Here is a 144,179-nt window from a genome sequence, read left to right as displayed (position 1 = left end):
AATTTGGGGCACGGCACGTGCGCCGTGCAATGTACTGTGCCACCCTGTATGAGTGGTGTGTTAAGTAGTACTATTCTTATCAGTTTAATCCCTGTTACGTCCCCTATCAGGGGACGTGTATCAAATAGATTTTAGACAACCGCAAAGAGTTGTCAATAGTTGACACACTCATGACATAAATTGTATTCCTCTATGCGTCAATCTTGGTGTAGTGATGACTGTGATCGTGCGCACGTTTGGGAGATTGCAGGCGATGGCGGTTTTTCAAAGCCTATGGTCGTAGTTCAGTGATAGTTAAGTGACCCAGAAAACAATGATTCTGCAGTGTGGGCCTATTGTTGGCCTAGTAGGCTTTAATGATCACCTTAGATGATCACAAAGAAAATTAATGTTTTTTCTATGCAAAATTATCCAGCCGATCACTTTTGGTCTGTTCACAATGAAGCAACGACCTTACAATCTGGGGTGTACCAACATTTCCATTGCCAACACACTCATAGAGGTGATCACTTCATTGTGATACGCAAGCCCCTTCACCACAACAAGGTAACGATCACGAAGGGGAATTGACACATGTATATGCCTTTTTTTTTTTGTTGCAGCCACAGTGCAGCACCAGAGGCCAGAAAAATTAGGCATGTACACATGCCTGAAAAAAATTGTATTGTTGCAGCCGAAAAAATTGATGTTTTCCAGGCAGAAAGTGCACTAAAACATTGCGGCTTGAACCCTAGTGTGTGGCGGAGAAGTCACGCAAGTCATCCGGCATGTAGAGATTAAATACAGCAGCGTGTGGATCATTTTTAGCCCAAGGCATCTCATCAGGCCATTTTTAGTCAAATGCATCCCCCACTGTCAGTCCCTTCGGGATCCATGCCTCATTCATCTTAATAAAGGTGAGGTAATCTAGACTTTTTTGACCTAGGCAACTTCTCTTCTCAGTGACAATACTTCCTGCTGCGCTGAAGGTCCTTTCTGACAGGACACTTGAAGCAGGGCAGGCCAGAAGTTTTATCGCAAATTGGGATAGCTCAGGCCACAGGTCGAGCCTGCACACCCAGTAGTCAAGGGGTTCATCGCTCCTCACAGTGTCGATATCTGCAGTTAAGGCGAGGTAGTCTGCTACCTGTTGGTCGAGTCGTTCTCTGATGGTGGACCCCGAAGGGCTGTGGCGATGCGTAGAACTTAAAAAGCTCTGCATGTCCTCCATCAACAACACGTCTGTAAAGCGTCCTGTCCTTGCCGGCGTAGTCGTGGTAGGAGGAGGATTACTTTCACCTCTTCCCCTGTTAGATTCCCGTTGTGCTGTGACATCACCCTTATACGCTATGTAAAGCATACTTTTTAACTTGTTTTGGAACTGCTGCATCCTTTCCGACTTCCGGTAATTCTGTAACATTTCAGCCACTTTCTGCTTATACTGGGGGTCTAGTAGAGTGGCCACCCAGTACAGGTCGTTCTCCTTCAGCCTTTTTATACGAGGGTCCCTCAACAGGCATGACAGACCCCATTTGCACAATGTTGGATGCCGAGCTGCTCATGTCCCGTTCCTCGTCCTCACTGATCTCATTGAAGGTTTGTTCTTCCCCCCAGCCACGTACAACACCAAGGGTACCAGATAGGTGACAACGAGCACCCTGGGATGCTTGCTGTGGTTGGTCTTCCTCCTCCTCAAAGCCACATTCCTCTTCCTCAGACTTCTCTTCCAGCGTTGCCACAGGTCCAGCAAGCAATGCTGATAAGACTGTTTCTGGTGGTGATGGTGACACAACTCTTCCTCTTCACGCTCATCTACGGCCTGATCCAGCACTCTTTGCAGGGCACGCTCCAGGAAGAAAACAAATGGGATGATGTTGCTGATGGTGCCTTCGGTGCAACTGACTAGGTTTGTCATCTCTTCAAAAGGACGCATGAGCCTACAGGCATTGCGCATGAGCGTCCAGTAACGTGGCAAAAAAATACCCAGCTCTGCAGAGGCTGTCCTAGCACCCCGGTCATACAAATACTCGTTGATGGCTTTTTCTTGTTGGAGCAGGCGGTCGAACATTAGGAGTGTTGAATTCCAACGTGTCAGGCTGTCGCAAATCAAGTGCCTCACTTGCATGTTGTTTCGACACTGAATATCGGAAAAGTGCGCCATGGCTGTGTAGGAACTCCTGAAATGGCCACACACCTTCCTGGCCTGCTTGAGGACGTCCTGTAAGCCTGGGTACTTATGCACAAAGCGTTGTACGATCAGATTTAACACATGTGCCATGCACGGCACATGTGTCAGCTTGCCCAAATTCAATTCCGCCAACAAATTGCTTCCGTTGTCACACACCACTTTGCCGATCTCCAGTTGGTGCGGACTCAGCCACTGATCCACCTGTGCATTCAGGGCGGACAGGGGTGCTGGTCCGGTGTGACTCTCTGCTTTCAGGCAAGTCAACCCCAAGATGGCGTGACACTATCGTATCCGGGATGTGGAATAGCCCCTGGGGAGCTGCAGTTGACGTGGAGCAAGGCGCAGCAGCAGAAGAGGACTCAGTCGAGGAGGTTAGCGAAGAGGATGGAGTAGGAGGAATAGAGGAGGTGGCAGCAGGCCTGCCTGCAAGTCGTGGCAGTGTCACCAACTCCTCTGCAGAGCCACGCATTCCATGCTTGGCAGCCGTCAGCAGGTTTACCCAATGCGCAGTGTACATGATATACCTGCCCTGACCGTGCTTTGCAGACCAGGTATCAGTGGTTAGATGGGCCCTTGCCCCAACACTGTGTGCCAGACATGCCATGACTTCCTTTTCCACAGGTTGGGGATTGTCCTTTGTTAAAAAAAAAATCGTCCGGGTACCTTCCACTGCGGTGTCCCAATAGCTAAAAATTTTTTTAATGCCTCAGACTCCACCAGCTTGTATGGTAAAAGCTGGTGGGCTAAGAGTTCCGACAAGCCAGCTGTCAGACGCCGGGCAAGGAGGTGACTCTGTGACATTGGCTTCTTACGCTCTGCCTGCCTCTCGGGGTGGCCTGCCTCTGCCTGTCATTTTTTTTAAGATTAGTGGTACTATGCGTGCAAGGTACTGTGCCACCCGATATGAGTGGTGGTGGGCAGTGGGCACAGTACACTCTGTGGGCCTGACACACACTGGCAGGCAACTGCAATTATATTACAGAGATAAAATTGTATTGCTTTTATCTGCAAGGTACTGTGCCACCAGATATGAGTGGTGGGCAGTGGGCACAGTACACTCTGTGGGCCTGACACACACTGGCAGGCAACTGCAATTATATTGCAGAGAAAAAATTGTATTGCTTTTTTATCTGCAAGGTACTGTGCCACCAGATATAAGTGGTGGGCAGTGGGCACAGTACACTCAATGGGCCTGACACACACTGGCAGGCAACTGCAATTATATTACAGAGAAAAAATTGTATTGATTTTTTATCTGCAAGGTACTGTGCCACCAGATATGAGTGGTGGGCACTGGCAGTGGGCACAGTGCACTCTGTGGGTCTGACACACACTGGCAGGCAACTGCAATTATATTACAGAGAAAAAATTGTATTGCTGTTTTATCTGTAAGGTACTGTGCCACCAGATATGAGTGGTGGGCAGTGGGCACAGTACAATCTGTGGGCCTGACACACACTGGCAGGCAACTGCAATTATATTACAGAGAAAAAATTGTATTGCTTTTGTATCTGCAAGGTACTGTGGCACCAGATATGAGTGGTGGGCACTGGCAGTGGGCACAGTACAACCTGTGGGCCTGACAGACACTGGCAGGCAACTGCAATTATATTACAGAGAAAAAATGGTATTGCTTTTTTATCTGCAAGGTACTGTGCCACCAGATATGAGTGGTGGGCACTGGCAGTGGGCACAGTACAATATGTGGGCCTGACACACACTGGCAGGCAACTGCAATTATATTACAGAGAAAAAATTGTATTGCTTTTTTATCTGCATGGTACTGTGCCACCAGATATGAGTGGTGGGCACTAGCAGTGGGTACAGTACACTCTGAGCTAGCATCACCATAGAGACCTAGTCAAAACAGACATAGAAGGAACAAGGGAAAAGGACTTATCTAGATATGTGTTGGAACAGACGATCCACCAAACTTCCAGAGCTCACACAAGGCAGAACTATAACCCGCAAAGGCTATAGGGAGAGGGATGAATAAATAGCCTCACCAATTACCTAAAGAGAAACACCTGGGAGGAGGTGGAATTCTGCTCAAACCCACAACAAAACAAACGATCGAGTCACGTGCAGCAACTCTGACAGATCTCCTCAGAACACCCACAGGGCAGGGCGTGACACACCGACACAATTAACAGATGGATTAACTATTGTATTTCTGCGTAACAGAGGCAATTTAAGTATTTTGCACCCAATAAAATAGCTATATGTCACCAACAAACTTAACAGACGGATTAACTATTGTATTTATGTGCCACAGGGGCAATTGGAGTGTTTTTCACCCAAAAAAGTAGCTATGTGTCACTGACACAACTAACAGATGGATTAACTATTGTATTTCCGTGTCACAGGGGCAATTGAAGTGTTTTGCACCCAAAAAAGTAGCTATGTGTCACCGACACAATTAACAAACGGATTAACTATTGTATATCCGTGTCACAGGGGCAATTGAAGTGTTGTGCACTCAAAAAAATAGCTGTATGTCACCAACACAATTAACAGACAGATTAAAGGGAACCTGACACCAGTTTTATGGTGTCCTAACTAAGGGCAACATAAATAAGTGACTGATTCTCTTCAAAATGCTGGGTCACTTTCTTTAATTGACCCAGTCTATCTGCCAACATCTTATTGAAAAGCTCCAGCTGATAATGATGAGTCATGAATATTTATGAGCTCCTGACTCTCCCCGCCCACCTGCTGCTGATTGACAGTTATTTTCCATATGAATCAGCAGCAGTTGGGCAGGGGAGTGGCTATAGCTCTGAATTAAATATATGCTGGACTCAATGACATCACGCTGGACTCAAATCAGCTCATTAGCATGCGACATGTGGCATCTTTGTGTGTATATTATGAGGTAACCATCTGTCACACCAGTAAGTGAATACATCTAAGGCACTTTAAAGTAGTTAATGATTGTATATAATTAGTTAGATTATAATCAAATATCCACATGACAGGTTCCCATTAACTACTGTATTTCTGTGTCACAGGGGCATTTTAAGTGTTTTGAAAATTGTAGTTACTATTGTAGTTAATCAATGTCACAGGAAAAATTAAAGCTTTTTGCACCCAAAAAAATAGCTCCGTGTCACCAACACAATTAACAGACTGATTAAATATTGCATTTTCATGTCACAGGGGAGATTGAAGTGTTTTGCACCCAAAAAAATAGCTATATGTCACCGACACAATTAACAGACAGATTAACTATTGTATTTCTGCGTCACTGGGGAAAGTAACGTTTTTTGCACCAAAAAAAGGTATGTGTCATGACACAATTTACATACTGATTAACTATTGTATTTCTTTATCACAAGGATAATTGAAGTCTTTTGCAGCCAAAAAAATAGCTATGTTTCACTGACACAATTAACAGACGGATTAACTATTGTATTTCCATGTCACAGGGACAATTGAAGTGTTTTGCACCCCAAAAAATGGTTATGTGTCACCGACACAATTAACAGAGTAATTTACTCTCCTATTATGGTTATACGGATGAAAATGCGATGTTATTAATAAAAATTTTTGCTTTCAGCCCCTGACACAATTAACAGACTAATTTACTCTCCGATTACAGTTAGACGGATAAAAAAAGCGGTGTTATTAATTTAAAAATAAAATTGCTTTGTGTCATTGACACAATTAACAGACTGATTAATTATAGTATTTCCATTTCACAGTGGCAATTGAAGTGTTTTGCACCCCAAAATATAACTATGTGTCACCGACTCAATTAACAGACTAATTATTGTGTTTCCGTGTCACTGGGGCAATTGAAGTGTTTTGAACCCCAAAAAATAGCTATGTTTCATGACACAATTAACAGATGGATTAACTATTGTATTTCCGTGTCACTGGTGCCAAAGAGTAGTATTACACCAACTAAAAATGACTACAGGTCACCTGCAGACTTAAAAACACGATTAAGTATTGTATTTCTGTGTCACTAGTGCAAAGGTGTTGTATTGCACCCACATAAATGTCTACAGATCACCTAACACTGTTCCTCAATGCAGCAGCGTCCTGTCCCTACACTAGTCAGAGCAGAATGGTGGCCCACCATGTGATCCGTCTGAACACGAACACAGATTTTGCCGCCAATGTTCGCGTTTGGATACTCGGACACCATAATGTTCGGTACAAACCTGAACAGTGCAGTCCAGGTTCGCTCATCCCTACCCATCACCCATCAGAGCCCAGTCTATTGACTTTCATCTCATCGCTCCAAATCACCCGTTTCCAATCTTCTTCTGTAAACTGTTTGTACTTTTTTGCAAACTCAAGCTGACGCTTCTTCCTGATCACGTCTGTGATCTCACTATTACGAAGCATACAAGTCACCTCCACTGCCGTGTTTGTTGCGCCAGAACTGATAGCCCTTGCGATGAGCTAACTTGTTGACTCTGATATTTTGCCTGGACATCCACCTCTTGGCTTTGGAATGGATGGACGAAAATTGTTCCACCACCAGGAGCAAAAAAAAAAAACCTGTAACAATGCAGTTACATGACAAGAATCTGCATAACTAATCATATGATAAATAATTGCAAGTCCAATTTACAGTGTCTCACAAAAGTAAGTACACCCCTCACATTTTTGTAAATATTTTATTATATCTTTTCATGGGACAACACTGAAGATATGACACTTTGATACAATGTAAAGTAGTCAGTGTACAACTTGTATAACTGTAAATTTGATGTGCCCTCAAAATAACTCAACACATAGCCATTAATGTCTAAACGGCTGGCAACAAAAGTGAGTATACCTCTAAGCGAAAATAGCCAAATTGTGCCCAAAGTGCCAATATTCTGTGTGGCTACTATTATTTTCCAGCGCTGCCTTAACTCTTTTGGGCATGGAGTTCACTAGAGCTGCACAGGTTGCCACTGGAATCCTATTCCACTCCTCTATGATGACATGTAGTGCCCTGGAGCAGGGGTACTTTGATGTTTGGACATTTGTGGACACTTGCCTAGTTCCCCTTAGCAAATTTATAAACTTCTCACTTTATTTCACTTGAAATTGTTAACTTTCAATGTTTATTACTGTGTAACTGAATTTATATATATATATATATATATATATATGTATATATATATATATATATATATATATATATGTTGTGAGATATATCCTGTTCATCTGCACTATATTTGTGAGGCTCTGTGGAAAGGATTAATGAATTCAAAAACTTTTGAGACTTTGAATAAGAAGCTGGTCATTTTCTACAGCTGCCATAGGGTTTAAAGAAGAGCATGTTTTGGAGGGAAAAATCCAGACTTGTTTACCACCAACACCAGACATACTGACCTTTTGAATATCTGGTTTTAGCTCTGTCGTTATGTCTGGAAAAAATGCTTTGTCATTGCCATTGAATCACTTGAAGCTGTAATTTAAATCTATGTCAGACGGGAGTGGCAACTTTGTAATTGTTTGTGCTGAGTTTCTCCACTCCACCCCTCACACTAGAAGGTTCCAGTCTGGGTTTATGGGTTTGCTTTTCACAAGAAGCATTGCCTGTTGTGAATGATGCCTCGCACAAAAGAGCTCTCAGAAGACCTATGATTAAGAATTGTTGACTTGCATAAAGCTGGAAAGGGTTATAAAAGTATCTCCAAAAGCCTTGCTGTTCATCAGTCCACGGTAAGACAAATTGTCTATAAATGGAGAAAGTTCAGCACTGCTGCTACTCTCCCTAGGTGTGGCCGTCCTGTAAAGATGACTGCAAGAGCACAGCGCAGACTGCTCAATGAGGTGAAGAAGAATCCTAGAGTGTCAGCTAAAGACTTACAAAAGTCGCTGGCATATACTAACATCCCTGTTAGCAAATCTACGATACGTAAAACACTAAACAAGAATGGATTTCATGGGAGGATACTACAAAGGAAGCCACTGCTGTCCAAAAAAAAACATTGCTGCACGTTTACAGTTTGCACAAGAGCACCTGGATGTTCCACAGCAGTACTGGCAAAATATTCTGTGGACAGATGAAACCAAAGTTGAGTTGTTTGGAAGAAACACACAACGCTATGTGTGGAGAAAAAGAGGCACAGTACACCAACATCAAAACCTCATCCCAACTGTGAAGTATGGTGGTGGGGGCATCATGGTTTGGGGCTGCTTTGCTGCGTTAGGGCCTGAACGGATTGCTATCATCAAAGGAAAAATAAATTCCCAAGTTTATCAAGACAATTTTCAGGAGAACTTAAGCCCATCTGTCCACCAGCTGAAGCTCAACAGAAGATGAATGTTGCAACAGGACAACGACCCAAAGCATAGAAGTAAATCAACAACAGAATGGCTTAAACAGAGGAAAATATGCCTTCTGGAGTGGCCCAGTCAGGGTCTTGACCTCAACCCAATTGAGATGCTGTGGCATGACCTCAAGAAAGCGATTCACACCAGACCCAAGAATATTGCTGAACTGAAACAGTTCTGTAAAGAGGAATGGTCAAGAATTACTCCTGACCGTTGTGCACATCTGATCTGCAACTACAGGAAACGTTTGGTTGAAGTTATTGCTGCCAAAGAAAGTTCAACCAGATATTAAATCCAAGGGTTCACATACCTTTTCCACCTGCACTATGAATGTTTACATGGTGTGTTCAATAAAAACATGGTAACATTTAATTATTTGTGTGTTATTAGTTTAAGCAGACTGTGATGGTCTATTGCCGTGACTTAGATGAAGATCAATTACATTGTAGGACCAATTTGTGCAGAAATCCATATTATTCCAAAGGATTCACATACTTTTTCTTAAAAAATTTATATACATAACCATATATTGGACTTGAATGTGGAGAGAAGAAGGGACCAATTGCATCCAACATATATATACAACCATAAATGGAATGTTCTAATTGTGATGTACCATTTTATTCTATTTAAAATTATTAAATTATTAAATTTGTTTAAACTGTTTTTTGTTATACTGGTAATCTATTTTTAGGTATTGTGTAATAATAAAAAAATAAAAAAAAATTTTATTTGTTTCACCAGCATATCAAGAAAAACATAAGCTTTTGGTTACAGAATCAGTACATTAGTGATACAGAGTTTTCTTATTTTTTGATAAGAACATAAAAACATCAGCCACCACTGCAATAGACAGCGCAGTGACACCATCAGGGCCGCATCTACTATTATTGGGGGGGGGGGGGGGGGAGGGAGGGAGGGTGACTCTTCAAAAACAAGAGCAAAGTTTCTGGGACTAGTTCCATGCTATACCCCCAGATGTCTTTAATTTAACACTTGACCTGCTCCCAAAATTGTTGTACCTGTGGGCATTGCCATATACAGTGTGATAAGTCTGCTCTATCTAGTCCACATTTCAGACTGGCAGTAAGGAAATCTGGGTTGTCTGCCTTCCTGGGAAAAGTGAAGGCGTATATGGCAGAGTGAATTAGCCGGAGGTGTGACTCTCTCCATGTTTCGCAAGGCACTGCCCTACACACTCTAAGCCACCCCTGAAGAACTTTTTCAGCCATTATTGTTATATTAAGCTTCCTCTCCTATTTCTTAAAAAGAGTCTGTGCCGATGCTTTATTGCCCGATTCCCGCAACACCTGGTATATGTGAGATATAGAGAGTTTGGAGGTGGCAGCCCCCAGTGAGAATATCAGGGAGTTACCAATACACTCGCTCGTGACATCGCCCAGCCTCCCTCTTGCAAAAAAGATACACTTGGTGGAAGGGAAGAATGTGTGACCCATCCAGATCATATAATAAATATTCTTATAATAGATACACTTGATGTCCCTGGGTGGTTCCAAATGAAGAGTGCCTGTCTATAGCATTATATCATTATTATATAATTATCTTTGACGGGGTGAGTCATAGTGATGAGCGGCAGGGGCAATGTTCAAATTCGCAATATTTTGTGAATATTTGGGAGAATATTTGCCATAAATTCGCAAAAATTTTCTTGATTGCAAAAATCGCCAATGTAATATTCATGTAATGTGCGCACAATACAGGAGTGGGTCACTGTTGCTACATTTTTCAAGCTGCTAGAAGTTGTGAAGAATGGTTAGCACGGCAGAACATTACAATAGCTTTATATGCAGATAGCGTGCTCTAATATATTCGATTGCGCAAATTATTGATGCCCCTTTTTTTGCACAATATGTGCAACTTCACATTTTAGCAGGTCTGACTACATATTACTGATTGGTGCACTAAGTATTGTTGCGAACTTGTGACATCACAGCACTATGTATGTAGCATGTATGTATGGACAGCAGAACAGCTACACTATATCACTATCTAACCTACACTGACTATCTCCCACTAACTATCTGTATTATATATATAAGCTAACTAACTAATGTAATGACATAGCAAAGCACAGAGCACAGCAATGACACTGCTCTCTCTCTCAGAACTCCATAAAACAGCAGAAAATGGCTGCTGGGGAGGTTCTTATATAGTAAGGGGTAGGCAACTTTCCTATTGGTTGCTAGGGATGTTGCTAAGCTCAGACAAAGACATTGCAGCCTTCTCATTGGCCCACAAGCAAGAAGGGAGGTTACTGATGAAAAAAAATTCTAGAATATTCGAGGATACGAATATATAGCACTATATTCTAAATCTTCGCAAATTCTCGAAGTGGTGATATTCGCGATTAAAATTTGCGATTCGAAAAGTCGCACCCAACACTAGTAAGTCATACAGACAGACTTTATTCAGAACAGCCAAAGTGGTGAGTCGCTAAAATATATTTATACAATATATTAGAGATAACTTTGATCGTTTAAGCCCTCAGGCACCAGGGTCAATAGTGAAGAATAAAATAGTCGAGAAATCGCGGAGTGTATAATGGTTTCTGTGGTAGCCTTTTCCCGTGAAAAATAAATAAATAAAAAGGTGTATGTACCCTAAAATCGTACCAATAAAAACTACAGCTCGTCGCACAAAGTCATGAAAACAAAATTCACAAAAACAATTGGCGGAATTATGGTTTTTCTATTTCACCCCACAAAGAATAGTTTATTTGTATTAATAAAGGATATATTACATTTATTGGTGCTATTAAAATACACAACTTGTCCCACAAAACAAGCTCTCATACAGCCATGTGAGTGAAAAAGTAAAAAGGTTATGGTGCTTGCAAGGCAGGGAGGAAAAAAATAAAATTAAAAGACTAAAATTGTCCTGGTCTTTAACTAAATACACAGTTTGTATGCCACACTCATCTATGTAATGCCTCATTCACACAGTCAGTGTTTGGTCAGTGATTTCCATCATTGATTTTGAGCCAAAACCAGGTGAGGCTTTAAACGCAGAACAGGTACAGATCTTTCCCTTATACCTTAAAGGGATTCTGTCACCTCGTTTTAGCTTATAGAGCTGCAGACATGCACGGCTAGATCGCCGCAAGCATGTTCGCAATATACTTGCATCATATCTCTGTGTGCTTTTATTGTGTTTAAAAAAAGATTTTATAGATATGTAAATGAGCCTGGTAAGGAGCCCAAAGGGCTGTACTAACCTTCTTGGAGCCCAGCCACACCCCCTGTGAAGGAGCCCAGCACCACCTGCGACCTCCGAATCTCCTCCTTGCTCACAAAGTTAGACCGCCGTAATCTCGCAATGCGCGAGCTCGCGCATGTGCAGTTCCTTCCCTGAGGCTGATGCCAGCACAGAGAAGGAACACTATGCCGGCACATCGCGAGATTAGGCCGATCTAATGTGAGCAAGGAGGAGATTCAGATGACGCAGGCGGTGGTGGGCTCCTTCACAGGGACCACATGGGCTCCAAGAAGGTTAGTACAGCCCCTTGGGCTCTTTACCAGGCTCATTTACATATCTATATCATATCTAGTTTTCTTTATTTTCATGACTATGAAAATTGTAGATTCACACTGAAGGGATCAAAACTATGAATTAACACATGTGGAATTATATACATAACAAAAAAGTGTGAAACAACTGAAAATATGTCATATTCTAGGTTCTTCAAAGTAGCCACCTTTTGCTTTGATTACTGCTTTGCACACTCTTGGCATTCTCTTGGTGAGCTTCAAGAGGTAGTCACCTGAAATGGTTGTCACTTCACAGGTGTGCCCTGTCAGGTTTAATAAGTGGGATTTCTTGCCTTATAAACGGGGTTGGGACCATCAGTTGCGTTGTGGAGAAGTCAGGTGGATACACAGCTGATAGTCCTACTGAATAGACTGTTAGAATTTGTATTATAGCAAGAAAAAAGCAGCTAAGTAAAGAAAAACGAGTGGCCATCATTACTTTAAGAAATGAAGGTCAGTTAGTCCGAAAAATTGGGAAAACTTTGAAAGTGTCCCCAAGTGGAGTCACAAAAACCAACAAGCGCTACAAAGAAACTGGCTCACATGCGGACTGCCCCAGGAAAGGAAGACCAAGAGTCACCTCTGCTGCGGATGATAAGTTCATCCGAGTCACCAGCCTCAGAAATCGCAGGTTAACAGCAGCTCAGATTAGAGACCAGGTCAATGCCACACAGAGTTCTAGCAGCCAACACATCTCTAGAACAACTGTTAAGAGGAGACTGTGTGAATCAGGCCTTCATGGTAGAATATCTGCTAGGAAACCACTGCTAAGGACAGGCAACAAGCAAAAGAGACTTGTTTGGGCTAAAGAACACAAGGAATGGACATTAGACCAGTGGAAATCTGTGCTTTGGTCTGATGAGTCCAAATTTTAGATCTTTGGTTCCAACCACCGTGTCTGAAAAAGTGAACGGATGGACTCTACATGCCTGGTTCCCACCGTGAAGCATGGAGGAGGAGGTGTGATGGTGTGGGGGTGCTTTGCTGGTGTTGGGGATTTATTCAAAATTGAAGGCATACTGAACCAGCATGACTACCACAGCATCTTGCAGCGGCATGCTATTCCATCCAGTTTCCATTTAGTTGCACCATCATTTATTTTTCAACAGGACAATGACCCCAAACACACCTCCAGGCTGTGTAAGGGCTATTTGACCATGAAGGAGAGTGATGGGGTGCTGCGCTAGATGACCTGGCCTCCACAGTCACCGGACCTGAACCCAATCGAGATGGTTTGGGGTGAGCTGGACCGCAGAGTGAAGGCAAAAGGGCCAACAAGTGCTAAGCATCTCTGGAAACTCTTTCAAGACTGTTGAAAGACCATTTCAGGTGACTACCTCTTGAAGCTCATCAAGAGAATGCCAAGAGTGTGCAAAGCAGTAATCAAAGCAGTAATCACAGGAAGTGACGCGCGCCGGCCCTTTAGGAAGTGCTGCAGGAAACAAGCAACAAGCATGCTGTGGCCAGGACTCACAGGAAACAATTGCAGCAGATCACCGCTGAACACGGCGCCCGGGACCGCGGCGTTAAGGAGGGGAACAGTGGCGCACAGAAGCCGCTGTTACAGTAACCACCCTTACGCCCCCCTCGTCGAGTCCACGACGAGACAGAAACCTTTTTATCAAGTTCAGATAATGAATGTTCTCTTCTGGTTCCCAAGACTTCTCCTCAGGACCAACGCCCTTCCAGTCCACAAGATAGTAGGTCTTCTTGCCACGTTTCTTGATGTCCAGCAGTCGAGGCTGGTGAAGTAGATTTCCGGATAAACCCCCTTTCAAGATTCTCCTTGATGTAATCAGAGATCGCTTGAGTCTCGGGAAGTGAGAATGGGTAGACTCGACCACGAGGAGGAGTGGCACCAGGCAGAAGGTCAATTGGACAATCATAAAAATGAGGAGGAAGCAGGGTCTCAGCCTCTTTCTTACTGAAGACATCCGCAAAACTGGCATACTGCTGCAGAAGTCCAGGCAGGTCTACATGGAGTGCAGAATTATTAGGCAAGTTGTATTTTTGAGGATTAATTTTATTATTGAACAACAACCATGTTCTCAATGAACCCAAAAAACTCATTAATATCAAAGCTGAATATTTTTGGAAGTAGTTTTTAGTTTGTTTTTAGTTTTATCTATTTTAGGGGAAGATCTGTGTGTGCAGGTGACTATTACTGTGCATAATTATTAGGCAACTTAACAAAAAACAAATATATACCCATTTCAATTATTTATTTTTACCAGCGAAACCAATATAACATCTCAACATTCACAAATATACATTTCTGACATTCAAAAACAAAACAAAAACAAATCAGTGACCAATATAGCCACCTTTCTTTGCAAGGACACTCAAAAGCCTGCCATCCATGGATTCTGTCAGTGTTTTGATCTGTTCACCATCAACATTGCGTGCAGCAGCAACCACAGCCTCCCAGACACTGTTCAGAGAGGTGTACTGTTTTCCCTCCTTGTAAATCTCACATTTGATGATGGACCACAGGTTCTCAATGGGGTTCAGATCAGGTGAACAAGGAGGCCATGTCATTAGATTTTCTTCTTTTATACCCTTTCTTGCCAGCCACGCTGTGGAGTACTTGGACGCGTGTGATGGAGCATTGTCCTGCATGAAAATCATTTTTTTCTTGAAGGATGCAGACTTCTTCCTGTACCACTGCTTGAAGAAGGTGTCTTCCAGAAACTGGCAGTAGGACTGGGAGTTGAGCTTGACTCCATCCTCAACCCGAAAAGGCCCCACAAGCTCATCTTTGATGATACCAGCCCAAACCAGTACTCCACCTCCACCTTGCTGGCGTCTGAGTCGGACTGGAGCTCTCTGCCCTTTACTAATCCAGCCACGGCCCATCCATCTGGCCCATCAAGACTCACTCTCATTTCATCAGTCCATAAAACCTTTAAAAAATCAGTCTTGAGATATTTCTTGGCCCAGTCTTGACGTTTCAGCTTGTGTGTCTTGTTCAGTGGTGGTCATCTTTCAGCCTTTCTTACCTTGGCCATGTCTCTGAGTATTGCACACCTTGTGCTTTTGGGCACTCCAGTGATGTTGCAGCTCTGAAATATGGCCAAACTGGTGGCAAGTGGCATCTTGGCAGCTGCACGCTTGACTTTTCTCAGTTCATGGGCAGTTATTTTGCGCCTTGGTTTTTCCACACACTTCTTGCGACCCTGTTGACTATTTTGAATGAAACGCTTGATTGTTCGATGATCACCCTTCAGAAGCTTTGCAATTTTAAGAGTGCTGCATCCGTCTGCAAGATATCTCACTATTTTTGACTTTTCTGAGCCTGTCAAGTCCTTCTTTTGACCCATTTTGCCAAAGGACAGGAAGTTGCCTAATAATTATGCCCACCTGATATAGGGTTTTGATGTCATTAGACCACACCCTGTTATGGACTATTGATACAAAATGGATACTTGCTTGTTGAGCTAAGATGGCGGCCAGGCATTCTGCCAACACCTATAAACTAGAATCTTACTTTGTTTTTTTATCATCTGTTTCTTTGTGGTTTCCGTTCAGCTCAAGCAAGCAGTTACAAAGAAAGAAGTAGTAACGGTTTCACCCAGGGGGGAGGGAGAAGGAATTTCCTCTGGCCGTCAAGGTTACAGAAAAGTAGAGAGTTCATAGCCAATAGAAAATATATACTTTATCTTTCACCCCCCCTCACTCCCTCCTCTCGTGAAAACTATGTATTGTCTGTTTTCTTAGAAATAAACCAGAGATCCTTTTTAACTCCATGTAGTGAGTTGTCTGTCTGATCTCTCCGTGCACGTATCTTAATTTGGAGCAGTACATCAACTGAACTGGCAGCTTTGTCAGAACCAGAAAATTTTTGGCACCCAACGTGGGGCTCGAGGATTGGACCCTCTGTTCCCGTACCCCCAGAGACCAGACGAGGAGAGGCGCACTAACGGACACCGGGATCGCAACCCGTGATATGAGGTAGGAAAATTGAGTCATCTTGCCTATAAAGTGTCCCCTGGTGTAGCCTCTTGGTGTTCGTCTGAGGGAGGGGTGCGGAAGCAGTCTGGGACGTCCTCGAGGGCATGAAAGTAAGAACCCCATATGTTTTTTTAAAGTCTTGATGTACTGTGTTGTGCCTATAAGTTGTGAAGACCCTGTTGACAAGTATCACTGACTGGAGACACGGAGTTCTCCTGTGTGCCTGTATCGGAGTTCAGCCCGGTGTCTGACTCGAATCTCCATAAAGGGGACGATCACAGATGGGTGGAGAGCGGTTCGCGGTAGCCCAGAGTGTGCTGACCGGGACTCAAAGGTCTTCACGTCCAGTGATTACTCTATGCAGAGGTCTTTAGGCGGCTTCAGTAGGTACGAGAGATAATGGGAAATTAGGAAAGTGTCCCGAAGGGTTACTGTTCACCTGAACAGTACGTGGCGGACAGGAGAGGCAAACGTTTCATAAAAGGATTAAGTAAGTTGGAGAAGAGTTAAAGGTGTCTGTAAAGGAGGCATCCTATGTAGTGCTACCTGGCAAGTGTTGTTAAACAAGAAGAGAGGGAAGTTAGAAGATGATAAATTGACAGACATGGTCCGTGTGTGGTTGGACTGTAGTAAAGAATTTGAACAGACCGGGGGGAACTAAATTTTGATGAGAAAAGACAGAGATATTTCTGTAAGCCTGGTGTTGCATTGATACATGAATTGCCACCACCCTATAATGGCGCCGGGAAGAGAGCAGGTGGGTGGACCTGCAAAACATGTGGTCAACAGAATCCCTCCTCCCGTGATACGTGCCTTCCCTGTGGGGTTCCCCACCCACAAAACCACACCTTGGTAACTACTCCCCGGCACGTCCCATCACTTCCCGTGTTAGCTACAGCGCCATCTTGTCCCCAGGCAACGCCCATGAACGGACCTTTAATATCATTCGGTCCGGACCCCCCCGTCACTCCTATGTCACCCTTGCCCCTTTCTACTACCTTGTACCCCATGGTTAACCCGGACGGTACATTCATGCTACCCCACTCACCTGCCACCCTTACTCCTATAATGGTAGGGGGGCAACCTGATGAAGCAGAACAGGGGGATGCAGACGGTGCTGCAGAATCCACAATGGGCATACAAAATGCACCGGGTAATATGCAGACTCCTTCGCGGGGTACCCCGACAGACAACAGTGATCCGCCAACTTTACCCCTGGCACCACAGTGGACTGTACCCATGACCGTGCGCCCATCACGACGTTCACAAGATCAAATACTGCAGGGTCAGATTACAGAGTTACAAAAGAACTTACAGAAAATTGAGCAGGGAAACCTAGACACTGAAAGAAGCCCTAGCACTTAACCGGCCACAGGGACCACCAAAATATGTGTCTTTCACCCCACAACAGTTATTCACCATAGTGAATTTACTGCCTGACCCCGAGACCCATCCCATGCCCTTTTTCAGGACACTGTCCCAAGTGCATCAAACCTATGGGTGCACATGGTCGGACCTGCAAAGTATAGTGGAAAACAAGACAGGTGAATACTCCTCACTGATAATGGATCAAATCCACATCCCTGAACTTGAAGGTGCTAACTTTGACCCCCGGGATCATGAGTCTGGAGAATTCTTTATAGAACAACTACAGAAATGGACAAAAGCTAAAATAGCAGATCATTTCACCACACTGCAGGACAGCTGCGGGGGATCAGTTGACCCCCACCTTTTTTCTTTTCACAGAAATGTTAGTTTCTGCTGTGTTAGTTTAAGCTCCTCTTTCTGATAAGAAACTGTCTCGCTTCTTGGTCTTTGTGGTTTTCACTCAAATTATGTGACACCCACGGCTGCCGGATGTCTGACAATAAAATTCTGCACTGATTTATATGAGCAAGGGGATTCGCTGCAAACCATTTTGCACCTCATCCCCAATACTCTCTGGGCCAGAGGACCCCAGGATATTGGATACCTCAATGTCCCACCAGTCACTGTGACCCTGAAGGACCCCAAAGTCCTACCATACAAAGAGACTGGACCCAGTAGCCAGAGAAGCCCCTTCCTGTGTCAGAGCTATCCATGCTGCCAGCTCTCTGACGTTGTGCTGGGTCATCCCCTCACTATTCTGGCTCCCCATGACATTTCTGCCATCCTCCAGCAGACTCAACCTAAACACCTCACTGCACAGCGCCACCTCTGGCTTCAGTGTAGTTTGCTTCTGCCAGATAATGTCACGATTCAGAGGTGCCGCATCCTCAATCCTGCTGCACTCCTTCCTCTTCCAAGGGGGGAGTATAATGGAGATTCTGAAGATTTTATTGATCTACAGGCACACTCGAGCTGACACCTCTGAGGCCAGAGGAAAAGCCCTAGCTGACCAAGCAGCCAAGGAAGCAGCAGTGAAAGAGGAAAGAGTCCAGTCAGACCAGATTATGATAACACAGGAAGACCTGGAACAAGAAGAAATCACATAGGACCTCCTGAAACAAATACAGAAACAGGCCACGCCACAAGAAAAATTGGATTGGCTAAAAGAGTCAGCCCAAGAAGAGAAAGAATCTGGACTGTGGACCCAAGGAAGGAGAGCATCTCTGCCCAAAGCTCTCTATCCTCTGATAGCTTCAATAGCTCATGGGGCCACCCACCAATCTAAGACCATCATGAAAGAACTAATAGACAATGGCCCCAGGGATAACCCCTGTCCTGGTGAGGCATACTCAGTCTTGCCTCATCTGTGCGCAGTGCAACCCGGGAAGACCTGAGCCTACACCAACCAAATGTCTCCCCAAAGCCCAGTACCCGTTCCAACGGATTCAAATTGACCACATCCAGATGCCAATGTGCCAAGGGTTTCAATATGTGCTAGTAGTGATAGACTTGTTCTCTGGGTGGCCAGAAGCCTACCCCGTCCGAAACCAGACAGCAACCACTACTGCAAAAAAACTGATGCAGGAGCTTGTCTGTAGGTTCGGAGTACCTGAGGTCATTGAGAGTGATCAGGGCCCAGCCTTCACTGCTAGATTAACCCAAGAAGTCTGGAAGATGGTAGGGTCACACTTAGCTTATCACACACCCTACAGACCCCAAAGCGGCGACAAAGTCAAACGACTGAACAGGGTACTGAAGTCCAAGATGCTGAAAATGACTGGGGAGACAGGGCTCAGTTGGGTACAATGCCTGCCAATAGCACTATTTTCAGTTAGACACACCCCTAGGCCTCCACACCAAATTCTGTTTAGGACACGGCCTAGGATGGGACAGTACTTCCCACAGCAATTGCAAATGCATTATGAATCTGTTGCTAAATATGTGATTGCCCATAGTAAACAATTGTCTAACATATGTGCACAAGTTTTCTCTTCCATTCCAGATCCTGACTCCCTAGAGGGAATACACACTCTCAAACCTGGAGAGTGGGTGGTGGTCAAGAAACACGTCAGAAACACCCTCGAACCACGATACGAGGGGCCGTACCAGGTGTTGCTGACTACCCCGACCTCTGTGAAACTCGAAGGGAGGCCTACCTGGATCCACGCCTCACATTGTAAAAGAGTAAAGGCTGTCCCGACGACCCTGGAACAATAAGCCATAAGGATTCACATACTGATCATGACTTTGACTGTAGGCATATCAGCAGTGTTCACACCACTGGGTGATGAATGGGACAATTCACTGACACGGCACCATCAAATTCTAGTCCAGGGGTTGAGACACTCAGAGATTGTTGGATCTGTACCCACAGTCCCGTGAGTTCAACCAGTATGCCTTATTTTGCAATACCCGTGGACCTTTCTGGACTGATTGACCTGTCTAATTCTACCATCTTTCTCACTAGTATACACCAAGTTAAATCCAGTACACATAAGGACAGGGAAGTAGCCTTACCTGTTGCAGGGTGGGCAGATGCCCCATGGCTCATGATAAACAGATCAGGACCCTCGGTAGATTATAGCTCTACTCCTTGGCGAGAGGGACACTGGGCTAATGTCACATGTTTTCCTAGCTGGACACACTGTTATTGTCTCCAAGTACAAACCAAAGGTATGACATGTAGTCCACACATACACTCAGGTTGCAATGATTCAAAAACAGACAGCCATGTGCAGTGTATTGGTGTAGATGCTGAGAACGGAAAGGATCTGCCCTGTAACAACCGTACTGTACAGGATCTCCGGACAGGTATATTAGCTAACGACACCGAAAGTCAGTCAAAAGGATATGAGTTGGCGAAAGGGACACAATTAGCCAAACTAATTACCCGATTATTCAATGGCACAGCAGTGACAGTTCCAGACGACATATACTCAGTTTGTGGACACAAAGCATACAAATGGTTATCCCAGAATGTCACAGGACTGTGCACCATCGCCAGGCTTACTCCTGCCACCTTTATAGTACCACACTCTGAAATTGACATAAATGCAGGACCTAAACACACCTTGTATCGTAGGGCCAAAGATAACACACCCAGACCAAATGGCAAGCCACATGTAGTAGAGATGAGCATTACCAACAAAACTGTTAGTTCCATCTTCATATATCCCATGATAGCGCAGATGTGGGATCATCTGGTAGTAGCAACAGACTACCTGGATGACCAAATATGGGAAGTGATGAGACTTATGAATACCTCAAACATTGTGCAAAACCAGTTAATCATTGTCACCAACCGACACACATTAGTTCTAGATTATGTTACAGCTAAAGATGGAGGTATGTGCCAGGTTGTGGGACCCTCTTGTTGCCATTACATAGACCCGCAGGGTAATTTGCAAGTTAAGGTGGGTATAGAGAAAATGGCGGATTTAAGGGATAAATGGCTGGATGCACATAAAGCTGATAAAGATACATGGTGGTCTGATACCTTCTCTTCCCTTAACCCCAATAACTGGTTCAAAAGGTATTGGGGGTTGGCTCATGGGAATTGTCCAAGTAATATTGCAGGTAGCCCTAATACTATTGGTGATATATGTAGTGATTAAGCTCGTTCTTATTTGTGTGACCCGCTTTTCAAAGAATGAAGAAAACTGATGAACGACCTATTATGCTCCTCTACGATGAGGAAGGACAGAAGGAAACATCGTTCAACACAGCTCCCCCTCCTCACAATGATGCCTGGCTGAGATAGGGTGAGATGAATCCCAGGGTATTACCACAAGTCCGAGCAACCGGGAGCCTACCTATAAGGTGTAGGTTGTCGCCACTGCGGGTGAAGAGGATACGAATGGTATGCCCAGGGGATTCGCTAGGCGAAGGGAAAGTCTACAATCAAGTCTCCAAGGGGGGCTGTTATGGACTATTGATACAAAATGGATACTTGCTTGTTGAGCTAAGATGGCGGCCAGGCATTCTGCCAACACCTATAAACTAGAATCTTACTTTGTGTTTTTATCATCTGTTTCTTTGTGGTTTCCGTTCAGCTCAAGCAAGCAGTTACAAAGAAAGAAGTAGTAACGGTTTCACCCAGGGGGGAGGGAGAAGGAATTTCCTCTGGCCGTCAAGGTTACAGAAAAGTAGAGAGTTCATAGCCAATAGAAAATATATACTTTATCTTTCACCCCCCCTCACTCCCTCCTCTCGTGAAAACTATGTATTGTCTGTTTTCTTAGAAATAAACCAGAGATCCTTTTTAACTCCATGTAGTGAGTTGTCTGTCTGATCTCTCCGTGCACGTATCTTAATTTGGAGCAGTACATCAACTGAACTGGCAGCTTTGTCAGAACCAGAACAACCCCTTCTCATTACAGAGATGCACATCACCTAATATGCTTAATTGGTAGTAGGCTTTCGAGCCTATACAGCTTGGGGTAAGACAACATGCATAAAGAGGATGATGTGGTCAAAATACTCATTTGCCTAATAATTCTGCACTCCCTGTATATGTATATATGTGTACACACATAAATGTTATGTGTACGCACATAAAATAATAAATATATAGATATATAAATATACATGTACATATAATATGTTATAGGAAGACTTAATACTAATAATAGATAAATAGTGAAAGTACAAAAATTCATTATATGCATCTTTAACGTTAACATTAATTTATGCCTGTCACTAGCTTTATACTAGGATCGCTATAGTTAGATGTCACGGCAATGTAGCAATAAGTAAATAGTTTGACCATGTATTTAAGTAATTAAATAATTGAAATAGACAATGAAAATAGAAGTAAAAATAAAATAAAACATGAAATACTAATGATGATAAAAATTACTTGTGACAAATAAAATAAATACATGATATAATGAACACACTAAACTGTACACATAATAAAAATATGTATATGTGAGTGGAAAGCCCATCGGTATAAGGTATGGAGGGATGCGTTGCTTCCCACCTCTACAGACCAATTAAATATGCCTAGGTACCAGACTGATGAAAGGACCAGTCATATATGTGGCCATAATATTTAGTTTATTCAGACAAACATGTGAATAATGATGGGTAGTGTAATTGATATACTGGCACTGCATGGGAGATTGTGTCAAAGAACATAGGCTATGTGTTGGGCTGAAAAGCGGTGCCAGATGGAGAAGACATACCTGGTGGATCACAGAAGGAGACGCTCGTTCCCCAGCACGTGGGGCGTCTGGTACGCTGTGAGTTCACAGTGCATGCGCATTGCCAGAGTTTACATTAGCCGGCATCTGAGCGCTGGTAGGACATCGCAGCAGAGTGGGCGGAGCAGCGATCATGATGCTGGCCGGAGGGCGGGGAAGGGCTGGTGCAGGCTAGAGGATGGTCAGAAACGGGAGGACAAAAAAAAACGCTGGGTATTGGTGCAGATTACTGATGATAATTGGGTAGAATAGTGACAGTTAGGTCAAGAATAATGACATTTGCTGAAATTAATACTTGGGTGGAGCAAGTACTATGTAGATATATGAGGAGATAAAAGACAACCAATTCATATGAGTATGAATGTATAATATGCATAATCATTGGGGAAAAGATTAATTACTCGTATATGTATTAATTGGGGGTGGCATTGGATAATTATGAGATTAATTAAGGAATTAAATATTATGGAATGGATACCAGGGGAAGGGAAGGGGAAGGGGGGGGAGTAGGGGGGAGAAAAGGGAAGGGTGGATCGGGGGGGGGGGGGGGGACGGATGGTAGGAAGCCGGTGCTGATGGACCAGAGCTTGCTGAATGAAGTTACCGGCTGACCCAGAGTCCAAGAATGCAGGCACAGACAGTGTGACTCCCTTGTGAGAGAGAGTCACCGGAACTGAAAGTTTCGGAGAGGACTTCTCCTTGTCTAGGACCACCTCCCCAACTGACCCTAGACATTGGAGTTTCCCGGCTTCTGTGGACAAGTACGCACAAAGTGGGCCTTGCATCCACAATACAGACACAGGTTCTTTGCTTTGTGGCGTAAACGTTCCTGGTTAGACAATCGAAGACACTCTATTTGCATAGGCTCTTCAGATGGGGTGGAGGAAGAACCGGCCTCTGGAAGGATGGAGCCAAATGAGGTGGTCTTCTGTGCATTCAACCTCCTAAGAACGTTCCCTGAAACACATATCTATCCTTGTGGTCAAGGTGATCAGGTCATTCAGAGTAGACGGACGGTTGCGACCAGCTAATTCATCCTTAATCCGGTCAGAAAGGCCCTCCCAGAACACCGCTAGTTGAGCCTCCTTGTTCGATGCAAGTTCGGCAGACAGGATACGAAACTGGATGGCGTACTGACCCACAGACGAGGAACCCTGTCGTAGACGCAGCAGAACTGAAGCAGCAGAGGATGTGCGGCCGGGCTCTTCAAAGACCAGCCAGAAGGTAGCCAGGAAAGACTGAAGATTAGTGGTCACAAATCTGAATTCACCGGTGTGGGTATAGCATGGTTAGCAGCGGCTAGTGACCCTGAGGTAGCTGGAGAAGAGATGTTATCCAGATGAGCAGCAACATTTTGCATGAACTGCATCATGACATCCTGACGTTCGCTCTGACGCCTCATTTCATTAAACAATTCCTGAACGACTGGCTTGGGGTGACCAGCGGGGTCTAGGGCTTCGGTGTACTGTCACGAACCAGCGGGTGTGAACCCACTGTGCCACGTGTCCAACCTTCTCTAAGGGCGTTGTCTAAGTGAACCCCTCGATCTTCACAGTACCCTTGATGGTGGGGATAGACTTTCCCGAGGGGAACACTAGGTTGCTACCTCTTGAGGAGGATAGGCACACGAGGCAGCTGGTTCAGGCTGACTAGGAGGTACCTGAGAAAGGTACCAGAGGTACAGGAGTTGTCAGCAGTCGTAACCAGGAGCAACAGTGCGGGACCGAAGGATGAGGCAGAGGCGAAGTCAGACAGGCAATAGGTCAGAGCAGGCGGCACAGGTACAGGTCAGGCAATCCAGAGAGTCAAGGCAAGCAGGCAGGGATCAAACAGGTAGCAGAGTCCAGGAATACAAGTACGAGTCAGAAACACAAACACAAGCGGATATCAGGAACCTTAGCAGGACATAAGGACCTTGACACTGAGGCCTCTGGGAAGGGGGCTGAGGCACTTATATATGTGCAGGAGGGCTAGGATTGGTTGGTGAGGTCACATGATCCAACCCATAAAACACAGGAAGTGACACGCACTGGCCCTTAAGGAAATTCTGCAGGAAACAAGCAGCAAGCATGCTGTGGCCAGGACTCAAAGGAAACACTGGCAGCAGATCACCGCTGAATATGGTGCCCGGGACCGCGTCGGTTAGCAGGCGAACAGCGGCGCACAGCAGCCACTGTTACATTGAGCCTAAGAACACCATTCTAACTGTGAAACATGGGGGTGGCAGCATCATGTTGTGGGGTTGTTTTGCTGCAGGAGGGATTGGTGCACTTCACAAAATAGATGGCATCATGAGGAAAGAAGATTATGTGGAAATACTGAAGCAACATCTCAAGACATCAGCCAGGAAGTTAAAGCTTGGGCGGACATGGGTCTTCCAAATGGGCAATGACCAGAAGCATTCTGCCAAACTGGTTACAAAGGGGCTTCAGGATAACAAAGTCAATGTTTTAGAGTGCCATCACAAAGCCCTGATCTCAATCCTATTAAAAAAATGTATGGGTAAAGCTGAAAAGTTAGGCGCGAGCAAGGCATCCAACAAACATGGCTCAGTTAAACCAGTTTTGTCAGGAGTATAGTTGAGCAGACACCTGGATGTTCGGGTTCGACAGGTTCGGCCGAACTTTGCAAAAAAGTTCGAGTTCAGGACCGGAACTTGACCCCGAATCCAAACCCTATTGAAGTCAATGGGGACCCGAACTTTGGAGCACTAAAATGGCTCTAAAAAAGTAATGGAAAGGGCTAGAGGGCTGCTAAAGGCAGAAAAATGTGGTTAAGAGCATAGCAAGTGCTCTGCAAACAAATGTGGATAGGGAAATGACTTCAAATAACATAAAATACGCAAAAATAAAAAATAGTAATCTTGATCTAGGAGGAGGAGGTCCATATGGAGTAGTAGGAGGAGGCGGTGGAGGAGGAGGAGGTAGCCAACACTGGTTTTTAGTTTTGCTTTTTATTTTATTACTTTTTAATTTTTATTTTTATTTGGGTAGACCCCAAAACATTGGGAAATCTAAAAAATAAAACAAAGAGAAAGTGTGCTGGAGTAGAACAATGGCTGGGTGAGGCCGGTACACATGCCTATTCTGCACAAGGTATGGACAAGTCCTGTGGGATCCCTGCCTGGCTCATTTTAATTAACGTGAGTATGTCCACATTGGCTGTGGACAGACGGCTGCGCTTGTCTGTGATAACACCCTCCTGCCGTGCTAAACAAATGTTAAGAGAATACACTGGCTGCAGGGCAGGCCAGCACCTTCAAGGCGTAAAGGGCAAGCTCAGGCCATGTGCCCAATTTAGAGACCCAGAAGTTGAAGGGGGCAGACCCATCAGTCAGTACGTGTAGGCGTGTGCACACATACTGCTCCACCATGTCGCACATCCCTGTGTTGTCCATGATCCAATTGGATATCTTCCCTATCAACTTTCGATGTTCTTTTATGCGCCTACCATGGTGATCATGGGTAACGGGGAATCAGGGTTCCATGCCAGAGAGGGAGCCTGAGAAAGGGATACCATATCCAAGGGAGGTCAATGGCTAAAATGTGATCGAGCGGAAATGCAGGACAAGTTATTGAAGCAGAAGCATCCAAGTAAAGGAGGCGGCGCACGGCAATTACCCACTCCAGACTCGGGGAGGTAGTGACAATAAATAACAATAAAGGACTCTTAAGATGCCCTGTTATTGGAATGATTAATAAAAAATTACAGGGAATGTCACTGCAGTATTTTGGATTAGGAAACGTTAGACAGGAGAGGCCCTGCTGCCGCTTTGTTGACTCTAGATAACTTCTGCCTGATCGCACGTCGCCGTGACGTCCACAATCCAATTGGATATCTTCTATATCAACTTTCGATGTTCTTTTATGTGCCTACCATGGTGATCATGGGTAACGGGGAATCAGGGTTCAATGCTGGAGAGGGAGCGTGAGAAAGGGATACCACATCCAAGGGAGGTCAATGGCTGAAATGTGATTGGGCGGAAATGTGGAACTAGCAGAAGAATCGAATGAAAGGAGGGGGCACGCGTCAATTAAAGGCGAATTTTAGAAATGGTAAAATGTCAACTGAGAATGTAACAGGCAATTTTTCAAAATTTCAGTCCCTGTCACCTATGCAGAGCAGGGGTTTATTCACGGCAAAAATGGTAAAATACTTCCTTCAGAATCCGATCAATATGAATTCGGAGGAGATCTCAAAATATAGACATACAGAATTAACACCAAAATCACTAAAATACCCCAGACAAGAAATTAGTACTGAAATGAACACATTTCGAAAAAGCGTGGAACAAGAGTTAAGATCATTAAATATTAAATCTACGAAAAATAATTCAAGCAATAAAACATCTACAATCCATGGAAAATATCACAATACGCCCCGCCGATAAAGGCAGGGCGATTGTGATTATGGACACCCAAACATATAACAATGAATGCAAGAGACAATTAGCTGATATAAATACTTACACCAAATTGAATGTAGATCCAACAGGAGATTTTAAACTTATTTTAAAAGACTATTGCATTAAAGGTACAAAAAATAAGATTTTATCAGACCGTGAAGCAAAATTTATTTTAGACACACAATGTAAACTCCCTGTTTTTTATTGTTTACCCAAAGTCCACAAAGATTAGTTAAGATCCAGTTAACCCACCGGGCCGCCCCATTATTTTGGGAATCGGCTCACTAACGGCAAACGTCTGCCAGTACATAGATAATCTACTTCAACCTGTCGTCAAAAAAACTAGATCTTACATTAAAGATACAACTCAAGTTGTAGGAATCATTGAAAAATTAAAATATGACCCTCAATGGATTTTGGGCACTTTAGATGTCCAAACTCTATATACATCGATTTCCCATACACAGGTAGCTGCGATGAAAAACCAACTTAAAAGCAGCAAATTGTTCCACGACGAACAAATTGATTTTATAGCAGAGGGTGTAGAACTGATTTTAAAACATAACTATTTTTATTTTGATGCAGATTATTATCTCCAAACTACCGGGACAGCCATGGGCACCAGGTTCGCCCCCAGCTATGCCAACCTGTTTATGGCAGAGTGGGAAGAACTAACTATTAATCATATGCTGGGGTCGGACCTGGTGCTGTGGGAAATGAAACAACACTCATTTCCTTTTTGGATAAGATCAATCTAAATAAATGGAATCTTCGTTTCTCCTACAATATTAGTAAAACACATCTAGAATTTTTGGATCTTAACATTAGAGTTGAACGAGATAAATTAATATGCTCAACATACCAAAAACGCATCTACCGAGGTGGCTGCTCAATATTCCGAGCAGCCAATTCAGACGTTTGAAGAGGAATTGCACTAATAATGAAACCTTTGAGCAAGAAGCCGAAACATTAAAAATGCAATTTAAAGAGAGAAATTACCCCACAAAATGTGTTGAAGACTCGCTAAATAAGATTAAACAATTAGACAGACAGTCCTTATTCAAGAAAATCCCTAAGGAGATGGAAAATCCGATAGAACAAGAAAACATGCCAGAATTGGAACGTACAAATATTATTCTTCCTTTTAATACACATTACAAAAAAATTGAAAGAATTATTAATAAACACTGGCACTTTATCCAGAAAGATAAAATCATTGGGGCATTGTTACCAAGAAAACCAACTATAATCTATACTAAGGCCTCAAATCTAGGTTTGAAAATTGCCCCCACTGTTAAATCTGGAAATTCTATCTGGGATCCATCTATACATGGGTGGCTTCATTTGAAAGGTTTCTTTAGGTGCAATACCTGTTCTAATTGTAAAAAGACACGCTTCAATAAAAAAACAACGAAGGTCTCATCCACCTCTAATGGTTTTATACACGAAATACAAGACTTTTTAACGTGTAATAGTAAAAATGTTATTTATATCCTTCAATGCCCGTGCGACAAACAATATATAGGACGCACGAAAAGAACCTTAAAAGAAAGAATTTCTGAACATTTTACTAAAATCAGGAGTGGATCAGACAAACACACTATCTTTAAATTACTATTTTACTAATGCATAGATCTTATTTTATTCTATTTCGTTTTAATGCTTTTTAATGTTTTACATCATATTTTAAGGGTTAAAATAAATTAAAATCGATATAATTAATGTATATACAGGTAAAAGACAACAAAACGCATCCTTACTGAAAAAAAACGCACCTGCGATTTAAAAATCGCATCGATAACGCATACGAAAATTTATGTATAATGATGACAGAATTCAATGGGAAATGTTAAAAAACACTATCGCCAAAAATGACTATATAAGTATAAGCTTTTAAAGTGCTTTTTCTCAAGATGAATCACTATCTCGATTATTCCACACCAGAGTTTCTATTTGATCGGATCCACACCAGACTTTCATTTGATCTGATCCTAAAGGATGTTGGGTATAAAAGGGGATAGATTCCGATTACGGGTCACCACTGAGGAAGGGGCCAGGAAAGGACCCCGAAACGCGTCTGGTTACTGTAAGACCCGGACATCAGCTGATGAACATTTACGAGACCCCAACATCCTGACAATCGGACTTCAACTTTATCGCAATTTTGACTTTCTCAGCGTGGAGTGAACACCTCGATATTCACAAATCAGGTCCTGACTCTAAAATCGGTGAACATCATCGTGAGACTGTTCATATTGGGGAATATACGATTACCCGAACTACTCCAAAAAAGCAACTGGAATCAGGTACCGCCGGATCTGACATTGTGAGCCACGTGGGATGCCACCGCAAACTCATGTCAGACGGCAATTGAACTATACTAAGAGGTGCGATCCACTAACTGATTTTATGTCGATTTTGTTCATACGATCCAATTGACCACAAACGATCAAATTGACTTTATAGATCACAAATTTTGTCTACAGCTCCATCTGCATAAATATCTTACCTTTCACATTGTTATCGTAATAGATGTATTGTATTTTGTGCATCCTTATATGTGATTTTTAGCACTCATGATTGTTTTATTATTCATTCATTATTAATATCTTATTGTTTCAAATATATATTTTAATTGTGTCTCTGTCTGGCCCAGGTGGTGAGTGCTCAGCCTTTCTATATCCTTTAAAAATTGTAAAATGTCACCCAAGAATGTAACAGACGCTTTTGCACCCTGCTCCCGCTTTTGCTGTGCTGGTGCCTCTGTGCGACCACCGCCTCTTACTCCAAACTGCACACGTCACTCGCATGACCTTGATTCCATTTGGGGTCTAGTACCTCATCATCCTCCACATTATCTTCCACCCACCCTTTACCCCTGCCCTCCTTGTCGGTCTGCAGCCTGCAGAAAGCTGCAGCAGTTAGGCACCTGTGTTTCGTCATCATCAGAGACATGCTGCGGTGGTCTTCCCATGTCCTCATCCTTAAACATAAGTGGTTGGGCATCAGTGCACTTAATCTCTTACACTTCTGGGGCAGGGCTATGTGGATGGCCCTGGAAAACTCTGCTAGCAGAGTCATCAAAAAAACATAAGAGACCTTCCATATTTGGGAATTAAGCTCGCCTACCCGTGCTCCCTATTGTATAGACGCAACTATGAGCCCCTTCTATCGACTCTATCTTCGGATTTCTCTCAATTCTCCATGAAAGAGATTTCATGGGTGGGACGAGTGGCGGCATTCCAGATGATGACACTACCCAAGTTGATCTATGTTTTCAGAGCCCTACCGATACCAGTCCCAGATATGTTCTTTAAGAAGGCACAGGCAATAATATCTAAATATATATGGAATTCATCCAAACCTAGAATAGCCCAAAAGCAACTTTTCCTAAGGAAAAAAGCAGGAGGAATAGGCCTTCCTTCTATCAGAGACTACCATAGGGCTATTGGGTTGTCCTTAGCTAGGGAATGGTGGAAGAAAGATAGCGCCAAGGCTTGGCATCAAATTGAATCCCACTCGCTGTCTGGTGGATCCTTGAGAGATGTCTTAATAAGGATTATTTGGACTAGGAAGGTCCCTAATCTTTCTCTTATGACTGTAAGGCATGTGGGAAATCTCTGGTTGCAAATCCACTCCACTTTTCCGGATTCCAATGACCTATTATTTTTCCATTCTGATACATATACTTTGGAATCAGCGATCCAAGACATCTCTTTATCTAGATGGCGGGAGAAAGGGATTGACAAAATCTCTCAGCTTATTTCTGCTGATGAGATCCTTCCGTTTAATGTTATACAACAAAAATATCAAATCCCAATAGGAGAGATATTCAACTACCTAAGGATCAAGCATTTGTTGATGACAATCCTAAAGGCGCCCCATGCCACTCATAAGGGGATCCTACAATTGTATTTCTCCCCAGACTTATTGAAGAAAGGAGCGACGGGACGCATTTATGATTTCATGGGAGATAAAAATAAATTTGCTAAAACTAAACCTCTCACAAAATGGGAGCGGGAATTGGGTGGTTCCTTCCCTGATGATTCCTGGTCTAGGGCTATCAGATTCTTGTCCTCTACATTCAGGTGTGTTACCCATTATGAGGCGGGTGTAAAAACACTCTTGAATTGGTATTTCACCCCCCAACGTCTACACATATTGTACCCCTCTACTTCTCCATTGTGTTGGAGGGGGTGTGGGACGGTAGGTTCATTGCTACACGTCCTTTGGTCTTGCCCGATTATTGCTGATTTCTGGAGACAGGTGTTTGCGTTGTTAAGAGATTTATCTGGATCTGAGATACCCCTGTCCCCTGAACTCGCCCTATTATTTTTGGGCATTCACAATGTTCATTCAACTTATAGACCCATAGTGGGACATGTTTTGCTGAACGCTAAGCTGATTCTAACCAGACACTGGAAAAGTCCGATACCCCCTGATATCTCAGAAGTGGTTTCGAATTTGAACACCACTCATAGTTACGAAAAAATGATCACTCCCTATATAATTTCCCTCGCAAAATACAACGGCACATGGGGCCCCTGGCTGGCTTACTCTCAACCTCCCATTTGATGGGATGGCAGATCCTGGGGTCTCTGCTTGTGGAAAAACTACTGCACACAAGTGAAACTGATGGTACTGTAACATATATGAGGTCCGTAACCCGAGTATTTTCCTTGGCTGGATCCTGTTGACAGACAGGTTGTTTTCTTGTTATTTGTGTTATTGTATTGAACATGCTAAGATATTGGAGTACAAGTCCAATACTTGATATAAGTGGAAAAATGCGGAAAGTCATTAAGAAGCACAATGTAATTCTGCTAGCAGTAGAAATAGAACGGTGAACCAACGCACACTTAATACGGCGATGCCAATGTTCCAGAAATTTTTGATGACTGTCTTAGGTTTTACCTATGTGCTCTATCTTCCACCCTACAATTGTTTGCTCCAACAGTAATCATTATGTTTGATAATGTCTTATTATAATTGTCATTTGTCTTTGGTGGCTGCGTCCATCACAAGATTCTTGTTGTGCTGTACGTTGTCATGCTTTATTTTTATGAAAATAATAAAAATATTGAACTTTAAAAAACATAAGAGACTGCTGCATGACTTGGGTATCAGACTGCTTGGCTGATTTGCAAGGGGGTAAGGTGAAAGACAGATGCCCATGGGCTGCAGGTGCCAAAAATTCGTAGAGCCGCATTTAACCCTACCAAATAACGCTGAAGGTTCTGTCGCCTACTCGCACCTGAGGAAGGTGTTTCACTTGTGCGTGTAGCTGGCACAGATCGACCACATCCTCTCCCTGCAATAGGAGCTTCACCAACACCACCAGCACCACGACCAGGGCCACGTCCCTTATTTGACGCTCTCCTCATTCTTTGCGTTCACCCACCAAACTAACAGATGGTTTATGTCAGACGACAATGTAACCGCCAATAGTCAACAATTAAGTTCACTGACAGTAAGGCTGTGCCAGTGTCATAAAGAGAAAACATTTCTTGAGGTCACACAAATGTGTGACAAGCAAATTTTATATAATTACTTCACGGTCACAAAAAATGAATTTGTCAACCAACAATGTAACAGCAGTATTGAGTGGTTGTATTGGACTGTCAGAAATGCAGTGCAGGCCGCAAATGTACTATTTAGCACAAAATGGGTGTTTTAAAAAATAAAGAAAAATAACAGTAGTATTTAACGGTTGTATGGGACTGTCAGAAATGCAGAAAAGGCTGCAAATGTAGTATCTAGCACAATGTAGGTGTTTTTAAAAAACAAAAAATATATAACAGCAGTATTTAACGGTTGTATTGGACTGTCAGAAATGCAGCAAAGGCCGCAAATGTACTATTTAGCACAAAATGGGTGTTTAAAAAATATATATATAACAGCAGTATTTAACGGTTGTATTGGACTGTCAGAAATGCAGCAAAGGCCGCAAATGTAGTATCTAGCACAAAAAGGGTGTTTTTTTTAAAACCACAATATAACAGCAGTATTTACCGGTTTTATTGGACTGTCAGAAATGCAGCGCAGGCCGCAAATGTACTTTATGGAAAAAAAATATATGATTTTTTCACCCACAGTGAAACAGATGGATTTACAGATTTTATTTCACTATCACAAATGCAGCGCAGGGCGCAAATGTACTTTTTAGCAAAAAAATATAAATTTGTCCCCCCAGAATCTAACAGATGGATTTACTGAATTGATTACACTCACATATGCAGCACAGAGGTACTTTACATAAAAAAATGTGAATATGTCACCCTCTGGGTCCCTGAACTCACAGATGGATTACCTATATTATTTTCCCTTCCCTTGGCACATATGTAGTGCAGGTGCACTGAACTTGCACAAAATGGCCGCCGACGACCACCTAACAGATGGATAAAACTTATTTTTCTGTCACTGGGCTCAGGGCAGGGTACAAAAATGTTGCATTGCACCCACACAAAAAAAAATCTCTGTAGATCGCAGAGTTAACAAGTTCTGATATCAGATTCTTTCCTATTCTCTCCCTCACAGCAGCAGCATCCTATCCCTACACTAGTAAGAGCAGAGTGACGTGCAGCGCTACGTGACTCCAGCTCATATAGAGGCTGCACTCGCCAATCACAGCCATGCCATTAGTAGGCATGGCTGTGATGGCTTCTAAGGGCACATGAGTTAAACACTTGTTGATTGGCTGCTCTGGAGCCTTTCAAAAAGCGCATTTAAATCGCCGAACACCGAACTCGAACCCAAACTTTTACTGAAATGTTCGGGTTCAGGTCCAGGGTCAAAAATTTCTAAAGTTCGGTATGAACCCGAACTTTACAGTTTGGGTTCGCTCAACCCTAGTCAGGAGGAATGAGCCCAAATTCCAACCAACTATTGTGAGAAGCTTGTGAAAGGATATCTAAAATGTTTGACCCAAGTCAGACAGTTTAAGGGCAATGGTATCAAATATTAATGAAATGTATGTAAACTTTTGACTTTGCAGAAAGTAACAAAAATGCCTTAAAACATTCTCTCTCCCTCATTATCCTGCCACTTGGCAAATAATAATAATTATGGTAATCCTAATTGACCAAAAACCGGAAAGGTTTATTTTGATTTTATGTCAGATATTGAGAAAAACATGCATATGTGTCTTTTTATATAGTGCATGTAAACTTCTGGTTTCAGCTGTATCAAAACTGGTGTAAACTGGCTTAGTTTCCCATAGCAACCAATCAGATTCCACCTTTCATTTTTCAGAGCTCCTTTGGAAAATTAAAGCTATCATCTGATTGGTTGCTATGGGAAACTAAGCTAGTCTTCCTTTACACCAGTTTGCTAAAGCTCTCCTTATGAGACTAAAGCTGCTCAGACAAGTTTTTTTTCTAGAATACATCCCTAAAAGTCTCTCAACAATTACTACTAGTATAAGAAGTTGCATTTTGTACTTGCGTGATCATTTCTTGCCTTGAGATAAGTAGTCCCAGAAGAGTGCGGCAGCCATGATTGAACCTGGCCAGTTAAATCTATCAATAGCAGCTCTTTCAGACTTTAGGTCCTGCACTCCATTCATTCTTGGATCCATTTCTTATGTCTGGCTGGTTAGTAAACACTAGCACTTGATAAATGTTTGATGGCCGTTACTTGATGTTTGTGTATCTAGTTGCGGCAGTGGCTACCACGTTTTTTTTTATCAGTAACTCTACACGTAGCTTTTCACAATTCCCAGTAAAAGTACTTGGACTAGAGTTCAAAGGTCTGAGCTTATTGTTGACGATTTACCAAAAATGAAAGACTGATTTAACTAATGGTGGCCCCTTCTCTCGGTCCGGTACTTACACAGTAATCAGATTTAGCCAGGGAAGGTAGATTTGTGCAGAAATCTTTACAGTAAACCTATTGTAATTTCAAAAGAATGAGAGATTATTTTACTGGAGTGGCAGATTGAAATTGACTTTCTTATTTTTAGTCTCCAAGATCTGTGGCCACAACATGACCTTGTGAGGCACCACATCAAAAGCTTCTCTTGTTAATAATTCAGTCCTTAAGTGCTGTGTCCAAATTGCTTTAGCTATTTTAAGCATAGTAAATGTCAAAACTCCTAAGCCTAAGGGACAAAAGGGAATAAAGTCGACATGAGCATTTTTTTACCGGCTTTTTTCACTATGTACCAGTCTTGCGGATTTAGAAATAAACATTTAGAAGGGATTGGCTTATGTAAAGGGGTCTCAGATCTCTCCTGCTTTTAACTACACCATCTCCTTCTGACTTTTCTTGGCTAGCCAGATCCTTTCATGAAAGCTTAGTGACTGCAGCTGGATGGAACTTAATTTATTTGACAGTTTTATGGTTCGCTTGAAACAATTTAAATTGCCATCAATCAAGCTTCTTTTTTTTTTTTTAAGTCAGCAGTCACGTTTGACTTCAAGCCACAAGAACAGAATATGAATTTTGTCATAATTAGAATATACTCAATTAGAAGATTATTCTTCCTGAAGTCAGACTTGGTTGGGCAGATTCATTACTGCTTTGCTAAAGGGCAGAAGATGCAGATTACCAATGTTCAGACAATATGTAGAAATGAGACAAGGGTCCATTTGGATTGCCATAAGCTAGTCTTGCCACATTAGAGTCAACCATAGCGTGCCATGTGTCTGTCCAGCTGTGCTTGACACATGAAATAATACATGTTACATGGGGAACTCGATGCTTGGTTATAAACTTTACACATTCAAGGTGTATAAGCTTATAGCACATGGCATTAATAAACCATCAGCTAGCTTAGGAAGTATTTACGTGAACAGATTCTATGCTACTAAGCAGGGATTCATTGTGATGTTCTTTATGAAGACAAAATTGGCTGCTCAAATATGTGTGTTCTGCAAGAACATACCAACATCTACTGTATATGTGGTGTACAGAACAAACACTGCTATAGATAAGGTGTATGGAGTGGAAGAGTACACAACAGAGCACAGGATCAATGGGTTTATGGGATTATACAGTTGTGTTCAAAATTATTTAACCCCCAATGCTGTAAAGGGTTTTAGGGAATTTAGTGTACATTTGTAATTGTGTTCAGAATAAAATCTTACAAGGACTTTTTAAAGAACCAAATGCAACTAAAATGACATCAATTGTTTTTGTAATACAGTATTAAATGTTTTTTTTGTGATTTCTTCATTGACACAATTATTCAACCCCTTAAAGACTACCACTCTTAAGAACAGAGGTTCATTCAAGTGTTTTCGATCAGGTATTGAAAACACCTGTGGATGTCAAGGAGCAGCAATCAAGCATAATAAGCACCAATTAGGCAGATTTAAAAGGACTGTGATACTCAGCTCCTTCTAGACATTTACTGGTGTGTTTACAAACATGGTGAAGTCAACAGAATGGTCCAGGAAGATAAGAGAAGAGGTGATTTCTCTTCACAGGAATGGCAATGACTATAAGAAGATTGCAGAGATGTTAAACATACCAAGAGACACCATAGGAAGCATCATTCGCAAATTCAAGGCAAAGGGCACTGTTGAAACGCTACCTGGTCGTGGCAGAAAGAAGATGCTGACTTAGACTGCTGTGCGCTACCTGAAGCGCAAAGTGGAGAAAAGTCCCCGTATGACTGCTGAGGAACTGAAAAAAGATTGTCAGATGTGGGTACTGAAGTTTCAGCTCAGAAAATAAGGCGCACACTGCGTAATGAAGGCCTCCATGCCAGAACTCCCAGTTGCACCCCCTTGCTGTCTCCAAAGAATAAGAAGAGTCGACTGCAGTATGCCAAAAGTCGACTGCAGTATGTCATGTGGACAAACCACAAAAGTTTTGGGATAGTGTTCTGTGGACTGATGAAACAAAATTAGAACTGCTCGGCCCATGGATCAACGCTATGTTTGGAGGAGGAAGAACAAGACCTATAAAGAAAAAAACACTTTGCCTACTGTAAAGCATGGCGGGGGGTCAATCATGCTTTGGGGCTGTTTTGCTTCTACAGGTACAGGGAAGCTTCAGCGTGTGTAAGGTACCATGAATTCTCTTCAGTACCAGGAGATATTGGATGAAAATGTGATGCAGTCCATCACAAACCTGAGGCTTGGGAGACGTTGGACCTTTCAACAGGACAATGATCCCAAGCATACCTCCAAGTCCACTAGAGCATGGTTGCAGATTAAAGGCTGGAACATTTTGAAGTGGCCATCGCAGTCACCAGACTTAAATCCGATTGAGAACCTCTGGTGGGACTTAAAGAAAGCAGTTGCAGCGCGCAAGCCTAAGAATGTGACTCAACTGGAGGCTTTTGCCCATGAAGAATGGGCGAAGATACCCGTAGATCGCTGCAAGACACTTGTGTCAAGCTATGCTTCACGTTTAAAAGCTGTTATAACTGGAAAAGGATGTTGTACTAAGTACTAAGATTGAATGTCACTTGGGGGTTGAATAAAACTGATAATGATGTGAGCACAGAAAAGACATTTGTGGTTATTTCATTATAAATGTTATGTTATAATTGTCTGACTTACAAGTGCCTCTTTGATTTAATTGTAAACAAGATGACTGAAATGATCAAAATCAATGTCAAACTGGCCAAAACACTCAATTTCAGTGGGGGTTGAATAATTTTGAACACAACTGTACATTACTTTTAGGGCTCATGCACATGTCCAACCACATATTGAAGAGGTTTTCTGACCTTTTTCATACTGGTGATCTATCCTCTCGATAAGCCATCAGAATCAGATTGGTGGGGGCCGACACCTGGGACCCCGCAGATCAGCTGTTTGAGAAGGCCACTGTTTCAGAAGGCAGCAGCAGTCTCTTCAAACAGCTGATTGGCAGGAGTCCTGGATCTCCACTGATCATATACTGATGACCAATCCTGAGAATAGGTCATCAGTATAAAAAAAAGTTGGAAAACCCCTTTAACTTGGATTAACTTGAATACTTACCACCAATCATCTAACATTGTCTTTTGTTTCATCCCATCTCAGATGCCTCCATGTCATTTTACTTAGGTCACTTGGATATGTATGTGGTCTCTAGTCTAACCTACAGTACAGTGCATACTTTCCAGTGTAAACAAGAGATCGGTCTCTCCTGTGTGGCTGACTGCCTGTTAACTTTGAGATTACATCATGATTGCCTACTATATCCAGCTCCCAGGCATCTCCTCCTTATTTCTATGTATGTACCTACAGTGGATATAAAAAGTCTACACACCCCTGTTAAAATGTCAGGTTTCGGTGATATAAAAAAATGAGACAAAGAGAAATCATTTCAGAACTTTTTCCACCTTTAATGTGACCTATAAATTGTGAAATCTTTAAGGTAGAGGGAATAAAAATTATAAAAATAAAATAATATGGTTGCATATTATATAAGTGTGCACACCCTTAAACTAATACTTTGTTGAAGTACCTTTTGATTTTATTACAGCACTCAGTCTTTTTAAGTATGAGTCTATCAGCATGGCACATTTTGACTTGGCAAGATTTGCCCACTCTTCTTTGTAAAAACACTCCAAATCTGTCAGATTGTGAGGGCATCCAAAAAAACAATCCAAATCGGGTGGCGATTCTCTCTGCAGTAAAATTGACCTAACTTCATTCTGCGGGTCAGTATGCTTATAGTGATACCACATTTATATAGTTTTTCTTGTGTGTTCAATATTTTTTATTATTAAAAGGAGTTATCCAACCCCTATAATGACCCCCCAATCGCTGGGCACCTCATATAGGTTCAACTTACTGAGCTCCCTGGCACCCACGTCGCTCCTGATCCCAGCATGGCAGCCGCTGCATCTCCCAGTTGCGCGGATTGAAACATCTGGTGACGGGAGGCAGCCAATAGCAGGCTGCAACGGGGACTAGCCTCCCTAGCATCGCAGGTGACACTAGGGAGGCACGCCCCCCTCGCGGCCTGCTATTGTCTGCCCCCCCCCGATGTTTTCACCCACGCGATAGGGAGATGCAGAAGCGACGCGGGTGACGGGGAGTGGGAGGGAGTCATTATAGAGGTTGGATAACCCCTTCAATTATATATTGTGTATATATATAGATATATATATATATGTACACACACACACACACACACACACAGTATATATATATATATATACACACACTCACCTAAAGAATTATTAGGAACACCTGTACTATTTCTCATTAATGCGATTATCTAGTCAACCAATCACATGGCAGTTGCTTCAATGCATGTAGGGTTGTGGTCCTGGTCAAGACAATCTCCTGAACTCCAAACTGAATGTCAGAATGGGAAAGAAAGGTGGGCTACAACAGCAGAAGACCCCACCGGGTACCACTCATCTCCACTACAAATAGGAAAAAGAGACTACAATTTGCACGAGCTCACCAAAATTGGACTGTTGAAGAATGGAAAGATGTTGCCTGGTCTGATGAGTCTCGATTTCTGTTGAGACATTCAAATGGTAGAGTCCGAATTTGGCGTAAACAGAATGAGAACATGTATCTATCATGAATGGTATAGACTTATAGTGGCTCACCCTTCTAATAGCTAGGGTAGGTGCTCTAACTAAGGTGTGGTTCACCCTAACCACAATATAAATTTAAAAGATATAGGAATGTTATAGTGAGCACTCAATATCTGTTGCTATATATCAGGTCCACTTTGTAGTAAATTATTTATTATATAACAATATATCATACATAATATGGAGTAAGACAATATAAAATATAAAATACAAAGTATAAAATATCTCAGTCTGATATAGAATATTGCGGTTTCTTAAAATTGATTCTGCTGGAAGTTCTGCTGGAAACGTCCTGTAAAGAGGCTCTGATGTCCGGACAGCGGGAGGGAGAGCCCCGGCATGAGGAGCAGTGATATAGCGGATGGGACCCTTATACTGAACAAGACACCTCACTATACCGGAGACATCAGCTGATCAGCACGCACAGTTACGGACATAACCGCATAGCCGGTAATTTACATCATCGCTGACTCACCATAGGAGCCTCGAACTGAACACTAAGTGAGGATTCCTTTGACTCCCTGACCGCGTGGAGTGCAGGTAAAACTTAGAACGCCAGCTACACATGGGGCGCATAGAAGCCAGCGGTGAGCAGATCTTCAAGTTCCGTAACGATACTGCGGATACTAAATATCGGAGGACACTTCATAGTATCATAAAGAAACCGGGTGAGTGTACTGACCTGTGGGGGTCCAACACCGTATTAGTATGGTGTTCCTAATAATTCTTTAGGTGAGTGTATATATGTATACACAGTATATATACACTCACCTAAAGAATTATTAGGAACACCATACTAATGCGGTGTTGGACCCCCTTTTGCCTTAATTCTACGTGGCATTGATTCAACAAGGTGCTGATAGCATTCTTTAGAAATGTTGGCCCATAAGGATAGGATAGCTTCTTGCAGTTGATGGAGATTTGAGGGATCCAGGGCACGAAGCTCCCGTTCCACCACATCCCAAAGATGCTCTATTGGGTTGAGATCTGGTGACTGTGGGGGCCATTTTAGTACAGTGAACTCATTGTCATGTTCAAGAAACCAATTTGAAATGATTCGAGCTTTATGACATGGTGCATTATCCTGCTGGAAGTAGCCATCAGAGGATGGGTACATGGTGGTCATGAAGGGATGGACATGGTCAGAAACAATGCTCAGGTAGCCCGTGGCATTTAAACGATGGCCAATTGGCACTAAGGGGCCTAAAGTGTGCCCAGAAAACATCCCCCACACCATTTCCCCACCACCACCAGCCTGCACAGTGGTAACAAGGCATGATGGATACATGTTCTCATTCTGTTTACGCCAAATTCGGACTACCATTTGAATGTCTCAACAGAAATCGAGACTCATCAGACCAGGCAACATTTTTCCAGTCTTCAACAGTCCAATTTTGGTGAGCTTGTGCAAATTGTAGCCTCTTTTTCCTATTTGTAGTGGAGATGAGAGGTACCAGGTGGGGTCTTCTGCTGTTGTAGCCCATCCGCCTCAAGGTTGTGCGTGTTGTGGCTTCACAAATGCTTTGCTGCATACCTCGGTTGTAACGAGTGGTTATTTCAGTCAACGTTGCTCTTCTATCAGTTTGAATCAGTCGGCCCATTCTCCTCTGACCTCTAGCATCAACAAGGCATTTTCGCCCACAGGACTGCCGCATACTGGATGTTTTTCCCTTTTCACACCATTCTTTGTAAACCCTAGACATGGTTGTGCGTGAAAATCCCAGTAACTGAGCACATTGTGAAATACTCAGACCGGCCCGTCTGGCACCAACAACCATGCCACTCTCAAAATTGCTTAAATCACCTTTCTTTCCCATTCTGACATTCAGTTTGGAGTTCAGGAGATTGTCTTGACCAGGACCACAACCGCATTGAAGCAACTGCCATGTGATTGGTTGACTAGATAATCGCATTAATGAGAAATAGAACAGGTGTTCCTAATAATTCTTTAGGTGAGTGTATATTACTGTTGAGCGAAGCAAAGCATTCAAAGCAGAATTCGGTCCAAAGTTTACGAAAACTTTGATTCTAAACTAATCTGAATTTTCTTGCATTTCATTGTAACGAATCAGGTTTTCCTAAAATGCCAGCTGCACGTGTTACAAAGCGAAACTAAGTGTACAGAAGGCAAGCCCAGGAAAGCAAGATCACCCATAATGCTGTGCAGCCAGCCAATCCGCTGATAGCCATCCCCTGTCAAGTCACAGCCCTAAAAAATTCTCATCCCGCACAGTCTCTGCTATTGTCCTGTAAGCTCAGCATAGAGAGAGACGTGATAAATAAAGTGGAATGTGTTATCTATATTTTTATCTGAGGGTTACATAGTTGTTAAGGTTTGAAAAATACAAAAGTCCATCAAGCCCAACCTGTAATCTTGCTATTCTGATCTAGGGGAAGAAAAAAAAAAAACTCTGAGAGAAAAATACTTCTCCACCCTAGATGTGGCAATCTGAACAAATCCCTGGATCAATGTCCATCTTACTTTTAAGGAACGGTTGAGCCAAAGGGAAAGGGTATATAGAGCATGTTTTCTATACATTGTCATAAGCTTCAATGTTATTTTGAAATTAAGTCATCCATACCATTTTTTTGAAGACATCTACTGTATTTGCTGTGACCAGCTCTAGAGATTCACAGCCCTTACTGTAAAGAATGCTTGTTGCCTCTTATGACAATCTTTTTTTCTCCAGGCGTAGGGAGTGGTCCCTTGTTTTTTTGAGGGAGTTTAACATAGAGTAACTTCACAATATTTTTGTAGGGTCGGTTTCCATATTTGTACTGGTTAATCATGTCCCCCATTAGAAATCTTTTTTCAAAACAAATTCCGTTCTTTTAATCTTTGCTTATAGCCAAGATCTTCCAGGCCTTTTATGAGTTTAGTTGTTCTCCTTTGCCCTTTTTTTCTAACTTCAGAGCATCCTGAACTTGGTGCCCTGAACTGAACCAAGCATTCCAGGTGAGGCCGTACCAATGGTGGTTAAAACCAGAAAGTGACACACATGCTTTTTTCTAAACTTTTTTTTTATGATTCTTGATTGATTTATTTCCTGATCATTTTTTTTGTATAGGGGCTGCCATCTTGCCTGAAATGTTAACAGCATTTACAGATACCATAGACAATCATCTGTAGGCAGGGCCGGTTCTAGGTGAAATGGGGCCCTGGGGCGAAAAACAATAAGGGGGCCCCCCCATGACACTTGATGATTTTTACAGAAGAAACTGTATATTTTGGGGCACAGTGTAGAGTTATACTGTATATTGTGTGGCACAGTGTAGAGGTATACTGTATATTGTGTGGCACAGTGTAGCGGTATACTGTATATTGTGTGGCACAGTGTAGAGGTATACTGTATATAGTGTGGCACAGTGTAGAGGTATACTGTATATTGTGGGGCACAGTGTAGCGGTATACTGTATATTGTGTGGCACAGTGTAGAGGTATACTGTATATTGTGGGGCACAGTGTAAAGGTATACTGTATATTGTGGGGCACAGTGTAGAGGTATACTGTATATTGTGTGGCACAGTGTAGTGGTATACTGTATATTGTGTGGCACAGTGTAGCGGTATACTGTATATTGTGTGGCACAGTGTAGAGGTATACTGTATATTGTAAGAAGTCCCCCAATAATGTGCCAGTGAAATGTGCCCTCATAGATGCCCCTTAATCATGTGCCAGTAGCCTCAGCCCCCCATTAACATGTGCCAATACCCTTAGGCACCCCCCTATCATGTGCCAGTACTATTAGCCCCCTTAGGGGCTGGAACCCTTGTCCTATTCACCGTTAGGCCCCTTTCACAGTGCGCCCCCCCCAGTATAATAAACATTGAGTGCGCCCCCCCAGTATAATAAACATTGAGTGCGCCCCCCCCAGTATAATAAACATTGAGTGCGCCCCCCCAGTATAATAAACATTGAGTGCGCCCCCCCAGTATAATAAACATTGAGTGCGCCCCCCCAGTATAATAAACATTGAGTGCCCCCCCAGTATAATAAACATTGAGTGCCCCCCCCAGTATAATAAACATTGAGTGCCCCCCCCCCCAGTATAATATACATTGGTGGCACAGTGGGCAGTGCCAATGAGGGTTAAAAAAATAAATAAAAAATTAACTCACCTCCACCAATTGATCGCGCAGCTGCTGGTCTCCTGTTCTTTCTTTAGGACCTGTCAAAGGACCTGTGGTGACATCACTGTGGTCATCACATGGTACATCATATGATCCATCACCATGGTAATGGACCATGTGATTAGCTCAGTGACATCACCACAGGTCCTGAAGCATTAACAGGAGACCGGCAGCTGCGCGATCAATTGGTGGAGTTAATTTTTTATTTATTTTTTTAACCCTCATTGGCACTGCCCTCTGCGGCACCAATGTTTATTATATTGGGGGGGGGGGGGCCTCACTCAATGTTTATTATACTGGGGGGGGGGGCCGCACTCAATGTTTATTATACTGGGGGGGGGCCTCACTCAATGTTTATTATACTGGGGGGGGGCCCACTCAATGTTTATTATACTGGGGGGGGGGCCCACTCAATGTTTATACAAATGCAGGAAGTGGGTGCCGGAGTGAAATAGCCGGCACCCGACCTCTATGATAGGGGGCTGCGATCAGCGGCAGTTAACCCCTAAGGTGCCGCTCCCTGTCATAGAAGTCGGGTGCCGGCTATTTGATTCCGGCACCCGACTCCTGTATTTGTATTACAGGTCAGTTTTCATCATTGGTGGCGCAGTGGCCACAGCCCCTCCCCTCCCCTCCTCCTCCCATGTCTCTTCTTATTGGCGGAGGTGACAGCAGCAGCACAGGGGGAGGGAGAGAGCCCCCCCCCCTCGCCTCTATGGAAGCGCCGACGCCGTCTCTGCCTATAGTTAGTTGCGGGCCGGCGCGGGGGGCCCCTAAGGACTTGGGGGCCCGGGGGCAATTGCCCCCCTTGCCTCTATGGAAGCGCCGGCCCTGTCTGTAGGAGACTCACTGACATCTATGGGAGAGTTTTCTAGGCATACTCTGTGACCTGTGCAGGTGCAGTGGAGCAATATCAGAAAGGTGCTACCCAGCGAAAAATTGCAAAGACTTTGCATCTATCATCATCAACTGTGCATAACATCATCCGAAGATTCAGAGAATCTGGAACAATCTCTGTGCGTAAGGGTCAAGGCCGTAAAACCATACTGGATGCCCGTGATCTCCGGGCCCTTAAACGACACTGCACCACAAACAGGAATGCTACTGTAAAGGAAATCACAGAATGGGCTCAGGAATACTTCCAGAAACCATTGTCAGTGAACACAATCCACCGTGCCATCCGCCGTTGCCAGCTGAAACTCTACAGTGCAAAGAAGAAGCCATTTCTAAGCAAGATCTACAAACTCAGGCGTTTTCACTGGGCCAGGGATCATTTAAAATGGAGTGCGGCAAAATGGAAGACTGTTCTGTGGTCAGACGAGTCACGATTCGAAGTTCTTTTTGGAAATCTGGGACGCCATGTCATCCGGACCAAACAGGACAAGGACAACCCAAGTTGTTATCAACGCTCAGTTCAGAAGCCTGCATCTCTGATGGTATGGGGTTGCATGAGTGTGTGTGGCATGGGCAGCTTGCATGTCTGGAAAGGCACCATCAATGCAGAAAAATATATTCAGGTTCTAGAACAACATATGCTCCCATCCAGACGTCATCTCTTTCAGGGAAGACCCTGCATTTTTCAACAAGATAATGCCAGACCACATTCTGCATCAATCACAACATCATGGCTGCGTAGGAGAAGGATCTGGGTACTGAAATGGCCAGTCTGCAGTCCAGATCTTTCACCTATAGAGAACATTTGGCGCATCATAAAGAGGAAGGTGCAACAAAGAAGGCCCAAGACGATTGAACAGTTAGAGGCCTGTATTAGACAAGAATGGGAGAGCATTCCTATTTCTAAACTTGAGAAACTGGTCTCCTCGGTCCCCAGACGTCTGTTGAGTGTTGTAAGAAGAAGGGGAGATGCCACACAGTGGTGAAAATGGCCTTGTCCCAACTTTTGTTGACACCATGAAATTCTGATTCAACATATTTTTCCCTTAAAATGGTACATTTTCTCAGTTTAAACTTTTGTTCCGTGATTTAGGTTCTATTCTGAATAAAATATTAGAAGTTGGCACCTCCACATCATTGCATTCAGTTTTTATTCACGATTTGTATAGTGTCCCAACTTTTTGGGAATCCGGTTTGTATGTATACCGGCCATGTGAATTATAGGGAATAGTATACTCTACACCTGGAGATAGTACGTGTCAGCCTGAAGTTAAAGGAACATTGGTGTGACAAGAGCACTGAAATTTAATAAAGACATGTTATAGTGGGAGGCAGTACCTTCAGTGACCACTGAAGAAGGAACAATTGAGTTCCGAAACGTATTTGGTATACAGCAAGAGAATAAGGGATTTATTACAGCAAGGACTTACAACTATTAATCTACATCCCTGGCTTTCTTTCCCTCCTATTCAAGCTTTTGGAGGCTGGCAATAAGAGATTCCTCAATCCTACAGCGAGACTCAAGTCGTGAAGCTGAAACACCCACTGGACTGGTAAAGTACACTACGATCAGTGTGTGTATGTGTCCATATATATATATATATGTTAACTGGGGTGCAGCGATTGGATCACGGAGTGCTGTTTATATACTGAGGAGATAAAGTGTGGTCATATCTCGTTATCCAACGCATGTGATGAGAAGCTGCAAATAACACATAGGAGGACACTAACTGGATATGTGACCTAATGCATATGACTGCTCATATATAAATAACATAAATCGCAGGCGCACATGTTCCATTACTGTGCCACAGCTTGTACATGTGTCATGGACTGGGGGATATGATTCTCCAGTGAATCAGCTCAATTATCAAGTATTGGTGCCACTCTAAGGAGAAACAGTGTAATTACCTTACAATAAGTGGAAATATGTTCTAGAGGAATACAATCAGTGATTTACCATCATTTGGATAAAGCGCGGTCGCGTGTGCTGCAGGAGACCATACAGCCTATTTTAGAATTTATATGTGACCTATAGTACGCCAGGACAGAGTCAGGTCCATAAATATTGGGACATTGACACAATTCTAACATTTTTGGCTCTATACACCACCACAATGGATTTGAAAGGAAACAAGATGTGCTTTAACATCCAAATCAGGTGAAAGGTGTAGGAATTACAACAGTTTGCATATGTGCCTCCCACTTGTTAAGGAACCAAAAGTAATGGGACAATTGGCTTCTCAGCTGTTCCATGGCCAGGTGTGTGTTATTACCTCATTATCCCAATTACAATGAGCAGATAAAAGGTCCAGAGTTAATTTCAAGTGTGCTATTTGCATTTGGAATCTGTTGCTGTCACCTCTCAAGATGAGTTCAAAGAGCTGTCACTATCAGAGAAGCAAGCCATCATTAGGCTGAAAAAACAAACCCATCAGAGAGATAGCAAAAACATTAGGCGCGGCCAAAACAACTGTTTGGAACATTCTTAAAAAGAAGGAACGCACCGGTAAGCTCAGCAACACCAAAAGACCCGGAAGACCACAGAAAACAACTGTGGTGGATGACCGAAGAATTATTTCCCTGGTGAAGAAAACACCATTCACAACAGTTGGCCAAATCAAGAACACTCTCCAGGAGGTAGGTGTATGTGTGTCAAATTTAACAAGAGAAGACTTCACCAGAGTGAATACAGAGGGTTCAGCACAAGATGTAAACCACTGGTGAGCCTCAAAAACAGGAAGGCCAGATTAGATTTTGCCAAACGACATCTAAAAAAGCCTGCACAGTTCTGGAACAACATCCTATGGACAGATGAGACCAAGATCAACTTGTACCAGAGTGATGGGAAGAGAAGAGTATGGAGAAGGAAAGGAACTGATCATGATCCTAAGCATACCACCTCATCAGTGAAGCATGATGGTGGTAGTGTCATGGCGTGGGCATGTATGACTGCCAACGGAACTGGTTCTCTTGTATTTATTGATGACGTGACTGCTGACAAAAGCAGCAGGATGAATTCTGAAGTGTTTCGGCCAATATTATCTGCTCATATTCAGCCAAATGCTTCAGAACTCATTGGACGGCGCTTCACAATGACCCAAAGCATACTGCAAAAGCAACCAAAGAGTTTTTTAAGGGAAAGAAGTGGAATGTTATGCAATGGCCAAGTCAATCACCTGACCTGAATCCGATTGAGCATGCATTTCACTTGCTGAAGACAAAACTGAAGGGAAAATGCACCAAGAACAAGCAGGAACTGAAGACAGTTGCAGTAGAGGCCTGGTAGAGCATCACCAGGGATGAAACCCAGCGTCTGGTGATGTCTATGCGTTCCAGACTTCAGGCTGTAATTGACTGCAAAGGATTTGCAACCAAGTATTAAAAAGTGAAAGTTTGATTTATGATTATTATTATGTCCCATTACTTTTGGTCCCTTAACAAGTGGGAGGCACATATGCAAACTGTTGTAATTTGCATTTAAATACCCTCAAATTAAAGCTGACAGTCTGCAGTTAAAGCACATCTTATGTGTTTCATTTCAAATCCATTGTGGTGGTGTATACAGCCAAACATTTTAGAATTGTGCCAATGTCCCAATACTTATGGACCTGACTGTATATGCAAAAGCAGGTGTGTATGCAGCTCTCACTTGTGTTCCTTTGCAATGAGCACGGACGCAACCCATGGAAAGTGTTGGCAATCACAGATCCAACAAACTTGAAAAAGTCCAGCTTTAATTGCCAAAGTAAAAAATGGTATCTTTATTTCAGCAACTTTGTAAAAACAACAGGACCAATTGTTACACGTTTCGGAACATTTTAGTGGGGGTCCTTCTTCATGACAATACAAGACTTAACTGACCATGCTATATATATACCACCCCCCCACATCCACACTAATAAGGCTGCTAATTAGGAACAGGTGAAGGGGGAGGCACAAACAGCATGATTTAAAATCACATGTAATACTAGAAAAAATGATACAAATATATGTGCTTCATTTAAACTTCATAAAAATACATAAGTAAAAAGTCAATATCATTAAAGCAACACAATGCATTGGCACAACAAAAGGATGGATTTACACAAATATAGTATACTATTAATATTGCAGAATAAGATCACATCTTCTGTTTAAACCCTGCAGATATTGTGTGGCCAACTGGAACATCTAGTAAGCCTCCCTATTTAACCACTTCCCATCTGGGCCATTTGCCCCCTTCCTGACCAGGCCTAATTTTGCAAAACTGACATATCTCACTTTATGTGGTAATAACTTTGGAACGCCTTTATTTATCCAAGTCATTCAGAGATTGTTTTCTCGTGACACATTGTACTTCATGATAGTCATAAATTTGAGTCAAAATATTTCACCTTTATTTATGAAAAAATCCCAAATTTACCCAAAAATTTGCAATTTTCAAAATTTCAATTTCTCTGCTTTTAAAACAGAAAGTGATACCTCATAAAATATTTATTACTTAACATTCCCCATATGTCTACTTTATGTTGGCATCATTTTGGAAATGTCATTTTATTTTTTTAGGACGTTAGAAGGCTTAGAAGTTTAGAAGCAATTCTTCAAATTTTTAAGAAAATTGCCAAAACCCACTTTTTAAGGACCAGTTCAGGTCTGAAGCCACTTTGTGGGGCTTACATAGTGGATACCCCCATAAATGATCCCATTGTAGAAACTACACCCCTCAAGGTATTCAAAACCGATTTTACAAACTTTGTTAACCCTTTAGGCGTTCCACAAGAATTAAAGGAAAATGGAGATCAAATTTTTAAATTTCACTTTTTGGGCAGATTTTCCATTTTAATCAAATTATTTCTTTAACACATCGATGGTTAACAGCCAAACAAAACTCAATATTTATTACCCAGATTCTGCGGTTTACAGAAACACCCCACATGTGGTCATAAACTGCTGTATGGGCACACGGCAGGGCGCAGAAGAAAAGGAACTCCACATGGTTTTTAGATGCCATGTCCCATTTGAAGCCCCCTGATGCACCTTACAGTAGAAACTCCCAAGAAGTGACCCCATTTTGGAAACTAGGGGATAAGGTGCCAGTTTTATTAGTACTATTTTTGGGTACATATGATTTTTTGATCATTCATTATAACACTTTATGGGGCAAGGTGACCAAAAAATTGGTTGTTTTAGCACAGTTTCTATTTATTTATTTTTACAGCGTTCACCTGAGGGGTTCAGTCAAGTGACATTTTTATAGAGCAGATTGTTATGGACGTGGCGATACCTAATATGTATACTTTTTCTCATTTATTAAAGTTTTACGCAATAATAGCATTTTTGAAAAAAAGAAAATTATGTTTTAATGTGTCCATGTTCTGAGAGCTATAGTTTTTTTATTTTTTGAGAGATTTTCTTATGTAGGGGCTCATTTTTTGCGGGATGAGGTGACTGTTTTATTGGTACCATTTTGTGGGACATACGCGTTTTTGATCACTTGGTGTTGCACCTTTTGTGATGTAAGGTGACAAAAATTGCTTGTCTTGACACGATCTATGTCTATTTTATTTTATTTTTTCTATTTTTAACATTTTTTTTTTATTCCTTACTTGGGGACTTTTTTTTTTTTTTTTTACATGTGAAACTTTTTTTTTATTTTATTTTTTCAACCCTTTATTAATTTTTTTATTTTACACTTTTCGTCCCCCATAAGGTCATACAAGACCTCTGGGGGACATTTACTTCACTTTTTCTTTTTTTTTTTCACTGTTGATTTCTCCTGTAACTGGGGCTGACATGGTAGCCCCAGTTACAGGAAAAATATACCCCCCAGAGAGGCTGTACAGCGCAATAGAGCGCTGTACAGCCTCAGTGCAGGGCTGATCGAGGTCTGCGAAAGACCTCACACAGCTCCTACACTCTCCGGTCCCGGCATAACGCTTCCTGCTCTGCATACACAGCACTCGGTGAGCGCTGTGTATGCAGCGATCTAGAAGGCAGGGACACCTGGGCACTGTCCCTGCCTTCTCTCTGGGTTGCCCTGCTGTCGCTGACAGCGGGCAACCCGATCAGCAGCTGCACGATTAGCGTGCAGCTGCAGTTTCTGAACGGACGTTTTAAAACGTCCATTCAGAAATAGAGATCCACCCAATCCAGATGTGTTCCCACCATGACAAACTGCAAAATGCATGCTGACTGCAGACACGTTGCGGTTCTCATGATGGGGCACATCCAAAATGTGCTTTCGGATCCTGGATTTAAGTTGGTTAGAAGTGCAGCCAACATATTGCAAGTGACATGCTGTGCAGATAATCAAATAAATTACGTATTTAGTGTTGCAGTTTAAATAAGATTTAATCTCAAATTCTTTATTATTAACCTCAGATCTAAAACATTTACTGATTATTATATGCTCACAACATATGCACCTGCCATGTCCGCACTTAAAATTACCCCTGCAATTTAACCATGTTGGTTTAGGGTCATTTGAGCTCCGGAATAAACTAGGACTCAAAATATCACTGAGGGTGGGCGCTCTGATCTCAAAGGTGGCCCGAAAGAGCATCTCGCCTTTCGTAGATTAAGTTGTTCTGGGCTGCAGAGAGTTCAGGTAGCCTGTCCTATAGTGCAGCCAAGGCTGCCAGATCTGTAGAAAGCGGTCTCTGTTATGGTATGTCCACCCAATCAGTTCCTCCATTTGGCACATCTGGTGGACCCTATCCCTCCACATGTCTAAGGTCGTCGGATCTACTGACCTCCATTTTACAGGGATCAAAAGTTTAGCGGCCATCAGCAAGTGTGTGATCAGGTTATTTTTCCCAGGACGAAAAGCTGGGGTAGGCAGCCAAAGTAGTACTAATTGGGCTGTGAGCTTCAGGGACATGCTACAAATTGTGTTTATGGTACGCTCCACTTCCACCCAAAAGTGATGAATGTCTGGACACGACCACCAGATATGAGAAATGGAGCCAGTAGCACTATTACATCGCCAGCACAAATCTGTGGGGAGCAACTGAATTTTATATAGAAATTCAGGGGTCCTATACCACCTAAACGCTACCTTTAGAAAGTTTTCTTGTATTTTTATACATTTAGAAAAGCCGTGGGAACACTTTTAGATCCATTTCCTGTCTGCTTCATTTAAAGTGAGGTGCAGTTCCCTCTCCCAGTCGGCAACCCATGGCGGCGGATTGGAGTCCCTGGCATTGAGGATTTGTCTATATATAAAAGAGTGGTGCACTTGTGGGGCAAACGCGGGAGTAGAACAAAGTTCTCCAGCCACATCGGGTCTACTAAAGGGACAAGCTTGGAGGACTTGAACTGTCTGCAAATGGACTCAAAATCATTTCTCTGAATAAAGTTTTTCCCCGGGTCTATATCGCCTGAGAGGGTAATGAAGAAATCAGCGGTAGACTCAAGTCTCACCAAGTCTCCCAGTCTGTGATTCGACATTGAGAGCCATATATCAGAGGGATATTTAATTTGGGGGCACATAAGAGCGGGCAATACTGAGATAGGGGCCAAAGGAGCAATCTTATTTTGCCCTGAATTAAGTTCCTTTGATCTGTGGCAGGTGTGCAACATTCCTCTGGTGAATACACTATCAATTTTGGTCTCTCTCCCGGATCTCCCAGGCAGCCATATTCTATGAAATGAGTCTTTGCCCAAGAGGGCTAATTCCAAGTCAATATGCATATAATGAGACTCACGTCTGGTCAGGGTAAGCCATCTTTCTAGATTAATGGCCTGAACATAGGTTGGAAGATCCGGGAGAGAGATTCCACCTTGTTTTTTCCTGCGAGAGAGCAAACGGAAGGACATTCTAGGGTGGCCTCCATTCCAGAGGTATTTACTCATAATGGATTGTACTTTATTTATAAAGTTACCAGGAATCAATATGGGAAGGGTGTACATAAGCAATGGGAGAATATAGGTGGTCAGGACATTTTTCCTACCTAGCCAGGTGAGAAACGGCGAGGAGCTTTTTGAGAGGATGGAAGTCACTTTTGAGAGTAAAGGAGGAAAATTGAGTTTAAATAAGAGTTTGGGATCTATTGGGATCATGCCACCCAGATATTTGATTGCCTGTGGAGGCCATTTAAATGGGGTGAGGGCCCTGACTCTGCTACGCAAAGCAGGCGATAAAGAGATACCCAAGGCTTCCGACTTATCAAAGTTTATCCTAAAATTTGAAAGTTGACCAAAGGATTCAAATATCTGCATAACCTCCGGTAAAGCCTCTTCAGGGTTTGACATTAAAAGCAGAAGGTCGTCCGTAAAGGCCGCCATCCTGTGGGTAAACTTCCCCAATTTCACACCTTTGATCACAGGGGATTGGCGGAATTTTAATAACAATGTCTCTAAGACTAGGATAAACAGGGTAGGGGACAGCGGGCACCCTTGGCGAGTGCCATTTTTGATTTGGAAGGCGTCCGATAGGGTCCCATTTACCATCACTCTCGCAGAAGGTGCCGAATATAAAGTAAATATGGCTCTAATAAAACCCTCAGGAATGCCGAAAGCACTCAAAGCTCTTTTCATATAGCTCTAACTGACCCTATCGAACGCCTTCTCAGCATCCGTGCCTAGGAGCACCAGGGGGGACTTGGTTTTGATAGCGTGTGTGATCACGTGTACCACCCTACTGATATTGTGTCTACCCTCTCTACCCGCCACAAAACCCACTTGTTCTTCACCCACAAGCCCAGGAAGCAACTTCGAAATTCTGTTGTTAAGCAGCTTGGCCCACCATTTCAGATCAGTGTTCAGCAGCGAAATTGGCCTACGATTATCACAAGCCTCTCTATCCTTCCCTTCTTTATGGATAATGGTTATGTGTGCTTCCTGGGCCTGTGGGGTCAGAGAACCGCCCTTTAGGAGGAGATTACAAACATCTACAAAGTGGGGGATGAGGATCTCTCTAAACCTTTTGTAGTAGTAGATTGGGAACCCATCAGGCCCTGGACTCTTACCCGAAGGAATAGAGGATTGAACTTGGTCTACTTCTTCCACCGTAAAAGGCAGGAGCAGTCCACTTATGTCATTAGCGGAAAGCTTCGGGATGACAATAGAGCCTAAGAACTCTGTAATATGTCTATCAAGCTGCTGACCATTGAGGGGTGTCGGGAGGTTATACAGAGTTGAATAAAAGGAGCAAAACTCTTGAGCTATTGCGGGTGTGTTGATGAGTCGGGAGCCTGAGGCTGATTTAATCGCTGAAATAAAGGATCTGTTCCTTTGACCCTTTAGAAGGTTAGAGACTAATTTGGAGCCCCTGTTTCCATGCAAATATTGCTTGAAGTGCAACGTCTTCAATGCTCTAGCCGCTCGCACATTCAGCAAGTCAGTGACCTCATATCTTAATCGTTTAAGTGATTCTAAGATCTCGTCTGATCTCGCCCGCTTATGTAAGGTTTCAAGAGTGGAGATCTGTTGAAGGAGGGAGTCTAGTTGTTTCTGCCTATTTCTCTTAACTCTAGAACCCAGACTAATGAGCTCCCCTCTAACCACTACCTTATGAGCTTCCCATAAGGTCGTCCCACTAGTTAAGCCTCTGGCGTTTTCCCAAAAATTATTTTTGAGACATTGCTCTATCACCCTCTTGTGTGATTAGTCTTCCAGGAGCGTCTCGTTCAATCTCCAGACCCAGGATCTCGGAGGTACATCATATAATCTTATCTTCACACTCACCGGCGCATGATCGGAGACAACTATGTTCCCAATGCTAGCCTCTGAAACCGAGGGCAGCAATTGGTTAGTTATAAAAAGATAGTCAAGACGTTGATATGTATCATGCGTCCGCGAGTGGAAGGTGTAATCCGTGTCTTCTGGATGCAGAATGCGCCAGACGTCCGAAATCCTGAGATCTGTGAGTGTGAGAAGCCTTCTCTTTGCTTTTTGGAGGGAGGACGGCCTGCAGAGGTTGAGTCCTTAGAGGAATCAAGAGTAAGATTGAGGTCTCCTCCTAGGACAAGATGACCTTCTCTAAAAGTCTTTAGAACCTCAAGAGTGCGAAGTAACCAGGTGAATTGGCCACTATTCGGAGTGTAAAGATTGACTAGTGTGAACATGGAATTCGCTACCTTACCTTTTAAAAATAGATAACGACCATCATGGTCTTTCAGTTTAGACACTAAAGTGAATGGGAAATTCTGCCCAATGCCTATTGAAACCCCTCTAGCTGCCGAGGAGTATGCAGCATGGTACCACACAGGGAAGTTTTTACTAATAACATTAGGGACGTGCAGGTGTCTGAAGTGGGTCTCTTGTAAAAGAACCAGATCAGCCCCTTCTTTACGAAGCAGATGGTAAATTTGACTCCTCTTTTGTGGCGTGTTCATGCCATTTACATTAAATGACACGATCTTTAAATAAAAAAAATAATAATGGAATCGCACTCACCAGAACTTGAGGTCATCCGGTATGCAACAGCCTACCTGGAGTCCAAGATTCATCAGGGCTCCTACATCAGGGCTCCTACATGATAAGTCCAAGAACAGAAGATGGAGGCAGCATGACCGGTAAAAAAGTCCCTTTTAATGGGAACCGCCAAGTGAACAAAAGTGCAACAGTGGCGTTTCGGCTGCTTCACAGCCTTTATCAAACACTTACGATCTTTAAATCAGACATGGTGACATTTTGTGGATCTGTTCTGAAGAACTGACCAGGGGGTGACACAGGGCAACATAAAAACAAAAATACATAAAATGAAATATAAAAACATTGTGCACTGTAGTAAGTCAACCTACAGTATCTATCTATGAGGTTAAAAAGCCTCGGTAGGGGGGGGGGGGGGAATTTGTGTGGACGTACCTAAATAACCTACACACCAAACCCAACAAGTAAAGACATATACAAATAGTGGACATATATGAAACAGTAAAGAGCTTAAGCATGGAACCCCTGGTTGGATAAGTGCTCTACGATTCCAACATACATTTGTAGCTTTTGACTCCAATCACATCTGAATAGGGCAAATCTTGTAGGCAGCCGCCGACATGTAATTGAAAAAAAAAAAAAAAAAAGCATTACAAGAATAAAAGGGGGGGGGGGGGGGATAGTAGGAGATGAAGAAGGCATAGAAAAGGCATGTGGAAAGGATGGGGGGAGGGGGAGGCAGATGGAAGGCAAAAATAAAGGAAAGGTGGGTAAGGGTCGTAGCGGCAGTAAATAGAAGGCAGGCGGCCAGTAGAAATAGCAGAGGTATAAAAGAGAGTAGCCCCACAAAAAGGCACTGGGCTAAATAGAACCTGAGTCCTGCCAGATGGCGGTGCGGCCGTACGATCTCAATGACAACGAGCCTCAGAGTTCCTATTTATTTTTAAGGTTACTTCCTTATCTTCGGATGGAGGCATTTCAATAGGCCCTTTTTTTTGGCGATTTTTTCTTCTGCGCCAGACGCCATTCCTCCGGCTGCGGAAGGCTAGGAAGGTCCAGGGATGGATTACAGGGGAGCCAAGACGAAATGTCCAGGACCTCGGTTCCCAAGGCCTCCCACACAGGCGGAAGTCCTCCGGTGTTCTCACCGTAAATTGCTTCCCTCCAATCAAAGTGAATAAGCCGAAAGGGAAGAGCCACCTGACCAGCAGCTTCTTATCCCTCAATAACGAGGTCAGCGGGCGCAGGTTCCTTTGCTTGGCTAATGTGCTAGCCGCCAGATCTTGGAATATAAGTACCTTATGGCCATCTAGGAGTGGCGTCCCCTTTCTCTCTGGCCGCTCTCAAGACGGCAGCTGTGTCCAGAAAGTTCATCAGGGCACATACTACGTCTCTAGGTGGTTCTCCCGCAGCAGGTTTGGGCCTAAGGGCTATGTGGGCCCTTTCAATAGTAATGGCGGCAGCCTGTTCCTCGCCCACCAAGGTGGCAAATAGGCGGCGGACCGTGTCCGTCAGGTCTTCAGCCTGTACTGATTCGGGTATACCCCGCAACCGGACATTTTTCCTCCGGCCTCTGTTTTCCTGGTCCTCCAGGTTGAAGAAGGCTGTATTAATCATTCTAGACATGATTGTGAACCCCTTTCTCGTGCTGGAAAAGGAGATCGTGGCTGTCCTCCAGGCGCTCAACCCGTTGTCCTAGCTGTAAAAACTCGGACTTGATGTCTGAGAGTTCTTTCATGACTGGTGAGAGGGCTTGGGTCAAAGATTGCTGCAAGAAGCCACGGGTGAGAGGGAGGGAGTCGGCCTCACCTCCGATGTAGGTTTCAGCGTCCGAGCTGTCGACCTCCGAGTCAGCTCCTCTCTCGGAGTTGATTCGCGCCTCACGCGCCATCTTGCTCCCGTCAGGGTGCGAGGAGGATCTCCTGTTAAGGTATTTTGTCAGGTCCCCCTTCGTCTTTAGGGTGTTCCCTGATGCACCCTCTATCTCTCGAGGTTTTCCCCATCTTGGATCTGCGTCCACTCGATTTAAGGCTAATGAAGCTGGGTTAGTGGTGAGGAGCTCCGGCAGACACGTCCTACACCATGACTTGCTGGCTCCGCCCCGCCTTGATATTATTTTTTTTAACTGCCTGCATGCTATTGTGGTGGAAGTGAACTGTGAGTGAACAAATGGCAGCATTGTGAGTAATCGACATGGAAACTGGAGCACATGTAATTGATGTGAGAGGTGAACGTCTGCTACAAAGGTGTACAAGTGCAGACTGACATGCTACAGTGGAGCAGCTCATTGCCAAAATGAACCAGGGGACTACCAGATGTGTGTCTAAAACAACTGTTCAGGGAACCCTACTGTCTATGGGGCTCCAAAGAAGGCGAACAGTCACTGCACCTCTGCTAATGAAGTTGCATCTGCAGAAAGGGCTTAAATTTTTGTGTCAGTATACAAATTGGGCCTCCACTGATTGGCAAAGGGTTGCCTTCTAAGATGAGTCAAGTTTCTTCTTCATAGAACAGATGGATGTTGGCTCATCAGGTGAGAAATATCAGTGAAAAACCCTTCAAACATTGCTGGAAGAACACAAGCTGGTGGTGGCAGCATTATGGTCTGGGGAATGTTTTCATAACATTTATCTATTTGGCAGGCACTCTCAACCAATTTGGGTATAAGTCCATCCTTGCAGATCACATACATGCTGATTGTCTTCCTTGGGGCGGATGGGGTCTTCCAGCAAGACCATGCATCATGGCTAGAAATGTCTGACTTTGGTTGGAAGAGTATGCCCAAGACTTCAAAGTTCTTCCCTGTCCCCTAATTCCCCAGACTTGAACCCCAATCTGTTAGACTACCTCAAGCTTTGTGTTCACACTATGGATCCTCCCCACAAACCGTCCTGTGGGATCACTGCAGTCAGTATGGCTCAATATACCTGTGACAACCTACCAGGATCCTATTAAGTCACTCCCAGTCCGTGTAGCTGCTGTCCGTTCTGCAGACTGCAGTTACTCTGGATATCAGCTGATAATAATAGCAATGTGACTCGACTGTGTATTTTGTTCATTTGCACAGTTTATTTTAGCCACGGTATTACAGAATGCAGAAAATGTGTCTGCCTGAGGCAAAATTTTTGCTAAAGCGTATACATGGTTTTGGAGTCGCATTATTTCATAGTGATTAATAACTTTCATCCGGTCCCTTGCACACAGTCTGTAGGCTTACTGTTGCAATTTTGCTTTCTTATCCTTGAGGCAAGTTATTTTTTGTGACAAATAGGGCTTCATTTTCTTGTTTCATAAATAGCCTTTTTTCTTAGCGTTATTAGAGCTTAAGAAGAGAATAGCTTTATAAAATTATTAGACGTTATTACTTCAAGCATCTTGAAAACCCAGTTCTGAACTATGTTAAAGAAAGAGGGTCAACTATAGCGCTATGCCAGTTTTCTGGCGTAAAAAAGGTTGCATATTTTGTGACAAAATTTGCTACTTTTTACGACACCCTTGCCAGTACGCGAAAAAGTGGGTGGGAGCTCCACCCCCATTTAACAACATGTGCGCCAGAGAACTGGTGGACATTATACCAGAAATCTACTCCAGCTTCAGTTGTGGTGCATGGATCTTCCTCTAGGCAGGTTATTACTAGGACTGGCATGTAGCAATACAAAAAAGTCTGCAGCACTCGTCATACCAAACTGACGAGTGCTGCAGACTTTTTTGTATTGCTATTTGCTGGTGGATCAACAGCCAGGATCCCGATCTGCCGGCACCAATATTACCGTGGTTAAGGTACAGTGTATGTACTTTCCAAATTGGCTTATTTTGGAGATAGGAGTGCTGCCGGACTGCTGCATATTAGGACTGGCATGTGTAACATCATTCTCTAAGAAATCACCCCCCAATGTCTGTTTTACATGCCCAACATAGTGTGTGGTTTATAGCATAGGAGATTGGGCTATAAATAAAATGTGATAATTTTACAAAAGATATTTTGCAGGCCTGGACTTTCAGCCACCTACACCACAATGTTAAATTTCTTCTGCTTCAGCACTTTTTGGTAGACTGACATAAGGATAATAATCATGCTGCAAAACTCTTCAGTTCATGGAATGATACATGACATTCTCCACCCTGACAGCCTTATATAAATGATAAGACCATGATTCTGTGTCAGAAAATGCCTCCAAATCAGGAAATTGACACCACTCTCCTCCACAGTTGGGATGATGTATTTATGTTAGCATTCGGTTTATTTTCCAATTTTCACATGTGAATTAGGCAAGTGCTGAAAAATGAAATGTGAAATTTGATTGGTTGCTATAGGAAACAGCCAGTTCCCCATTGCACCAAATTTGATGATTAAAAAAAGGGGGTAGATTTATCTAAATAATACATGATCTGAAATATATATCTGTTTTTCTATGAATTCTTGGGGACAGGACAATTCATTTCCCCAACCATTGTACATTATGTCGCAGCACTCCTGTCTATGAAATGCCCCATCCCCTTTTTTTTATTTATAGATTATTATAATGACATTTTGGCTGTGTGTAATGTATTGTTAAAGGAGGACAAGTAATGGCCAGGTCTAGGTTACTGGCACAAGACATTAGTATATTACACACAGAAACACCCTTTGATATCTTATATAGCCCTTTTGTCCTGCAGCATCCTACCAAGGATTGCTTGGTCTCCTACACGTATGTTAAATCAGTGTTGAACACAATGTAAAATGCAATATATTCATGTAAAGACTTGGAAAACAGATTAAAAAGCGTCTAAAAAGTATTTCAGATCTTCCAAACAAACAGCTCCTCAGAATAATAAGGGCACTGTAAAATTCAGAGCTATAGGTTATAAATTCCTTGGTAACAGACAAAATTAGAAAGGATATGAGCAACAGACAAGAAAGAGCAATGGTCTAGCTTCTTTTTTCAGTTAAAACAAAGTACATAATAAAAAGATGCATAAAAGAGCACACGGGGTGGAACCCTCATTTTTTAAGTACATGTGCATCATTTCATGCGCTGAGCACGAGAGAACACTGTGGCCTAGTTAAGGCCTGCTTTTTAGAGATGCCCTCCCCAGTAACACCAGACGTTAAGCTTCTTAATTTAGGACACATTGTACGTTAGAGTTGCCAGCTAATACACGTTAGCAATTCTCAAGAGTGCAAACTCAGCAAAACAAGAAAGGCCATAGACATTACTCAGACACATGAGTTGGCAATAAGAAATATGGTAGAAACAGATTTAGATCATACTGGGTAAAAAAAAAAGGTATTTATTTAGACAAGCATCATTCCATTTATAATCCAAGAGATTGACACTAATGAGCTCAAGAATATATTTGGCAACAGTACAGGGGAAAGGTGATATTGGCCTAGCCGTGCATGCAAATTGACCTGAAATATATATATTTTTTCTATAGTTTTGTATAAAAAAAAAATGGGTAAGGCTGAAGTGCAATTTTAATATACATTAATAATTCATATACTATACATACTAAAACTGTCTGACGCAATCCTGGTAGCATACAAATTCAGAAACGTGGGAATTTTGACAGCTGAGGTCTCCTTTTAAATTTTAAAAAGCTCTCGTAGCATTCTCATAGTTAACTGAACCGTAAATGGTTAACAGAAAATTAACCAGGGAACAAGGAGTTAGTCACTTTATTTACAAAAACACGAAAAACGCATAATGCATCGGGCAATGACACCAATATATACAATGAGTTCCCCTCCAGCCTTATACATATTAGCATAATAGCATATAAAAAGGCATTAAACATGAAAAAATGTGAGCGTATTTACAATGGGGGCTGCATAAAGAATTACTTGCCAGAGAGGAGGAAGTCTTTAAAGCGCACCAGCTGCCGTACACTAGAAAGGTAGCCATGTTGTACTTTGGTAAGAAATGCCCTTGGGTTCTAGTTGGTGGCAATGTTATTATCTACAATGAGTTTAATAAAATCATTGGAAAAAGCAACCACTGACAGCACGACTACAGAGTTCAGTTCAGGGAAGGTCTCAATGATGATTTTTAGAGGTTCTCATTGACTGTGGAATTAAATTTCGCGTCCTTACTGGATTTCTTGGATATTTCCTCCTGTAAAGAAACAAAGCAAAAATATTTAACAGCTAGTCCATTATAGGGAACTGGTCGTGTTGTACGTGGTGTGTGACATACAGGCAGCATGTTATAGAGCGTGAGGAGCTGAGCAGAATGATATTCGCTGACTGACCTGTATAAATACAAATACATAGACAGTGGTCAGACAGTACTGCCCACTGGACTCCTAAGGGTTCTTTTACACGTATCCCCATATAGTTCTATAGTTTGCCTGAAGCACATCCCTGTATATATGGGGTTATGTGCTGATGAGAAAAAAAAATGTGATGCATGAAAAATTTAATTACCTTAAAAAAAACAAGCACTTGTCAGCTGATCACATTTTTTCATGCGGTATTGGTGTGGTGATCAACTTTAAATGGGGTAGTGGTCTGAAACAAGTGTTCATTCCCATAACTGCCCCAATCCTGAACCTGTGTAAATGGGGCTAGTTGTGGCTATACAGATATCAATCTGCTCAGCTCCTCCTGCTCTATCATATGCTGCCAGGTTCCCTTAAAGGGAAAGTAAACTCCCAATACACTGGTAAATTAAGGTACAGTTCAACAACAACCAACCTCAAGATACAAGTTGATCCAATATCAAGAGTTATTTTTATAAAATTGTCAAATGTGTGCATGTATTGCTTCATGGTCAATTATCGGTTCAGTCCAGTTTTGCACAAAAAGGGCCTAGTTTAGAGCTTTTCTGGTTACAACTACATTGTAAACTGCCCCACAAACTTGCATCTAAAGTCCTGTTTACACTGAACAGTGGTTTGAAAAGTTAAAGGGAATCTGTCAGCAGTTTTGACCATGCTAAACTGCTGACATTAGGTAGGGGCTACATACCTTTTGTGGAGCTTTTATCCTCTACTTCTCCCCAATTAGGCCCCTCAAAGTGCTGGAGGTGGAGATCCGCTGTGAAGTTCTCGACGCATTGTGTTGCTTTACAGCCTTTCCCCTCTCCATTGAGTGACAGCTGTAACATCCAACAAGGAGACCACTACATCTGTCAGAGCATGGAGGGGCTGTGAAACAGCTCAATGCAGACAGCACTTCACAATGAAGCTCCAACTCAAGTGAACCCAAGGTTTATTCTCACCAAGGCCTCATGCACACAACCATATATTTTAAGGTCTGCAAATTCGTATCCGCAAAACACAGATACAGGGTGTGTGCAAGTCACCATTTTCTCCCCCCCCCCCCCTTTCTATAAAAATGTCCTATCCATGTCTGCAAAATGGACAAGTATGGGCCATGTTTTTTTGTGGAACAGAGGTAGACCTACAGATGCGGGCAGCACATTGTGTGCTGTCCGCATTTAATGCAGATCAGATGAGGAACAGAAATACAATTGTGTGCATGAGGCCTAAGGGTCCATTCACACAACCGTAGGCAGTCGGTGTCCGTATTGCGGCCTGCAATCTGTGGTTGCGCAACATATGGGCATAGCCCATGTGAATCCCGTATTGACTTGAATGGGTCCACAAGCCTCAAGATATGGCACGGATTGGAAGCGCTTCCATGGGCTTTTTGGTCCGGGTGACATGTCATATATATTGCGGACCCATTGAAGTGAATGTGTGAATCCTGTATAGCTGTGTGGACCCAGCCGGTGCCCAGGCTGCAGTCCGTGGCTTATGGTCGTGTGAATGTACCTTAATCCTGATAAAACCTCCACAAAGGATATGTTATACTACTCTCCCCAGCTCCTAACTAAAGCAGTCAGCAAACAGAATAGTCAAAACTGCTGACCGATTCTCATTCACGCGTCGGTCTCACGGACGTGTGTTGTACGTGTTCTCCACGGACAGCACACGTCCCCATTAACTTTAATGTGTGTATTCAGACAGCGTTTTTTAGCACTGATGCATGCTCTACTGTGTCCGTTCACTGATCCATCACGTCCATTATAGTCTATGGGTCCGTGAAAACCACTGTTGCAACACGGATACCATCCGTGCTTCACGCATCATTAAGAGATGCTTTGAAAATTATTTTTAAGCTGTTCAGTGTCCGTAAAACACGGATGCAACATGGACAGCAAAATACAGACACACGGACCGAACACAGATCCTTCATGGACAGCTTCACAGATGCATCGCTGACCACCTGCTCACGGATTTGAGCACTGACACGGACATGTGGATGAGGCTCAACAGTAGCTGATAAACACTTTCCACCTGTAAAATCAATAGGGCAAAAATGTCCCCCCTCCAGCGGATGAATACGCTTCTTTCCACCCTTTTCGACCCTCTTACTAATCATCTATAGCTCTTCTCATTAGAGCAGCTTACACCTACTGCAAAAATGTTGACCATAGCTCCACCAAGTGGCTGCTTCTGTGAGCCCAATGGCGCTGACTGGGTGTCATGGCTGCTGGGGATCTAACAAAAGTCCCCATGTACTGGAGGCTATACAGTCGCGCAAATAGGCTGAATGTCTGTGTGAGACTGACAGCTATAATAGACTGCAAGTATTTCAGTGCATTATTAAAGCGATAGGAAAGCTGGCTCAAGTTCCCTTGTGTAACTAATACACTGTGGTTTTTCCACGTGGAAAAACCTTGGGTATTCTGCAGCGTGTGCAGGTGGGCCAACTATACATGCAGCATGTGGTGTCAAATTAAAGAGAACCTGAGGGTCGCCTTAAGACACCAGAGTTATGCTCCGACCATAATTACTAGAATAAGAAGTTCAGAATTACAGTTTAAAAAAAAAAAAAGAAGGGTACATTTCTTGTATGGTTTTTCCAATTTTTATATGACCATTAGGTGGTTAATCAGGCTCTGGACAGCTCAACATACTAAACACTACAGGGGAGTTTAGATGCTTAAAACACACACACATTTGTATGAGAACATCCCATTACAAGATGCTGTGAAACCGCCCTCTTGTGGCAGTTTGACTAACTGACGGAATACTAGAAAGCTGGAATTGCCCAAGTAGTAACTGTAGAAAAGCATGCATTTACCTTGAACTCTGAATAGCTGCCAGGCTGGCTGGAGAATGCCACTGTCTGTTTGTTATTGTCCTGCAATGGAGTTCTCACAGGGGTATCTCTAGTTTTCAAAGGGGTCTGCAAAGCAAACTACATGATTACACTCACTCCAGGACTTCAGCTTTGCCGAGAGCAAAACGTCTGGCACATACTGTAATAGCCAATTTATAGGAAACAGACGCATCACCACAAGAACGGCACAAAATAACAGTGTAAGGAAGGCTATAAATGACAACAACGTCTCTTCTCAACTACAAACTAGTGAGATTAGGGATAATCCTTTAATACAGACACAGCTGATCAACCAAATTGTTATATTTTATCCTGTCTGAGAGTTTCCAAGACTTATCTGCAAAGGGCAGAAGTGGCCAGAAAATACAATGACAAGATCTGTACAGAATACAAAAAAAGGGTTCTCCATGTAAATGTTCCCAAATATTCTTAGGCTTCGTTCACATCAGTGTTCAGCCTTTCCAGAAAGGACGGATTCGGCACATAACTGAGCTGAAGGGAGCCTACGGACCCCATGGACTATAATGGGGTCCATTAGGTTTACGCTCAGATGATAATTTTGGAGCAGGCTCTGTTCAGCTCAGTTATGTGCCGAATCAGTCAGTCCTTAAACGGAGCAAGAGAATGGAAAGGCTGAACGAAGCCTTACCTGAAATAATAGTTTGTTTTTTTAGTCTGGTCAGGCAAAATTGTACATAATTCAAAGAAAAAAATAAAATAAAAAAGTATGTAGGAACAAATAAAGAATAAAATACATTTTATAAAAAGGAGACCCGGCTGATCTAGTAGTTTTGTGATGCACTTGTCTAAAGTTTCTTATACAGGAGGGGAGTTAAAGGGGTTGTGCCATAAAGTAGGTTTTTACTCTAAAGTTTATCTTCATCATTTACTCTAGCTCCCACTCCTCCATGGATAGTCCAGCAGTGAGATGTTTCCTGACATACGAATTATGCTTCCTACGTCCTACATTCCAAGGTTCCAATGCAGGACATAACCTACAGCAACTGAATATCAAAACAGATTTGCCACAGGGTGCAATGGTAACCCAATGACCTTAGAATAAGACAGTTTTAATAAACAGTGATTATTTGAGGGAAAACAGTGATATATGTTGGGCAGGATACATTGATGTTGGTGGCATAACCCCTTTAAGGGACTCCTTAAAGAGGACCTTTCACCAGAATTAAACTTCTAAAGTAACTATACAGGCATGTAGAGCGGCGCCCAGGGACCCCCCTGCACTTACTGTTATACCTGGGCGCAGCTCCGTTCTCCCGTAATTGCCTCCGGTATCTTTACAGTTAGGCTCCACCCAGGGGAACCTGCCGGCACCTCCTTCTCCCATGCTGAAGCGCTGGCCAATCACAGCGCTCAGCTCTCTCTCAGGCTATGAGCTGAGTGCTGCGATTGGCCAGCGCTACAGCATGGGAGAATGAGCCGACGGCAGGTTCCCCTGGGTGAAGCCTAACTGTAAAGATACCGGAGGCAATTACGGGAGAACGGCGCTGCGCCCAGGTATAACAGTAAGTGCAGGGGGGTCCCTGGGCGCCGCTCTACATGCCTGTATAGTTACTTTAGAAGTTTAATTCTGGTGAAAGGTCCTCTTTAAATAAATAAACTATTTTAAACTTAAAACAAATTTTATCGAGTCTAACATCACAATGGAGGAATTGAAATTTGATTTAAAATTAAAAAGGGTTCCAACTGCTGGGACCCCCACAGACCCTGAGAACCAGCGCTCTGCTATTGCCATGGTCCCATAGAGAATGAATAGAGTGGCAGGGTGCATACTCAGCCTATACAATGTATGGCTTGGTGAGCTGTGAAGAGGCTGCAGCACTCACCAGAACTCCACCACAGGTCAGATTATGAAGACCTATCCTGAGAATACATCAATCAATTGTACTCCCGGAAAACTATAGGCCATGTAAGGTCAGTGGCCTAGCAGGGGTGAGATGGTTCCAGCTCCAGGCAATCCCACCAATCAGCTGTTTGAAGAGGCTTCCTAGGCCACTGACCTCACATGGCCTATCAGCACCTCAGTCCTATTCAAGTGAATAGGCCTGAGCTGCAATACCAAGTACAGCCACTATACAATATATGGTGCTGTGCTTGGCGAGCTGTGAAGCACTTATCGGAGCTCCACGATCACTTCAAACAGCTGATCACTGGTGGTGCCAGGAATTAGACTCCCGCCGATCTGATATTGATGACCTATCCTGAGAATACTTCACCAATATTATACTCCTGGAAAACCTCTTAATACGATCAAAAATTTTAAAGCATTTAACAATAGAGCGGCCATATCCTAGGAAAATTCTGTATAAATGGCGCAGTCATGTTTTATTACGCTGGTTCAACTTTTTTTTCAACAAGGATTTTTGGTTAATGGGGTTATGTCCCAGCCTTTTTCCAAACTAGGGGAACTAGGCCAGGATGTTTTATATCTCTGCTGCTTTTTGCATTAGGAATAGAGCAACTAGTGGTTTTAAAATTACAGAAAAGAGGGCGAATAAAAAAATAAAATAAAAAATAAAAAAGGTTTTCACATAAGGAGTTCTGAAGGAAAAAAAAAAAAAACGCGGCATATGCAGTGGATGGTTTACAGCTTTTTGGAAGATACTAGGAACTCATTGGACAAAATAAAGACATTGTAGAAATGTTTGGGTGCAAAATTGGGACTAAACATTCATTTGGAAAAGTCTCTAATTATTAGATTGTGACAAGACAGACAACTAAATACAATATAAAATTAGTTTCACGTGGATATTGCAGAAACCCGACCGTGTGGCCATACCATTAAGGCGTGGAAGGGTTTACCCCATCATTAACTGGATGTACAACGCAACTATTACTACCATAAATACTTTTTACATTGCAGAATTCCACAATTTGGATAAGTTAGTGTTTAGAATTAAAATTAAAAGGGAGGTATGGAATTACCTGTGAAGTAGTTAGGATTGTCCCTACAAAAATGGAGGGCATACATCTTTGAAACACAGATACAGCATTGTGGGATGAAAGTTTGTGGTTTTGGATAAAGGGATATTGAAATGTATACCCTATTACCCAGGTTTCAGTAGTAAGGGATAAGATATTGGGTTTACCAATGCAAGTGATGTGAGATATGTTCCTCTTTCAATGCCACCGTTAGAGATCAGATCATAATCCGATTTAAAACCCGTGTAAAGTCCAGAGCACTTCAAAACAACTGATTTAGCGTTAGTGTGCAAGAGAGGTGGGGGGCATCAATACGTCTGCTGCTGTGGTGACTGATTACCGTATATACATTTTTGTACTAATGCTATCGTGTCTATTAAAAAAGTGAAGAGTTCTCCTAATATGCCTTAGAATGCAAAGGATTGGAAGGCTGTACTGAATAAGGGCTCATTCAGACAGCCGTATGAATAAGTCTACAACCGTCCTGCAATTTTGCGGATAAGGTGTAGACCCATTCATTTCAATGGGGCCACAAAAGATGCAGACAGCACACTGTATAGGCATTTTCTATTATGGTTGCGGTCATGTGCTGTCCTCAAATTGCGGAAGTCAAACGTCCGCTTTCCGTGTTTTGCGGAGCCGCAAAGAACTACGGCCGTCTAAATGGGCCCTAAGAAGCAAGCATTTACACAGGTCTTTGGTCCACACATCTGGGAGGAGAATGCATGGGTGCAAATCTCTCCTTTCACTTCAATGGGAGTTATGTAAACAGCTGAGTTTTCTGCCGTTCCCTCCACCCCCATGGACACTGAATGGAGCAGCAGGGTGCATGCATGATCGCTGACCAGTGGGGCCCCAAACAATCAGACAAGTGGTAAATGCCCTTTATAGGACAACCCCCATTATAAGTGTAAGCAGGCTCCTGAGTAACAGAAAAAAAGAAAAATAAATAAAAATAACTTGCACACGCCTCAGTTTCCATGGAAACTGCACACTGCACCAAAAATTGGCAGGAAGCATTTTATAGAGCAGGAGAAGCTGAGCATATAGATATATAATCTTGTGGGAAAGAATTCAGTAAAATATATACCTTTAAATCTCTACTATTTCTAGTTTCATGATCACAGGGGAGGTGTTATATGTGACTGACAACCATCTCTGTATACACACTTGCACGGAGAATACTATCATCACTGATAACACCTCCCCCCATGTATAACTATCAGTGACTGACAGCTATCTATGTATACACACTTAGGGCTCATTTACACAACCGTGATTTGGTTGCACATACAAAACCACATTTCTTGCGGTTCGCATGCGGACCCATTCACTTCAATGGGGCTGCAAAAGACGCAGACAGCACTCCGTGCTCTCCGCATTCGTTGCTCCGCATTCTTTATAAAGGGCCGTCCATTACATTAATTACAGAAGGCACATGGGCGGCATCCGTGTTTTGCGGATCTGCAATTTGCAGACTGCAAAATACGGCATGTTCGTGTGAACAAGCCCTTACACAGAGAATGCAAAGCAATCGCTGATAACACCTCCTCTGTGTACAGCCATCAGTGACTCACAGCTATCTATGTATACACACTTACACAGAGAATGCCATCAATCACTGATAACGCCTCCCCCGTGTACAACTATCTGACTGACAGCTATGTATTTATACACACTTTCAAGAAAATGCCAATCACTGATACCTCCCCTGTGTACAGTTATCTCTGTATACCTACTTACAGACAATACTATGAATCATTGATAACACCTCCCTTGTGTACAACTTTCACCGATTGACAGGTACCTATGTATTTACACTTACACAGAGTGCCATCACTCACTGATAATACCTCCCCTGTGAATAATGAAGTCAGAGAGTAGAGCTATAAATGTATAAATTACAAGTTTTACAGAATCTTCTCCGAAGGGGGGGGGGGACATAAATAAATAAATCTGCTCCGCTCCTCCTGCTCTATAACATGCTGTCTGCAGATTGCATTGTATTTTGTGGCGATTAGTCCTCTTTAAGCGATCTGGGTTGTTTATTGCTCAACTGCCCGGAAAGCGTACACCAACTTCAGCAGTCAAATTCATTGGTTTCATGGAATATATTTAAAGGGGTCATCCCATGATTAGTACAAAAACGAGAATCAGACTTCATATAGTGCATGACAATCTATTTCTGACAAAGCCAGCACCAGCCCTGAACCTCGCATGGATCCTCTCGATTTCTTTCAAGCTGGAAGCTCAAGGGTTGTGTCCTTCCTGCTGCTCACTCCCTTTAACTGCCACAAGGGCTGGTGGAAGTTGAAGGATGCAACTGAGCATGTGTGACCACCTTCGCAAGCTGGACAGAGAAAGAGGAACAGCAGGTGGCGCTACACAGACATTTCATTGAATAACTGGCTTGAAAAAAAATAAAGTATATTTTGTAGGGCAAACTTCAAAGTTAAAGGTTAGTATGCAAACATTTTCAATGGTGCAACACATTTACCTTCACCAATATTGGCTCAACTTGTATGTTAGGTCCTTATATTAGCCATAAGTTACAGCAATAGACCATGAGACATGATAACCATTAGTCGTTAGTGAGTTAGTACAAGAGACATAATTTACAGATCACCAATGGAAAACTTCCAAGCTACTTCATGTTGGCGACAGAATCCAGACTAAAATGGTAACCTTCACATAGAAACTGGTTATATAAAGCCTTATCCTGTGGCCATCAATAACTGGTTAATTTGTGAACATGTACTAGATTTTGTCTTTTTCGTGCTTAAGGACATTTTTCTTACCTTAACTGTAGCAAGCGGTACTTTTCCTGTCATCTGGCTTGCAGAATGTGAGATGTGTGTGCGAGAAAAAATTGAATTGGTTGTTCCATTCAGCTGCAAAGAAAAAAAAAGCTGAAGTAACTAAACATTACACCAAAATGCTCTTAATTTAACCCCTTAATGACCAGCCTGTTTTGGGCCTTACTGACCAAGCGGTTTTCTTCCCTTTTTCACTGTAGCGTTCCAAGAGCTATAACTTCTCTCCCCCCCATCTATATATCTTTATAAGGGCTTGTTTAATGGGACTAGTTGTAGTTTTTAATGGCGCCATTTTGGGGTACACAACTTTCTGGTTAACTTTCTTGCAGAGAGATGGGAAAAACTTGACATTGGTATCATTTTGGTGTAAATGGCGCTTTTTGATATCTTATTACGTTTTTTTAGGTGGCAACTAAGAATAAATTAGCAATTCTCTTTTTTTTTTATACGGCGTACACCGTAGGGGATAATTTATGTTATATTCATGTAGTCCAAGTCATTACGACGCGGCAGTACCAAACGCGTATTTTCAATGGGAAAAAAGCGTATTTTTTTTATTGAATAAATTAGGTTTTTTGGTTTGTTTTTTTTAACCACTTAATCGTCCCACAAGGGGACTATGACAGACAGCTTGTGCTGATTGCTTTTAAAATGCAATGCACTATCCCTATAGTACATTGCATTTTGATGGCCATGCTATTCTTGCCAGAGAGGTGCAGCCGGCTGGAAATTACTCAAGGCTAGTCTTGGCCCTATATCAGACCCCAGGCAGCCTTCACACAAATCGGCACCCCGCGATTGCATTTGCGGGGTTACGATGGGAGACAGAGGGAGTCCGCTTCCTCTGTCAGCACTTTACATGCAGCGTGTAAAGTGTTAAATAGCCTGGATCTGCACTCCTGCCGATCCAGACTGTTAGAGCAGAGCTTAGACTGGGCGGCCCAGCCTAAGGCCCCTTAGTGGCAGTCGTAAAAAGGCGTATGGGCTGTAACTAAGGGGTTAACATACAAAAAACATAAATTTATTATTTTACAGGGCCAATTCTTCACCTTATTAAAAAATAAATAAATACATGGCACATAAAATGTTATCAGATGGGCAGAACCATAAATCATTTTATAGGACATTTATAGGACCTGTTACCCCTGATGACAGGTCTTAGTAAATACTTGCGGGAGGATTCCTCATATCCTTGTGAATTTTTGGCAAGTGGTAAAATAGTGCAGTATTTGGGTGATCAATTGTAATGTACTCTCTTTTTTGGTTAGAATACGGTTCTCCTCGGCCTGTTTCAAGAGGGTATTTAGAATTTTCTTATCCTCTGTGAGCGGGTTGGTCTGAAGTGGTTCATAGTAGGCGGGTCAAGAAAAGTACATTACAATTGATCACCCAAATACTGCACTATTTTACCACTTACCAAAAATTTACAAGGATATGAGGAATCCTCCCAGAAGACCGATTATTTCTGGTATCAACTCCATCATGAGCAATCTCTCCCACTATGTAGACCTATTTCTACAAGAACATGTCACGACTCTCCGATCTTATCTGAGAGATTCAACTCAATTGATCACACTACTAAAAAGACATCAACTGGGAACCTGATTATAGCTGGCTTACGCTCGACGTAGCAGCCCTTTATTCCAACATCCCACATATAGCAGGAATCAAAACTACCAACCACTATCTAGAAACTAACCGCCGTCTTTCTCCTAATCACTAAAAATTTATCTTAGACGCCATTCATTTCATCCTGACACACAATGTGTTCTCTTTTGAGGTGAAGATTTACAAACAACGGAACGGGACCGTAATGGGGTCGGGTCTCGCTCCCAGTTTCGCAAACTTGTACATGGGTTGCTTTGAAGAAGAATATATCTTTGACGGTCATCCCTGGAAAGACAATATCGTTTTCTATAAACGATATATTGACGATTTAATTTTGATCTGGAATGGCTCCAATGAGGAAGCCGAAGCATTTGTATCCCATCTTAATACAAACTCTTGCAATCTTTTCTTTACCTCTAATCTTTCAGCTCTGTACACTGAATATCTCGATCTGATACTTTACTCAGACAACCACACCATCAAATCCAAAAACATATTTTAAGAAAGTGGATAGTAATAGTTATCTTGACTACAGAAGTGCCCACTATAAAAAATGAAAAGACAACAGCCCTTACAGTCAGTTTAAACGTATCAGAAGGAATTGTACAGACACCAGCGATTTTCTCCTTCAGAGCGAACTATTACAGTCCAGAGTCAAAGAAAAAAATACCCTATGGGGATTATAGAAGATGCATTCCTAAGAGCAAACAGCCAGAGCCAGGAGGAATGTTTGAACATGAAGAATAAACCCGCGGAAACAATAGGCACTGAAAAATACAAAACTTCTCTAATCACTACTTATAATCCCAACCATGAGGCTCTAAGAACCATTTTAAGAAAACATTGGCATATACTCAAAGATGATCCCCCACCTCAAAGACACCATACCGGCCAAACCACAGATCACCTTTAGGAGAGCAAAAACACTCAAAAATATAATTGCACCAAGCAAGTTAAAAAAAAAGAATACCACTATAGCCCCAACGAATATGCTAAATATGATGAGTCTCCCCAAATACGTTGGCAGCTACAAATGCAACCACAAGTTATGCAAATGTTGCATGAATATTACTAATAGAGCGCAAAAGTTCAGAAATAATTCGTCAGGAGAAGAATTTACTATAAAAAGTTTTTTGAATTGCTCTTCCTCCTATATAATATACTTGATGGAATGCGAATGCGGAATGCAGTATGTGGGCCGTACAATACAGTCTTTGAGGGAGAGAGTAAACAAGCACCGTTCGAACATCATGCAGGGATATTTAAAGCACAGTGTTTCCCGACACTTTCTCTCTACCCACAACAAAATTAATAATTTCACCAATTGAACAAATCACCGAAACTGCCCCGGATAGATTCAGGACACTACAGAAAAGGGAGATGTTCTGGATCTTCAAACTTCAAACCCTGGAACCCTACGGACTAAACGAAAGTTTTGAAACAAGTGTTTTCTTTTTTTAAATACACCCAACCTGTTCCTCCCCTCCGTAACAGTATACTATCACTACCATTGCATCCCACTTAATACGACTGTCGCCCATCCTATAATCCTCCCAACACCCTTTCTGTATCACCAGCGCCACACAGACTTCTTACTTCAGTATTCATCACCACTCACTCCCCTGCCCGCCACACGGACTGCCGACCAAGCCCCGCCGCCTTTCGGACTCTCCTCCAATGGAGCGCTGCCCTTCTCTCACTCCCCCTTACTTCATGCGGTGACGAGCGCGCTGTGTGTGTCAGCATTCACCTCGTGCTGCTGATACACCAGCCGTGCCGCCAGCACCGCTGACATAAGGTAATTCATAACATCTCCTCCTCTTAAACAAACATTTATGTATTACAGTTTGGGTAACCCACCATGGGTTCCCCAAACTAATAGTTTGTTTCTACCATCCTTTCATATCTTTTTATATATTTAACCCACTATGAACCATTAGACCAACTGAATTAACTGTTTATATAGAACAAGGTAATCGCCAACAATGTTGGGATTTTATGAACTAGTGATGGCACCTACAACTGATCTCTGTACATGTTAACATGCATCCTCAGCAATTCCCTGCAACAAGTCTTCATTCTTCATTCATTACCTTCTGCACCCTTGTGTGGACACACGGATGTGCATATGGGTACGTATGTGAGCACGTTTGTTTGCGCACATGTGCTTCCGTGATGTATATTAAGAGTCCTCACATTGACATTATCTCCTCGCACGTCCCCGTCCCCCCGACTCCTTACACAAAACTTTACACTACCACACAACATTGTTGTTCAAATTAAACTGCTATTTTATTTAACCAATCACTGACCTAGTATCTTCCTTACTGAATAGGTTTTTGCCCAACAACTTAAAAACCTCCGGTATGTGCAGACTATTTTCTATTTTCCACATTATGGTTTATTTTTCAAAAATTGGTACCGGTCTTATTTTATAGAAAATAGTATTGACTTTGATCGCACTGTAGAGGAAAGAGGTTTAGCTTGAAGAATCTTAGACATATGATACTTTTATCCATCTCTTGATTTGTTATGCGCCCTTTTTAAATGTAATGATATATTCATTTGCACTCTTTTTTATGAATCTATATAAGTATATATTATTGCATATCCATTTTATTTATAGGTATTATTTATACACCCAAGCATTTCTGTCATTTTATCTTATATACAAGATGTCTCACCGCTATTACGGTTATTATTATTACTATTGCTATGTTTTTCATCTCTAGTCTTAATCCAATTTTATCTTTAATTTCAATTTTATTCTCATCCAATTTTTATTTATATTTATTTTTTATTATTATTTGTCTTTTGTTCCTTACTCAATTTCATCTTCCAATTATATATATTTGTTTTGTGGGTTTTTTTTAAATGTATATTTATATTCATATATTTTTATTTTGTATATGGTGTGTCCTTTAGACTTGATAAAGGGGTCAGAAGTACCCCGAAACGCGTTGTCTACCAATAAACCTGAAAAATACAAGTCATCCAGTTGTGATAGTGCGCCTCCTACTTTCTATACGTTCGACCGAAACAGTCAAGCGTCCTTTCTTCTTATTCCCACTGTCTAACCCGAGTGGTGGGGTGGCTCCCACCCAAGGGATTTGGAGAGATCTGGGCTGCACCAACTGTGAACCGTCCACAAACAACAGTCACTGGGGTTGCATCCAATTAGGTGCAACCACAAAAGGTGAGCAAACAAAACCCTTTTTTTTTTTGTGGATTTTCCACTTATTGAACATACTCACCCTATGAGCGCCTTTCTCTACCCTCTGGCCATCATTTGCCGTAACATTCACTGACCTGCGATCCCTGTGATAATTTATGAAGCAGCCGTCTCACTGCGCACAGTGATTCTACTTCCGGCGGCTGATTCATGATTTATTATCACAGGTCAGTGAATGTAACGGAGCATTAGAGTGCATAGAAAGGCGGGATATAAATGTAATTTTAACTCTTAAGACTCCTGTGCCCAGCCTTCTGTCTCCCAGGGAAGCACGAGTCAGAAGCACAGCCCATCTTTTCTAATGGACGGATGGCCCTTACCAACACTCTTTTGAAGAGTGCTGCTAAGGGCCATTTCAGCCCCAGTTTTCTACCAAAAATAAACGTTTTGGCTAAATAAAGTCTATTGCAAAATTGTTACCCATCACTTGCCCTACACTTTAGCAAAAATAAATAAATAAGACAGTTATCCTTTAACCACTTGCCAACCATCCGTTGACTATATACATCCAGGTGGTAGGCACGCATTTCCTCAAGAACATTTTAAAACTCCCTTGCAGAGACCACAGCTGCAGGTTGCCCGCCATCAGTAACAGCAGGATAACCCCATACACCAGGCATGCTCAACCTGCTGCCCTCAAGCAAAACTACAACTCCCATCATTCCCGGACAGCCTACAGAAGGGCATGGTGGGAGTTGTAGTTTTACAACAGCTGGAGGGCCGCAGGTTGAACATCCCTGCCATACACCAGAGAGATTTTTTTATTTTTTATTTTTAACAGTGCTTGCCTTCCTCATCACTGTATACATAGCGCTCAATAAGTGGCAATGCCACTTCCTGCTCCGTTCTGAGTGGTCATATGATCATCAGGAGCTGGGAGTCTGCACGAACTGCTGGGTTTTGGCAGAACCAGATCAGCTCTGCAATGAGGTTGTACAGGCCTATACAAAATCTTTGGGAGCTTTATTACCCCTGTAACTGGGGCTAGTGTCAGCCCCAGTTACAGGCGGAATCGGCAATAAAAAACAAAACACACAACCCATACATCTCACATCATAATGACTCATACGGAAAAGGATATAGATCTATAATATATATATATATATATCTCTCTCTATCTATCTATCTCTATCTAAATATCTCAGTTTCACATGGTGCGGCCTTTTTTTTCCTCTCCAAATTTTCGAGGCGTTAGAAAGAAAACTAAGAAAAATGAACGAAAATAGAAATGATAAAAATAAAGCCCCATATATCACCGAAAAAGAGGCAAACATTTACATAACCTAATGAAAAAAAGTTATGACAAGATGCACGTGGTCAGGAGGGGGGGAATGGGTAAATGGCCCGGTCTTGAATTGTCAAAGAAAAACTGTCACATTGAAAATATGGTCCAATCTGCAGGCAGCATGTTATAGAGTAGGAGGGGCTGAGCAGATTAATATATAGACTACGGGAAGAAATGGAGACCTCCTTGCATACATATCTGTACAGAGATAGCGGTCAGTCACCGAGTAGAACCACCCACTGGATGCCTAAGCATAGAACGTGCAGGAATTAAAATGGAAATACAAATAGTACTGAATATTGTCCCATAAAACTATAAATCTGCTGAGCTCCTCCTGCTCTACGAGATGTTCAATGTCATAGGTTGCCTTTTTATAATCACGGTACCAATAAATATTAAATTTGGTGTACTGACCTTTCTATTTTTGCTACTTGGAGTAACCTGTGAACACTGTCCGGCCGGCCGTTTGATTGGCGTTTTAAACTGTGTGGTCTCTTCTTTTTTCTGTGTCCGTAAGAAACATGAAATCAGTGGCTGCAATGTAAAACTCTGGCTGAAGGGAACAGATGTACTAGCATGGTGGACTTACCCGGTCTTGCTTCTCACGCTCCTTCTGCTGCTTCAGCAGCTCCCACTGACTGGTAACATAATCCATAAATCGACTGCCTTTAATTAAAAATGGACGACCTTGCTCAGTCTCCCACAAGTCTATCCGGGACTTCAGCTCTTCCTCTAGCTAATGGTACAAAACAATATGAGAAGGGAGATTTATCAAAACTGGTGTAAAGGAGAACTGGCTTCGATGCCCATAGCAACCAGATTTCACCTTTCATTTTCATTCCAAAGCTCCTTTGGAAAATGAAAGGTGGAATCCTATTGGTTTCTATGGGCAAGTAAGCCAGTTTTTCTTTACACCAGTTTTGATAAATCTCCCCCAATTACTTTTACGCTTTATACATGGCCATGAATAACATTTTGCGTGGCATGCTCCAAATACCTTTGATAACAACTTTTGAAGCTTTGCACGTTCTTTCTCCTCCTTAAGCAATGTTCCTCCACGGTTGGAGAATCTGTTGGGGTCACATGCCTTTATCTGAAGGTAAAGAAGGCACATAAAGGAATAATGAATACAAGTACTGCAGTTAGGCCTGTCTTTATTTCCACTCCTGCCTGGTCTGCATTTAACGTGCAAGAATCTTCCTGAATGTCCATACAAAGCCTGCAGCTGCACCAGGACACCGTACATTAGTGCAGTGTCCCGATGCATCACGAGATCAGGGGTCAGGGCTCCCCGAGCGGCAGTCATGCTATTGCTCCAATTAGCACTATGGACCTACTCTTGTATCTCCAGCCATGGCAGACACGCATGCGGATCTGCTGCTCCACTAAAATAAGGAGCAGGGGCCCCTATTTTCCTGGTGGCCCCAGCATTCAGTCCCTCTCCCCAAGTGCAGATATTCAGTGCTAACATTGTCCAGTTTTGTGAGGGGGTTTTTGCAGAAAATTCTGCAACTGATTTATTCATCTGAATACAGTTTGCAAAAATTCATGCATCTGCTACAGAAATCCTATTCAGATGTAGGGAACCGATTTGCAGTCACAAATACCTGCAATCAATCTGCCACACTTGACTATACCCTTAAAGAATTGCTGCTTGTGACAAAAAAAAAAAAAAACCCTCACAGAAGCGACCATGCTATAAGCAAGTCGCTTTTGAAAAGGTCATTGCTGAAAGTTAAAATTTTGCAGAAAGTCACCGATCCTAAACTAAAAAGTTCACCTTCTATAGTCCAGTGCGTAGGAATGCAGTAAGGTGCAAAACAAGAGAGTCTGTGTAGTGCTAGTCATAAAAATAAAAAAGTATAAAATATGCCACCTCTAATATTACAAACTGGGTCCAGCTGGTTTCCCACTTTGCCACCGCTTCCAGAATGAACTTGCATTTTTCATAGAGCATTTTCATTTTGATAATCTCTTCATCATGCTTGCTTAAAAGATCTTCTGAATAGTCATCTGCAACACAAAAGACACCAGAACGGGTTTATCAGAACAGTTACCATAAGATTATCTGTAATAAACATATTACTGAAATCACTACAGCGGTCATTACAGGGGCTTGCCCTTTGTACATAACCCATCTAGGAGCCAGCACAGACAGCCGTGACAGTCTTAGGCCTGGGCCATACTGAGACTTTTTGCTGTGCTACTAATTGATTTACACTATTGGGCGACAGCTGCAGTCCACAAGATTGCATAAAAGCCAATGCATTCCTTTGGACAGCAGCTGTCGCCTTCATAAATCAAATCAGTAGTACCACAAAAAGGCACAATGTAGCTCCAGGATAACTAAACTTACCACATCATTTCAGTGTACAGGATTAACCTCTTACTGACCAGACCTGAAAGGGACAGTATCAGAAAATGACCATCACATTTTTATCATTTAAAATATTTTAAGAATTTTGTTAATTTTAAAATTTCCCATGTTAATATCTAGATTTAAACAAAAACCTGCAGATTTTGCACTAGCTTCTTATTCTATACAATTATCTGCTTATCTGTTTTACCTGCCTGTAATATCGCCTCTGTGTACAGATAAGACAGGATTGACAATAGATGATTGTCAAATCTTCTCTATTCTTTCCTTGTACAATGACTTCTGCACAGGCCACAGAGCTGCCTGGAAAACTCCCATAGAAGTCAGTGAGGACCCCTCCTGACCATTGTGTCTATGGCCCATGGGGCTGCCGTAAAGCAATGGTCTTAAAGGGGTATTCCGGTTACAATATAACTTAAGTTTCAGACTACCGTAATTTATCATCAATAATTACCTAATATAATGTAAATATCACATTTTTAAGTTATAAAAGCAGTTTACTTCTCTGCTACCCACAGTGTTTACACAAATTACCATGACACCGACCTGTAGATCTGAGCCTTTGTTAGGTCGAGCATGCTCAGTGTGTTGCTACCAATTCTCTAGCTAAATGTCTTGTGAAACAAAGGGCGCATTAGTGTGCTGGTGATTGTACACAGGGCGTGACTGGATCAGTAAACAGTAAACAGCAACACTCAAACGAGCACAAACTCACAGCAGGAAAGCTATGGATTGTGGGGATTGTAGTCTTTAAAGTTTTGTGAGGGAAGATCAGACGCCAAGATACTCTGTCTTGAAGGCTCACACAGGAGCTAGACAAATTGATGGCAAGGTAAAATGAAACTATGGTTATATGTATAGGTATGGGTTCTGGTTGGGTTACAGCCTTAATGCAGATTTTCATAAATAAAGTTACTTTACCGGAATAACCCTTTAATGTTGGTTAAAGGGGGATGTCTCACTTCAGCAAGTGGCATTTATCATGTAGAGAAAGTGAATATAAGCCACTTACTAATGTAATGTGATCCTTTGCTGGCTTGACTCATTTTTCTATCACATTATACACTGCTCATTTCCATGGTTATGACCACCCTGCAATCCATCAGTGGTGGTCACGCTTGCACACTATGGGAGCGGGCTACATGACGGCTGCATCAAATTGCTGGTCACAGCCGCGAAGTGTTGCCTTTGCGTCTAAGTATGATCACCACCATGGGTGAGCCGCTCTGGGGTCTTTTATAACCCCTTTCAAATGTTTGAAGGAAAAAGCTGCAGTTTTTATTGGTAACATTTTGCGATGGCTTTTTGGTCACTTTATTTAATATTTTGGAATGTGAGGTGGCCCAAAAAAAATTGCAATTCTGTCTATTTTTTTCAATTCTTTTAAAGGGGTTGTCCAGGTTCAGAGCTGAACCTGGACATCCCTCCATTTTCACCCCGGCAGCCCCCCTGACATGAGCATCGGAGCAGTTCATGCTCCGATGCTCTCCTTTGCCCTGCGCTAAATCGCGCAGGGCAAAGGCATTTTTCTGAGTTCCGGTGACGTACCGGGGCTCTCTATGGGGCTGACAGGAACCCCGGTGACGTCACCGGCACTGATGGGCGGGATTTGGCTCTGCCCTAGCCAGTAAAACGGCTAGGGCAGAGCTAAAGCCCGCCCCTCAGAGCCGGTGACGTCACCGAACACACTGCTGGGCGGAAGTTACCGCCCGGCAGTGTGTTATTGTAAACACAAGAGCCTGTGCCCTGCGCGATCTAGCGCAGGGCACTGGAGCGCATCGGAGCATGAGATGCTCCGATACTAGGCTCAGGAGGGCTGCCGGGGTGAAAATAAGGGTATGTCCGGGTTCAGCTCTGAACCCGGACAACCCCTTTAAGGAGGTTAGAAATAACGTGCATTTTTGACATGTACCATTTTGGAATTCAAATTACTTTGACTGCTTTTAATTTTAAAAAAATTGGCAGGCAAGGATTTTTTTTAAATCTTTTTAATACTTTGTGGGTTTCACCATATAAAACAACTTTATTCTGCTGTAGGATTACAAAATTAAAAATGTCTTTATTTTGTTACTTCTAGACCACAATCACATTTTTAAATCATTTGTATTTTGAGTCACCGTATTCTAGGAGCCATAAGCTCTAGTGACATCTTTAGGAGTGCTTGTAGTTGTAGTTTCCATCATAAAAACACTATTAAATGGAATGTGTCACCTATATTCTTTTTTGCCAGTTAAAACCAGATTGTGACAATCTTTTTTTTCTTAACCGTTTATTTGCAGATTTTCAATTTTTTACTTCTACTCCCTGAACATAATTATGGGGCAGCCACCTTGCCAGAGCTGTTAGCATTTACATATGTGCTTTACAGCAGCTGCCATGGGCCCTAAACAAAATGGACAGGAGGGGACCTCATTGACTTCTATTGGAGAGTTTTTTTTAGGCATACTCTGACCTGTGCAGAGGACAGGAGGGAGTAGATAGGATCCACCATTTACAATAGGTGATAGTCCGTGTTAACATTTTATAGAGGGAGTCATTACACCCATATGTCATACCAATTGTGTAGTATACATCTCTTTTTTTTTGTGCAGTGGGCTAGATAAGGGTGACTTTTCTTCACTAAAAATTTGTTTGTATTTTCTTAAAAAATAAATAAAATACAAAACAAACATCCCACTAGGGTTTTTGAACTTACAATCTTCTAATCACTGATAACTACAATACTACTGTATTGTACCTGTCAGTATTAGGGCTCATGTACACGACTATTTTCAGTCTGCAACAGATCCACATTTGCGGATCGCATGCATACCCATTCATTTCAATGGGGCAGAAAAAAAAGCCACGCAAAAAAGAAAGTCTCAAATTAAAAAAGTTAAAACGAAGAAATCCAATATATAAAGCTGAGTGTATGTGCGTATGTATGCATGCATGCATGCATGCTAAAGTAATCCGCATCGTCGCATTTACAAACACGAAATTTGGCACACATGTACATCAGGTGTCCGGTAAGGTTTTAGACCAGGTCTCAGCTCTATAGGATGTACCAAGATACTCCCAGAAAATGCCTAAGCCAATAGAAGCTTGGTCACATGACCCTTATCAGCCAATAGAAGTTCTCAGGCCGTTAGCCTCCACATACAGTTTTACTTCATTTTTCTTCACTGCTGTAGGTGAGCTTTAAAAGGAAATCTGTCACCAGGATAATCGGTATTGAAGTAAAGCCATGGCAGAATAGCTGTGGATGACACTGTTAAGGGAGCAGAGTGCTGTGGAGGTCACAGTTCAGGGGGCAATTGGGTAGCCATTTAGGCCACCCTGAAAAGACAGACTTAAAGGGATTCTGTCACCAGGATTTACCCTACAGAGATATTCATATGTGCCCATCAGTCTCCTTGTTTTGTATTAAATGATCCCACTCTGACTGCTGTGTGTCTTTTATTGGCATGTAAATTACCTTGATAATGAGCCCAAGGGATTGTACCATGATCAGTTGGAACCTGGCCGTGCCCATGGTTCGGGAGCCCAGCACCGCCTACCAGTTAATTTATTCACTGCATTTGCCCTGACGTCATTCCTTTAGAGTTGTTGCGATACCAAATTTTTTTATTCGGTTTCGATACCATCAAAAAAAAATAAAAAATGAAGTATTGCGATACTCTATACCATGCGAAAAAAAATAAACCAAAAAAGCCACGTGCATTCCGCATTTTAAAAAAATGGCGAATCACGAAGTTTATATTTATTTTTTCTGTTCCGGCGTTCACTGCATAGATTTTCTTTTATATTTTAATAGCTTGGACTTTTCTGATGTGGCAATATGTGATATGTTTATTTATTGTTTATACACTTTATATGTGAAATTGGGAAAGGGGGTGATTCATCCTTAATATATATATATTTTTTTAAACTTGTTATTTAATAACCATTTCCCCCCTTAGGGGCTAGAACCTGGGATTTTTTTCATCCCTTGACCTATTCACCCTGATAAAGCTCTATCAGGGTGAATAGGACTTCACACTCTCCCTGCTGCTCTGTGCACACAGCATCAGGGAGATTACCATGGCAGCCCCAGTATTGCACTGCTGGGGCTCCAATCAGAAGCTGCCACTGCACCAATGAGGGGGAGGGGAAAGGACCCAGTGGCCACTGCCACCAATGATTTTAATACAGGGGGCTGGGGGCACTGTGCCACCAATGATTTTAATGGGGTGGGGGGTTGAGGGGGCGCACTGCGCCACCAATGATAGTTACCCCTTAATACAGGAGGCTGGTACTGGCAGATCAGCGGCAATTAACCCCTCAGGTGCCACACCTGAGGCGTTAATTGCTGCTGATCGCAGCTCCCCGTCAGGGGCAGGTGACAGCAATGCGATTCTGCTGCCGCTTCCGGTATTGTGTGTTAAAGTCTGGACCCATATAAAGTAGTCTTTAAGGATTAGGCTACACAGAGCAGCGCCCAGAGATGTCCCAGCACTTACTATTATTCCTGGGCGCCGCTCCGTTCGCCTGCCATGCCCCATTACTGTCTCCTCTCCTGCTCCATATGCTAATTACTATCGGAGCAATGGGGAGGAGACATCAGCTTCTCTAGTGGGCGTCCCTTCTCCCTGGCTGTAGTGCTGTCCAATCGCAGCCTAGCGAGAAGGGACGCCCACTAGAGAAGCCGATGTCTCTTCCCCATTGCTCCGATAGTAATTGGCATATAGAGCAGGAGACAGTAATGGGGCACTGCGGGCGAACGGGGCTGGGACATCGCTGGGCGCCGCTCTGTGTAGGAAAAGTCCTGCCCCTCCTCCGCCTCTCTCTCTGTTAATTGGTGGCAGTACGGCAGCACGGCACGGGGGGGGTTTATAAAGGAGAGACTGCTTCCTTCTCCCCTGTGATGCTGAGGGAACATGAAGAAGCGCAGGCCAGTATAATAAAAAAAAAAATAAAAAAAATAAAAAAAAAAATTGAAATCCCGGTAAAAAGTATCGATTGGGTATCAAAATTTCAATACCCGCAACAACCCTACATTCCTTCCAAGCGCCGTAATCCTCGCTTGCGCAGTTGGATCAACGAAGCCTGTGCCAGTAGACCACATGGGCGCAGACTACTGTGTACACTGCGCAAGATTACGGCGCTTGGAAGGAATGACTTTAGGGCAAGTGCAGTGAATAAATTAACTGGTAGGCGGTGCTGGGCTCCGGAACGATTGGCACAGCCGGGCTCCAACGGATCGTGGGACAACCCCTTGGGCTCCTTTTCAAGGTAATTTACATAGCAATAAAATCGCTTTTTGACGAATAAAAAAGACACAGAGCAGTAAGAGTGGGATTTAATACATAACAAGGAGACTGATGGCCCATATGAATCTCTCTGTAGGGTAAATCCTGGTGACAGAATCCCTTTAAAACCCCGCCCCCCGAGACAGCACAGTGCTGCTGTCTGAGTGTGAGCTGTTCAAAAGGACATGCCCCTCCCACTCCTCAGCCAACAGGGATTGAAAAATGAAGTTAAAAAATAAAATAAAAATATATACATAAAAAAAAAATCTACTTCTAGGTACAGTGCTGCTGTCTGAAAGTGAGCTGTTCAAAAAGGACATCCCTGTGTCAGTCCAGGCCCTGCGCCACATGGAGGACAGGGAGTCTGAAAGCTGGACTGTCCGGCCCAAAACTGGATCTCTGGCCACCCTAGGGGCAGGCTGCTGTGGAGGTCACCGTCAAGGGGGTGGTGTGCTGTAAAACTCACTGTTAAAGGGGCAGGCTGCTGTGAAGATCAAAGTGAAGGGGGTGGGCTGCTGTGGAGGTTCCAGTTATAGTGGATACGGTCGATATCTTTTAATGACACACAAATATTAAATTAAATAGATTAAATATACCCGAGCAAAGCCGGGTCCTTCAGCTAGTACTGTATATAAAGAAACAATCTGTCTCAGTCAGAGGAGCTCAAACATGTCCCCTTCCTCCTCAATCCTGTGACAAGTTATAGGATAACTGGCTGGAGCAGGAGCAAAAAGATCACGAAGCTCCATCCCTTCATTTGATCTTGTATTTAAGTGGAAGCAGAACAGCAGGAGATTAAAGGGGTTCTGCAGTTTATTTAAACTGATGATCTATCCAGAAACTGCAATTTGTATAAAGTACATTTTTGTGGCATGAAATTTGCCATTTATACTGTTCACACTTCACAGTAAATAACCTGTAAAATTCCTCAGTGTATACAGTCATGTGGACACATTTGCAGCTTTTGCATTTTTTGTGTAGTACACGTTCAATAAAATGTACAGTGCCTTGAAAAAGTATTCGTACCGCATTCATCTCAGCGGGTCATTCGAGCGTGCCCCTCTTTTCAGCGCTCCTGTGAGGGAAATCATACCCACTCCATTTCGTTCCTCTCTCCTCACAGCGGGCTCTTCGCCTCCTTTCTCGCACTATTATTTTCATGCTGATGCTTGCATTGTTTTTCATAATATTAAGAATGTTCTAAATACAAAAGGCCAAATGTCTTGTGCTCACTTCTACGAGAAACTTTGTAATAATGTCACTCCTTTTTGGCATAAAGCCATTATGATATGCTGTTGGCATACATGCACGCATGCTGAAATTAAACTGAAGGTCACTTTATGGAGCACACTGTCTCTCTGATCTTTCTCGAGCCGCTCAACTTAACACTTAATTTGGCCCCATCACATCGTTAGAGCCGATTTCGCTCACACTCCCATAGGAATGAACGGACGTCGGCCGCACATTTGCAGAGCGCCCACTAGGACTTTTCCAGCTGTGTTCTTCGTATAGACATTTGGCGCATATCCTAGTGATATGCCCCCAATGTCAGGCAATTAAAGGGGTTGCACGATCTAACAGTTACATTCAAATTGAAAAAAAAAAAAAAAAAAAACTTTTTTAATTTAAGATTTTTAATAAGCATCTGCGTTAAATCTTGTTGGTTTGCAACTCAGGTGACAATTGCATTAACCTCTTAGTGACATAAACTTTCACCAGTCCTGACATTACCATATAAATAACTGGCAGTGTACGGCATATTGAGGACATGCGATAGCTTATTTATTTTGTTATTTCTATGCACTGCTCTGTCCCCCCTGTTCTGGTTTCCAGTCCTGTATGAAAATACATACCATCGGTACAGGAAGGAGGACACTGCCATGTTTCTCAAGGGGCGTCTTTCTCCCTGGCTGGGAGCTGGCTAATCACAGCGGAGAGGAGAAGGGGGGGGGGGGGGGCAGATTCTCCCTGGGATTTGCCACCTTGCCCGAACAGCATTTAGAAAGCATTGAGAAAAGGAGGGGACATCATTGACTTCTATGGAGCGTTTTGTAGGCATGCTGTGTGGCCTGTGCAGAGGTCACTGTACAAGGAAAGAATAGAGAAGATTGTACTTGGTTTTAACATAACTTTATTCTTTCGAGAGTTATTTACAAGTTTCTGACCACTTATAAAATGTGTTCAATGTGCTGCCCATTGTGTTGGATTGTCAATGCAACCCTCTTCTCCCACTCTTCACACACTGATAGCAACACCGCAGGAGAAAAGCTAGCACAGGCTTCCAGTATCCGTAGTTTCAGGTGCTGCTGTGTGCTCCCTCTGTTTCGGGCCACCAGAAAGGCCGAGACTTTCTCCTATATAGTGTGCAAGTATGACCACCCCTGCTGGATTACAGGGTGGTCGTAACCATAGAAATGAGTCGTGTATAATGTGATGGAAACATGAATCCCGCCAGCGAAGTAAGCAATATGGACAATCACAATACATTAGTAAGTGCCTTGTATTAACTTTCTCTACATGATAAATGGCAGTTACTAAAGTAACACAACCCCTTTAACTGCAGTAAAGTGATCTGTACAGACCAGAAGTGGTGCCTATTATTAGGCTTATTTGTCAGTGTGAAAACTGCAAGATTATGATTTGTTTAAATATAATTTTTCATGTTAATATCTATATAACAAATTCTTTAAAAATGTTAAATATAAAAACATTGTTCACACTAGTAGTTTTCAAATGATGGCTGGCAGAAATCGGCCATTTCAACTTCAGTCAAGTTTCTGGCAGTATTAGAGCAGAGGATCTTTCAGGGAAGTGCGGTTTAACAGTACAGTGACAACAAAATACATTTACTAACACATATACGCCACTTATTGGCGTATATCTGTCTCCGATTGCGGCTTTTCCCCACTCACGCCAGGTCAAAAAGTTGGAGTGGGCAGGGTCTGAATCTAGATTTAGACAGGTGGTGGATCCACCGAAGTTATGTACAGGCTGGCGCCTCTAAATAGGTTCGGCACATCCACCGCTAGCTAAAAGGGTATTAAGACATAGTATTTAAAGAGTTAATTGCATTTTAAATTGTCTTTATGTTAAGAAGCAGACACCTTACCAAACCTACAAATCTTTCCTTATTACTACAGTAAATATTAACTACAAGCTTTCACTTCTCCAGAAGTAGAAATGAACATAAAGAGGGAGCACAACTACAGTAAGGTCATTTTTAAGGGAAATTCCCCTGACCTGCTCTGCAGATATTTAAAAGATACAAGTCACGTTTTATGTACAACTGTAAGGCCTCTTTCACACGGGCGTCATGTTTTTTGCCCGGATAAGAGGCGGGTGCGTTGCGGGAAAATGCGCGATTTTTCTGCGCGAGTGCAAAACATTGTCATGCGTTTTGCACTCGCGTGAGAAAAATCGCGCATGTTTGGTACCCAGACCCGAACTTCTTCACAGAAGTTCGGGCTTGGGATTGATGTTCTGAAGATTGTATTATTTTCCCTTATAACATGGTTATAAGGGAAAATAATAGCATTCTGACTACAGAATGCTTTGTATAATAGTGCTGAAGGGTTCAAAATAATAAAAAAGTTAACTCACCTTCTCCTCTTGTTCGCGCAGATGCCACTCTGTTCTTTAGCTGTGGACTGAATGACCTGAGGTGACGTCAGATCACATGCTCCAATCACATGGTCCATCACCATGGTGATGGAGCATGTGATCTGACGTCATCAAAGGTCCTTTAGCCCACAGATAAAGAACAGACCGGCATCTGCGCTAACAAGAGGAGAAGGTGAGTTAACTTTTTTATTATTTTTAACCCTTCCAGCACTATTATACAAAGCATTCTGTATTCAGAATGCTATTATTTTCCCTTATAACCATGTTATAAGGGAAAATAATACAGTGAATAGACTGTCACCTAGAACCCATGCGTGAAAATCGCACCGCATCCGCACTTGCTTGCGGATGCATGCGATTTTCACGCAACCCCATTCATTTCTATAGGGCCTGCGTTACGTGAAAAACGCACAAAGAGGAGCATGCTGCGATTTTCACGCAACGCACAAGTGATGCGTGAAAATCACCGCTCGTGTGCACAGTCTCATAGAAATGAATGGGTCAGGATTCAGTGCGGGTGCAATGCGTTCACCGCACGCATCGCACCCGCACGGAAAACTCGCCCGTGTGAAAGGGGCCTAAGGCCCCTTTCACACGATCGTGACGGATTAGGTCCGGATGCGTTCAGTGAAACTCGCACTATTTTGCAAGCAAGTTCAGTCAGTTTTATCTGTGATTGCGTTCAGTTTTTTTCTGCGCGGGTGCAATGCGTTTTGATGCGTTTTTTTCACGCGCGTGATAAAAAACTGAAGGTTTACAAACAACATCTCTTAGCAACCATCAGTGAAAAACGCATCGCACCCACACTTGCTTGCGGATGCAATGCGTTTTTCACTGAAGCACAATTCACTTCTATGGGGCCAGGGCTGCGTGAAAAACGCTGAATATAGATCATGCTGCGCAACACAGAACTGATGCGTTAAAAAACAACGCTCATGTACACAGACCCATTGAAATGAATCGGTCAGGATTCAGTGCGAGTGCTATGCGTTCACGGCACGCATTTCACCCGCACGGAAAACTCATTTGCGTGAAAGGGGCCTAACTAACATCTTCCCTGAGAAGTTTGAATCTACATCAGTCTATCTGGTATACCGTAGTTCTTCTTTAAGTTGGAACTTAAGCCTCATTCACACAGTCAGTATTCGGTCAGTGATTTCCATGATTTTAAGCAAAAACTGGTGCGGCTCTAAACACAGAACAGGAGCAGATCTTTACCTTATACCTTTATGTCTGTGGAGGCACCGATCCTGGTTTTGGCTCACAATCACTGATGAAAATCACTGACATGTGAATGGGGCTTTAGAGTGAAGGCTATAATGAACTACTTTGACAAATGTGTAGAGGCAGAGTAGAAAGTGAAGGGCAGCGGGTATCGGAGCAGAATTGGAACAGCAGCCGAGCCGCAGAGGATCAGCGAGTATCTGCTTTTCCATGTTTAAGCCCCTCTGAGCCCACTGCAACTAAATATTGTCCTGGAAAACTAATTTAAGTTAGATGTTTATAGAAAAAAATATGCAATAAACAGCACGGTTGACCTTAGGAACTGGCCAACAAACCTTTTTTGCAAGTGGAGGCAAAAGCAATCATGCAAATGTGTCACACACAGCTGCCATCATAGCAGAACATGGCTTATTTCAGAACTTACCACAATAGTATGGGGCAAATCCTTTTCTTTGCTCAAGGGTATAGAAACACATATCCCAGTAGGCCTTTAGTTCTTCTCTTATTTTCAGGACCACTTGCTTAAGATTCACCATCTTTAGCTCTTCTAGTCGTCCTAGCTCTTTTTGCCACTAAAAATCAAAGAACTGTGCTCAGCTTTTCATGGTATTAATTGTCCATTTACATATCAACAAGACTGAACTCATCTTTAAAAGGATTTTCGGGGTTATAGATGGATATTGTTGACCTATCCTTACAATAGCTCATCAATATCACATCTGTGGGGGTCCAAAACTCAGCATTCCTCCCCCAATCAGCCATTTAAGTCAGCTTTCAGAATACAGGAGGAATCGGAAGCACGGCTTCAGTCTCTGTGCACCCACACTTAGCTGTTTGCAACCAGTGCAAGAAGTTACTCTCACCGATCTGATATTAAATGGGCTATCCTAAGGGAAAGTCATCGATACCTATATGCCAATGAAAATGAAATTATTCTTGCCTGTAATTGCATTTTCCACAGCACTAAGCAGGAGGGTCTCCCTGCCTCCCTGGGACAGGAAACAACTTGGAATACAAAGTTTAAAAGGCTGCTCTCCATTACCTACTCTAGTATTAATGACGGATCATTATAGATGCCATACATTTAACCCCTTTGACTTAGCATTTTCGTTTTTCAGGAAATGGTTAATTAAGATAATACACAAGATGCGGCTGGGAAAAAAAGGAGATTTTTGTATAACTTACCAGTTAAATCTCTTTCTCGCTCTTCCTTGGGGGACACAGACCTTGGGTATAGCTCAGCTCCCTAGGAGGCGTGACACTAAGTAAAACTGTTAAGCCCCTCCTCCATCAGCTATACCCTCAGCCTGGAGATAGAGGCTACCAGTTGCGTGTCCAAGTAGTGAAAGGATAACAACCAATAACGGAAACAACCAGCCAGCAACCCAACGGGGCGCCAGACCATAACCCTGTAACCAAACACAGAAGGGTGGGTGCTGTGTCCCCCAAGGAAGAGCGAGAAAGAGATTTAACTGGTAAGTTATACAAAAATCTCCTTTTCTCGCCCATTTTCCTTGGGGGACACAGACCTTGGGACGTTCAAGAGCAGTCCAAGAAGGGAGGGACCACAAACCCAAGGCGGAACACCACCAGAGCATCAGGAAACCGCTGCCTGCAAAACCAGGCGGCCCAACGCAGCATCCGCTGATGCATGCGTATGCACCCTATAGAACTTTGTGAAAGTGTGCAGAGAGGACCAAGTGGCTGCTTTGCACAACTGTTCAGCCGAGGCCCGATGCCTCTGCGCCCAGGAAGCTCCGACTGCTCTGGTGGAATGAGCAGTGACGCCAAAAGGCGGAGGCCTGCCCTTGGCTCGATAAGCCTCAGACACCGCCAGTTTAATGAAACGGGCAATAGCCACCTTGGAGACCGCCAACCCTTTGCGCGAACCCTCCGGAACCACAAACAGGGAGTCCGTGCGCCGAAAGGACCCGGTGACCTCCAAGTAAATCCTCAACGCCCTGACCACATCCAGACGGTGCAGTTCCCGTTCTCTGGGGTGGGAAGGAGAGGGACAGAGCGACGGAAGGACGATGTCCTCATTGATGTGAAAGGCGGAGACCACCTTTGGCAGGAAAGTCGGGACAGGCCGAAGCACAACCTTATCCTGGTGGAAGATCAGGAAAGGTTCGGAGCAAGAAAGAGCCGCTAACTCCGACACCCGTCGGAGAGACGTGACGGCCACAAGAAAGATGACCTTGCAGGACAGAAGGCGAAGGGAGACCTCCCGTAAAGGCTCGAAGGGGGCTGATTGGAGCGACGAGAGCACCACATTCAGGTCCCAGGAAGGAACTGGAGGGCGGTACGGCGGAACAGAGTGAGCCACCCCTTGTAAAAAGGTCTTAATTGGCCCTAGAGGGGCCAGGGGACGCTGGAGAAGAATAGACAGCGCCGAAATCTGACCCTTCAGAGAACTGAGGCACAGCCCCAGGTCCAGACCCGACTGGAGGAAGGACAGGATTGTGGGAAGAGAAAACCGGAGAGGTGGGATGCTCCGGGACTCACAGAACCCCAGATAGGACCTCCAAACCCGATAGTAGATCCTAGAGGATACGGGCTTACGAGCCCGGATCATGGTGCGGACTACGTCCGCGGAGAAACCCCGTCGCGTTAAGACGGCGGTCTCAATAGCCACGCCGTCAAACGTAGCGAGCCTAAATGCTCGTGGAAGATCGGTCCCTGAGAGAGAAGGTCTTCCCTGGAGGGCAGTGGCCACGGTGCGTCTGCCAACAGCAACATTAGGTCGGCGTACCAAGACCGGCGGGGCCAATCCGGGGCGATTAGAATCGCGGGGACGCCCTCTGCCGCGATCCTCCGAAGAACCCGTGGCAGGAGGGGAAAAGGAGGAAAGACGTACAGAAGGGAGAATTCGCGCCACGGAAGGACGAGCGCGTCGGCGCCGTATGCCTTCGGGTCCCGTGCCCTGGCCAGGTATAGGGGGACCTTGTGGTTGAATTTGGAGGCCATGAGGTCCACGTCGGGGCGACCCCAGCGAAGACAAAGGGCTTCGAACACCTCTGGGTGCAGGGACCATTCTCCCGGGTCGATGGTGGACCGGCTGAGGAAATCCGCCGCCCAGTTGTCCACCCCCGGGATGTAAATCGCAGAGAAGGCCGGCACGTGCGTCTCCGCCCAGAGGAGAATGAGGGTCACCTCTTGCATCGCTGCGAGTGCCTCCCTGATGGTTTATGTATGCCACAGCCGTGGCATTGTCCGATTGGATCCGAACAGGGTGGCCCCTCAGCAGATGGGTCCAGTGTCTGAGGGACAGAAGAATCGCCCTCAGTTCCAGAATATTGATTGGAAGTCTGGACTCCGATAGAGACCAAACGCCCTGGACGGACCGGGGAGGGAAAACCCCCCCCCACCCCCGTAAGCTGGCATCTGTGGTAATCACCAGCCAGTTCAGTGGAAGGAAGGACTTCCCCCTTAGAGGGATATGCAACCACCAGCCGAGGGAAGCCCGAGCCAGGGGAGGCAGAAGAAAGGTCCTGTCCAGACTCCTCGGTGATTTGTCCCAGGCCGACAGAATTGCCCTCTGAAAGGTGCGGGATCGGAATTGTGCGAACGGCACCGCTTCGAAACAGGCAACCATCTTTCCCAACAACCGCATGCTGGATCTGAGGGAAGGGCGGTGATGGCGGAGGAGACTGCGAACCGACCCGCGAAGGGCCAGACGCTTGTCCGACGGAAGGCGGACCTCCGCCAACTCTGTATCCAGGAGCATCCCCAGGAAGATCAGCCGTCTGGAGGGGGTAAGGGAAGATTTGGGGTGGTTGATAATCCAACCGAACCGCGTCAGGGTCTCCAGAGTGAGTTCCACACTGCGGGATGTCTGAGAGAAGGAGGGTGCCTTGACCAGGATGTCGTCCAAGTATGGGAGAAGAAAAACACTTCTTGAACGTAGAAGGGCCAAGACAGGGGCCAGGACCTTGGTGAACACTCGAGGAGCCGTCGCCAGACCAAAGGGAAGGGCGACGAATTGGAAGTGATCGTCCCCCACCGCGAAGCGCAGGAAGCGGTGATGACATGGAGCAACCGGAACGTGGAGGTATGCATCCTGAATGTCGATTGAGGCCATGAAATCCCCTCTTTCCAGGGAGGCCACTGCGGACCTGAGAGACTCCATCCGGAATCTCTGCAGTCGGAGAAAACGGTTCAGGCGTTTTAGGTCCAAGATCGGACGCACTGAGCCTTCCTTCTTGGGAACCACAAAGAGGTTCGAGTAGAACCCCCTGAACCTTTCCGTCGGAGGCACGGGGGCGACGACACCCTTGTCCATTAGAGAGTGAATGGCCGCGAAGAAGGCGGCCACTCGTACGGGATCTCGCGGAGGACGGGATCGGAAGAAACGGTCTGGCGGAATGGACGCAAATTCGATTTTGTATCCGCAAGATACAATCTCGAGCGCCCATGCGTCTGAGATGTGGGCCCGCCATACGTTCCTGAATAGGAGAAGGCGGCCCCCCACCCGGGTGGGTGGGGGCGCACCTTCAGGCAGAGGGCTGCTGGCCTGTGGGAGCCCGTGCAGGCTGGGACTTGCGCCAGGTAGGTTGCGTCCGATAAAACGGCTTCTTGCGTCTATCCTGGGCTGGGCCAGAGGAAGAAGAACTGGCCGCGGGTCTAGACCCGGTGGGCTTGCGAAAGGACCGAAAACGGGACGAACCAGCGCGACCACGGGGGGCGCCCATTGGCCTGGACTGGGGGAGGTGAGTACTCTTCCCACCCGTGGCCTCTGATATAAGTTCGTCCAGACGGGTTCCGAACAGGCGGGAACCCGTGAATGGTAGGCCGGCCAAAGAGCGTTTGGAAGCGGCGTCCGCCGCCCAAACCTTCAGCCAGAGTTCCCTCCTGACAGAAACTGCCAGGGCAGAGGAACGGGCAATGAGGGCACCCGCATCAAGGGAGGCCTCACAGACGAATTTTCCGGCCTGAACAATTAGTTGGGCTAAGGAACGGAGGTCCTGAACAGGGACGTCCGACCCTAACTCCCGTTCCAGTTGCAAACCCCATTCAGAGACCGCTTTGCCAACCCAGGCGGAGGCAAAGACCGGTCTAAGGGCCGAACCAGAGGCAGTAAATATGGCCTTGGAGAGGGATTCCGTACGACGGTCCTCAACAGACTGGAGGGAAGATCCGTCCTGTACAGGAATAGTAGTGCTTTTGGACAGGCGAGCCACGGGAGGATCAACCTTAGGCGGGGATGTCCACGTGGTCACAGAATCCACTGGAAAGGGATAACAAATGTCCAGCTTTCTGGGTGTAATAAAGCGGACGTTAGGCCGAGTCCAAGCCTTGGATACCACAGAAGAAAAATCAGCGTGTATGGGAAAAACCTTGGAGGCCTGTTTGGGGCGGAGAAAGGACACGCCGGCCTGTTCAGAGCTGGGGGGGTCATCGTGTAGCTGAAAGGTATCACGGATGCTAGTGACAAGATGCCCCACCGCGGACGCCAATTTGGACGGAAGCTCTGAGTCCATGTCCACGTCCGAATCCGCCAGTTCTCCCTCAGAAAGCGTATCCCTTTGAGAGGATAGACTTGACTGAGCTCGCACGCATGGCGGAGAGAGCGAAGCATCTGGAGAAGATGTGCGCTCAACCCTTGAACGTTTCTGAGTATGCCGGGCCCTGGAAGATTCGCTGGGAGGCAGGGAACCAGTGGGGGCGGCAGAAACGGTAGTCCCAGCGGGTGCGACAGGGATTGTGGCAGCCTGCGGGAGAGGCGGTCTATCCACGAGACGGCCCACTACGTGTGTAAGGCTTTCCACCGCCTGAGACAGAGACCTAGCCCAGTCAGGGGGTTCAGAGGCACCGGGGGGCGCAGCGGGAAGCGGGCCCTGCACCGGGGCCTGACATGCAAGGCAATGCGGCTCAGATTGCCCACGCGGAAAAAGTTCCTTACAGGCGGTACAGGCATGGTACCAGGGTTTGGGGGCACCTGTGGGATCTGACATGCTGAAGTGTGGTTGTACTCTAATATAGAGACCACAAAGGGTTATAGCAGCTATGACCAGGAGGGTTAGGAGAGGGTTAACTGTCCTACCAGTGCCTCAGAAGAACGTCAGGAGATGGCCCAGATCAGCAGCAGCAGAGAAGCAGTGAACAGCAGTGAGCAGCAGAGAGCAGCAGAGAGCGCCCACAGAAGCCGAGCGATGTACACAGGAGGTTAGAGTCCCCCACCGTGTCCCAGCTTCCTGTCAGGAGTGAGGAAGCGCGGGAAACCTCAGCAGAAAGCACGGGGAACAAGCTCTGCCCCCTCCAGCTCTTGAAATGTCTCCTGTGAAGGAGAACGTAGCTCCGCCCCCAAAATGACGCGCGCGTAAGCCCCGCCCCCTGTCGGGACCGCTAAGCCCCGCCCCCCGTTCTCGGCGGGAAGGGGGAGAGAGAGAAGAGAAAAATGGAGTCAGCCCCGAATGAGGGGGAGGGGGGGCAGAAAGATAGCAGCGTGGGGGGGAACGGCGTGGGGGTGCTGAGGATGCTGCTGTGCTGCATTGTCCTGCAGATGAGCGCTCAGAATGAGCGACCACGGGTGCCCCCCTTACCCAGAGGGGTAGATGCTGCAGATAGGGACGGGGTATGGGCTGGAATAGCCATCTCACCGTCCGACGTCTTCACCCTCAGTCCTTTCCAGCAGGGTCGCCCCTTCAGCCACTGGCACCGCAGTGGCAGGAAGCTGGAAGAGGGGTTTGGCGTGCGGGCGACCCCCTAGCTGGCGGGATGTAGGGGAGCCATTGCTGCCCAGATCCTCCTATTGCTTCTGTGGGGGAGGCAGCAGTGCAGATAAGTTGGCACTGGCGCAGCTCAACCCCGGGAGAGCAGAGAGGTCTATGCGTCTCTGGTATCCCTAGGAAAAAATAAAATAACAAAATTAGAAGAAAAAGTAAAAATAACAAGGAGAAAACAGCCCTGCAGTAGCAGGGAGTGTCTTGCCTCCTTGGACACTAAGCTAAAACTGGTAGCCTCTATCTCCAGGCTGAGGGTATAGCTGATGGAGGAGGGGCTTAACAGTTTTACTTAGTGTCACGCCTCCTAGGGAGCTGAGCTATACCCAAGGTCTGTGTCCCCCAAGGAAAATGGGCGAGAAAATAAAATAAAAAATCATTTAAAATGCCGTTGGAGGTCAGAGAAATCCAATTACCGGTAAGAGTAAATTTTCATTTTTTTCCTTTTCCTCCACAATGGCACTAAGCAGGAGGACTAGCAGAGGAGAGAATATTGTTTACAATATTCTTGTTTACAATAAGTCTTGTTTAGATACAATATCTACTTTGTAATGCGTCAAAAAAAGTTCAGGGACTAGCTCATGTTGCTGCTTTACAAATCTGTTCGATAGAAGCAAAAGCTCCTTCAGTCCAGGAAGTAGCCGTAGCTCTATTAGTGTGGTCCCATAGTCCTACATAAGGAGAAACATATTTGGAGGTAAAGGCTGTAGAAACGGCCAATCTAATACAGCAGGTTATGGTAGCCTTACTAGCTCGACCGCCTCTATTCTTTCGCTAATACAGTATTAGAAAAGGGTCTGATGTCTCTAGTTTCATCCATGTAGCTGAGAAAACAACCAAATTATGGAATTGTTCTTCTAAACTCCAGAGGGATTGGCACAAAAAGATGGATATGCTTCTTGCAGGCAACTTTTGGTAAAAAGCCAGGATGGTGTCTTAGATTCTATCAAGAATGGTCTGATATGGTAATTTTCAAGAGAAGGTCTGCATTTCCACTACCTCTTTAGCTGTAGTAATAGACAGGAGAAAAGTGGTCTTTAAAACAAGATGTCTAAGGCCTCTTTCAGACGGGCGTTGCGGGTGCACACACACACGATTTTTCTGCGCAAGTGCAAAACATTGTAATGCGTTTTGCACTCGCGGGTTCGGGTTGGTACCCAAACCCGAACTTCTTCACAGAAGAAGTTCGGGCTTGGGACCGGTGTTCTGTAGACATGGTTATAAGGGAAAATAATAGCATTCTGAATACAGAATGCATAGTAAAATAGCGCTGGAGGGGTTAAAAAAAATTAATTTTTTTTTTTTTTTTTTTTAAGGATAACTGTCACACTTAGACCCTAATTTCAATTTTCATATGTAGTTACTAATAACATGATATTCCAGAATCCGTTACTATTAGACTGACTTACCCCATATTTAATAAGATTCAGCCGTAAGCAACCAGTCTGCATAAAACTGCAATTTCACTATTAAGTTAAGATGGCCGCCACTGCCCTCACCCTGAGGCTAATCCCACCTGCCCTCACTAGCCAGTAACAATAGCCCTCCCAAAAGTGTCAGTAACCAGAGCCCTCCCCCTAAAGGGTTAATCTCCTGCAGCACAAAGGGGTCCTCTTACCACATGTTGCTTTCATTTATACACTGAGCAGATGGCAGATCTCCCTTCCATGGTCTGCGCTGATTCAACTCTGCATTCTGCAGCTCTGCTGAGTGAGGGAGCGTCTGCCAAGCGCAGGGACAGGGAGAAGTGCACACAGCTCAGGCACTGTTATCAGTTGCTGGGGAGGACCTGGCTTTAATCATTTACTTACAGTCCCTGGCTGTCAGTAATGTGACCTTGTACGCAACCTGCTTCTGCGTCCGCCGTCCATCACAGACGGACCATGCCTAGCAACCCTATTTTAAGCATAGGTAAAAGTAGGCAGTACAGGGAACAAAACTGTGGAATTAAGGGGTAATTGAATACACAGTGAAAAGTTGAAACAGGTCCACCAAGGAGATATTCATCACCACAATCCAATACTCAAAAAATAAATAAAAAAAAATAAAAAAAAGCTATACTTTAACTCACCTTAGTCCACTTGATCGCGAAGCCGGCATCTCCTTCGGTCGTCATCTTAGATGTGTGTGTAGGAACAGGACCTGTGTTGACGTCACTCCGGTCATCACATGGTCCAGTCCATCACATGATCTTTTACCATGGTGATGGATCATGTGATGACCGGATTGACATCACCACAGGTCCTGTTCCTCCACACACCTGACGACCGAAGGAGATGCCGGCTTCGCGATCACGTGGACTAAGGCGAGTTAAATTATTTTTTATTTATTTTTTAACCCCTCCAGCGCCATTTTACTATGCATTCTGTATTCAGAATGCTATTTTCCCTTATAACCATGTTATAAGGGAAAATAATAATAATAGGGTCTCCATCCCGATAGTCTCCTAGCAACGGTGTGTGAAAAATCACACTGCATTCGCACTTGCTTGCGATTTTCACGCAACCCCATTCATTTTTATGGGGCCTGCGTTACGTGAAAAACGCAGAATATAGAGCATGCTGCGAGTTTAACGCTATGCACAAGTGATGCGTGAAAATCTCTGCTCATGTGAACAGCCCCATAGAAATGAATAGGTCGGGATTCAGTGCGGGTGCAATGTGTTCAAATTCACGCATCGCATCTGCGCGTAAAACTTGCCTGTGTGAAAGGGGCCTAAGAGACATTTCCATAACAGGTTCGAAAAGGTGGTTCCATAAAAGCTGAGAGATCCAAGTTTAAGCTCCAAGGTGGAACAGTAGACCTAAAGGATGGAAAGAGCCTGCTAGCTCCCTTAGGAAACATTTGGACCACAAAACAGTCAGCAATATTTGAGTTCAAAATAGCACTTAGAGTGAAAATTTCAGCCCCATCATTAAAGGGGTTGTCAAAGTTATATTTATTGATGACCTATTCTCTCATTTTAATGGGACGGATCGCTCCTATGCAAGTGTATGGGAACGATCCGTCCCATTGAAATGAATGGGACGGCTTGGGTGTAATTACACCTTCTCACCGCTGCAGGTGCAACGGCGAGCAGGTAAACAATGAAGAGGAGGCAGATCTGGCACGGCACGCGTCTTCTCTTCAAACATCGGCGGGGGTGACGGGGTGTCGGACCCCAGCCGATCAGATATTGATGACCTGTCCTGAGGATAGGTCATCAAATAAAAACTTGGACAACCCCTTTAAATCTTTATCTAAGCTTGTTTGGAGAAAGTTAAAAATTAGGAGGTATATGTGAAGATTTTGGAATGTTCCACTAAGCCTTTGCATTTTTTAAAAGGTATATAAAAGAGGTTATAGTTTTTCCTACTCTTAGGCCCCTTTCACACGGGCGTTGCGTAAACATATGCAGGTGCGTTGCGGGAACACCTGCAATTTCTCCGCACGAGTGCAAAACATGGTCATGCGTTTTGCACTCGCGTGAGAAAAATCGCGCATGTTTGGTACCCAAACCTAAACTTCTTCACAGAAGTTCAGGCTTGGGATAGTTATTCTGCAGATTGTGTTATTTTCGCTTATAACATGGTTATAAGGGAAAATAATAGCATTCTGAATAAAGAATGCATAGTAAAATAGCGCTGGAGGGGTTAAAAAAATAAAATAAAATTTAACTCACCTTAGTCCACTTGTTCGCGTAGCCGGCATCTCCTTCTGTCTTAATCTTAGCTTTGTGTAGCAACAAGGACCTTTGGTGACGTCAGTTACCACATGATCCATCACCATGGTAAAAGATCATGTGATGGATCATGTGATGACTGACGTCACCAAAGGTCCTTGTTGCTACATAAAGCTAAGATGAAGACAGGAGATGCCGGCTACGCGAACAAGTGGACTAAGGAGAGTTAAATTATTTATTTTTTACCCCTCCAGCGCTATATTTTACTATGCATTCTGTATTCAGAATGCTATTATTTTCCCTTATAACCATGTTATAAAGGGAAAATAATAATGATCGGGTCTCCATCCCGATAAGTCTCCTAGCAACCGTGCGTGAAAAATCGCACCGCATCCGCACTTGCTTGCGATTTTCACGCAACCCTATTCATTTCTATGGGGCCTGCGTTACGTTAAAAACGCTGAATATAGAGCATGCTGCGATTTTCACGCAACGCACAAGTGATGCGTGAAAATCACCGCTCATGTGAACAGCCCCATAGAAATTAATGGGTCGGGATTCAGTGCGGGTGCAATGCTTTCAACTCGCGCATCGCATCCGCGCGGAAATCTCGGCCGTGTGAAAGGGGCTTTAGAGTTTGGATACCACTGCACTGGACAAATCTTTATTCTTCATGATGGAGCTTTCAGCTTCCAGGCAGTCAGATGTAACTGGAGGATGCTGGAGAGGGTGAGGAAGGTCTGGAGAAGGATAGGGAAATTCAATAGTTGTTTGCCGACATTGGCGGTAGTAGAGTGAACCTTGATTTCCAGCTAATGGAAGGCCATCATGTTTAGTTGAGCCTTTTCTCTTGATGTTTTTATCAGTGTCCTGGGAAATGGTGGAAAATGCATTTACATGGAATGGAAGACCCTGAATGGAGAGGAAATACAAATTTTCAACTTGGCTATTAATTCCTGAATAGATTCTGCAAATCTGTTAAAAAATAGCTGGGTCTAGTTTCCACTCTGCTTCTCGAAGAATATTTCTAAAGTGGTCCAATTTATTAGAGACTTTTAGATGAACTGCTAAGATGGATAATATATTACACTCTGTTGCAATCTTAACCAAATCAGATTTTTTTCTTGTTTACTAGCCACCCTTAGGGAGTATTCACATAACCATAGGGCCGCCATACTTGTGTTGCTAAAGGCAAACAGCTGTGACTTCAATGGGTCCAAGATCCACAATTTGTGGCAAAAGATAGGACATGCTTTATATTTTGAGACAGAGGCACGGATTCTAGAGCGCACGGAAAACTTCCGGACCATTTGTGACCCTTTTTTTTTTATGATACCTTGAACCCAGGGAGAGGTAGAGATGTTTTGCCATTACTGAAGAAAAAAAAAAGTTAATCTGCCAAAAGCCTGGAATCATTGGGACCAACGGGATGAGTTGTCGGGATTAAATGACCCTTTATTGCTGGGCTGAAATTTGTTGGCACTTTATTTCCTTTTCAGAACAATCTTTTTCTCTCTTGGTTTCAAAAAGTCTCTCTGATAGAATCAGTAGTAAAATCGAAAGCTTTATTCAAAATGTTGTCCACCACTGATCCAAAAAGGTGGTCGCCCTTATAAGGAATAGCACACAAACAACCTTTAGAACTGGGGTCACTGTCCAGGATCGGAGCCAGAAGACTCTACAAGCAGATTTGGATATGGCTGCATTGCAGGGTGATAATCTTACCAAATCTGCCAAGCTGTCTGCTAGGAAGTTAGAAGCTTGTTTTAACACTGTGGCGGTGGCCAAAATATCTTCAATAGGAGTACCTTAGGAAAGGTAGGATCCAAACAAATTTAACCGAACGGGAACGGGCAGTACAGATATCAGCTATTTTTGGTCTAAACATCGCTGTTTAAGTCTCTGAAAGACCTTAGAGATAAATCTTCATCCTCCAAGGGATCTCTGAACAGTCCCATATCAAAGGGTAAAAGGTATTATTTTTTTATGCTAGTAACTGGGGGCATCAAATCAAATTATAGTAACAGACAGGGACGAGACATAACAGGATGGTTGTCTTTCCAGGATCTGTAGATCTTAGAGGTTGTTCAGGGTGGACATTTTGATAGTGGCTTGCACTGACTAGTACGAAAGCTGAAATACCTGACACTTATTTAGAAACAATCCACCCTCTCCCCACAGATGGCAGACTCTGCGTCACCTCCAAACTCTGAACACCAGCATTCTGGTAACATGAGAAATTTGTGGCGCCAACTCAGAAATTACAAAATGCACCAAAGCATTAGCATCTGACGCCAAATCAGCGCCGCCCAACGCTGTGACAGGAGGGCGAAAGAATAGAGCAACTTTCGATCCGGGAGTTCATAGAAGTGGCACGAATCCTGATCTGGACGGAAATAAATTAAAGCCAGTTACCAAGGGGCAACGAGGCAGGAGATAGCAGTGCAGAGTTCCCCCACTGTCTGCACCAGCCCTCCAGTAACTAAACTAGTAAGTTTTAAAACTGGCTGGGCAAATCATAGCTTCTGCTGTGAATGAGCAGGAGGGTCTTCCTTGCATCCCAAGGGACAGGAAACAAATGATGAAGGTGATGGGGAGGGTCTTTTCAACTTGGTTTCCTATCCCTGGGAGATCCTCCTGCTTAGTGCTGTTGTGGAAGGGTTTAGGAAAAAGGCCTTTAAAATATGTAAATAGGTCAAAACAATCTGACATGCCTCTGATACTTGTGAGAAGATGTTGCTGAAGTCTGGGAGCTCAGACCACGACCGACTGTCAACATGAAAGGGCTTTATACAAAATGCTCAAAACCTATTTAAACTGGTCATAGACATTTGTTACTGGAAACATTGGAAGAAAAGTCATTCATCTGCCTAATGTTGTGCTCTTATTCTGGAAATAACTGGTTGGCTTACCATTCTTAGTTCTTCAGAAATGGACATCCCAGAAATAATTTGACATTCTTCCCTCTCCTCCTGCACAACTTGCAGCAGTTTCCACAAAGAAAGAACTTTTTCTTTAACTGCATTTAATGTGGACACAAGGGCTTCCTTTCTCAGTTCAAGCTGGAATACAAACAACAACAACTAGTTATAGGGAACCTGTCATGTTAAATATGGTGCCCTATCTGCAGGCAGCAGGGTATGGAATTGGAGAAGCAGAGAAGACTGACAGTTTTATGGGAAAAGATTTCGTATAACTGCTCATTCTACGGTGGTCCAACTCAGTGACTGACAGCTGTCTTGTATGCATAGTCACAAGAGGAAGGCTGTGAATAACTGAGTAAGGATGCGCGTTGGACTCCTAAACATAGAAATAGAGGATGAATGAATAAAGTAACCAAGTTATACTTCATCTTTTTTCACAAAAGCAATATATCAATCTGCTCAGCTCCTTCTGCTCTATAACATGGTGCTTTCAGATTGCACCGCATTCTCATGGCAACAGGGTCTCTAACTTTAGATGAATGCGAGCACACTGTAAAAAGGATCAATTTATAGTTTAGAAATCCATAGTTGCTGGGATTAAAGTGGGTGTCCGGTTTTAGAAGGAAATTAGAAAACCCCTTGAATCAGTCTGAAATAAAGAACAGGTAAGCCCTTACCACACAGATGCCATATCACCACTACAATTCTCCATATGTCCAGCTAAAGCGTTGACAACACCTGACTGCTGCAGCCAGTTAAATGTAGGCTGGACTGGCGGTGTGGGATCTCTCAGATAAGCACATACCTGTTCATTATTTCAGTTTGATGCAGGGGTTGCACTGCCCCAGACAAAAAAAAAAACCAAAAAAAAACCTAGTAGCCATTGGCTCCTGAACTAAAAAAAATCTAGGAGCCAAATTAAATTTTTAGTCGACAAATCAAAACATTGATATTGTGACAACGCTACACCGATCAGATCGGGGTAGGGTTGCTTCGATACCAAAATTTTGATTAGCTTTCGACACCATAAAAAAGTACTCCATACCACAAAAAAAAAAAAAAGTGCATTCCGCATTTTATGAAACATTCGACCCATAATAGAACAGTCCTATCCTATTTTTTGGGGTGACATGGGTAAAAAAAAAAAAAAAAAGCTAATTGCATGGTTTTTATTTCTGTTACGGTGCTCATCGCATAGGAGATATTTTTTAGTAGCCAGGGCTTCAGGATCATCCTGGCTGCCATGGTAACCGATCGGAGCCCCAGGATTACACTGCTGGGGCTCCGATCAGAACTGCCACTGCACCACCAATGAAGGTGGTGAGGGGACCCTGTGGCCACTGCACCACCAATGAAGAGGAGGTGAGGGGACCCTGTGGCCACTGAACCACCAATGACTAACACTGCGCCACCAATGTTTATTATACTAGGGTGTTTGTGGGGGAGGGGGGTGCACTGCACCACCAATGGAGATAACTGACCCGTTAATACAAATACAGGAGGCAGGTGCAGGAATCAAATAGCTGGCACCCGACCTCTAGGTGTTAACTGCAGCAGATCGCAGCTCCCTGTCAGAGGTCGGGTGCCGGCTATTTGATTCCTGCACCCGCCTCCTGTATTTGTATTAACAGGTCAGTTATCTTCATTGGTGGCCTAGTGGCCACAGCCCCTCCCGTCTATCTTCTTATTGGCGGCGGCAGCACCACAGAGGGGAGGGAGAGACCCCTTCTCCACTGCACTGCTGAGAAGAACAGACGGCGGGGCGGAGAACCATCATCATCTGCGGTGCCCTGCTGCTGTATTCAACTGCAGAGCTGCGGCGACGGGTCTAGTTGCAAATCGCCATTTGTAAATTCGAAGTCGCATTGGTGACCATTTTGGTCGCCACCTGGAGCCCTGGGTTGTCCAGCTTCTTCCTGAAACAGACCACCACTAAATGCCTCCAATTTAACCCCTTCTAGATCTATGACGTACCACTACGTCATAGGAACCACTGCGTTCCCGCAATTTGACGTAATAGTACGTCATGGTGATCGTGGCATCGCTGTAAAAAGCCAATGTCGGCGGATTAACCCCTTCTATGCAGCGGTCCGCGACTTGGAAGAGGTTTGTGGCGGGTGAGCGATCGGATCGAGTCCCCGCGCTGCTGTGGCGGGGACCCGATGCGACACAAGGCAGCCCGATGCCGTGCAGAGGCTGCTCAATGCCTTGCACGGCATCAGGAACTGCCTTCTACGGGTGGTTTTTTAAAATTAAGTAATAAAATTAATAAAGTAAAAAAGAAAAAGGAAAAATAAGCAATTTTTGTCACCTTACATCACAACAAGTGCAACACCAAGCGATCAAAAAGGCGTATGTCCCACAAAATGGCATCAATAAAACAGTCACAACATTCCGCAAAAAATGAGCCCCTACCTAAGATAATCACCTTAAAAACTGGCACCTTATCCCGTAGTTTCCAAAATGTGGTCACTTTTTTGAGTTTCTACTGTAAGGGTGTATCAGGTGGGCTTCAAATGGGACATGGCATCTAAAAATCAGTTCAGCTAAATTTGCCTTCCAAAAAACATATGGCGGTCCTTTCCTACTGCGCCCTGCCGAGTGTCCGTACAGCAGTTTACGATCACATGGAGCATTTCTCTAAACCGCAGAATCATGGTAATAAATACTGGAGTTTTATTTGGCTGTTAACCCTTGCTTTGCTACTGGAAACAATGGATTCAAATATAAAATCTACCCAAAAAAGTGAAATTCTGAAATTTCATCTCCATTTTCCATTAATTCTTGTGGAACATCTAAAGTGTTAACATTAAAGGGGTTCTGCACCTTCATTTAACTGATGATCTATCCTCTGGATAGATCATCAGCTTCTGATCGGCGGGGGTCCGACACCCGGGACCCCCGCCGATCAGCTGTTTGAGAAGGCAGCGGCGCTCCAGCAGCACAGCGGCCTTCTCACCATTTACCACCGGGCCGCCCGCCCACTGACGTCACGACTTGTATCAACTAGAGTGGGCGCGGCTAAGCTCTGTTCACTTGAATGGAGCTTAGCCGCGCCCACTCTAGTTGATACAAGTCGTGACGTCAGTGGGTGGGCAGGCCCGGCGGTAAACAGTGAGAAGGCCGCGGCGCTGCTGGAGCGCCGCTGCCTTCTCAAACAGCTGATCGGCGGGGGTCCCGGGTGTCGGACCCCCGCCGATCAGAAGCTGATGATCTATCCAGAGGATAGATCATCAGTTAAATGAAGGTGCAGAACCCCTTTAACAAAGTTTATAAAATCAGTTTTGTATACCTTGAGGGGTGTAGTTTCTAAAATGGGGTCATTTTTGGGAGGTTTCTATTATGTAAGCCTCACAAAGTGACTTCAGACCTGAACTGGTCCTTAAAAAGTGGGTTTTTGAAATTTTCCGAAAAATTTCAAGATCCGCTTCCAAATGTCGAATCCTTCTAACGGCCTCAAAAAATAAAATGTCATTTTCAAAATGATCCAAACATGAAGTAGACATATGGGGAATGTAAAGTAAAGTAATTACTAATTTTGAAGGTATTACTTAAGTTACTATCTATTATAAAAGTTGAGAAATTGAAATTTGGAAACTTGCAAATGTTTCTACATTTTTGGTAAATTTGGTCCTTTTTTTATGAATAAAAATGTTTTCTTATTTTTACCACTGTCATGAAGTACGATATGTGGCGAGAAAAACAAACAAACAATCTCAGAATGGCCTGTATAAGTAAAAGCGTTTTAAAGTTACCACAAAGTGACATGTCAAATTTACAAAAAATGGCCTGGTCCTTAAGGTGAAAACAGGCCCGGGGTTGAAGGGGTTAAAGCAAATCTGTCACTCTCACCATTAGTGCAGGTACAATTGTTAAATCTGGTGCACTGACCAATTCAATATATTTTAAAGGTGTTGTCCCACGAGTTATTCAATATAATGTATCAGTATATCACCACCTGCTTCTGTTCTCTCTTATTTCTTTGACCTGCTCACCGAGATGGCCGCACATGCTCAGTTTCATCTATCAACTGCCTGCGCTGTGATAGGGAGAGCATAGACACGCCCCTTTAGCTGTCAGCTTGATATAAATCTATCAGAGCAGTGAGATCTCTGAATCCATGTAAAGTACAGGGATGGTTCTGGCTTTGTTAGGCTCCATTCACACGTCCGCAATTCTGTTCTGCATTTTGCGGAATGGAATTGCAGACCCATTCATTGCTATGGGGCCGCACGATGTGCTGTCCGGATCCGGAAATGCGGATCCACACTTCCTTTCCCGCATAAAAATAGAACATGTACTATTCTTTGCCGCAATTGCGGAAAAGATTAGGCATTTTCTATTAAGTGCTGGCGATGTGTGGTTCGCAAAATGAGGAACGCACATTGCCGGTGTCCGTGTTTTGCGGATACACAAAAACAGATACGGATGTGTGAATGGACCCATAGAAAGATTATTATGTGTTATATGATGTCTGGTTATAATTTTTTTTACAATAATCATGGGATATCCCCTTTAAGTGCTGAACCTAGTATAGAAATACTATAGTTAACAATATCACTAATAACCAGAAACATGCAAAAAGAAAAAACACACCAAAAAATCCAAACCTGTGCTTTTAGAACCGTAAGCGCTTTGATATTTTCCGGTGTAAGGAAAAATACGTCTTCATCCTCACAAATGGCCTCTTGCTCTAGAGAATTTTCAGCCTGCCGCCCCATTTCACCTAAACACTGGCGGATTTCAGCTCTCAGCGTGGAAAAGACCTGAAGACGCTTTCTCTATGAAGTAAAATGAATATAAGCTGCAGGTTAAAAGGGGTTGTGTGGTTTAGAAATCCCATTTTCAAAAGCACTATTAGGAATACAGTAAGTATTAGGGAGTATGTGGGTTACAGACCATTATCTATTAGCCAGATTCTCTCTGAAAATTTGCAGCTGGTTTCAAACAAAATACAGCAGAATACATCATGATCAACTAGGATTGGTCAACCAGGAAAAACTATTTAGGAAGCAAATTTAGAATAAAAATTTAAGTCTCAATCAAACACCAGTGTACCTTCTTTAGTTTTGTAGGGAGAGAAGTGGTGGAGTTTTGAGGTCTTGTATATATATATATATATATATATATATATATATATATATATATATAAAAAAAATAAAAATAAAACACACACACACACACACCACAACATTTTTTTAAATCCTGACATAACATTGCCATGTTAAAGAAAAATGTGTGCGCCTGCAGCCTGCCCCCAGAAAATAATGGTCAAGACCAGTTTTGCATTTGCCAAAATGGTAGTTTCAGAAACAGCACCTATTACAACCCCTAGACGATGTCCCTAAAGTCCAGCCTAAGGGTACTTTCGCACTAGCGTTATTCTTTTCCGGTATTGAGTTCCGTCACAGGGGCTCAATACCGGAAAAAAACTGAGCAGTTTTATCCTAATGCATTCTGAATGGAGAGCATTCCGTTCAGGATGTATCAGGATGTCTTCAGTTCAGTCCCTCTTAGGTTTTTTGGGCCGAGAAAATACCGCAGCATGCTGCATTTTTCTCTCCGGCCAAAAAATCCTGAACACTTGCCAGAATGCCGGATCCGGCATTCACTTCCATTGAAATGTATTAGTGCCGGAACGGCATTAAAACTCCCGCATTGACGGATCAGTCCTTCCGGTCCGTGCATGCGCAGACCTTTAAATCTGAAAAAAGTTTATAACGGATCCGTTTTCCCGGATGACAACCGGAAAGACTAATCTGGTATTGCAATGCATTTGTCAGACGAATCTGCATCAGTCTGACAAATGCATCAGTTTGCGTCCGGATTGCCGGATCCGGCATACAGTTTCGGTGACAGAACTGCCTGCTGGAATCCTCTGCCGCAAGTGTGAAAGTACCATTAGTTGAGGGTCAATAATTTAGCTAGTATTCTTATGTACACAGGGAAAAGATCTGGGTGTACTTAAAGATCCATAGACTAAATACCAGCATGCAATACCAATCAGCTGCCCCTAAGGCTACATGCACACGAACGTTGTTTGCGAGTTTCGTATTTTTTTTCGCGAATACGATGTGGACCCATTCATTTCAATGGGTCCGCAAAAAATGCGGATAGTGCGAATACCACGTGGACCCATTCATTTCAATGAGTCCGCAAAAAAAAAAAAAAAAAAGTCACTGTCCAGGTACCCCCTCCGTTTGGAGAAAATAGGCTCAACCACCAGAAGTGACAAGACTTCAGTAGAGGAGCTGTGAATCTGTTAAAATCACCTCAAAGGCTGGTCACAGCATCAGAAAAGGTTGAGATGAATTTGTTAGAACATTAGTGCCTCGGTAAATGTGTAGAATACATTTGGTTTTTCATTAAATCCATTAATGGAGTCACCCGCTCATTTTGCCCTGCTTAACCTCCCTACTTACCTTTTCTTCTGCTTGCACTTTGATGTGCTCCTTGAGTTCTTCTATCTGCACAAGACTGGGGATGCTTCCAGTTGGAATATAATATGGAGTAACACAGAGATCAGAACAAAGCTCTTGGTCTTTTTGCTGTAGTATCCTTAGTTCTTCCAGTCGTTCATTCTTCTGTTTTGTGAGAATGTCTAATCTCACTCTCAAGTCCTTCTCAATCTGAAGGATAGTCAAATTTTCATCCACCTGTAAAGTTACACCAGAGGAGCATTACCACATGCAATAAAATAAATAGTGAAATGGTAACATTTTAATCTGAATAAAATTGAAATTATTTTTTTTAAATTCATATATCTATAGGGGCCAGAGCTCTGTTCTTCTAAGGCCTCATTCACATGAACATACGCCATTCGGGCTGCAGATCATAAATAGCGGTTCGCAATGCATGAGCACCAGCATGTAAATCCTGTATTGTGGCGCAGACTTGAATGGGTCCGCAATATACAGAAATAGATCGGATATGTCTTATCTTTTGCAGCCCACGGAAGAGCTTCTGACTTGTGGACCCTTTGGCTTGAATGCATCTGCAAGATACGGAGCAGAGGCACATCAGTGATACGGAATTCACACGGCTGGTGCCTATATATTTCGTAGGGCCACAATACTGGCACAGATAGCTTACGGTCATGTGAATGAGGCCTAATACAGAGCTTCAAATGCCTCTCTTCTCATCACACAGTTGTATCTAATAGTTGTAGGTTATAGTTATGTAAGGACATGTAAAAACATTAAAGGGCTTCTGCAGTTTGTTTCAACTGATTATCTAGCCCAGGGGTAGGCAACCTCCGGCACTCCAGCTGTTGTGAAACTTCAACTCCCAGCATTCTCAGAACTCCCATAGAAGTGAATGGAGCATGCTGGGAATTGTAGTTTCACAACAGCTGGAGTGCCGAAGGTTGCCGATCCCTGATCTAGCCTCTAGATAGATTGTCAGCATCTGACTGGTGGGGATGCGACACACGGGACCTCCGCCGATCAGCTGTTTGAGAAGGCAGCGGCGCTCCCTTCTCACTGTTTACCGCTGGCCCAGTGACGTCACAACTAGCATCAACTGGCCTGGGCGCAGCTAAGCTCTGTTCACTTGAATGGAGCTTAGCCCCGCCCAGGCCAGTTGATACTAGTCGTGACGTCACTGGGCCAGCGGTAAACGGTGAGAAGGCCGCGGCACTGCTGGAGCGCTGCTGCCTTCTCAAACAGCTGATTGGTGGGGGTCCCAGGTGTTGGACCCCTGCCGATCAGATGCTGATGATCTATCCAGAGGATAGCTCATCAGTTAAGACAAACTGTACAACCCCTTTAAGATATACTGAGACAATTATAATTTTTATGGGAAGCCATAGTCCCAGAGGCATCTCAGCAACAGATATTTACAGCAGTCACCGGCATACAGGGAAAGAGCCATTGACTAATATTGATGGGTGTGGAGTATGCTCTGAGTATGCTAAAGAGATTGTCTCATAACAGACCCTTATCCCCTAGCCACAGAAAAAGGGATACGCGTCACATCGGCAGTGGTACACCTGGCGTGGCTCTCACTGATCACAAGAATGGGGGCCCCCTGATAATTTTGCCGTTTGCCATATGGGATAAGTATTTTTAATAGTACAGGTGTTTTCACATACGGAGATGCCCTTGATGTTTATTTTTAATTATGAATTACCATTTTAATTTTGGGGGAAAAGGGGCCGATTTCAATTTTTATATTGTTAATATTTTTAAAAGTTTTTTTTTATTTTTATTTTTAAACACTTTAATAATGATTTGAAACAGAGAAGGTAAAGCAGCTCTCACCCACCGTTCACCTGCCTTGAGCACGGATGGCAACCTCCGGACTTGATTGCTGTAAATATTCAAGACCAAGAAAAATCCAGCTTCCAAGATGCAAAAGGTGGAATCTTTATTGCGAGTTTAAAATCCAATGCAAGACATCACAGGTTACAGTAACGCGCTTCAGACAGCAAGTAAATCAGAGTCCTTTATCATGAAGGACCCCGATTTACTTGCGGTCTGAAACGCATTACTGCGTTTTGCATCTAGGAAGCTGGATTTTTCTTGGTCTTTAATAATGATTAGATTGCTTTACTCAAACTCTAATGCATTGAAGTTTAGGAGTAAAGCAAATCTAATCATTACTAAAAAGGGTTAAAAAAAAATAAAAATTATTCAAAATCGCCCCCTTTCCCAAAAATTTTAATATGAAAAATTACACTGTTACTATGGAGCCCTGCCAGAGGCAGCCTCTATTCATTCAGGAGGACTGAGGTTGCAGCACATACCATCTGGCTCCCTCGATCCTCACTAGGAAAATATTTATCCTTTATCAATTTTTTTTTGTTAGAAAAGGTTAATACAAAAGTGATGCATGAAGAAGAAGAAAAAAAAAAAAAAAAAAAAACATAATATAACATCTATTCCACAGCGCTTTACAGACATTAGCGTCCCACTGTCCCCAATAAAGCTCACAATCTAAGTATCAGTATGTCTGTGAGAGGAAACCGGAATACCTGGGGAAACTCACACAACACAGGCGGTGTCAGATCTACATGTAACCTGATGCTTTTATACATCGGGTTACAGATAAAAGCCTACTGCCACAACGCATAAATTTGTGTAGCGATAGGGAAAAGGTTAATATTAGCTGTTTGAAGGGGTTGTGGTAATGCGGCAGCTGCCACATCCCCCTTGTTATTTACCAGGCGCAGCCTGTTTGCCTGGCATTTTAACTCACTACAGATACCCACCCAGCGCTAATGCAGTACGCAGCCCTGCAGGGTATTGCGATTGTGAGGTCACGGTTACTTAGGCAAACGAGGGTTGCTCTGGGTTACTTACAGTTTCTTGGAAGACCCTGGGCAGGCATACAGCAGTGATGGAGAGGCTGGCACAGGAGACCTCTGGGGTACTCTCAGTGTATAGGGACCAGGCCTGATGGTGGATGAGGTGCCCTGGATGTTGCAGGTGTTTAATGTGCCGGGGGCAAAGTCCCTTTAAGATTTGTGACGCCAGTGCCTGTAACGGTGGCACACCGATTTGATGATAGGAGTAAAGGAGGAACACGTTGTTGTGGTGAACCAAAACTTCCTTTACTGGAAACAGTTAACTTTGTACAGTCTAGGTTCAGTTCCACATGGCAGCAGCAATAATAAGCAGGCTTTATACAAATGGCAGGTACAATGTTCTTTGCAAGATACTCAGAGGGTTAAAACACTTACAGACCAGGCTGCACCTTTTCCTCAGAAATCCTGTGCACTATTCCTCAGAACTCCTGGCTGTCTCAATCCCAAGGCCCGTATGCCCTAATGCTGGCTTTATCCTTGGTAGAAGACTTCCTCAGGTATATATCCTTGCTTTAGGTAAAATCCTTCTGCCCTTCAGGCCTCAGGTTGGCTGGTTACTCTTCTGCTCTGCACTTTACTTTGTGGGAACTGCAGGTTTCACAGGAGGAAGCTTCTTCTCCTGGTGGTCAGCTAGAAGCCTGGGCCGTCTAGCTGCATGTCAGAGCCTGCACCTCAGCTCCTCTCTGGCTAAAGTGACCTCTTGCGTCAGACTCTGCACACAGACCTGCCTTTCCCTGTCTGGGCCTAACTATATACTAGGTGTTCCCTAGCTCCCTCTAGTGTCTAGGAGGAGGAACTACACCCTAATAGGCCTGCTACACATCACAGGGAAGAAATGAACATAAAAACATATAAAAATACATTAAAATGGACCGTTAGATACAATGCCACTGTTCCACAGGAGGTGGAGAACAACGTGGCCCAATTGACCCTTGCGTAGTGCTTACATTTACCTAGTAAGACACTACACTAGAAATCAACAGGACTATTTTTTCTTTCACGAATAACGGAAAAAACAGAACTGTTAGATGTCTCTATAGACCTAGATTAGGATGTAATACCAGGCACCCCCGCTACTAAAAGTGCCAAGCAGTGTCTGGGAAACAATGCAGAGAAGCAGCACAGCCCGTGCAGCATCTGGGCTGAAAGTTAGAGATCAGTTCCATTATGCAGTTATGACATCAGTATGGAAACTACAGTCCAGGTCAAAGAGCTCACCTTATAGTCCTCAAGAGATAACTCATGGCTCAGAGCTTTCAACTGCTTTTGGCAGAACTGAATACTTTTTTCAATTCTATCTTTCATTTCCCGTTCTTCATTTATCATATTGTTGAACAATTCCTATGAAGCAAAAAATAAATATATTTAATATTGGCTAAAGAAGCACTATTCTCTGCGCTGTTAGAAAGGTGCATGATGTAAACTGTAGTAAAGATACTTCTTACCAGTGACCATTTGAGTTATAACCTTCCTTGTGATCCTCAGCTGTGTCATGTGACCAACACTCTCCAAATAAGACAGCAACTTATGTGTGACCAGGAATCCAGTTACTGTGGTGTACAGGCTTTTGCATAGGGCAGTGATGGCTAACCACTGGCACTCCAGCTGTGGTGAAACTACGACTCCCAGCATGCTCCATTCATTTCTATGGCGCTCTGAGAACAGCCAAGCAAGTGTGCATATTGGGAGTCGCAGTTTTACCACAGCTGGAGTGCTGGAGGTTAGCCATCATAGGTAGGGATGAGCGCTCTGTACAGTATTAGAATGTATTTGCTCAGTTGAGCCGAATTTACTACTACTTTGTGAGACTTCACATATTTCATAAATTGATTTCTACTGTAAAAAAAACATTTCCCCGAACTTGGGTTCGGTTCCGAGGTACCACAGTAATAACCTCAGCTCATCAGAGCCAATACATTCTAATACTGTACATAGAGCTCGCTCCGTACAGTATTGAAACAAAGTTTCATGCAAATCGACTTTGAATGTTTTATCTGAAGTCGATTTGCACATCCCTAATCACAGGCATAGGGCATTCCCCTACGAGTCCGAAATGGGAATCTCTACAAAAAGTGGCTCCTGCTCATCTAGACCTTATGTTACAAGGTTGCTCTATCTTCTGAATGGATACAATGCAATTACCCCTTGCAATAATGACTGACATTAGGTTGATTGAGAAGCTAGAGGCGCAGATATCAGCCGAATGCCAGACGACAAGAGGCCACCCATAATATAAGAAAATGCAAAGCAGTAAAAGCCATTCACCTCCATGTGCTTTCGCACTTCTTCAATCCTCTGCAAACGCATCTCTTCTTTGATACCTAATCCATCCCATATGTCCATAAGAGTTGCTAGGGCTTGGTTTGTGCTGGAGATGATCGAGGAAGCCAAGACCTCACTAGATTGTGGAGAAAAAAGTAATTTAGGATCAAAACTAAATATATCAAATATAAAAAAAAACTCATTAAAGTATTTACCACCTACTCCGAGGATAGGTAATAAATACTGACAACTAGGACCACCAGTGATCCTGAGAACCAGGAACCCCAGGTCCCCTCTCTGAGTGCAGTAGTAGTGCGCCCATCTTCTCACTGCTCCATTCTATGGGACTGAGAGCAGTTAACAGCTATGGACACCTTTGGTGGCAATTTTTTTTTTATCAATGCATTCTGCTCATTTTGGACATTTAGTCTAAAATAACATTTGGAAATGTAGTCTTTATAAAAAAAATGAAACTGTTTTTACTTCATATCTTTTACTTTATCTGCAGACTGTTGCTCTCTGCTTAAAGTATAACTGTCATTTTTTTTTTTTGGAGTATTGGATTGTGGTGAATAATATCACCTTGTTTGCCCTATTTAAACTTTTCACTGTGTGTTCAATTACCCCTTAATTCTACATTTTTGTTCCCTGTACTGCCTACTTTTACCTGTGCTTAAAAATAGGGTTGCTAGGCATGGTCCGTCTGTGTTGAAGGACGGAGGTCACATTACTGACAACCAGGGACTGTAAGTAATGATTAAAGCCAGGTCCTCCCCAGCAGCTGATAACAGTGCCTGGACTGTGTGCACTTCTCCCTGTCCCTGCGCTTGGCAGACGCTCCCTCACTCAGCAGAGCTGGAGAATGCAGAGTTGAAGCAGCGCAGACCAGGGAAGGGAGATCTGCCATCTGCTCAGTGTATAAATGAAAGCAACATGTGGTAAGAGGACCCCTTTGTGCTGCAGGAGATTAACCCTTTAGGGGGAGGGCTGTGGTTACTGACACTTTTGGGGGGCTATTGTTACTGGCTAGTGAGGGCAGGCGGGATTAGCCTCAGGGTGAGGGCAGTGGCGGCCATCTTAACTGAATAGTGAAATTGCAGTTTTATGCAGACTGGTTGCTAAGGGCTGAATCTTATTAAATATGGGGTAAGTCAGTCTAATAGTAACGGATTCTGGCATATCATGTTATTAGTAACTACATATATGAAAATTGAAATTAGGCTCTAAGTGTGACAGTTATCCTTTAACAGTAAACCCATCAGAGAGGCGCTCTGACAGCTTGAGCTGTAGCCCTCCTTTGTACTTTCCTAAAGGGTTTACGCAGCCCGATTTTCTGGAATGAACGTTCATACAAAATGACTACCCACAAACCATCGTAATAGTATGGCGCCCGATCAGTAGAGAGCCCTGGCTGACCCCTTGCTGTATCCGCTGGCATAGCTGAAAACGCAGATGCTGGCAGATTGAGCCCTTAGATGGTGTGACTCAATGCTGAACGCAGCATTTAAGAGGCTTGCAGAAGGAGGGGGCTCCCTCTGTCTCTCCATGGGCCCCCTGCGCTGCGATGACAGGGGGGCAGATGGTTGCCATGGCAGCCGCAGAGGCCTATAAGTGCACATAATAAATGTGTATGAGCTGTAAGGAGTTCAGTGTTAAAAGGCTACAGATAGAACTGCTCTGACAGACTTTTCTGGCGGGTGAACAGCCAATTTTTTATCACAGTAAAGCTAGTTTTACACTAGCGGCAGGCTGTTCTGGCGGGTGAACAGCCTGCCGAATCCGTGCTGCCAGAGGTCCATTCCGGCCCCATTGACTATAATGGGGCGGGCCAGAGTTAGCACGGTAAACATGCATGTTTGCCGTGCTGCCTACGGAACGCCCCCATTATAGTCAATAGGGCCGGAGCGGACCTCTGGCATCACGGATTCGGCAGGCTGTTCACCCGCCAGAACAGCCTGCCGCTAGTGTAAAACTAGCCTTACTGTGATAAAAATTGTCTGCAGATACACCAAAGGTAAATATCTACTGAAAAATTAGCCCCAAATGAGCCGATTAGCCCCAAAGGTGTTGTCAATTTAAATGCTAACTGGGTGTTATTGTTGCCTTTATCAAAAGAGGGTGTCCTTATACAGTCAGACACTAGCAGCAATGACTGGACAGCGTCCGGCTGTGCAAGGAGACACCCCCCAATGGTAACATCCAGTTGTCAATTTACTATTTTCTAGTAGGAAAAGCAGAGAAACAATACAAGGCAGTTATTTGAAGAAGTCAAGTAGACCTGTCAACCCCCCTGTAATCATCTCCACATTGAACATGGTGACTGATTTGCAGGCAGCAAGTTATAGCACAACACACTCTTGTATGTGCTCTGCCTGTAATCTCAGCTGACCCACAAGTGAAGAGACGGTGCCGGATACAAGCGAGTGAGCGGTCACACGTACTTATTATGACCACATGCCAAGTTATATAGCATGTTTCCTGCATGCTACATGGGGCATAGTAACCTGCTCTAGTGAGACAACTTAACCCTTAGTAACCAGCCTGTTGTGGGGCCTTACTGACCAAGCGTTTTTCTTCCTCTTATCATCGCGTTCCAAGAACTATAACTTTTATTTTTCCGTCTATATAGCTTTATGAAGGCTTGTTTTTTGCAGGACAAGCTGTAGTTATTAATGGCGCCATTTTGGGATACACATAACTTTCTGATTAACTCTTTCTGGGAGGGAGGTGGGAAAAAACAGCAATACTACCAATGCGTTTGTACGTTATAAATTTTACAGCGTTAATTTTTCAGTATAAAGAACATATATTTATTCTCTGGGTCAGTAAGATTACAGTTTTACCAAATAAATTGTTTTTTTACGTTTTACTGCTTTTTAGCAATAAAAAAAAAAAAAAAAAAAAGTTTCCATTGCCGCTTCCCAAGACCCATAACTTTTAAAATGTTTCTTTCTATGGAGATGTGTGAATGCTTGATTTTCGCAGGAATACTTTGGGAGTAAATGGCGCTTTTTGATCACTTGTTATTAGGTTCACCATAGGTGATAATTTATGTGACATTTATGTAGTCCGGGTCGTTACGGACGTGGCAATACCAAACATATGGGGGAGATATTTTTTTTGCAATTATCTTCATTGAAAAGCGTATTTTCAAATGGAAAAAAAAGTGTAATTTTTTAAATTTAATAAGTGTTTTTTTTTAACCACTTAATAGTCCCACAAGGGGACTATAACAGACAACAATTTGAATGCTTTTAACCACTTCAACCCCGCTAGCTGTAACCCCCTTAATGACCAGGCCACTTTTTACACTTCTGCACTACACTACTTTCACCGTTTATTGCTCGGTCATGCAACTTACCACCCAAATGAATTTTACCTCCTTTTCTTCTCACTAATGGAGCTTTCATTTGGTGGTATTTCATTGCTGCTGACATTTTTACCTTCTTTGTTATTAATCAAAATGTAACGATTTTTTGGCAAAAAAAATGACATTTTTCACTTTCAGCAGTAAAATTTTGCAAAAAAAATAAAACGACATCCATATATAAATTTTTCACTAAATTTATTGTTCTAAAAAAAATGTTTGGGCAAAAAAAAAAAAATGCTTTGGGTAAAAGTTATAGCGTTTACACACTATGGTACAAAAATGTTAATTTCCGCTTTTTGAAACAGCTCTGACTTTCTGAGCACCTGTCATGATTCCTGAGGTTCTACAATGCCCAAACAGTAGAAAACCCCCACAAATGACCCCATTTCGGAAAGTAGACACCCTAAGGTATTCGCTGATGGGCATAGTGAGTTCATAGAACTTTTTATTTTTTGTCACAAGTTAGCGGAAAATGATTTTTTTATTTATTTTTCTTACAAAGTCTCATATTCCACTAACTTGTGACAAAAAATAAAAACTTCCATGAACTCACTATGCCCATCACAAAATACCTTGGGGTGTCTTCTTTCCAAAATGGGGTCACTTGTGGGGTAGTTATACTGCCCTGGCATTCTAGGGGCCCAGATGTGTGAGAAGAAGTTTGCAATCAAAATCTGTAAAAAAAATGACCGGTGAAATCCGAAAGGTGCACTTTGGAATATGTGCCCCTTTGCCCACCTAGGCTGCAAAAAAGTGTCACACATCTGGTATCGCCGTACTCAGGAGAAGTTGGGGAATGTGTTTTGGGGTGTCATTTTACATATACCCATGCTGGGTGAGAGAAATATCTCGGCAAAAGACAACTTTTCCCATTTTTTTATACAAAGTTGGCATTTGACCAAGATATTTATCTCACCCAGCATGGGTATATGTAAAATGACACCCCAAAACACATTGTCCAACTTCTCCTGAGTACGGCGATACCACATGTGTGACCCCACTTTGGAAAGAAAACACCCCAAGGTATTCAATGAGGGGGATGGCGAGTTCATAGAATTTTTTTTTTTTGCATAAGTTAGCGGAAATTGATTTTTTTTTTTTTCTCACAAAGTCTCACTTTCCGCTAACTTGGGACAAAAACTTCAATCTTTCATGGACTCAATATGCCCCTCACGGAATACCTTGGGCTGTCTTCTTTCCGAAATGGGGTCACATGTGGGGTATTTATACTGCCCTGGCTTTTTAGGGGCCCTAAAGCGTGAGAAGAGGTCTGGAATATAAATGTTACGCATTTGGATTCCGTGAGGGGTATGGTGAGTTCATGTGAGATTTTATTTTTTGACAGAAGTTAGTGGAATATGAGACTTTGTAAGAAAAAACAAACAAAAAAAAAAATATAATATTTCCGCTAACTTGGGCCCAAAAAAAAATGTCTGAATGGAGCCTTACAGGGGGGTGATCACCCATATAGACTCCCTGATCACCCCCCTGTCATTGATCACCCCCCTGTAAGGCTCCATTCAGACGTCCGTATGATTTTTACGGATCCATGGATAGGATCCGCAAAACACATACGGACGTCTGAATGGAGCCTTACAGGGGGGTGATCAATGACAGGGGGTGATCAGGGAGTGTATATGAGGTGATCACCCCCCTGTAAGGCTCCATTCAGACGTCCGTATGTGTTTTGCGGATCCGATCCATGTATCCATGGATCCGTAAAAATCATACGGACGTCTGAATGGAGCCTTACAGGGGGGTGATCAATGACAGGGGGTGATCAGGAAGTCTATATGCGTGATCACCTCCTTGTCATTGATCACCCCCCTGTAAGGCTCCATTCAGACGTCCGTATGCGTTTTGCGGATCCGATCCATGTATCCATGGATCCGTAAAAATCATACGGACGTCTGAATGGAGCCTTACAGGGGGGTGATCAATGACAGGGGGGTGATCAGGGAGTCTGTATGGGGTGATCAGTGGTTAATAAAGGGTTACTAAGTGACAGGGGGGGGGGGTGTAGTGTAGTGTAGTGTTTGGTGCTACTTTAGTGAGCTGCCTGAGTCCTCTGGTGGTCGATCCAAACAAAAGGGACCACCAGAGGACCAGGTAGCAGGTATATTAGACGCTGTTATCAAAACAGCGTCTAATATACCTGTTAGGGGTTAAAAAAAAAAAAATCACATCTCCAGCCTGCCAGCGAGCGATCGCCGCTGGCAGGTTGGAGATCCACTCGCTTACCTTCTGTTCCTGTGCGCGCGTTCACAGGAAATCTCGGCTCTCGCGGGAGGACGCGTATATGCGTCCACCCAGAAGAGCAGGGCCGCCGGCAGGACGCAATCCTGCGTACGGCGGTCCTGTAGCGGTTAAAATGCAATGCATTATTCCTATAGTGCATTGCATTTTAAATTGCAATGCTATTCTAACATGGACCAGCAGGCTGCGCCAGAGAGGCGCAGCCTGCTGAAAATTACTGAAGGCTTGACTGGGGCCTACATCAGAACCCTGCTAACCTTCACACACATCGGCACTCCGCGATCGCATTTGCAGGGTGCCGATGGGAGACAGAAAGAGTCAGCACTTTACATGCCCGTGGCATGTAAAGTGTTAAACAGCCCGGATCGGCACTCCTGCAGGCCTGGGCTCTTAGAGCAGGGCCGCGGATCTCATGTGAGAGCTGGGTTCCCACTCCCCGCTGCACAAGCTTAGACTGGGCTGCCGTAAAAAAGCGGCAGCCCAGCCTAAGGCCCCTTAGTGACCGCTGTAAAAAATGCATATGGGTGGTCACTAAGGGGTTAAAGAGGACCTTTAACCTCTTAAGGACACAGGGCGCAGGGCAGGCGGTGATTGGAACAACGTGCCTGCACCTTGGCTAAATGTGAGGGGGAAGTCCTGTGACCCCCCCCCCCCCTCGTGTCGGCGATCGCCACAAACCACAGGTCAATTCAGACCTGCGGTTTGCGGCTTTTACCTTATGCAGCGGCGGCGATGCCATTGGGTCCCCATGCGGCTGTAAGGGGGACCCGATGGCATGGAAGGCAGCACTATGCCTTCCTTAGGCATTGGCGCTGCCTTCCAGTGACGAGCCTGTGAGATCCAGCACACAGTATTACTCATACAGCCAATGCATTCCAATACAGAAGTATTAAAATGCATTGTAAAAGGGATTAGACCCCCAAAAGTTGAAGTCCCAAAGTGGGACAAAAAAAATAAAGTAAATAAAAAAGTTGAAGTTTTCCCCACAAAAAATTAAGTTTCAAGTAAAAATAAACAAAAACGTCATTTTCCCCAAATAAAAACAAATTGAAATAAATAAAATAAAAAAGTTGACATATTAATTAGGCATCTCCGCGTCCATATCGACCGGCTGAATAAACATATCACATGACCTAACCCCTCAGATGAACACCCAAAAAAAAAACAAAAAAAAAAAAAAAAAAAAAGTGCTAAATTAACCATTTATTTGTCACCTTACATCACAAAAGTACAATAGTAAGCGATCAAAAAGGCGTATGCCCACTAGAATAGTACCAATCTGTCACCTCATAAAAAAAAAATGAGATCCTACCTAAGACAATCGCCCAAAAAAAAAAAAAAAAAACTATGGCTCAGAATATGGAGACACTAAAACTTTTTTTTTTTGTTTTAAAAAAGCTGTTAGGCTGGGTTCACACGGGCGTGTCCGGATGCGTCCCGGTGTATTGCGGCAAACCCGCGCGATTAGGTACGCAATTTCAGTCAGTTTTGACTGCGATTGCGTTCCGATGTTCAGTTTTTATTGCACGGGTGCAATGTGTTTTGCACGCGCGTGATAAAAAACCGACTGTGGTACCCAGACCCGAACTTCTTCACAGAAGTTCAGGTCTGGGATCGGTGTTGTGTAGATGTTATTATTTTTCCTTATAACATGGTTATAAGGGAAAATAATAGTATTCTGAATACAGAATGCTTAGTAGGTGATCAATTGAGGGTTAAAAAAAAATTCTCACCTTCTCCTCTTGATCGCGTAGTTCCCGGTCTCTTCTTTACTGATGAACTACCGGCTAGGACCTGTGGTGACGTCAGATCACATGCGCCAATCAAATGGTCCATCACCACAGTGATGGACCATGTGATTGGAGCATGTGATGTGACGTCACCACAGGTCCTTTAGCCGACAGCTCATAATTAAAGAAGTAAAGAAGAGACCGGGAACTACGCGATCAAGGAGAAGGTGAGAATTTTTTATTTTTTTTTAACCCTCAATTGATCACCTACTAAGCATTCTGTATTCAGAATACTATTATTTTCCCTTATAACCATGTTATAAGTGAAAATAATACAGTGAATAGACTATCACCTAGCAACCGTGCGTGAAAATCGTACCGCATCCGCACTTGCTTGCGATTTTCACTCAGCCCTATTCACTTCTATGGGGCCTGCGTTGGTGATAAACGTACAATATAGAGCATGCTGCGATTTTCACGCAACGCATAAGTGATGCGTGAAAATCACAGCTCATGTGCACAGCCCCATAGAAATGAATGGGTCCAGATTCAGTGCGGGTGCAATGCGTTCAACTCCCGCATTGCACCCGCGCGGAAATCTCGCCCGTGTGAACTCAGCCTTATTGTGCAAAACAGTCCGTATCGACCGGCTCTATAAAAATATCACATGACCTAACCCCTCAAGTGAACACCGTAAAAAAAAAAGAAAAGAAAAAAAAAAAAGTGTGAAAAAAGCAATTTTTTGTCACCTTGCGTAAATAGCAAGCGTTCAAAAAGTCATACGCACTCCAAAATAGTGCCAATCAAACCATCTCAGCCCTCAAAAATCATACCCTACCCAAGATAATCGCCCAAAAACTGAAAACTATGGCTCTTAGACTATGGAGACACTAAAACATGATTTTTTTCTGTTTCTAAAATGAAATCAGTGTAAAACTTACATAAATAAATAAAAAAAATTGTATACATATTCGGTATCGCCGCGTCCGTGACAACCTGCTCTATAAAAATACCACATGATCTAACCTGTCAGATGAATGTTGTAAATAACAAAAAAAAAGTGCCAAAACAGCTATTTCTTGTTACCTTGCCTCACAAAAAGTGTAATATAGAGCAACCATATAATAGCAATTCCCAACCAGTGTGCCACCAGCTAGCTGTTGCAAAACGACACCGCCCAGCATGCTGTCAACAGCTGGTGGAACACTGGTTGGGAAACACAGTTATATGCCCATTTCCCTCCTTATATGCCAGTGTTTCCCAACCAATGTGCCTTCAACTGTACCAAAACTACAACTCCCAGCATGCCACACAACCAAAGGCTGTCCGGGCATACTGGGAGTTGTAGTTTTGCAACAGCTGTAGGCACATTGGTTGGGAAACTGTTATATTCCCAATTTTTTAACCCTTGTACAAAGGAAAAGGGTCCCCTCCATTGGTGGCAGATTACACTGCTAGGGCTCCGATCGGTTAGCATGGCAGCCAGGACCCTACTGAAGCCCCTGGTGGGGCAGTCTCACGGGAACTGGACATGCTAGCCCGCCTAGTAGGGCAGTGTCACATGAAATGTACACAGTAGCCCCCCTAGTAGGGCAGTGTCACATGAAATGTACACAGTAGCCCCCCTAGTAGGGCAGTCTCACATGAACTGGACATGCTAGCCCCCCTAGTGGGGCAGTCTCACATGAACTGGACATGCTAGCCCCCCTAGTGGGGCAGTCTCACATGAAATGCACACAGTAGACCCCCTAGTGGGGCAGTCTCACATGAACTGGACATGCTAGCCCCCCTAGTGGGGCAGTCTCACATGAACTGGACATGCTAGCCCCCCTAGTGGGGCAGTCTCACATGAACTGGACATGCTAGCCCCCCTAGTGGGGCAGTCTCACATGAACTGGACATGCTAGCCCCCCTAGTGGGGCAGTCTCACATGAACTGGACATGCTAGCCCCCCTAGTGGGGCAGTCTCACATGAACTGGACATGCTAGCCCCCCTAGTGGGGCAGTCTCACATGAACTGGACATGCTAGCCCCCCTAGTGGGGCAGTCTCACATGAACTGGACATGCTAGCCCCCCTAGTGGGGCAGTCTTACATGAACTGGACATGCTAGCCCCCCTAGTGGGGCAGTCTTACATGAACTGGACATGCTAGCCCCCCTAGTGAAGCAGTGGGATACAGTAGATGCCCATAAGACTGGATTACAGGGCGGTGTTTATATACGGCACCAGGCTGGCATTCCTCCTATCCTGCAGCACGCGGAACTGGCGCCCAGTCCGGTGTCACACCCACCTTTTCCTCCTGTAACGTGACATCCTCGGGCCCCCTAGTCCCCTTCCTTGTGTTCCGAACCAGCGCTGTCGGTGCGGCGGGACTGTGAGCACCTAGGGCTGAACGGGACACTGTAAATTTTCAAACGTCGCTCCAACGTCTCAGAGAGGACTATGATTGGTTGAGCAAAGGAAGAGGCGGGGCCTTCCGGTTGGTAGATCACATGACTTCAGTGTGTGCGCGAAAGACAAAGGAGAGCAGTACACGTGACGGGGTGTGACTGCGTGTGCAGGGGGCGTGGTTTGTTCGCTGTGTGGCAGCGTCCTGGTTTACGTGTGTGCAGAGTATTACTCCTCACTAGTCACTGCATGCCTGACAGTTACCATTTGTGGTGGTTTGGGTGTCAGTTTAAAGTCTGAGGTTGCACCAAGTTTTTGAAATGGTGCACAGTAATTATATATGTCACATAAGTTGCGTGGAGATGTGACTTTTACAACTCTTGAAAACCTTGCACTTTCACGGCTGCATTTTTGCTGGATTCAGCAAAAAGGCATCCAGTATATAATACAACAGTCTGCATCCCTTCAGAATTAGTGTTGAGCGAACCTTGTGTTTCAAGTTTGGCGTACAAGTTTTGGGTCATCTAAGAATTCCGTTATGGAGTCCACTACCAGGGACCGTAAGTTAACCCGAACCTTGTACGCCAAACTTAAAACCACAAGTTCGCTCAACACTATTCGGAATGGATATGGTTGTATTATATCCCAAATGAACAACTGAGCGCTAAATCCATTAAGTCATTGGGCGCCAGATCCGTTTTATTTCGTGTTGGATCGGTCTTGATCAGTATCCCATGACACACTCAAAAACGCAACCAAACGGAATGGAATACATTCTGGTGCACTCTGCTCCGTTCAGTACAGTTTTGTCCCCATTCACAATGAATGGGGACAAAACTGAAGCGTTTTCCTCCGGTTTTGAGATCCTGTGACTGATGTAAAAGTAGTCTAAATAAGACTCCAACGTGTTCTAATCTATAATCCGGACATACTTTTAACTCCACTTCTAAAAGTGTCAAGTTTCACCAAATGTCGTATGTGGGTATCACCTGTGGCATTTTTACCCCACAAAACTGGCGTCGCTGATTTTTATGAAGAGGACCCTTCACCATTCCTGACATGTCTGTTTTAATAGCTTCATGTATTTCCCAAGTAATAACAATTCTGGAGCATCTATTCTTATGGCTCTATGTTTGTCACGGCTGTCATGGTCTGGTGGTAGTGGACCGTGGCACTTTTGCTGTGCATGCTTGTTGCTGGTGGCAACATGTTGTTAGCATGATTTTACACTTCCCCTTTAAGGCTTAGGTTTGGGTTTATGTACGTGGTTAAGATGTGCAAGGTGGTGCTGGGTGTGACCTCATGGCTCTTCTTATGTTGGAGTTGTTAGTGTAATGGATCTCCTGGCACCCCGACAGGGTACCCCCGTTGATGGATGCTCCTAGTGCTTCCCGAGGGCTCCAAGCACTGCACTTGACACCGTAAGTACTGCCGACCCTACAAACCGCCGCAGCTTGGTTGGGGTCTCGCCATCTCCTACCCACCCTGGAACTACGACAAGGCTCCAGTGTGTGAACCTCTCTTCCTTCAGAGAGCGATGCAGGAACAGGCTCTTAAAAGAGCTCAGTGATTATAGCCAGGGGAGTATACAGCGTATAGCAATCCCCAGTGTAGATACAGCTTTTCCCCCCACACATGAGACAAGGCTCTATGTAGAGGGTAAAACAGGAACTCTTTAATGGGGCTACATGTCAGCCTTTTATGCAGGTCTTCCAGCAAGGGACACTCCCCCCAGGGACCTTGTGGAAGACTGTGACAGTTTATACATTAGCCAATCACATGAATTTAGGCCTCTTTCAGACGGGCGTTGCGGGAACACCTGCGATTTTTCCGCGCGAGTGCAAAACATTGTAATGCGTTTTGCATTCGCGTGAGAAAAATCGCGCGTGTTTGGTACCCAAACCCGAACTTCTTCACAGAAGTTCGGGCTTGGGATCGGTGTTCTGTAACATGGTTATAAGGGAAAATAATAGCATTCTGAATACAGAAGGCATAGTAAAATAGCGCTGGGGGGGGTTAAAAAAAAATGTAAAAAATTTAACTCACCTTAGTCCACTTGCTCGCGTATCCGACATCTCCTTCTGTCTTCATCTTAGCTTTTTGTAGTAACAGGACCTGTGGTGACGTCACTCCGGTCATCACATGATCCATCACCATGGTAAAAGATCATGTGATGGATCATGTGATGACTGTGACGTCACCAAAGGTCCTTGTTGCTACACAAAGCTAAGATCAAGACAGAAGGAGAAGCCGGGCTGCGCAAGCAAGTGGATTAAGGTGAGTAAAATTTTTATTTTATTTTTTAACCCCTCCAGCGCTATTTTACTATGCATTCTGTATTCAGAATGCTATTATTTTCCCTTATAACCATGTTATAAGAGAAAATAATAATGATCGGGTCTCCATCCCGATCGTCTCCTAGCAACCGTGGGTGAAAATCGGACGGCATCCGCACTTGCTTGCGGATGCTTGCGATTTTCACGCAACCCCATTCACTTCTATGGGGCCTGCGTTGCGTGAAAAACGCACAAAGAGGAGCATGCTGCGATTTTCACGCAACGCACAAGTGATGCGTGAAAATCACCGCTCATGTGAACAGCCCCATAGAAATGAATAGGTCAGGATTCAGTGCGGGTGCAATGCGTTCACTTCACGCATTGCACCCGCGCGGAATACTCGCTCGTGTGAAAGGGGCCTTACAGTATATAAACACTCCCAGCAATTGTACACAACCCCCCCCCCCCCCCCCCTCTGCCTGTGTTACAATTACCAAAATACAATGGGCATTGTCTGCTACACAATCAACAAATACAATGGGCATTGCCTGTGACACAATTAACTTAATCACTCACAGGCAGAAAACACACAGTTTTCCCAAAACACAGAAAACACCTCAAAACCCCACATATTCCCATAAATTATACATCCATGCATAGCTCTGATCTGGGCGAACAACATATCCAAAAATCACCCAGATCCGAGCAGGGGTTCCCAAATTCCATGGACGTCATATTTGACCGACCGCAAGCATGGCTTTCCTGCCCAAAACAGTTCCACAGATTTAGGCTACTTTCACACTTGCGGCAGAGTGATCCTGCAAGCAGTTCCGTCGTCGTAACTGCCTGCCGGTACCAGCAATCTGCATGCAAACAGACAGCATTTATAGACTAATCCAGATGCGGATCCGTCTTACAAATGCATTGCAAGAACGGATTTGAAGGATCCGCTATATATTTCCTCCTTCCAAAACGCCGTTCAGTGACTGAACTGAAGACATCCTGAACGGATTTCTCTCCATTCAGAATGCATGGGGATAAAACTGATCAGTTCTTTTCCGGTATTGAGCCCCTAGGACAGAACTCTATGCCGGAAAAGAATAACGCTAGTGTAAAAGTACCCTTGGGCTGTGCGGCCGGTCTATCTTCTCCTTCAAAGTTAGTATTTGGGCCATAATACTGAGGCAAGAGGCTGGCAAACAGGACCCTCTAAAGCCCAGTGGCGAGATTATTTTCCATTCCAAGTGTTCTTGACCACAAACACATCAGTGAAGCTTGAAGGAAAGACTAATTTGTGTCATTTCAAGAAAGTATTGAGTCGGGAGACTTGAAAGGATGTTTCTTGTTCCCCCTTGTGTGACTGCTGATCCTGACTAAGGCTAGTTTCACACTTGCGGCAGGACGGATCCGACAGGCTGTTCACCATGTCGGATCCGTCCTGCGGCTATTTCGCCGTGCCCGCGGACCGCCGCTCTGTCCCCATTGACTACAATGGGGACGGGGGCGGAGCTCCGGCGCAGCACGGCGGTGCACGGAGAAAGCCGTCGGACTAAAAAGCCTGACATGCAGTAATTTTAGTCCGGTGGCCTTTCTCCGTGCAGCGCCGGAGCTCCGCCCCCGTCCCCATTATAGTCAATGGGGACGGAGCGGCGGTCCGCGGGCACGGCAAAATAGCCGCAGGACGGATCCGACATGGTGAACAGCCTGTCGGATCCGTCCTGCCGCAAGTGTGAAAGTACCCTTAGGGTACTTTCACACTTGCGTTGTTTGATTCCGGCAGGCAGTTCCGTTGCCTGAACTCCCTGCCTGATCAGGCAAGCTGTATGCAAACGCATGTAATTTTTTCTGACTGATCAGGCATTTTTCAGACTGATCAGGATCCTGATCAGTCTGAAAAATGTCTGATCAGTCTGAAAAATGCATTGCAATACCGGATCCGTTTTTCCAGTGTCATCAGGCAAAACGGATCCGGTATTATTATTTTTTTCTCATTTTTAAAGGCCTGCGCATGCGTAGACCGGAAGGACGGATCCGGCATTCCAGTATTTTGAATGCACTAATACATTCCTATGGAAAAAATGCCGTATCCGGCATTCAGGCAAGTCCTCCGTTTTTTTCGCCGGAGATAAAACTGTAGCGTGCTACGGTTTTCTCTGTTGCCTGATCAGTCAAAATAACTTAACTGAAGACATCCTGATGCATCCTGAACGGATTATTCTCCATTCAGAATGCATGGGGATATGCCTGATCAGTTCTTTTCCGGTATAGAGCCCCTGTGACGGAACTCTATGCCGGAAAAGAAAAACGCTAGTGTGAAAGTATCCTAAACGAATATGGATTCTTATTTAGATAGTAAAAATAGGTTTCTGGGCTGGGTAAGAGGTGTGCAAAAGGAAGAACAAAGTTGTTACAGTCCGATACTTCTAGCCCAGTGACCCATTAATAGCCCAAAGACTTCCAGTATTGATAGTTCTTATGTTCACAATAATCAATGGCCAGGTCATGAATGCCCTAAAAGGGCTTACTTCCTAAATGTTATCTTTAATTCTGCTATTCGCGTTAATTGTTTGTTGTGTCATCCCCTACATTAGGAGGTTTTTGTTCAAAGTCATAGCTGAGGCTACCCCGGAGATGCTCATGGGAGACCTCCATAAGGATGGGAGAACTCAGTGAAGATGGGAGACAAGGTCCACTTCGTTCTGTTGGTTCCCCCCTGCTTACGATGCCACCTGGAGATTATCGACCATAGGGACTGACATCTGACTTTCCCATGCTAAGTCCAGTGTCATGGAAGGCTATACACTAAGCTAGGTTGTCATGGAAGCTGACGAAGAGGATTCAAAGCATGGGGACAGATGTGCTAGGCTTTCGTTAGGGAAAGAATGAGGTCCAAAGGGGGATTGATAGAGATGTGGACTACGTTCTTTGAATTCAGCTAAGAAAGATCCCACATACTTTAGCTCTCAGACAACACCTTATCTTCTCCAGAGCCCAAAGGTTCCATCCTACCCAAGAGAACACACCTCCTTGCTACGTCATATATGCTTTTTCTGCTGTTAGAGAACTCCATTACAAGATGGCGCCTGTAGTTAGATATTTACATAGTTCACATACCACAGTTAGTAAAACAATGCACAATGGGCAGATACCATAGTTTAGCCAATGTAACAATGCCACATGCTTCAGGGGGAATGCCTCTCTGATGTCTATATAAACTGCTGTACTTCCTGTAATAAACAAGAATTTGCTTTGATCCCATGGTGTGTGTAACAGTTATTTTCTTCCTTGCACGTAAAACCCTTGGGTTACTATAAATTTGTAGCAGTAGAGCAAACGAAATCAGCCCCGAATGAGGGCATCTATACCATCATCAGCATGAGGTCAGTTGTTTGTCTGCCTTTGTAGGAAAATGAGCTTTGCTCCTCTCTGGATGTTTCACCTGTCCGTGAGGGCCTCCTTGTGGAACATCAAGGTCTTTAGTGATGGGTTTGGTGTGGGTTTGTTTTGAGGATTTGTTGTTATGTCTAGTTTGGTGTTCTATGTCTGGTATGTTAGGTGTAGTGCCCGGCATGGTTGCTAGACTTCCCCTTGTTTGTCTGTGCCTCCGGAAGGGAGTCTCAGGGTTTCCCGGAGGGGGAACCACTAGTCAGTGTGCTGCTGTGCTGGGGCTGCTATGCATCCTATCCGCTTGGGGGTCCAGGCAGTTTCTGGTTTGCTGGATTCTGTGTTTGTGTTTCAGTTCTAAGGATTATTGGAAGCACGTCCATGATTATACAGGGAGATATGCTGCTGATAATCAGGCGTCTTTCCCATCAGCCGAGCGTTTGCTCATTCATCAGCCGATTGATTATACAGGTCAATTATTGGGAACGAGAGTTCCCAATAATTGGAACCATTTAGTCCATTACAGTCATCCAGCTTGCCCATACATATTCAATGAAACCAGCAATGGACAGAAGATCGTTCTGGGAACAGTTTGCACGGTGGACGTCATTGTGTGGAAAAACTGAGGCGTGGACTGCACTACTAACGTGCATGGGTCTGTGTGCAGTCTGTTACACACAGACCCATGCACATCAGTAGTGCAGTCCACGACTCCTATAAATCGCTATGGGGCTAGGGAGACTTTTCTGAACATATCCACGTTGAACAGCGGTCCGTTGTGTTTCTCCAGCAGGCACATGTCCTGCGATCTTGGTGACAGCCCCTCCTATTTAGGCTTGATTGACATCTCTTTGCAGGGGACAGTGGATGACACAAGAGCCGTCAGACATCAATCAAGCCTAGGAAGGAGAGGGTGCCGCCATGTTCACACTCAAAACAATAAGCTGAAGGCCAGAAAAGTTATAAAATATAAAAAGAAGCAAAACTCATTTGATCAATCCCCCACCATAACAGTGCTGCTGCTCCTGGAGGTCTATCAGGTCTTTCTATTGCTGCAGCCACGACATGCCAGACTACTCCACGTGACCGCAGCAGCCAATCACTAGCCTCAGCGGTCACATGGGGTAGTCACTTTTTTACGTCATTTACAAGCAGTGATCTCCTCCAGAGTATGGGGAGGAGTGATCGCTAATGCCATCGCTCTTACCCAAACTGTCTTGTTGGTTCCCGGCAGCAGATCGTGTTTACACAGGACAATCTGCCACCGGGAAACCATGATCTTGTGTGCTGCACAAAAGATCCAATTACCGGAGGAACGAGCGTTTTGTGGTGAATTTACACCACCAGATCATCGCTAATGTGCAATACTAGTAACGCTCGTTAGCGATAATCTGTTCAATTATTGGCCCGTGTAAAGAGCCCTTAAAAACTGTGAATCTGTGGAATAGTCTACCACAGGACGTGGTCACAGCAGGGACAGTGGGCAGTTTTAAAAAGGGATTCGATTTCTACTTGGCATTGCATTAACTAAGGTCACTAGCTGCTTGCTCTAATATTTATTTGCAGTTTATTATTTTTTTCTTTGGACTTATCCATAGTTTTTTTTTTACAGTGACCGTTTATTGCACACATGCAGCCTTCCTTTCTCACCAGTCTGCGAGTTTTTACTATATTTACAGGGGACACATAGGACATATCCTGGTCCCCGCACACCTGCTTCTCCCCATGATGGATAAAAACATCCTGTGTTGGGAAGGGCCCTCCGCCCTCCCTAGTATCGCGGGGGCCTCCCTAGTATCGCGGGTGAAACTAGGGCGGCTCTTCCCCGTCACCGCCTGCCATTGGCTGCTCATCCGAGACACCGGATGTTTTATCAGTGCATGGTGAGAAGCAGCTGCGGCCGTGCGGGGATAAGGAGCGTCGCGGAGAGCAAGGTAAGTATGTTCATTGTAAGGGGCCCGGCATATGGGGGACATTTTATAGTCTTGGATAACCCCTTTAAAGGGGTTGTCCCATGACAACTACTCATCCCCATCCACAAGATAGGGATAAGTGCTTGACTGTCGAGGGTCCAACCTTTGGAGCCCCCACCAGTCACCAGAACGGGGGCTTTAGTACTTGGCTATCTCTAGCAGTCCGATGGAGTTAGATGGAGGAGCAGCATGCATGTGTGACTGCTGCTCCTTTCAAACAGGGGGACACGGGCCCCTTTCTAGTGATCGGCAGATGTCTGAGTGGGTCCCCCACCTATCCTGTGGATATGGGACAACTTCATTGAGAACTCCAACTTCTGCAAAAAATGGAAAGATAAGAAAGTTACGTGAAAGGCGGTGAGCAAAAAGGAAAATGCAAAAAAAATTATAAAAATAATAATAAGCCTGGGGTTAAAATGAAACTCTCTTCCAAATCTGTCAGATTTCTTCATGTCTTCCCCTCAGAGTCCATACGTCCCACCTAACAAGAGGGCAGAGGAACTGTAGGGAGTACAGCAGTCCTCCTCATGTGCCTCCACTTCCTAAATTGTGTCTGCAGAGCTGGGCAGATTTGGAGCAAACCATTCAAGACAGGGGAGCCTTGTTCCTTTTCTGCCCTGTCACTGGCTGCATTTTTTAAACCGCTCTGACTCCCCCCCCTGTGAATGATATAGGAAGTGGTTTTCTTTGAAGCAGCGTACACAGAACTGCATGCAGATTTCCTATCCCAAGTCTTGTGAACTAGATTATGTCCACTCACTGGATATGACTTTATTCAATTTTCTTCTCGCTGTGGGCTTAATGCCCAGCATAATGGCTGGAAGTTACTTCATTAATGTAGACCCAACAAAATCCAGAAAGGAAATGAAACATTTCTGGAAAAGCACAGGATTTTGGTAAGTGCTCAATAAGCTGTGCTGATATGCCCATTATTAATTGCGTTTACAGAGCATTCTCCATAAAATTACAATATTTTATAAAAATCCTTGAGTTGAATGCCAGTCAGTCAATTCCTAGTTTTATCTTCTCCTGGAAAAGCTGGGTGACGAGGATTTTTCTCAGAAGTGCTGCCTAGTAAAGGCTTATTCACACGCAGGTGATTGAATTCCATGTGTAGTCAGACATCCATTCTATTTCCACATTGATCGGCAGGAAAAACACGAAGCGTCCACCGCTGATGTCCATTTTGTGGACAGAACCTGCCCATCCTATTCAGTAGGTCTGCACACAGGTGCTATCCGTATGTGGTGTGTTTTTCACAGATCCATTGCAAAAATAAAAATCTTAACCACAGAAAAAAACACATTCACTTCCTAAACTTTGCAGATACAAAACGGTCCAAGTTTTTGCATCCCAAAAAAATGGGCTTGGATGTGTGAATGGGGCAGTGATAGCAGCTTTCCAGAATCTAATAAAACTAAGATTTGACTTTAAAGAATTTTCCATAGTTGTGCAAAATTTGTCTAAGGAGGTGAAATGGGATATAGTAATAAAAAAAGTAGTACTGACCTGGTAAATCACTGCCACTCTAGGGCCTCCATTCATGTGCATCACATTGACAACTAGCGGCAGTGCTAGAATGGCGGAGGAATTGATAGGTGAGTTCTGCTGGGGTCATTTATCAAACTGTTGTAAAGTAGAACTGGCTTAGGTGCACATAGCAACCAATCAGATCCTACCTTTCATTTTTGACAGCTCCTTTGGAAAATGGAAGGTGGTGAATGGTTGCTATGGGCAACTAAGGCCAGTTCTACTTTGCACCAGTTTGACAAATGACCCCGTACGTCTTTTATTATTTCAAACCCTGACCAATCCCTGAACACCCTTTTAACAGCATCTTAAAAATTTGACAAAGGGTAAAGTCAAGAGGGGAGGAATTTAACCAGGGGCGGACTGGGAACTTAAAGTAGCCCGGGAACAAAAAATACAAGTGGCCCCATGACTAATACAAGTAAACGGGCCAGCAATACCATATTGAGGCACAAAATACCGCCCTAGCAGAGGGAAATACCTCAGTACAACACAATAACCTGCCCCAGCAGCATCAAAAACCACAGTACATCACAACGTAATACCCCAGCAAACAAAAATACCTCCTCAGAAGCTGCCCCTCTGTGGTGACCAGCGCCAGCTGCCACATTCTGCCCTCCTACTCCAGTTGCCCTGGGATGGCAATACAGTTGAATTCAGGAATCAGGAGGTCAACTGTGGTCACCAGTCAGGTACATAACTTCTTGATGCCCCCAGTTTCAGTTAAGGCCTCATGCACAAGACCGTGGTGTGTTTTGCTGTCCCCAAATCGCGGATCCGCAAAACACGGATGGCGTCCGTGCGCGTTCCGCAATTTGTGGAACGGCATGGACAGCCTTTACATATAACTGCCTATTCTTGTCCGCAAAGCGTGGACAAGAATAGGACATGTTATATTTTTTTTTAACCGGGCCACGGAACGGAGTGCTGTCGGCATCTTTTGCGGCCTCACTGAAGTGAATGGGTCCGCATCCGCCAAAACGGTGGCTCGGATGCGGACCAAAACAACGGCCGTGTGCATGAGGCCTATCTCTGGGAGCGACAGATCATTATTGGTAGCCATGAAGAGGACTCAGACGGCCCCCTGGGCATCTGCCCACTGGGAAGTTTCCCTGTAGAATCTATGGCCAATCCCCCCCTGAATATATCACATCCTGCACCCCAGAATTCTGGCTTTAGAACGTAGCGGAGTAGGACTATTGCTCCAGTGGAGAGGCGGTGTGAAAAAACTGGTGAAGCATTTCTAGAGAAAAGTTTTAGGCTTAAAGATAAGGCAGATTTATCAAACACAATGCGATAGTTGATAGCGTTGCTGCAAAGTACGCAAACTGAAGCAAAATGAACTCATGATAAATTCCCCCCAAGAACTGTACAGAGGATTTTAGGTGTATATTGTTTAGTGTACTCTACAGCGCAAACCCAACAAAAATCTAACAGGATCACGGTATAAGGCCTCACACATACATTATCATATCCCTTTTGCAGTCTGCAAATCGCAGATCCGTAAAATATGGATGTGGTCCGTGTGCTGTCTGAATTTATTTTCCATTGTTTTCAGTGGTTCTTAATCTTCATCTCACCTGGCCCTGTCAATCATGTGGAAGGAGGAGTGACTAGAAAATGAGAACAGTGGAGCTAGGGTGTACTGAGTGGCTTGGGCCCATCCTTGGTGCACTTAAAGGGGTTGTCCGGGTTCAGAGCTGAACCCGGACATCCCTCCATTTTCACCCCGGCAGCCCCCCTGACAGGAGCATCGGAGCAGTTCATGCTCCGATGCTCTCCTTTGCCCTGCGCTAAATTGCACAGGGCAAAGGCATTTTTAGGAGTTCCGGTGACGTACCGGGGCTCTCCATGGGGCTGAGAGGAACCCCGGTGACGTCACCGGCACTGATGGGCGGGATTTAGCTCTGCCCTAGCCAGTAAAACGGCTAGGGCAGAGCTAAAGCCCGCCCCTCAGAGCCGGTGACGTCACCGAACACACTGCCGGGCGGAAGTTACCGCCCGGCAGTGTGTTATTGAAAACAAAAGAGCACATGCCCTGCGCAGTTTAGCGCAGGGCACGGGAGCGCATCGGAGCATGAGATGCTCCGATGCCAGGCTCAGGAGGGCTGCCGAGGTGAAAATAAGGGTATGTCCGGGTTCAGCTCTGAACACGGACAACCCCTTTAAAGAGCATCTGTCAGCAGATTTGTATCTATAAGGGTCCATTCACACATTCGTATTTCTGGGTCCGCATCCGTTCTGCAATTTTGCATAACGGGTGCGGACCCATTCATTTCAATGTCCCTTGCCACAAAGCACTCAGGGAGGGAGTGGTTGGCTCAAGTTGAACTCTGATAGAGTATCAGTGATTTGCGGATCTGCAATTTGCGGACCGCAAAACACTTACAGATGTTTGAATGGAACCTTAAACTGGCTGACATATTGCATGTGCGCTTGACAACTAAAGGCACCTGTATTGGTCCTATGTTCACATGTGCCTGCATTCAGTGGCATAGCTATAGGGCATCGCAGCAGTCACAGTTGCAACTGAGCCCCTAAGCCGCTTTATAAGGCGCAGTGCTTCTTATAAGCGAATACTAGTGAGCGTTTCGGTATGGAAGCGCTCACTAGTCTGCGGGACGAGTGTTGAGTGAAGCGCTGAACTCACCCCTCCTCCCTTGTCTTCTCCGGGCGCTGAGCTGCACTGTCCTGACTGCCTACAGAGAAGACTGGGAGCTGAGAATGCAGGAAGAGAATGCCAGACCTGAAGAGCAGCGGCGGTGCGGGAGAGGTAAGTGAATTTATTTATTTTGGATCTGATGTGGGGTTTGAGGATATGATATGGGGGTCTGAGGATATGATATGGGGGTCAGATCTGAGGTCTGATATGGGAGTCTGAGGATCGGATAAGAGAGTCTGAGGAACTGATCTGAGGTCTGATATGGGGATGGGGGTCTGATCTGCGGTTCTGATATGGGGGGCTGATCTGAGGTTCTGATATGGGGATCTTGTCTGACTTGGAGGTCTAAAGGGAGTCTGATCTGAGGTCTGCTACAGGGGTCTGATGATCTGATATGGGAGTCTGATCTGAGGATTTCATTTGGGGGTCTGATCTGAGGTCTATTGTGGAGGTCTGATCTGAAGTGTTATATGGGGGTCTGAATTGATGTTTGATATAGGGGTCTGATCTGAGGATTTGATATGGCGGTCTGATCTGAAAGGTAATGGGGTATTTTTTGTAATGGTGCTCATTATAATGGGGATTTTTGTACTGGCACACATCATAAGGCTACATGCACACGACCGTATGTGTTTTATGGTCCTCAAATTGCGGATCCGCAAAAAAAAAAAGGAGGACATCCGTTTTTTTGCGGATCCATTGTAACAATGCCTAAAACGGACAAGAATAGGACATGTTCTATTTTTTTTGTGGGGCTATGGAACGGACATACTTATGCGGACCTATTGAAATGAATGGGGCCACATCCTATCCGCAAAAAAAAAGTAACGGACATGGAAACAAACAGCGTTCATGTGCATGTAGCCCAAGGGGGCATTTTTTACTGACACACATTATAAGGAAAATAATTACTACTACGGAACTACGGGGAACCTGATTACTAGTATGGGCACAATGAGGGCATTATTACTATTGGGTGCCCTGTTAACACTATGTGCACTTAGGCCAGATAATTATTGCTATTGGTGGGACTTTGGGGAGCATTATACCTGTGGGGGGGGGGGGGGGGCACTCTGGCACAGTGTCAGCTTAGCACAATTATTTTTGGGGGACGTTATGGTTACACTACTAGTGTCAGTGACACTGTTTGCTGGGCGCAGTTATTTTTTTAGGGCACTGTGTACCAATAATTATTGAAGGGAGCAGTATCTGTGTGGTGCTAGTATCTTCATGAGGACTGTTTCTGCAGTACAGTATTGGGGAGCACAGTGGGCACCGTATTAGGAGTGGCAGGATGGAGTGTTGAGAATCTGAGGAGGATGATGGAAAAGTAGGAAACTAAGATATCTTTTACCCTGCTTTCACACCTGAGCGTTTCTCAAACGCGCGTTTTTGTCGCGCGTTTTTATGCACGTTTTTTGTAATAGTAAACGCGCGTTTGACGCGCGTTTGTGTGATTGACTGCAGTGTCCTATGGCCACAAACGCGCGTCAAAACGCCCCAAAGAAGCTCAAGTACTTGATTATGCGTCGGGCGTTTTACAGCGCGATCGTACGCGCTGTAAAACGCCCAGGTGAGAACCATTCCTATAGGGAAGCATTGGTTTTCATGTGTTGAGCGTTTTACAGCGCGTTTGAACGCTCTGTAAAACGCTCAGGTGTGAACTTAGGGTTAGGGTTAGTCAAACTTTGCAGAGACAAGAGATGGCTGAAAGAAATTATCATGGTGGTCTGGCTCTGAATGGAGAAGATAAGGAAAGTCTACATCAGAGGAGACGTCACTGGAAGTAAGAGTTATGTGGTGCTGTATTACCCTGTATGTTTTATAGCGCTGTATGTAATGGTTTTCAAGTATGTCTTTAACAGGGCTGGAGAGAAGGATCTAGGTTGAGAATTTGGCATGGGGGTGGGGGAGTGCCGTTTAAATTTTTGCCTCAGGCAGCAGAAAGGGTAGGTGCACCCCTGCCCCTGACCACAGAGCACTGCACTCTTGCACCAGGGCCCATGAGCCTTTAGCTACGCTCCTACCTGCATTGCCTCCGCTTTCTCTGCAAGTTTCACGCTTTCTCCAGTTCGATTGGCAGGGCCTGGTGTGATAACGTTTTCACTGCCTGGTTCTGTCACTCAAAGTGGAGAGGGCACAGCAGTTGCAGAGAGAGCGGAGCATTAGGAGTAATGGCAATGCCCTTGTTGCTCCTAGAGGCTCATTTGCATATATTTAAACATCATTTTTCTCAGCAATGCATTAGTAAATCGCTTATACATGATTATAAGAATCACTTATAATCACTTATGTATTGAAAATACTAAGCATGCATTCATTGTATTTTTTCAGCCCTCCTTTACCACACGACCAGGCAGAAACATATTTTTTGGGAAGAGACCAGAGATTAAACCTGGCATACATATCGTCTGTTCCTCATGGTGGAATTGTGCAAATCCGAATTCACTGGTTATTGGACCTTATTAAAGTTTCGTAAGTATTTGTGTGCATGCATTAGCACTACGTCATGGGATAGCTGTTGGGTAACACATTATAAAATGTATAATGTAAAAATAAAAAGTCTAGCAATCCAAACTGTATAAAGAAAAAAATGCATGGTGCCAGCAAAGCACGTAAAAGCATATGATACAAACAATTGAGATGATTGTGGATTTTGGGTTTGAATAGACTCACTGGGGGAGATTTATTATGACTGACTTACATATATGTAAGGAATACTTTCATTTACGCTGGGTTCACACCTGAGCGTTCTGAAAGGAGCGCTCTGTATGCGCGATTGTACCGGCGTTTGCAATCGCGCATACAGAGACAAGCGAACGCCCATTGTCGCGCGTTCCCGAAAGTCTATGTACGGGAACGCGCGACAAGACGCCCCAAAGAAGCTCATGTACTTCTTGGGGCGTCAGGCGTTTTACAGCGCGATCATACGTGCTGTAAAACGCCCAGGTGAGAACCATGCGCTGTAAAACGCTCCTTGTTGAGCGTTTTACAGCGCGTAGGAACGCGCTGTAAAACGCTCAGGTGTGAACTCAGCCTTACTTACTGCCGTGACCTGGTACAAATTAGTATAATTTAGTTAATATTCACAATATATCTGTTTCATGAATTTGGGATATGCATTCTATATCATTTAATTTATTTGTGGTACATCAGTATTATCAGATGTTTTAGTGCTTTATATTGTATATGTTGCTAAATATACAAAAAGCTGCAAAGTAAATGAATGCTTTCAAAAACAGAAGTGAATGAAGAAAAGAGAAATGTAAATCTAATCAGTATTTGGTGTGACCAGCCTTTCCCTTCAAAACCGCATCAATTCTTCTAGGTACTTGGACACAGTTTTTGAAGGAACTCTGCCAGGAGGTTTTCCACACGTCTTGGAGAGTTAGGCCTCTTGCACACGAATGTGCCGGGTTTTGTAGTCAACAAATTGCGGAACCGCAAAACACGGATGTCAGCCCTGTGCCTTCCGCAATTTGCGGAATGGAACAGACAGCCCATTATAGAAATGCCTATTCTTGTTCGCAAAACAGACACAAATAGGACATGATCTATAATTTTTGCGGGGCCACAGAACGGAGCAACGGATGCAGACAACACACAGTGCTGTCCGCATCTTTTGCGGCCCCATTGAAGTGAATGAGTCCGCACCCGAGCCGCATTTTTTGCGGAACCAAACCACGGCCGTGTGCAAGAGGCCTTAACCACAGATCTTCTGTGGATGTAGGCTTCCCCAAATTCTTCTGTCTCTTTATGTAATCCCAGACAGACTCCATGATGTTAAGATATGGTCTCTTTGGGGGCCATATCATCACTTTCAGGACTCCTTGTTTTTCTTTAGGCTACTTTCACACTCGCATTTGGTGCAGATCCTTCATGGATCTGCTCAGACGGATCCGCACCGATAATACAACAGCATGCATCCGTTCAGTACGGATCCGTTTGTATTATCTGTAACGTAGCCATGACGGATCCATCTTGAACCCCATTGAAAGTCAATGGGGGGGGGCGAATCCGTTTTGACATTGTGTATCAGGACGGATCCATTTGCCTCATCATCGTCACCTCCAGAGCGCAATGGCAAAACTGATGCATTCTGAGCGGATCCTTATCCACTCAGAATGCATTAGGGCAAAAACTGATCCGTTTTGGACCGCTTGTGAGAGCTCTGAAACGGATCTCACAAATGGAAAACCAAAACACCAGTGTGAAAGTAGCCTTATGCTGAAGATAATTCTTATTGACAACGGCTGTATGTTTGGAGTCATTGTTCTGCTGCAGAACCTCCCTGATGGTACTGCATGATGGATAGGTATCTGCCTGTATTTCTCAGGACTGAGGACATCAATAATCCTGAAGAGATAGAAGGATTTGAGCAAGCCTACATCCACATTTCTGTGGTTAGTTCTCCAACCTCCCTGACGAGTTCTTTCAAAACCTATGTTCAAGTGTACCGAGAAGAATTGAAGGGCGGTCACACCAAATATTGATATGATTTAGATTTCTCTTTGGTTCATTCACTTAGAATTTTGTTAAGTGACAAAAATAAACTGCAACACATTGTTCTCAGGGCTTGTCCTACAGGATAGCTACCGGTAGGTGGCACTAGGGATTCAGGAATACATTCTGAAGTAGTTTGGTGGCACACATCAGCTTTTTTTCAGCTCTGTAAAGCCTTTCGTACTGCAGATAGGCAGATATATGTAATGATGTACTGTACATTGCTCAGTAGTTACACAGATTATTGATAGTTCTTTTAACTTACACCACAGAATTTTTGGGCTATAATATTGCATACATTGACACTAGATTAAAGGTTGTGGTCACCTTTGGGGGCATTCTTTTATTATTGCATTTTATCTTGATATAAAAATCATTTGTCGGATTGGTCTTTATACAGACTTTTCACCAGTGGTCTTTGCAGCTTTTGATTGATTTTGAATGTTTCTCTCCTTGGTAAGATCTGAGAGCTGCTCTGACAGCTCGACCTGAAGGCCTTATCGCTTCACTCCTGAGAGCTCATAAACACTCAATTAAGCGAAATTCTTATGAGCGTGATAAGAATTTAACTTACAGAGAACCTGTCATAACGTGTAGACAGCATGTTATAGAGCAGGAGTAGCTAATCAGAATGAGATATAGTTTTGTGGGAAAAGTTTCATAATTTATACATTTAAATCTCTGCTCTTTCTGAGCTCAGTTGTAAACAAGGGCCATTTTATCAGTGATCTACAGTTCATCACAGTCAGCTCACCATCTCCCAGTCACGGAGCATTAGGCTACTTTCACACTTGCGGCAGGACGGATCCGACATGCTGTTCACCATGTCGGATCCGTCCTGTGGCTATTTCGCCGTGCCGCCGGACCGCCGCTCCGCCGCTCCGTCCCCATTGACTATAATGGGGACGGGGGCGGAGCTCCGGCGCAGCACGGCGGTGCACGGCGAAAGGCCGCCGGTCTAAAATTACTGCATGTCAGGCTTTTTAGTCCGGCGGCTTTCGCCGTTCTGCGCCGGAGCTCCGCCCCTGTCCCCATTATAGTCAATGGGGACGGAGCGGCGGTCCGGCGGCACGGCAAAATAGCCGCAGGACGGATCCGACATGGTGAACAGCATGTCGGATCCGTCCTGCCGCAAGTGTGAAAGTAGCCTTAGTGTGTGGAACTCCCGGAGCAAGATTCATTTGTTAATATGAGAGAAGCGCAGCACCGCAACTTGTTAAAATGTAACCTTTATTAAATCCAATATGTTTTCATTGCCAAAACAATAGTGCACCAAGGAGTTGTTGAAATCAAATTAAACTTTGTATGTGAGAAGGTAATAATATATCTAAATGATTCCAGTATTAGGTCAAAAGGGTACGTTTATTGGGGGAAACTGTGCAACAGGAGGCTCTACTACCCTGCTGGGTCGCTTCTAGCCTCGATAGAAGATGAGATACAGTTAAAGGGGTTGGCCACTTTCTGGCTTCTTGTAACCACTGTGTTATGTAAGATATATATATATATATATATATATATATATATATATATATATATATATATATATATGGCATATACTAATGTAGTCTTTGTTCAGGGGCATAGCTAGAACTGACAGGGCCCCACAGCAAATTTTTGTACGGGGCCCCCTCTTCATGACCATCCTGGCATTGCATGTGTGTATATGTAAGAGTGGGTTCACATCACCTTTTTACCATCTGTTTGACATATACAGTACAGACCAAAAGTTTGGACACACCTTCTCATTCAAAGAGTTTTTTTTATTTTCATGACTATGAAAATTGTAGATTCACACTGAAGGCATCAAAACTATGAATTAACACATGTGGAATTATATACATAACAAAAAAGTGTGAAACAACTGAAAATATGTCATATATTCTAGGTTCTTCAAAGTAGCCACCTTTTGCTTTGATTACTGCTTTGCACACTCTTGGCATTCTCTTGATGAGCTTCAAGAGGTAGTCACCTGGAATGGTCTTCCAACAGTCTTGAAGGAGTTCCCAGAGATGCTTAGCACTTGTTGGCCCTTTTGCCTTCACTCTGCGGTCCAGCTCACCCCAAACCATCTCAATTGGGTTCAGGTCCGGTGACTGTGGAGGCCAGGTCATCTGGCACAGCACCCCATCACTCTCCTTCATGGTCAAATAGCCCTTACACAGCCCGGAGGTGTGTTTGGGGTCATTGTCCTGTTGAAAAATAAATGATGGTCCAACTAAACGCAAACCGGATGGAATAGAATGCCACTGCAAGATGCTGTGGTAGCCATGCTGGTTCAGTATGCCTTCAATTTTGAATAAATCCCCAACAGTGTCACCAGCAAAGCACCCCCACACCATCACACCTCCTCCTCCATGCTTCACGGTGGGAACCAGGCATGTAGAGTCCATCCATTTACCTTTTCTGCGTCGCACAAAGACACGGTGGTTGGAGCCAAAGATCTCAAATTTGGACTCATCAGACCAAAGCACAGATTTCCACTGGTCTAATGTCCATTCCTTGTGTTCTTTAGCCCAAACAAGTCTCTTCTGCTTGTTGCCTGTCCTTAGCAGTGGTTTCCTAGCAGATATTCTACCATGAAGATTTGATTCACACAGTCTCCTCTTAACAGTTGTTCTAGAGATGTGTCTGCTGCTAGAACTTTGTGTGGCATTGACCTGGTCTCTAATCTGAGCTGCTGTTAACCTGCTATTTCTGAGGGTGGTGAGTCGGATGAACTTATCCTCCGCAGCAGAGGTGACTCTTGGTCTTCCTTTCCTGGGGTGGTCCGCATGTGAGCCAGTTTCTTTGTAGCGCTTGATGGTTTTTGTGACTGCACTTGGGGACACTTTCAAAGTTTTCCCAATTTTTCAGACTAACTGACCTTAATTTCTTAAAGTAATGATGGCCACTCGTTTTTCTTTTAGTTAGCTGCTTTTTTCTTGCCATAATACAAATTCTAACAGTCTATTCAGTAGGACTATCAGCTGTGTATCCACCTGACTTCTCCACAACGCAACTGATGGTCCCAACCCCATTTATAAGGCAAGAAATCCCACTTATTAAACCTGACAGGGCACACCTGTGAAGTGAAAACTATTTCAGATGACTACCTCTTGAAGCTCATCAAGAGAATGCCAAGAGTGTGCAAAGCAGTAATCAAAGCAAAAGGTGGCTACTTTGCAGAACCTAGAATATGACATATTTTCAGTTGTTTCACACTTTTTTGTTATGTATATAATTCCACATGTGTTAATTCATCGTTTTGATGCCTTCAGTGTGAATCTACAATTTTCATAGTCATGAAAATAAAGAAAACTCTTTGAATGAGAAGGTGTGTGTGTCCAAACTTTTGGTCTGTACTGTATGTTATATCGGGGCTAGATCACTTACTGTCCTGTGATCATAATCATTTTGCCATAATCATAACAAGCATTCATTCATAAAATGCATGCATTTAGGATTGTATTCCCAACCTTGTTAGGTTTCTTTAAATTGATTTGTTAATTATATGTGATCAACTGGTCAGGGGCAGACCTGGAACCTAAAGTGGCCCTAGAGCAAAATCCTAAAAGTGGCCCCAAGTTGTAGACAAGTCCAAATTGACAGAAAGCAGGGCCAACACAAGCCATGAGTAAGTAGGGAAAGCAGAAGTAGGTGGATAATTCTATAATGCAGCGCAAAATACCCCACCCCCAGCAAAGCCAAATACCACAGTGCAACATAAAATACTGCCCTGTCACCATACTGAGGAGAGTAATATACTTAAATTTAGGAGGGCATCTGAAGCTGATTATTATGTACCTGGTGGCCCTATGGGCATCTGCCTACCAAGAGATTTCCTTGTAGGGAATATGGCCATTCTGGCCCATTCTGGTTTGTTCACTCCTGGCCTCTGGTCTGTATTGCTCTCTTATGCTACTTTTTGCACGTATTTCTCATTTGATGATGGTTTTGTCCTTACCAGGGTATGCAGAATAATATTCCAACTTATCAGGTTAATTCCTGTTGGGATTTCTCTCTGCAAGGTTATAGTGGCTACTGGTATGGCTACTTATGGGACTTGTGCAATTTTTTGTAGCTAGATGGGTATATAGGTGTACTTTTAAAGATTTTAGTGTTATGTGTATAATAATTATTTTTGGTGGTTTTAAAGGGGTTGTGCAAGAATGGGGAGGGGGAAAACCCCGCCGCTTGGCCAGACCTGTAAAGGGAAGCTTACTTACCTGCTTCCCAGATCTGGCACCTGTGATGCACGACAGCGACAAGGGGTCTCTTTTAAGTTGAGATAAGTGTTTTGTGATGCCAGTTGCAGTGAAGCAACAAGGTCACCAGGCCCCTTTCAGTGATATAGTGGATGGTACCCACATGTAGGAATGGCCAAGTGGTATAGGGTGGCCTATAATGTCCCTTGATGTTTTGTGCATGTGTCACGGTGCTCCTACCTGGATACGCTGTAACCCCAGGCGTTGTCGTCCGAAGCAGACAAATAGAGGGTAGTTGAATTAGAGGATGGAGAAATGACTTGAGTCCAGACCATGTGATGAATTTAAATAACAGCTTTACTTGAATAAACATTTCTCCAACAGTTTTAGGCTTTGTCTTGGTTCCCAGCAAGCTTTAGCATTAACTCTGGCACGCAAACAGACCCCAACTCTGCTACTTTTGTTGCTCTCTGGCTCTGCTGATGTCATGGCGCGGTGTGGGTAGTTAACTCTACACCGACCACAAGAGGGAAGGGAAAGGGTACTATGCCTGGAAACTAGGGAAAGGGGAAAAGGTCACCACCTATTGAATCCCTAAACCGAGCCCTGACTACTAAAAGTATGAACAGACCTTGATGGTAGGAATGTTCATATGCTGGAACCTAGTGCCCTATCTGACCCTAAAGTGCCCTGGAAATAGTGTCAGGACTAGAGATGACCTGTTCCTTCCCAGCTGAAGGAACAGGAGACTCC

General features: G+C 43.9%; 2 protein-coding genes across 5 annotated transcripts in view; one reads left to right on the top strand and one right to left on the bottom strand.

Annotated features, from left to right (window-relative positions):
- Positions 1-60,451: 60,451 nt before the first annotated feature.
- On the bottom strand, positions 60,452-122,953 carry LOC122926982 (protein regulator of cytokinesis 1-like). Of its 3 annotated transcripts, XM_044278516.1 has the most exons (14): positions 122,817-122,953; positions 113,173-113,305; positions 112,126-112,248; positions 108,023-108,256; positions 106,211-106,381; positions 101,589-101,738; positions 88,718-88,865; positions 77,678-77,814; positions 76,799-76,894; positions 76,391-76,537; positions 76,216-76,305; positions 69,659-69,751; positions 63,882-63,986; positions 60,452-60,903 (listed from the first exon to the last, which is right to left on the bottom strand). In XM_044278516.1, exons 1-14 carry the CDS (start codon positions 122,837-122,839, stop codon positions 60,838-60,840), a joined length of 1,716 nt encoding a protein of 571 aa, XP_044134451.1. In that variant the 5' UTR covers positions 122,840-122,953; the 3' UTR covers positions 60,452-60,837. The 3 variants fall into 3 exon arrangements, 2 of the variants coding, with proteins under 2 accessions (XP_044134451.1, XP_044134458.1); XM_044278523.1 differs by lacking the exon at positions 63,882-63,986; XR_006387746.1 differs by lacking the exons at positions 60,452-60,903; positions 63,882-63,986 and having other exon boundaries at positions 76,387-76,537.
- Positions 122,954-131,230: 8,277 nt separating this feature from the next.
- The window catches only part of IDUA (alpha-L-iduronidase), a 231,756-nt gene continuing 218,807 nt past the window's right edge, over positions 131,231-144,179 (top strand). For both annotated transcript variants that reach the window (XM_044304491.1, XM_044304487.1), the window contains exons 1-2: positions 131,231-131,443; positions 137,074-137,214. In XM_044304491.1, the coding sequence (XP_044160426.1) occupies positions 131,259-131,443; positions 137,074-137,214 (326 nt within the window). In that variant the 5' untranslated portion in view covers positions 131,231-131,258. The remainder of the gene's footprint in view (positions 131,444-137,073; positions 137,215-144,179) is intronic.

The sequence above is a fragment of the Bufo gargarizans genome, chromosome 1 (genome assembly GCF_014858855.1).
Source record: "Bufo gargarizans isolate SCDJY-AF-19 chromosome 1, ASM1485885v1, whole genome shotgun sequence".
In the NCBI taxonomy this organism is placed as follows: domain Eukaryota; kingdom Metazoa; phylum Chordata; class Amphibia; order Anura; family Bufonidae; genus Bufo; species Bufo gargarizans.
This window is presented reverse-complemented; position numbering and strand designations above follow the sequence as displayed.

What these genes read in the sequence shown, in the direction of transcription:
- LOC122926982 (XM_044278516.1), bottom strand. Translation starts at nt 122,839, where the DNA reads ATGTCACGTTACAGGAGGAAAAG. An exon ending in ATTTGCCCCATACTATTGTG is followed by an intron (nt 77,815 to 88,717) that starts GTAAGTTCTGAA and finishes TTTGTGTTGCAG; the next exon opens with ATGACTATTCAGAAGATCTT. An exon ending in GCAGCTATTCAGAGTTCAAG is followed by an intron (nt 60,904 to 63,881) that starts GTAAATGCATGC and finishes GTTTCTTTACAG; the next exon opens with GAGGAAATATCCAAGAAATC.